Genomic DNA, 121,896 nt, shown 5'->3' with positions numbered 1-121,896 from the left:
AATTGCAATAATAAATGCCCGCAATAATTTCTGTATTTACAGTATTCTTATTCTTGAACTTTTGATTTGCTATTGTTATATCTACATATTACCATTTTACACCAACAATTTCAGTTGTATGAATAGAAATATTTATATCACTACTTATTGAAAAGTAAAAGTAGAAATTGAAAACTTGAAATTGTTGATTTTTTTTCTCTTGATAGCACTCCTAGCTCAATTTAGTCCCCATTTGTCATAGTTGGGGGGGGGGGGGGGGGGGATGGGATTATAGGTTTGCTACCTGTCCATCAAGTTTTGTAAGCACTCAACCCTCCCCTTATCTGGGAAAATTGAGTTACAGCACAACTAAAAATAGTTTGTGAAAGCCTCGAATCACCAGTTTGCCATGAGTCACTACCTATAAAAAACAACAAGCAAATAGAAAACAATTTCTGAAAGCTAGTTCAGACCCAATTAAAATATAAAATACCAATCAAAAGTATACAAACAAAGGATGTGTCGAATCAGCTGATTGGATCTTTGTTCTATTGTCATAACATAAGTTGCAAATTTAGTTTTTGTTTTGTTCTAGTTGAGTGATGTTTGCCGAGGTTGTGGCCCAAGCAATGGAAGGACATAGAAAATATTATGCTTAACAACCTTGCTTGTGTTTTCACTACATACAGTAGAAAAACTGAAGAGCTCAAAAATTGAAATCCCCCTTCTCCCCATTAGCCTGTGTAATGCTTTTGGGAACCTTAAATAAAGCTGACTAAGCAAAATAATAGATTGCCTCATGTAATGATATTCTTTGAATTATATACCGACATCCTCTGAAGTTATTAGGAGGATTTGCTAAAAAAATTCATTTTACTTAAAATCACCAAAACAGTCTATGAAACCATGGTGATTCTGCAATTGATTTGTCTGCAACACTATAACCAGGATGGAAGACCTAGTGTCTGCATAAAATATTTCTTTAAAGCTTTATATTTCAAAATGTAGAAAAACTTGGACACTTCATAACTTTTATACTGGTGTCTCAATTGTAGTCAATTTTAGGTCTGCTATATGTACTATGTCTTTGACCTCATTTAACCTTGATAGATTTTCGTTCTCACTTATGAGTAATAGGATAACCAAATTTCCTTAGATGATCCTTGCTAGGGCTGCATATTTGTCAGACTATTTCTGTCCCTTGACTTTATTGATTCATGATTAAGGTTTGGTTTTCATGGTATTGGTCAGGTCTATATCTCAGATACTTTTAGCAATAGGTCAACTAATTATTTGGTGTATGGAAGGATTGTAAGGTGTTCATGTCCCATGCAGATTACATCTGACTGACCTTCATTTCATGGTCCATTGTTCATTGTTAATTTTTCATTGTCCCTTTCTCAGACTCTGTATGCAGTAGGTCAATTATATACTACTAATGGAAATTATAAGGTGTACATGTCCATAAGGCAAGGTTTATTTAACCTCATTGTTTGTGGTTCATTGGTCAATGTTTAATTTATATGGTTTGGTCTTTCTCAGATACTATTAAAGTTAAAATGTTATTGAGGTTTATTTTGCTATCAGGTAAAAGTGAAAAAAATATCCTCTTTAGTGATACTCTGCAGAATTTAACAATATTTACGCAAAAGGTTCAGTGGCGGATCCAGAACTTTTCCTAAGGGGGGCCCTCTGACTGACTGGCCCTCTCCAGTCATGCTTCAGTGATTCTCTATATAATCAACCAAATTTTTCACACGAAAGGGCCCCCCCCCCCCACCCCCCCCCCCCCCCCCCCCCCTGGATCTGTCTATGGGGTTCAATTTTACTCCCGCAGAAAAAGTTCATTTATTGAAATTGTCAGAATTACTGTCCTTAAAACATCCACTTAAATAGTACTAAAAGTGATAGGTGAACAATATTTGAGGCATGGCATGATTGATCGAAAGGTGTGCATGTCCTTGTGACCTTGAATTATTGTAATTTTTCTTTGTTGGATGTGAAGCTTTCAAGCTTAGGTCAGTTTCTCATTCACAGGCCAGTTGGATGAATAAGCTTTGGACATAGAAATATGCCTCCCCTGTACATTGTTTTGATGGTAAAATGCAAATCATTGAAATGTTGAAATTAAAATTGTTTATACAGTGTACAATGTACTTGAAAATGAAAACTATGCAAAAATTTTATACACCATTACTGAAGGTGTAGGTAAAATCATCTCTATGGAAATGAGATATACCAAATATCATTATTCCCCTAAAGCTAACCTAGTCATAAAAATGCAATCTACAATTTCAAAGTTTATCAACCATGACTGAGGGGCCTTCCAGGCTGGCTTGGACATACCATCTGCACAGAAATAAAATGTGCTAATCCTAATACAACTGCACACCATATATTATTGACCTGTCACCTACCACTAGTATTTCCACTGACCTAATCACAAACTGATACCTGAAAGCAAAATTTTCTGAGGGGATGGGATCAATAAATCTCCAATGAAATTAGATATGCAAATATCATTGACCTTCCACTAGTAAGTAAATAAATGTTTTAGAGTTAATAGACCATGAATGAGGGAATGCAGATAAATTATGTACTTGGAAATGAAATTTGCCAATGCTTATTAAATAACTGACCTTATCAATGACTAATACATGTAAGCAAATTTTTCTGAGGGGATGGGATTAATTAATCTCCAATGAAATTAAAAATGCAAATATCATTGACCTTCCACTAGTGGTTCCCCTTAAACTCTAAAAACAAACTTATACATTACTGACGCCACCAACAGCACTCTTTTGGAAGCTGGATAAAAATGATTGGTGGTTGATATCTTAATAACAATTGAACTGGCAAGGAATGAGACTTTTGTCAAAATGAAAGATACTAAGTTTCATGGACTTTTTCTAGGAAAGGCGGACAAAGAAATCAAGGTTCTGTTTCCTGTACATATGTACTGTTGATTCATAATTAATCTTGGACATCAATTTTCATAGTTTTTGTGGATACAGGAAAATCCACAAAACATATAATCAACAATTTCAATAAGAACAAATTTTATAACCACTGAATGAAGAATCCCTGAAGCGCAACTATTCTGAAGAAGTCATGTAAATTTTGTAGCCATGAAATAAAATAAAATTCTAGGTTTGGTCGGTTTTATTATAATAAACATAATACTCAAAATGAATATGATTTTAAATATTGCTATATAATTGTATGTTAATACACAGTGCTGTGCTTGCTATGCATAGATTTTCGTTAAACAATAATATCAACAAAACGTCATATAAACAAATATATTATAATTTTCTACCATACTATAACGCTGATAGCTAGAAAGCTAATTTTGTGTCTTGTTTTGCCGATTAAGCTACTTCTATTTGGTTTTTTTGGGGAACTAAATAAATTACAAAACATCACAGATGTACAAATATTCCTATATATTATTTTGTCTAAAAAGCTAATGTATGCCAGTTATGCTGCTATTAAAGGCTACTGTCTTTCTTTCAGATTTACACGGACACAGCACATCAAAGATATACAAATAAAGAAAAGCTTTAAATTATAATATCAACAAAACTTATAGACTGAAGACATGTAATATAACATTGTGATTTCTTTTAAAAGTAAAACAAACCCTGTTATAATAACAATTTATTCTCTGATGATTATGAGCATTTCATGGATAAAATAGAAAGTTAAGTTAAATATAAGAAGTATGTCAGTCAAAATCATTCTTTTAATTCAATGTTTACTATGATAATTTTTACAACCTTTGTAAACAAATTATTTTGTGTCAACTTTCATCCTGAGCATATATCACATGGTTGTTTAATAAATCTAAGTGCCACTCTTTTCTAAGAACAGCTATTTGGTAAAACATTTGACCAATTTGCAATTTTGGCTTGTTTTGGTATGTGACGTTTTTTAAACTTTTAAGTTGCAATTTTAAAATTGTAACAACACCTAAATGAAGAAACAAAAAATAAATAAAATAACATCACTAGAAAAACAAGCCAAAAAACATAAACATAACAAAAGTAAAATGTATAATTCAATTTCAATCTTTTCATTTTTGGTTAAATCAATTTAATCTTCAACCCATGATTCTTGTGAATTTGTAGATATTATTTTGTGTGCTTTTGAGTGAAATATGAAAACATGAATACAAAATATGAGTATTAGCAAATAACTTTACAACAATGTAAATGTATATATCAATCATGTATAAATATATATCAAAATATTAAATAAGCAAAAATTATATAGTCAAACAGCTATTCATACCATGAAACAAAATTATTTCAGTAGGTCTCCACTAATTTTACCTTACCAGTATTTTTAATTCTTAAACCAAGTTTGGATTTCTTTCTTAAAATAATTAAATAGTTAGTTGTATAATCGTTGACTCGTAAGACTCAACATTTTTTTTTTTGAGATGTACTAGCTATAGAAAAAAAAAGAAAAAGTGTCCATATATAATTGAACATCAAGCACAAAGTTGCAGTCAGAAATGCTAGTAAAATATAGTAAATATGGCAATCAAAGTAGTATCCTATTTCACAATTGCACAATTCGTAAAGAATGAATTCTCAGTGATTATTAACATTGATGTACTTAATTATTATATGAGTTTTGTGATATGAGAGAATTTATAAGACCCATTTCAAATCTTGAACCACTCATTGTAGAAATATATATGTTATACAACATATTTGTAGATAAACAATTTGTGAGCATTTTAATTGAAAGAAATATATTTTAATTTTGAATCCATCACAATATCCTCATTTACTTTTTTTCATTTAGCCTGATTCTTCTTTTCATTGTACAAGGGAGGTAATTCATTATATAACATTTGTAAATTAGCACTTTTTGTGTCAAGAACATCACACATACAAAGATCATAATTCTCATTATTAAAAAAAATCCAAAAAAAATCTCTATTCTAATAAATGAACAATTTCAGTTATAAAATTGAATGGAATGTATGTACCCTGATTTTCTTAAAACCCTGCAAAAAATTAAGTACATAACTGAAAGCTTTGAAAGAAAAAAAATCAAAATGGCTATGACTCAATATGCTAGTATTCCAATAATATATATTTCAAAGAATTGCTATTCATTTGATCATAGTAAGTTACAAAATCAGATCTATCATTTTATGAATCTGAAGAATTAAAAGTTTGCAATTTCAGATCTTTTATTTCATATCTCAGGTTTCAAAGTCATCTTTCAGAAGTATAAATAAATTATAATTTTTCTCTCCATTCGTCATAAGATCTTGGTGTAGGTTGGCGCCCTGCCGACATTGATGATCTCATAACTTCCTCTAGTTCAGCCATAGTGTCTACGATATGTACAAGGAATGGACTGCCGGGGACATCCACACTTGACCATTTAACACTGATATGATAGTCACCAATTTCTGTTGGATAGTACTGACACAAGATTGTCCTGTCTCTTTGGCTGTCTCGCTTCATTTCTACCCTGAAGCTTCCTACAATACAAAGTAATATACTTTTTTTTTTTAAAGTTGATGCAGTAAAAAAAAAATTATCAATGCAAAAAATTTTGAAAGTCATAATTTTCTTTTTCAACATTGGAAAATACTAGTTGTATTAGTTTATTTTCCTGAAACCTTGAAAAAAAGTCCATATATACAGAAGTTTAGCAATTAATCCTTAGTTTCATTCACTAACATTCAATGTATATTTTTTTTACAGTTTAACATAAATTTCTTGAAAAGAAGGTCTGGCAATACACCACAAAGTTATAATTTTCAAGGTATACATATAACAGGTATTTTTGTTTGACAACAAGAGCGTGAAAAAGTTGACCTTAAAAAAATCATCACTAAAAAAATCGATACCATAGAGGTATATATGTTCCCTTTTAGCCTTTTCACTATAACCTACCTTTTGGTCCTCTTACTCGGACTGTGAGTTGTCCAGCTCCTGCACCTTTGGTTTCTACAATAAACTTGCTCTGGAATTTTGCCAAGATTCCATGCTCCACACCTGGGCCTGTCACTCTAACCTTACTGGCATCTGGTGGGGCTGATACTTTGATTATAAATGGACTACCTATAAATATAAATAAAAAAATAGGTGTTATTGATCCTTTATATTACATGTTTTATTCAATTTGTTGTACAGTTGTGTAATAGTCTAATATAAACCAGTTTAATTGAATAAGGAGCATAGTTACTAGGAGAAAGCCACCAATATTTATGCTTCACATGAACTGGCACCACAATAATTGTAACTAGGGACTAACTTTTTTATGAGGTTTAAACATGCATCTTTTGTTCCTATTGATCATTTATCTAAAAACTTTTCTTTAATTTTTTTATTCTAAGTTGGAAATTACTGTAATCATTATTATTGTTTAGAACATGTGTAACATAAAAATGTTCAAAAGAGGCAAACTTATTAACTCTAATTTGAAAAAAAACTGAAAGCAAATTTTTCCATAACCTTTTTAAATTGCAGGTATTAACTCAATTCATTGAGATTTGAAACAAACTTCAAAGTCAAACTTAATATAGGCCTGTCAGTAATGGTTTTACCTTGTACATGTTCACCACCATATTTAACCTGTAGAACATGACGACCAATTTCCTGAGGTTTAATTCTTAGTTCAAATGTTCCATCTCTATTATCTTCAAGTTCACAATAAGCTGCTTTATTGGGTCCCATACAGGATGCAGTCAGTTCACCTGCAAAATGAAAAGACTAGAGGCTCCAAAGAGCCTGTGTCGCTCACCTTGGTCTATGTGAATATTAAACAAAGGACGCAGATGGATTCATGACAAAATTGTGTTTTGGTGATGGTGATGTGTTTGTAAATCTTACTTTACTGAACATTCTTGCTGCTTACAATTATCTCTATCTATAATGAACTTGGCCCAGTAGTTTCAGAGGAGAAGATTTTTGTAAAAGATAACTAAGATTTACGAAAAATGGTTCAAAATTGACTATAAAGGGCAATAACTCCTAAAGGGGTCAACTGACCATTTCAGTCATGTTGACTTATTTGTAAATCTTACTTTGCTGAACATTATTGCTGTTTACAGTTTATCTCTATCTATAATAATATTCAAGATAATAACCAAAAACAGCAAAATTTCCTTAAAATTACCAATTCAGGGGCAGCAACCCAACAACAGGTCGTCCGATTCATCTGAAAATTTCAGGGCAGATAGATCTTGACCTGATAATCATTTTTACTTATGTCAGATTTGCTCTAAATGCTTTGATTTTTGAGTTATAAGCCAAAAACTGAATTTTACCCCTATGTTCTATTTTTAGCCGTGGCGGCCATCTTGGTTGGTTGACCGGGTCACGCCACACATTTTTTAAACTAGATACCCCAATGATGATTGTGGCCAAGTTTGGTTTAATTTGGCACAGTGGTTTCAGAGGAGAAGATTTTTGTAATAGATTACTAAGATTTACAAAAAATGGTTAAAAATTGACTTTAAAGGGCAATAACTCCTAAAGGGGTCAACTGACCATTTCAGTCATGTTGACTTATTTGTAAATCTTACTTTGCTGAACATTATTGCTGTTTACAGTTTATCTCTATCTATAATAATATTCAAGATAAATAACTAAAAACAGCAAAATTTCCTTAAAATTACCAATTCAGGGGCAGCAACCCAACAACAGGTTGTCCGATTCATCTGTAAATTTCAGGGCAGATAGATCTTGACCTGATAATCATTTTTACCCCGTCAGATTTGCTCTAAATGCTTTGGTTTTTGAGTTATAAGCCAAAAACTGAATTTTACCCCTATGTTCTATTTTTAGCTGTGGCGGCCATCTTGGTTGGTTGGCCGGGTCACGCCACACATTTTTTAAACTAGATACCCCAATTGTGATTGTGGCCAAGTATGGTTTAATTTGGCCCAGTAGTTTCAGAGAAGAAGATTTTTGTAAAAGATTACTAAGATTTACGAAAAATGGTTCAAAATTGACTATAAAGGGCAATAACTCCTATAGGGGTCAACTGACCTTTTCGGTCATGTTGACTTATTTGTAAATCTTACTTTGCTGAACATTATTGCTGTTTACAGTTTATCTCTATCTATAATAATATTCAAGATAATAACCAAAAACTGCAAAATTTCCTTAAAATTACCAATTCAGGGGCAGCAACCCAACAACAGGTCGTCCGATTTATCTGAAAATTTTAGGGCAGATAGATCTTGACCTGATAAACAATTTTACCCCATGTCAGATTTGCTCTAAATGCTTTGGTTTTTGAGCTATAAGCCAAAAACTGCATTTTACCCCTATGTTCTATTTTTAGCCATGGCGGCCATCTTGGTTGGTTGGCCGGGTCACGCCACACATTTTTTAAACTAGATACCCCAATGATGATTGTGGCCAAGTTTGGTTTAATTTGGCCCAGTAGTTTCAGAGGAGAAGATTTTTGTAAAAGTTAACGACGACGGACGACGACGACGGACGCCGGACGACGGACGACGACGACGGACGCCGGACGCAAAGTGATGGGAAAAGCTCACTTGGCCCTTCGGGCCAGGTGAGCTAAAAAAAGTCATATAATATCTAGAATCTTTGTTTTCAAATAAGTTATTTTGTTTCTCCATTTCATCATTCTTATTATGGATTTACAGAAAAAAAATCTTGATTATTTTGTGTATAAAATTGTATAATTGAAAAAAAGAAGATAAAGGGAAGTAATTCTGTAATGCATATTTGATATCCAAATTTTAGACATGTCTAAAATAAAATGCATATGCAAAAGTTATCAAGAATTATGAAAATGACTTCTTTCTAACCAACTAAACTTCTGCCAAAAGTTAAAATCATTCAACTCTTCAATAAGTAAAATGAAACAAACCTGGACCGGCCTTTCTTGTATCAATTGTTACATTCAGTGATCTTCCTGCAATACCACCTGTCAGGCCTTCTCCAGATACTGTCACTTTGTTTGGGTAGAATGCACCAATGACATTGACCTTGTATGGAGATCCACGAAGCTGTCGATTGTTCCAAGTGATATTAAGTAGATATGCCCCAGGAATAACTGGTACATATTGGCATCGATATTTCCCTTGTGCAATTGCAATAACTTTGACTGGAATTTCTGCCTTCACTCCTGTTAATGTTACTTCTGGTGTACCTACAAAAAATTAAATTTAATTATTTGAAGAACATCAATTCAAGTTTGTAATTTTATCTGTCTTCAATTACCTCCCCTCTGCAATTATATGGGGAGTTCAGGAATTGAATTCAACAAATATCAAAAATAATTATGCAAAAACGTAACTTTTAATTTTATCATTTTTGACTCCATACTTGTGCATCTTATTTACAACAAAATAAGCTGCAAATGTGATGCAAAAATTTATTACATTTCCATTCAAAACACTGTCCTTTCAAAGATTTAAAATTCAAAAACTAATACTTCCTCAATTAAAAATTACCTGGGCCTGCCTGAGTACCATCAATGTTAAATTCAGCCTCCTCTCTGACTGATGCCTCCTTTAGTCCTCTACCTGTTAAGATGACCTTATTATCTTGACGACCATGTACAGCATATCCTAGCAATGGGGACTTTGGAAGGGCCAATTTACTCCATTGCAGATGAATATAATGGTTTCCTGAAATATAATAAAAGCTGATGAAACAGAAAGCTTTGTACTGCAGTTTTAATCTTGATATTCTTTTAAAAGACTACTTCCAATCTTAAAATCAATTAAACAAATCTAGGTTGTAATCCTGAGGTTTTAAAAAAAATATTTAAATACATTTTATGTGGAGTTTTTCCCCCAGACTAATGAACAGATAATTATTGTACAAATATTAATTCAGAGCCTTTCAAAACTCAAATTATGTCTTGAAAATGACTTGGATGATTAGAGTGTATGCATATCAGAAATTAATCCACATCATTTAAACTTTGATTCTGACCTTCTTGTTCTGGAGTGAAGGTCATTGTTACTTGAGCACTTCCTGTTGCTTCTATCACAGAATGTAAACTTGATGCTGGTCCTGTCACTTCACTTGTTAGATGACCTGAAAAATGGGGGAAACAAAAAAAATAAAATCTATGGATATTTTAATCTAACAGCCTCTTAATGTACTAAATGCACATATTTTATTTATATAATGGCAACTCCACTACTTTTGTGTGTTGTTCTATTCATAAACGAAATGTAAGCCTGAAAGGTCTTACAATGTATAACGTAAAGGTACCCAAATTGCACCTATTTAGAAACAAGAGTGCACACACTGAAATGTCTCGCCTTCTATACTAATCATTGATATTATGTTGATAGTCCTAAGTATAAAGCTTAGCTTTATTACAACTGTCACATAAACTTAACATTAACCAAGATAACTAAACAAAGACCAATGAACCTTGAAAATGAGGTCAAGGTCAGATGAACCAAGCCAGGCAGACATGTACAGCTAACAATGCTTCTATACAACATATATAGTTTACCCATTACTTATAGTTTAAGAAAAATAGACCAAAACACAAAAATTTAACACTGTGCAATGAACCGTGAAAATGAGGTCACGGTCAAATAAAACCTGCGCAACTGACATAAAGATCATAAAATATTTACATACACCAAATATAGTTGACCTATGGCATACAGTATTAGATAAAAAGACTGAAACTCAAAAACTTAACTTTGACCACTGAACCATGAAAATGAGGTCAAGGTCACATGACATCTACCCGCTAGACATGTACGCTTACAATCATTCCATACAACAAATATAGTAGACCTATTGCATATAGTATGAGAAAAATAGACCATAACACAAAAATTTAACTGAACCATGAAAATGAGGTCAAGGTCAGATGACACCTGCCAGTTGGACATGTACACCTTACAGTCCTTCCATACACCGAATATACTAGCCGTATTGCTTATAGCATCTGAGATATGGACTTCACCACCAAAACTTAACCTTGTTCACTGATCCATGAAATGAGGTCGAGGTCAAGTGAAAACTGTCTGACAGACATGAGGACCTTGCAAGGTACACACATATTAAATATAATTATCCTATTACTTATAATAAGAGAGAATTCAACATTACAAAAAATTTGAACTTTTTTTTCAAGTGGTCACTGAACCATGAAAATGAGGTCAAGGACAATGGACATGTGACTGATGGAAACTTCGTGACATGAAGCATCTATATACAAAGTATGAAGCATCCAGGTCTTCCACCTTCTAAAATATAGAGCTTTTAAGAAGTGAGCTAACACAGCCGCCACCGCCGCTGCCGCCGCTGCCGCCGCCGCCAGATCACTATCCCTATGTCGAGCTTTCTGCAACAAAAGTTGCAGGCTCGACAAAAATAGCAACGGAAATCTTACAACATTTCCTAAAGACTAAACAATTTGTATTTTTTTTATTTGATACTATGCACGTCTTTCAACATAGGTAAACATATTTAGATATACACAAAACGTTCACAGCATTTATCAACAGATGGTCTGTTTACTGAAAAAGCAAAATGTTCGAAAACGTCACCGTACGACGTCATCAAAACGTCATCTTTTTAAAATTAGCAAAAACAATATATTATAAGCATCCATTTTGTAAAATATGAAGAGTAAGCATGGACTAATATCAATAAACACAGTATGGACATATTTTACTTGATTATAAAAAAACGTAGGTGAAAAAACTGTCAAAATAGGTGCAATTTGGGTACCGTCACGTTATGTTTTATATAATTGGTATTTCTCAGGGGCATCGCTCCTTTTAAAATTGTTGATCAACACTAATTTTAACTAGTCTGAAACATTCCTTTGATATAAAAAATTCAGAAGAATTCAAGTGCAAGAGCCTAATTAAATTAAACAAAAGCTCGGTTATTAGACTTTTGACGATGTGAATTTAAGCATGGATGCAATTTGGGTACTCCTCATTACAGAATCCTGGATAGTTTGGAGGTTGATTTAAACCCATTTTTTTATGGACTCAATATGGATTAAAAATCAAATTAGTGTACCTATACAATGAAGAAGGATAGGGCTACAAAATAAACACAGTATGGACATATTTTACTTGATTATAAAAAAACGTAGGTGAAAAAACTGTCAAAATAGGTGCAATTTGGGTACCGTCACGTTATGTTTTATATAATTGGTATTTCTCAGGGGCATCGCTCCTTTTAAAATTGTTGATCAACACTAATTTTAACTAGTCTGAAACATTCCTTTGATATAAAAAATTCAGAAGAATTCAAGTGCAAGAGCCTAATTAACCTTCTTATTGGATAATTTCATTCTATATATGCATGAAATATTTGCCGCTGGACATTAGGCAAAAAAGCCAACCAACCAAATGTTCCCACCCGTCATCATATAAAATTTGTCATTCACATTTATCCATGCAAATATAATTTTTCCTCTCTCCTCAAAATTTAAATCCCTCCTCAAACAAAAAACAAAAGTATATACAAATTGTGCTACTAAAAGAGTAGCAGTGTATCACATATATATAAGTAAGCATTATACCTGGTCCTGCCTCAGAAATATCAAAAGCTATATGCTTAGGTTCTCCTACAACCAGATGGACTCTGTCTTTATTATCTAATATTTGCTGCCAACCACCAACCACTTCAACTTTGTGAGGATTTACAACTTTGGGATGGAAGGGGCTACCTAGAAATAAAATAAATCATAAATATAAGTTTATGCTCTGATTCTCCTGTTTTTACCTCTTTTACATATTAATAAAGTTTTATGAAATCAAAGAGAAACTGTCATTTTAAATAACATGAAAATGTATCATCCAGAATCAGGTATTTTTTTTTAATGTAAAATAATAATTTTAATTGTTATCTCCCCTTGTAAAGAATAATAAGAAACTTATATTATCGATCTCCAGATTACTTCTTGAGGGAACAGAGATAATACAAAATCAAATTGTTTCATAGACAAAAGAATTACAAGGATATCTGCACAGATTATCGTAGGAAAATTAGGAAAATTGTTTGTTTATGACGGTATAACAAAACATAAATATGGTTACTGGTAATCAAACATTAACATCAAGGAAAAGTAAGATATCTGACGAGAGTTTTCAAAGGTGTTTTTTATGAACAAACCATGATTTTTGCATTAATATTCATGCATGAAATTCTTTGTTCTTGGTTTCCTCCATAATGAAGCCTTTTGATGCCTGTGTAGTGCCTCAGTTGAAACGTCTTGCCTAGGAATCTGTGTATCAGACTTAATGAAATTGTATTTTATATAAAAAGGATATTCATAAGAATATCCGGCTTGAATTTCATTCATGAAATATTCATTTTCACAATGCATTAATACTTTAAACCTGATGATTTTTTTTATTGAAAAAAAAAACCAATGGAGGAAAGGGTTAACAGTTTATATTTAAATTCTCTACGTTGATATATCTACACGTTTGACCATGTTACACACCTGGTATATCTTTACCATTCCATGTCACAACCAGTGTAAACACTCCAACTTCTACTGGTACATAAGATACAATGTATCTACCCTCCTTTTGCTCTAGTGTTGTTTTGGCAATTGAATTTGGACCTGTAACAGTAATTTCAAAGTTTTTTTAATAATTCTTGACAAATTGTAACAAGAGTACAAAAATTAGATAACAATGTCATACACATTTTTGGAAGCTTTAAAACTGCTTTTACTTGGGTTTTTGCTCAGAGCAAATATTTTCTGCTGGACATAATAGCAAATAATAATTGGATATTCCTCTATTGCACTAGTGCAATAATGCCTGTAAGTAGTGCAGTTAAAAATAGTTTACCGTAATTAAACATGGAGTTCTTGTCATTTGAATAGGTTTAGACATATAATGAAATGTCTTTCACAAAAGCAGGTAATTTTTTACATGTAGAAAATAATGTTCTGCTCAGGACAATGGGAATAATTATATAATGTTTCCTTAATTATAAACCTCTATATCATACACCAAATAACCATATAAAAGATAAATCTATCATTATTTCCTCTTCCAACAAACTCAACAGTGTTGGCATTAGACAGTACAATGACAGTGTATTGGTTGTTCTTTTTTTAAAAGTAACCCATTTTTCTGTTTGGATAAGCTGCCAATTTATATTTTGCTCTACAAATTTTTGATCTTGAACATACCTCATAAAGGTTATTCCTAAAACATGTATAATGCACACTTAAATTAGTGCAAAATTTCATATTCTTACAGCTATTGAATTAGTATATATTCAAATCATAATCTTTGACAAAAATTTATGTTATGTTTAGTTAATTCAGGCAAAAAACTGTATACAACATGTGAACCTAACCATCAATTTATTAAGTTGTTCTTGCCTTGATTATACAAGAATGAAAGCCGATAAGCATCAACAAATAATCAATAAATGAAATATCCTTTTCTTTTAAAATACAATATCATAAAACAGCCATAGAATACAATGTTTATGCAAAATATTGCAGTATGAATCATGTTAAAAAAGTGTGAAAGAAAATTTACCTTCTACTTTAACGCCCAAGTCACCAACTCTATTACCCACATCAACACTAAATGAAGCATTTTTATTTTCTTCTCCTGAATAAAGTCCATCACCAGTAGCTGTAGGCAATCCACCATCATCGATATTTTGTATGTAGGGACACCCTGTGAAATAGTTAAACAAACTTTATTGCTTCTTCATCCTTACCTGAATGAACATTGAATCATACTCACTAGAAAATTCAATTTAGAATCAATCTAACAAAATGGTGAAAAAGGAAATAAAATAGGCACTTAAAAAAAATATTACCAGATATCATAATGATGAAGTAATACTGTCACAAATACAACCAGTTTTAATATTATCTCAAAAACTTCTAATGAGATTTGGACAATTTTAACAATATCAGACACAACATCTGTCCGTGCCCCCAGGACAACCCATTTTATGAATTGACCACAATGCACAAAGGCAGAGGTTATGTCAAAACCTTTTACTGAGGAATTTTAATGACTCAATTTACCAAGGTATTTTTGATGTCCAACTAAAAATGCAAAACAAAGACAAAAGATGTCACATTAATACACTCTGGGACATCATGCTATAAAACATGCAAAACTTTATAAAACCTGCTATATAAAGGCAGGTGTTGATATATTTACTTCATTTAGAAGTATACAGCTGCTGTTAAATCATGCACCAATGATCATTATCATTTCAATATGGCAACATTTTTTTATCATTTTTTTATTTCTAATGTCCTTGGGAAATTTAAAACAGCTTTTTGGAGATCAACTGAAAACTAAGTGAAGTGAACCTTCTATAACCGAATATCTATCCCAATAATTATAATTAAATTCTTAGATCTAGAAGAATATTTAATTTGCAAACACTTTTCCATAGTTTTTTTTTTAAATAAAGAAAAGCATGCAAAACCCCTCGCTTTGAGATCATAAGAATTTGCAGTATGACTATCATTCGCAGACTTGGAATTCAAACCAATCAAAAAACTTGTTTGGTGTTTCATGCACAAATTTTGTATTTTGATTTCTCAGTAAAATTTTATGACCATATTTATCCTATTTGTTTATCACATTATTTCTAATCGACTCCATCTCAGCAGATTCTTACCACTAATGCTGATAACAGTAGAATACATTTCTTCATCGTTTATAACCTTGACATTGGCAGTGTACATGACACCATTTCTTAGTCCGTACTGAAACACACTATCGTTAGATTGCTTAGAAATGTTATTTTGAACACTAGGTTTATGACTAGAATATTTGTTATCTTTTTTAATCCATTGTTGTTTTAACTTTGGAAATGAATATTCCAAGGTGGAAGCTGTATAGCTCTCAAAACTATTTTGCCGCGACAGATTTGATCTTTTTATAGACTTGTCATGGAGTTTGGAGGTAACACTCGTACTCTTTATAAATTTTGGTTTCTCATGAGAACTGTCTGATGGCTTTGCTTTCTCATGAAAACTTTCTACCGGTGACAACATTTCTTTTACACTTGGTCTTTCTTTTTCGATTTTCTTTTGCATTGTTCGATTTAAGAAATGATTTTCAAGGTTTGCCAAAACGTTGCTGTCGAACATTTTTCTGACAGATTGAGGTTTTTTGACTGGCTTGTATGAAGTCTTGTTCTGATTATTTTTGATTTCTTTGATATTAGCACCATCTCGACTCATTAATACAGTCTCAAGTTCCTTCACTAACTCATCCTGTAACTTTGACCCAGGATCCTTTTTTATAGAAGTTTTGAAAAATATTGGTTTTGGAATCGGAGCAATTGAAACACCAATTGAAGAAATCCTTTTCAATATTTCTTCTTTACTTTTGCCAGCAATTTCATTCTCATCTTTTTCATCTGAATTATCCACTTTTACAGTCAATGGTAATTTTTTATCGTCTTCAACATCAGAATAAGTTTCACCATCAGAATCAAAATTAATATATTTGTCTTTGATTGCACCACGTAATTCATCCAGTAAACCACTTTTTTCAGACACTATTTTCACATTGTCCACAGCAGACGTCCCATTATTTACTGACACATTGTCATCAACTGTCACATTGTCAGTAGTTATTGACACATTATCCTTCAACATTAAATGGAATGGTAATGGTGGTGCAGGAATTATTGTAGGAATATCAGAACTGTCAGTAACTGTCATATTGTCAGAAACTGTCATTTCACTGTCAATTACAGATTTTTCAGTGTCAGTTTTTGCAGATTCTAAATCCATCTTTGACAATTTAACCTACCCTGCAGTTTTACAACACAATGTCTTGTTTCTATAGGACATATCAATGCACTAATAAACTGCCTTAGGAGAGTTTATAGATCCCATATCTTTCTAAACAATTTGCAACCATTTATGTACAAGAATTTTGTCTTTATCCTAATCCACAGTAAAATAGTTTATCACAACTATGTCTTTATATCCACATTATATAGGTAAATAAAGCACAACTGTTTTAATCTATCAGAAAAATCACATGGTTATATATATCCCAGAGTTTACATTTCTATATTCTTTTCTTGACTTGTTTTCCTCAAATTACGCAAGACTACATAGAAAAAATCTTCACCTTCGTCATGTTGAGATACATTCAGCAGGAAATTAATATTTCACCCTCAAATAATTGATCTGAAATACTATATCACTTTTCAAACCAGTTTATAAATGTGCTGCTATTTTTTAAAGGTCGGCTATCCATATTCAATCAATCATCAAATTATAAATATTTGATTTCAGATATGTATTGTGATAAATAGTACTGTCTCTTCAAGTAAAACCAGATCAATTACTTAAAACCTGTGTCCAAATCACTCAGCGTCAAAAACTGATCATATTCCTTTAATCATTAATTCCAGTGAATACAAAAGTCCTTTTGCATTATAAAATATAAAATTTAAATACTTTTTATTTTGTTATTTAACTGTCTTTTCTTCACAAATTCAGAATTTAAAATTTCCGCTTAATAATCTGTGATTTAATCATGTACACTAACTAACAACAACTTTCATAAGGCTATCTTATTCATCACAATTGTAAACTCAGCATGTTTATTCAATCCTTCTATAGAAGTAAATTGTTTGCATTTTAAAACACCCACATTTGATTCAAAGATTTAACTTTACATTTAAAGTTCAAGCTCTGTTATAGCCTAAGGGCATACATAATCCTTATTCCAAGGTTTTTACACTTGACCATTTGATATGAATTTTAAAGTCAGTTCCTAATCATGTTGACCTTGATTATATAATTATTGTTAAAAATAAATTAAGCATTTACTATTTTAGACTATTCTTTGAGAGAGCAGTTTCCTATTAAAATTTAAAAGAAATTTCCATGCATCCAAACTGTTTTACCAGTCATAAGATACTAAAGAATAATTGAGAACCTCATTAAAAATCTATATTCTAGGAATTGGAAGAAAATCTTACTAAGAAGAATTTACTTGACAGGAAGATTGAAGGCCTTTTTACTGGTAAATTATACGTGTACCGGTAACCACTTAGGCAGAGGGATTTATCAATTTTCTTCAGGACTCTTGGCTATTCGAGCTGAGGGACTTAATAAATCTATTAAATATTGTTATACATTCTATAATCAAGTTACAGGTATTTGACTTTTACAGTAGGACTTAAATCTATGTGGCTTGTTTCAGAATGAGATTTGAATTTTTTTCCTTCTCATCCTAGCAACCCTACCACAAATAATATATAAAACGCTTATCTAGGAGAAAATCATTATAAAGCCAGAAATTTTTCAGACATGCTTCAATTGTTTTTCAAAAAGGAATCAAAATCAATGAATATTTTAATTATAACATAAATATGTCAATGAACATGTGATATATTGATTTAAAACGAAGCTGCATACAGTGAAATTCCTGCAAATATGGGAGATAACTCAAATTTGTTTTTTTAAGAATTTTAACATGCAAAGAAAATAATTATCTTTTATTTTTTTTATAAATAGTTTTATTAAAATCAAGCTTTTTAAGTCAGATATCAAATGGTCTCTAGTCTCAAAAATTAAAGATAAAGTCTCAACATATTGACAACAACTTCCAGAACTTTTAAAGTAAAGTTTTGTTTAGTAATTTGGTTTATACTGCAATTAGTTGTGTTTATTTCCTAAATATAGTAACATAGCTATATTTTGTATAATGTCAATTTCATCATGGAACACTTTCTCCACAATCAGGGGTCAATTAAGGGATGAAAATAAGTTTGACATTTGTGTTACTCTTTTAAAAGCTATTAATGTACGTATTAGCTTAAGTACACGTTGCAGTATAAAAACAATATTAGGTCAATGTCATAAAAATATTTTAAAAAATTGTACTCTGTGCAAAACTGGGGAAGGGCTTGGTAGAACCCCAGTTTCTCAGCCTCATACAAAAAAGTTTATATTTTCCTGACATTGACCTAATATTGTATATGACCAATACAAAAATGTCACAAAGGTCAGCTGGCACTCTGCCATGTTTACTGGTCAGTAATGTACAAACTGAGAGTTTGTTGTGTTAATTCTATTCATTGTATATCATAGCATGATACCATTATCATAAATAAATTATAAGACATTTTAATTTGTGATAAACTTTTCCAAAGTATAATCAGGTCATATTAAGATAAATTTTATTAATCTGCTTGAACGATTTTTGTATTATTCCTCATCAAATTTAAATAGATTAACAGAATGTAAATACATGAATTGTTGACTTGCTAAATTGGGGACAAGAATTCCTTTTATGAGTTTTTATAGGTATCATCAAAAGTAAACACGTCTGTTTGCTCTGAATTTAACCTGAGGTTGGATAATGCATAGAATTATACAAGACTGTTTAAACGTTCTTTCATGAACTCTTATTTTACAAACATAAAACCATAAAATTCTATGATGTTTTAGGAGTGTGTATCAATTAAATTCTTCCGTATATTATTTTGGATTATTAAGCATTCTTTAAAATATTATGTAAATAACTGTGACACTTTAAACTTAACCTGAAGTAAAAAAAAGTCTTGACAGATAAACCAACAATACAAAAAAGTTACAGGTGATTTTATTCTTACAATCTTGTTAAAAGAATAAATGATTGAACTTTGAAGGTATATATGTTTTGTTTTGGCAGATTTCTTTCATAAAAAGAAGAAAACACCCCTAAAATATTCTAAGTAATTTTTTGTTTCATAGAACTGAATACAAAAAGTAATTGTTTAGTTTTATATTGTAACTATGCTTATACATGTTTAGACCATGCACATGTCCAGTTCAATGATTGCATTCAGTCATTGACAGATGATTACTTTCAAACAAATGATTGCATTACACTTCAGAATAACTAAACACAATCATATTTTACAATTATCTATGAAAGAAAAAAAAACTGATGCAAACTTCTTGGCTATTGACAATAATTTCCCGCTTGGGCCATACATGGATATTGTATATCAAAACTTTGGTAGCACATGTTTTTGGGGAGGCACATCTTTTTTCTATTCAACAAATCCTTTTCTAATGATTTTATACTAAGTTGACAAACTTCTTATAAACAGTGACCTTGATGAATTGATCATGGTACAAAATTATGACACCATCATTTCTGCTATTTGACAGTAAGTAAAGATGCGCAGACACTGTCACATTAAGTTAACATGGGAATGACATGTCTGATGCCTTGTGTCAGGAAAGCCATGTATGAAAACTCTTGCAATAACTCTTTTAGGGTAACTATTGCAAAATTATTTCACCAACCAATAATATGCCTTTTCTAGCAAGTCTTAATCTATACCAATACTTGTCACAATAAATCAACATGCAAACCACTGTCAGCCTATCATGCATAATTAGTCAAAAAAGACTTATTTTTTGAAAACAAAACCAGTCCTCTAAAGCAAGGCCTTGGTTTGGTGAATTCTATTAGTCACAAGATGAAAGGAAAAGAAATTACGGAATTTAGAAATTTTTCACCAACAAACCATATCTAACTTCAGGAAGGAGATTCAGTCTGCTATAGATTTCACAATTCTGAAATAATCGGATTTTGGAAGGCTCCAATTAATGTCTGAAGTGGTGGCTCCTATATATTTCATTTTTAAGTGAATTAGTTTTTTGTTATTAAAACAAAATTCTCCATCTTACAGCTCTTCCATAAAAGCATGCAAAACAAACTTTTAATTAACTTGCTTTCTATATTTGTTTGGATGTTTGTAAACAACAAGAAGGTAGTCTATTTCAGTCTGTTTACTATTTACTGGAATACGATTGGACAATAAACATTAAATTCAATTCATGTCAATTCTTATTGTCCAAACAAATCCCAGTATGTATAAAAACAGACTGAAACTCTGCCTACCTATTGTTTGCAAACAACTAAGAAACAGGAATTAGATGGAAAGGAGTAGGTCCGGTAAGGACCGATTTTGGCCTCAAATTTCAGGTTCATATGACGAAAGATTTTGACCACTTTTTAAACACTTAAGTGTCTATTTCATTTGATTCAATTAGTTAATGTGAAAGATTTTAACTGATTTAGTCATTAAAATCGATCCGAGTCAAGCTCAAATATGAAAAATCTACCAAATATGCCGAAAAATGTCACTTTTCAGACGGTTTTTGTCAAAATTGAAAGTGACCGCATCCGTGTTCATCCTCAACTTTTATATATGTTATGTATTATCATAAAATACAACTTGCATTTCAATATTAAGGATGAACACGAATGCGGCCACTTCCGTTTTACAAGAAAACTGTCTAAAATTTAACTAAAATGCTAGAATTGTGAAGATTTCAGTAATTTAGCATGACTTAATGGTGCTAGTACCCGATATATGTGCATTGTATTTTCAAAAACAGCCCATATTTATGTAGCAGAAGCATTCTACTGTCCAATTAATAACTAAAAGTTTACATTTTAACAGTTTTGTAAAACTGTTATATTTTGGGGCCAAAAAGGGGTCTTACTGAACCTACTCCTTTACCACCAAACTAGAAGACCTTGATTTTGTGGATGACCTAGCATTACTATCTTCCAAATTCCAACATATACAGTTAAAAACAAGTAAACTTCAAGAAAATGCCAGCAAAATGGGATTAAAAACAGGTTCAAAGAATCTAAGGCCAATTCAGTAGGTTAAGAAAAATATGGAGATCATTGGTACTGTCATTTAAATCAAAGGTCAGATTATTTAACAGCTTAGTCATATCAGTACTTCTGTATGGATGTGAAACCTGGAAAACAACCGAACAAAACAAAAAGAAATTAAACACCTTTCAAAATAGATGTCTGAGACAGGTATTGAAAATAAGATGGTCCAATACAATTTCAAATGAAAACCTCCACATAAGAGCTGGAACAAAAAAGCTAAGGCCACAATTAAAAATATGTTAACAAAAAGAAATTATAGTATCTATGGTTTATAAGTCTTCATGGCTATCTGATTAAAAAAAAAACTTCTTCAAATCAGGACAATAAAAGATTTTGAGTAGGACTAGGCAGCTTTTTTCTGGGTAGGTAGCGTTTGGGCAAACAAACCTATTTTTTTTTTATGGCCTAAGTGATGATGTAATAGAACGGCGTTGGAGATGGATTGGCCATATACTTAAGATGGATACCAACAGTATATGTTCAGTTGCACTGACATGGAAACCAGAGGGAAAAAGGAAAGTTGGACGTCCCAAAACCACCTGGAGAGAGACTGTAGAGACAGAACGAACATCACTTGGATGGAACAGCTGGGCTTCAGTAAGAACAGTAGCCTAAGTCTGTGTGAGATGGAAACAATGTATCAGGGCCTCAAATACTGACAGGCATGAAGAGGATAGGTGAGGTGAGGTAAGACAGAGATTGTGTTGGAATAAATACAGTTCTAAATAAAGAACCTTTGTGAGCATGCTCACATACCCTGCAACCCCACATTGTAACTGTACAAACAAATCAAACCAGATTCCTAAGTTCAAAGACTCAAAACTCTACAAATGTCAACTGATAAAAAATTTCTTTTGGATATGCACATTTACATATAATGTCCTCATTAACTACAAAGTTTCATGACATTCTGTTGTGTGGCTTCAGAGGATTTGCGATTACAAACTGTTGCAGTAGTATATTAAGACAAATAAGTTCAGAGAGGCTTCTACAAAAAAATTTGAATCATAATTTCCTGTCGATATGCTTATCTACATAGTATGTCCTTATCATCTTGAAAGTTTCATAAAATTCTGTTGTGTGGTTTCAGAGGAGTTGCGAGACAAACTGTTGTAGTAGTTTATTAAGGCAAATACCGGTAAGTTCAAAGGGGCATAATTCCTAGAAAAAAATTGAATCATAATTTCCTGTCGATTTGCACATTTACATACATGTAGTATGTTCTTATTATCTACAAAGATTCATACTCTGTTGTGCGTTTTCAGGAGTTGCGGTGACAAGAACAGGACTGAAGAATAGACTGACAGACGGTTCAAAAACATTATACCATCCGCAACTTCCTTGCATGGTGTACTAAATATTACTGATACCATAAAAAAAACTGCTTACTCACCAGGTAATTCATAACCAGCATAGCTAACATAGATTGAATAAGGTCCTGATTCATCTGGAATATAAGCTATATTCTTGGTCCAATCTCTGTCCTCTGTTGTAATGCTGTGGTCCACTGTACGACCTGATGGACTTTTTATAATGACTTCGTAATCATGTCTGCTAGCTTGAGAAAGGTCCACTGAAAGTAAAACATTTTCTTTAACAAGCAAATATAAATAATCTGTCATGTTTTTGCCATATCTTCAAAAGGGGTAGACATCTTGTTTCTGTGACTATTTCTAGACGACAGAATTTCTACAACAGTTCACCATGCTAATATTTTGTCTAGTTATACATATACCTGAAATTTATCTATACAGATTTGGGAACATTTTTGCGAGATCTGCTCAGTTTTTCTAAAATTTGCTTTCCATATATTTTCACCCCAATATATCAAGGCATGTGTTTAACACTGCTATTTGTTCACTCAAAACCAAGTTTTAAACATTTTTTAGCAACTGTATTTAAAAAAAGGTTGATGGTCACCTGTTGTTAAATTTATTAAATACTATTGGATATTAATTTAACATTCATTTATTTACAGAGTAGCTGCACACTGACCAATTTCAGTATGACATCATCAAATCAAGAGTGTTGGCACAGGTTACACCCTGCTCCTTATATACACTTGTCTGTAAATAGTAAGAGGAGTTAACCTAATAATAAAATGTGAATACTTAACTCACCATCAAAACTAGCAGGTTCTCCAACACCTCGCTGATTAAATCTGGAGACACGAATGCTGGCTACATCAAAGACATCTACATAGTATGGACTCCCTTCTATTGGTTGTCCTCCAAAGTAAATCTCAACTCTATGCTGACCTGAGTAAGAAAATATATGCTTGAATTGGCATTAAAATTACATTTTTTTTGTTTTTTTTTTATGGTAAAACCCCATTGCAACTATAAAATAAAAGGTTTCAGTAAAAAAATTATAACTGAGTGGTGGTAGTCATTGAACAAAAACAAAAAAGTTCCTGAATTGTGGAGAACAATTATTGGAGAATGAAATATTCTATAAGCAAGCTCAAAATCATGGTTTCCCAATTCATTTATTTTTCATGGGATGTAAATGAAATTAAATACATACTAAATTGTGGCTTAAGCATCATCTCTGCTTAAACCACATGCTCGCTTAAACCAGGATAAAGTAACAAGGGGAGGCAAATCTAGTACAAGGAATTATCAATTAGGTACAATCAGAGTTGTCTCCCATTTTAAGCAATTATAATTTATAGCTTTTCATTGATAATAAAACCTAAGAAACTCATCATTAGTTCATAAATTTTAATATTGTATGTACCTGCCATAACTGGAGTCCATTCCACTTTCATTGTACCATCAATATTTGTAGATAGACGAGAAGGCATTTTGTCCCCATTTTCAGCTACAAAAACAAAAGAATTTAGAGATGATTTAAAACATAAAGAAATAATATCTTAAATACTTAAAAACTTTTTTACGATCTTTGCTGGTTTCATCTTTAATAATAAACCTGCAGAAAATGTCTTTAAAAAATCATTTATCTGTAATTTGAAAGAAAAGACTTGCTTCCAGTGCTGAATAACTTCAACTAGCCGACACAAATGACCAACCAGAAATGATCAAATAAATCCTAAAAACAGCTGCTGAAAAAAAATATTACCACCTGACTACTGAAAAACAACTATCTATATCAGTTCAATACCAATTTAGTCAGTGACGTCTGCTTTTAATCATTAGTCTGTGCTTTCAAATAATGTGAAAAACCTTCCCTGCAAAAAATGATTATTCAAAAAAGATTTGTTCAAACATATCTGATACATGCTTAAGATAACATACAGTTCTACTAGAAAAAAATACAAGTACAAAATCAACTTATCTATTAAACAGAATACATTAATTGATCAACTTTAAATATAACACAAAATATCAGATATTTTAATAAATAAAAACAAGGGATTCTCTTAAACCTATGATGGCAACTTCAAGATGTTCAGGATCCATATAAGGTAACAAGGACTGTAATAAGAACCACTGTGATTGGTGAATCATCATCAGGTGCTTCTCCATGGTAACATACACAGGATTATGGGAAGAACTCTGAACTAGAGAGGAAGACTGCTTAACCATAAGGGATGAGTTCCCGTCAATTTGAGAAAAGTTCCTATCAATGACTTCAACAGTAAATGGTGATCCTGTAAAACAAATACTTTGTATCAGTCATGTTTCATGTGTTTGATCAGATTCAGTAAACAGAAATTTATCAGTGGCATTCCAGGAAGAGTTATTTAACATAAAATTAAAATATAAATTGTAAAACAACCAAAACTTATAAACACAAAGCAATTAATTCAAAAGACAGAAAATGGTGGTCAAATATTTCACATTTTAAGATCACTATCAAAGATTGTTGAAAGAATCAAAGAATACAAATTACTTAAGAGATTGAAAACTGTTTTAATATTATTGAGTTCTACTATTACCCTATTCAGTTTGACACTGTGATTTTATAATGTCAATATTATGATTTTTTTTCTGTTCATCTTTGACAGTTGTGAATGGATTTCATCATATTTTTTATCAAAATATAGTTTTCTCAGAAGCAATCCAGCATCTTTTAAAATATTTTACATAAAATGTCAAATTGACCTACCAGGAACATTATCGCCATTGAATTTAGCATAAATCATGTGATCTTTTCCAATTTGTGGTGTAAATTCTGCTGCTAGCATGCCAATCTGTGTCTGGTGAATTGAAACTGGAATTGTCTCCCCTTCACATTCCACTATGACCTCTAATGCTCCTTCACCTGATTCACTCACATCAACTAAAATATAAGAGGAAACATTCAACTTTTTTTGAGGACAATATTATTTCAATATTTTTTTCATAGGAACTGTAAAATGTAAAAGTTAAAACTGATATTCTTTCTATAGAATAACTCAGTGAAGAAATGTTTTTAATAACACAAATATGTGCAGTCTCCAATGGCTAATATAGGTAAAAAAATTCCATAATGCTATTTAATTTTCTACAGGTATCACTATATCTCAATCTATATTTTATATCATAGTATCACATGTAACTGTAGTTTGAAAACTTTTTTCAACTTCTTAATGAATAGTAAATATTTCCAAAAAATACATTAACTATTTGTGCATTTAACATTCGCTGACCAACAACAGCAATATGAGATGCATACAATAATTTATGAATTTATAGAGAAATAACATACACTTTTACTTTAAAATATAAAATATAAACTCACAATTAAGTTTGTAAAGCTCTCTAACATAGCCATGACTTCTGATGGTGGCAACAACTTTGTCAGCATCATAGACTTTGACGATTTGAGGAAATCCCTGAGCTACATGACGTCCAAGGTATATTGTTGCTAAGTGATCCCCTATTTCTGTAGGACACCATTCTAAACTATACATTCCTGGACTGTTCTCACGGACCCTTGCATCATATTCTTTTCCAGATGGACCTAAAATATATTTTTATGTAAAATAATAAATTGAGACTGTAAGTTACAAATAATTTTTCAAATAAAAATTATCTCCCCTGTCATCTCGATAAGTCCTCTGGTAGTCTTTCTGGTAGTATTTCTGTTCTGTATGGACTTTAATGTTGGCAATAAGTTAATTAATTTATATAAGATTCCGTAATGAAATATAATTTTATCAGATGTTGTAATATGTTGCTGACAACATCCATTTGTAGAGGAAACCAATAAAATTAACCATAATTGTATTCTAAACTGTGCAGAATTCTCAAAAACCTACAACATTTTGACTATAATTCAAAAATATTTACAGGACAAATAACAACTGCTATTTAAAAACAAGATTTTCATTTTGTTTTTTCTTTATTTGGTATGCTATCACAGAAGTTTATACAGCATATTTCTAGGTTGGTTGACTATCTTATATTTTTCATTGAATGTAAATTGTCATATTCAAGTATTACACCGTGTTCAGAATGAGATTAAATCCCTTCCTTAAGAGCTTGTTTTGCCCATTTACTCCAATTCATCTTTAGTTTACGAAATGAACCTCTAACATAGTAGTCCTACCTCTTATATCCGCTGAAACTTCCTCCACCAGGCCACTTGTTCCTTCAAGGGTAAATCCACAGTCTTTATAACATGCTACAAACTGAGTCTGCTTAAATTGTTTCAAAACAAAGTCAGTTTCATCTGTACATTCTATCCAAAATGGACTACCTTAAATATACAAGTAAATTATGCATTATGTTATATAGTATTAGTCTTTAAAGTTTTCATAGTCTTTAATACAACTATGTTAGAATACCATAACACGGACTATTAATATCTTAAACTTGCAAAATTAGGCTCATGGGTGAATAATTCCAGCTTGAATCATCAAGATTCAATAATAGTATTCTTTCAACCAGAAATATTTTGAGAAGTTACTAGCTGGGCCAAGATATTTTCCTAGAATCCAGTGCTTGATAATCAGCATCATTAGTCTTATTTTTCTAAGTCCCTTTTTCTGTAGTAATCTTTTATCACGAAAAATCAAGTGACACTATCTAACATATACCTGGCACATATTCCTCATTGAAGGTAAGGTGGACACGATGTCTGACTGACAACTCTGGGGTGAAGGTTATATCATACATTCCATCCTCTTTTGTTATCAGGTTATGGTCAACAGTGGTGCCATCTGCCAGAATTATTACTTGCAACATTCCTTCACCTGCCTTACTTGCATCCACTATTCAAATATATCCAAAGTAAAAATAAAAATATTTCTGTTTTATATTTTTTGTAACATTTAACCCTTAGACTGCTGCATTGATTTCTATTGTACTTTTGTGTAATGCTGAGTAAAATTTTAATCACTGATGAAATAAACATGTTCACTTACAATTGCTGTATCTTTGTAAATATTGAATATTCATCAATAAAAGTTTATAAAAAAGTATTGTTAGATTCTGTATTTTTAATTTATTTTATTTTTGTGTGAGTCTCTGGTCATGTTTTACCTGTACAGGTGCGAAAATAGGTAAACAAAGGTAAACTTATTTTTTCATGTTTTATTAAACGATCCATCAATGTAAAAGTATCCATGACTTCAGAATTGAACCAATATAGTTTAAAATCTCTTTTAAGAACTAAGTTCCATTGTGATTATCAAAAAATAAAAGTTTCTTCTCAGACCAACGGCCTTTTTTATGCAAATATTTTCCGGTATTTTCCTCCAACTTTCACTGCGCCGACTTTTACTTCCATGTACAAATATATTTACACGACAAGTTCATTTTTAAAGCTTTCATCAATATATAATCTTGACAAACTTAAAGTTCGGGTCTATCGATGTTAGTCAATATTGATTCACATTTGAAAGGCGAAATGATAAACATCACAAATCCTGTTTCATGTCATCCATTTTGAACAATGTCTGGGAATCCCCGTAATTCTCGCTTTAAAAGTCTTCTGTTTGCAGTTTTGATAGAATACTTCCATTTCTGTCTATTATATCTTCGGTTCTCGTCCAAATCCTTTTAATCGTACGCCGCTGTTAAATCGTTATCATTGAAATACTTCTGAACGTGTTGGCCATTTCTCCAAACAATGTCCGCCATTTTGTCACTTTTTTCATCAAAAATTTTCACTTTCGGTTTATCGCTTATACCTGATTAAAAGTCAAGAGACACTCGAAAGAACGCAGATTTTAAGCCAATCAGAATCCATACAAGTCGAAACTGCCGCAATCTCATGAATATTGACTCCGCCCATTCCATGGTAACTGTGTAAACAAACGAGTACGGAAAACGACTATAGTCGCGAGTAGCAGTAGCGGACTGTCTTATCGGAACGACAATAGTCGCGCGTAGCAGTCTAAGGGTTAATATGTATTTTTTTCTGTTTTCTTTATCACGATGTTTCCATATAAGAAATTTTCATTCTCAGAAGAATAAACATTGTTTCTTAATAAGCAGTTACAAATTTACACGGAATAACAAATAAATTAATTGACCAGTTGCAAAAATTGGTTTAAATATGAATGGCTTTTACAGGAAACCATTATGTGAAGTCTACAATAAGCTAACCTAATCAAGGATTAAAATTTAAGAGAAAACTATTTCTTTTTTCCACTTTACATACCGTGTAAGGTGCATTCCTCTTTAGTAAAACATCTATCCACTAATGTCACCTCCACTTCTGAAGGGCCAAATGTTTTAAATGTGTATGGACTTTCCATTATATGATGATCCCCAACTTTCAAGTCTATTTGGTATTCACCTAAAATATGTATATATATTATTTATGATGAATATTAACACTACAAGATTTCATCTTGGTGGTGGAAAATTAAAACAAAACTTGTGGAAATAAATTGTGAATAAACTTGATGAAGAATAGCAATAAAAGGGCTGTTCCTTTGCTTTAAGAGGGTTTTTTTTTCTGTGCTTGTACTCAGCATCCGAATACATTTGGATGCAAGTCCAGGGACTAGTCATTTTTAGCTATGGGGAGTCAAACAGTAAGAAAAAGTATTTATTACAACACTATAAATTATTTTAGTCTCCATAAACCAATAGAGCAATGAAATGACATTTAATTCAGATTATTATTTAACTTTTGCATAAAATGATGATGTGTATTTAGTTAATATATAAAATGTTTCAATCTTGATGCATCTTTGGACTCACAAATGGTGAGCCAGACAGATTTTTAGCAGTCCAGGTCGTATGGAATCGTCTGAGTGAGAACCCTGTGTATGATTATGTGTCATAGATGAATACCCAACATACTTTCTTTTTCGATTATTTAGTTATCATTAATTTAAAGTTTGAATGTGATGACAAACAAATTGAAAAAATGCAATCAACTAATACAAGTTTATCTCTTGCACGTTAAAGACACCCTTGTAGATTTGGAAAAAGAGCAGGCTAATGCCGCTACAAGGCAGAACTCGCATCCACAAAGTGGAGAGGGATTGATATAAGTTGCAAAACTTGTTTCCCAATCCACTATAAATAAATATGTTTATACTAAACTACAAGTTTGAATGAAGCTTTGGAACAACTTACCATAGAGTTATGATCTACTCAAAGATGTGTTCTATCAAAAAATAGTACATAGCATTAAGTGGTTTGCTGAGAAAAACTAAAATCTAATGATAAAATAAATCAAAACAAAATCAGAACAAACTTGTTTTTCACACAAGGAAATATGGCTAGACATAGTTTTAAGGCACATGTCTATTGTTTAAGACCATAAATTGACCTCTTTATTACCCAGAAAAACATAGGAGGGGGGACATAAACAAAAGGTTTTGAGTTAGTAATACTAAAGCTTAAAGCAAGAAATAACCTTACCAACTTCCCTTGGTTCAAATTCTACCAGCAGTTCCTTCTCTGAATTGTCATGTGATGTTTTCACTAACAACTTCTTCCCAGAGGGACCTATAATAAATTTTAAAAAACTGCAGAAGTTAGTTTCAGTTCTTATTTATCATACAAGTTATCTTCTTCTACTATGATCTATTCAAAATTTCTTAAATTTGACACTATTAAGGTCCAGTCACTGTCAAATCAACTTGCAGTGCATTAAATATTTATAAACCAGTTTTCAGTTCCCTACACATCAAAATTGTAATTTCACCAAATGTATTAAGCAATGAACAATCTAAAGTCTTAAAAATTTGATTTTCATTATTTTATTGAAATCTTATTAAACAGTACTGTGGATTCATTTTTTTTGTGGGTACCAATTTTTCGTGGATTGCTGAAAACTTACATATTCGTTGATATCTGATTTCGTGGTTTTGCCAATCTCTGTATACAAAGCTTATTGAAAAGATGCTATTCCTGAACATTTGAATTCGTGGTTGACCTAGCCTGTATCCACGAAATCCACGAAAAATTGGTATCCAACAAATAATAATGAATCCACAGTATATGACAAATGTATTTTAATGTTAATCATGTACTCACCATCATAAGTTATCTATTTCATCCTTCAAACATCTGGCATGCCTATCTTCCCAAGCTACTTCATGCAAAAATTCACCAAATCAAAGCAAAACGTTTAATATCGGCAAAAGACATACTAATTCTAGCAATTCTTGAGCATCAAATCTCAAAATAACATGCATCTACTACCCAAAATTCATGCTTTTAAAATAAATTTCTTTATAATATAAAATTTTACTACTGGAATAACAAGATAAACAAATATGATAACTCCACCAACAGTACTTATGAATCTAAAAGTTCAATAGAAGGAAATATTTAAAAAATATATATATAATAAACAAATAAACAATTATACAAAGTATCTGGCTAGCACTAGGGACACACAAATGGACATAAAAAGTTAAAAACTGCATACCTAGCAAAGCTTGAAAAAGAGGTCTGTGAAAATTTATCAATGATCACTTTTTAAGTTATAGTTTTGTTATTTTATTGTCAGTTATTTTTTGTGAAAACAATGGTTTGATAATTTAATTATTTTGTCAAATCAGAAAGCTTACACATTTTATGTTGATAGCAAAAACACATCTTAATAGTAAAAACTATTTTACAAAATAATAACAATCAATTAAAGGATAAATTAAAAACCAACATTTTTTTCATTTTTTCAGAGTAAAAGTAAAACACAAGATAAACTATCTAAAGTTGGCAAACAGAGGTTACTGAGAGAAAGTCAACCAAAAGCTTCAATTTAGCTTAAAGATTTTGGAAATTATTGTATTTTCATACAGTAAGAATTTCTGTTCATTCATTATAGGTATGCAATTAATAACCTTTTCATAAACTACTTCAATAAATCTGTTTATTGTTGTCATGCCACATACACCCATGCTGAAAAATCTGAAAATCTAAAAAAAATAATTGTTAATAAAATGCAATACCTGAAACAAGCAGCTTTGTAAAAAGTATTAGTAAAATTTGAATATCAATATATGTTTTTACAAACACTGAGTTAATATGGTCTTAATCAATATACATGGGGTAGATTAATAGGGGATATATACTACAAACACAAAATAAGATATCCCTTCTTTTGTAATTGAAGGTCCGACAATAGTGTAACCTGGATCTGTTCATTTCCATACTTACCGTATATAGGATGAGTAAAATCTATTTTGATTAGTAACTATACTTTGCTCTTATACTTAACAGTGTACCATATTAAACAAAATGTGCATGTCCTTAATTTCCAAATAATCATTTCAAACAAAGAATTCAATGGTTTCTCATTTCCATGGTATATTGTAGATCTATCATGACTTTTCATTCCAAAATTGCCAAATATCCTCAACATCTAGGATTACTTATAATAATGCTGCCGTTCTGGACTAGAAACCATGTTGGTTTTGTTTCTTACTTATTTCCCAGCAGACTACTTACTGTATATCTGAACATCAACTGCGGCTTCTAAGGATCCTACACCTTCTGACTGTATGGTAAAGGTTGAGGCTTTGTCTGTTGGTAACACACTCTTCAGTCCTCTGACAAGGGCACCAGTCACATCTAATGCCATGCAGGTAAAAGGGGAATCTGGATTTTGAAATATAAAAAGGGGAGATAATTCACAAATGAACAAGATTTTTTATTCTTATTTGATAGCCTCACGACTTAAATCATATTAATCGTCCAAAAAATTGTGGTAATAGCTTGTTTTAGATGAAATACTTTTCATTAGGGAATATTATGCAGTAGAAATGACTCAAATAATTTTACTTGTATAGAAAATATAAAAATTCAATAATTCAAAATAATTTGAACATACATAACTCTCAAAATTTTAAATTGTGATACTTTTAGATTATCTATAGTTCTGAAAAGAACAAAAGTTTCCGGAATACAAATTCATCAAAGTCAGGTTATTAAAAAAGACCAAAGATATCACACTATCCTTCTACCAGATGAATAAAAACTCTTTTCAGTCATATGCATTATCACAACAAAGGGGCAAAAAAGGAAAATTGATGATTATGGAAATAGCAATAAAATTAACTATTGTCTTTTTCAAAAACATACCTGGTAATGGTTCCCTGTTGAAATTTATATCCACATACTGTTTCCCTGCCTGCTCTGGTATAAATGCTATTTTATAAACTCCAGCATTTTCCATTTCCACCGTGTTAGGAAGGTTTCCATTGTTAACCATAATTTCTAACTGGCCTTCTCCTGCACTGGTTACATCAACTTTGAATAGAAAATGTTAACATATCCTAAATATTTCACCATGGCTTATTTCAGAGTATGTATACATTAACCTACATTAGCATTCTTCATATCTCCTGTTCTTTCATTTTTTAGTACTGGTAACATTGCTTGGTTATTTTTGTCATAATTTATTATAATTTTGGATGCAGGATAACTTTTTTTCACGATTATTTAATTTTGCAGTTTTGCTCAAAACTGCAGATAAGTGAATAGAAAGTTTGTATCTAGTTAAGCATTTTAAAGAAATTAACAACAAGAATGTGTCCCAAGTACACAGATCATCCACACTATCATTTTCTATGTTCAGTGGACCATGAAAATGGGATAAAATCTCTAATTTGGCATTAAAATCAGAAAGATCTTATCATAGGGAACATGTTTACTTAGTTTCAAGTTGATTGGACTTCAACTTCATCCAAAACTACATAAACTTTAACCTGAAGTGGGACAGACGAACGGAAGAAGGAACGAAACCAACGAACGAACGAATGGACGCACAGACCAGAAAACATAATACCCATAAATCGGGCATAAAAATTGGTATTCCATAAATTATAATGAATCCACTATGGATCAGATGCTTCACTTGGATCAGATGCTGTTTCTTTCCAATATTATAAAAACTTTGATCATAAACCTTGTATTATCTTACTTGTAAAATCTACTGATTTCCCAACAAGTGTATCACCAAACCTTGATACCCTGATGGCATGTGTATCGTATGCCTTAGCTGTAAACGGACTGCCTTCAATCTCACTATCACCATACTTTATCTCAATTCTGTGATCACCTAAAGTTACAAGAATATCTATTTTAAAACTTGTAAGGTTACATAGTAGAAACTGTAAAATTATCAAGGTGACTTTCTTTTCTTTAAATAATTTAAATAACTTGAACAATTTCCATTTTTTAAAGTGAACTGAAATTTCTTGTTACTGGAATATAAAACTTTAAATTTGTTGTAGAAACTATAAGAGGGATTATATTGCCTACAATGCTAGCAACTGTTCATCATAAAAAGAAAGCAACAACTTTATGACATTCTTTCACGGCTTATATCCAAATTCTATTTGTTTTTCATATACATGTATATGCAAGCATGCTCCGAAACAATCATAGATGGTAAAGAGTTCCCATTTCTCTAAACAAATTGAATGAAAATTACTATCAATTTTAAAACATTTTAAAGCATATGTTGCATTTTGGCATCCTCAAGAAGCACTCATAAGCTTAGCATGCTTAATTAAGTACATTATCTGATTATGCTTAAGTACATTATCTGATTATTTAAAAAAAAAAAAAAGTAGAACCCTAGGCTACTTCCAAGAGTTCTTTTTCCAAGAAGCCATTCTTAACAGTCCATCTGATACAAAACAGATGTATTGGCAAAAATTGCACCTTGGGAAGAGCTACTCTTGCATGAAACCTCACAAAATTGTCTCAAGACTACCTACCAACTTCTGTAGGGATGTATTCTACAATATGTCCCTCTTTTGTCCTTCTGATGTTGTATGGCACTGTTCTTTTACTTGGTGCTGAAAAGAATAAATTTTATCTTAGTTTATAACAAAGCATAGTCCAAAAACAAAATCATTTTGCAAATTTATCTATACATGATGTTAAAACACACGGTTAGTTTGTGCAATTAGCTAAACTAATAGTGCAATGTTATAAAAACAAAATAATAACTGAATAAAACACATTATTGTCTTTCATTTCATTTATTCAAAACAGTTTACAATACTTTTTTACATATAATATCCTTTTTCAGTTTAAATAACACTGAATAATTGATGTTTGTCGGTTTCAGCACAAGAAAGGATGAAGAATAATTACTTGATATTTTTGAGAAATTGGGATAGACAATTGCAAGGCAATAAGCAAAGACAGGGGACATTCAGGGGTAGTAACTCACAAAAAAAAAATAACAGATGGACATATTTTCTTCCCATAAGGTTTAATTTCTGTAGGATAAAAAATAAACTTCAAGGGTATGAGGCAAGAATAGAAGACTTTTTGAGGAACCAATGCTGACTGTAAACATTTCATAAAAAGATCAAAAAAAAAAAAAAGGTAATGGCCGAAGCAAAAAAGGTCTTAGAAGATTAACAAAAACTATCAACCTTTTTCATGATTGAAGATTGTATAAATAATTTGGTATTTCAAGAAACTTGTTTTTGTTAAAAAAAGTATAACATGATAAATGCATGGTTTCACATTTTTATCTTTCCACCATTTTACCTGATATTTTTAAATGCAAAAAAGATTGATTTATCTCCCCTTTGTTATTGATATTAAAGCTAGCTTTTTTATTTGTGTGACATAAATATAATCCATCTCCTGTGACATTGAAACTCTTTGGGTCTATCACTGCTACTGTCCATGGACTTCCTGAAATAGAACAATCAACATGTTTTATAAAACTAATAAAAAAAACAATGAAACAAAATTAAAATGAGGAGTCACTATTTTGTTTTAAATTTAAACAAATCATGAATTTCAATTTATTATCATAATTACATTTGACAACTTGCTGAGCTTTGTTAAGTCTTTTCCAATTGCTTTTTTCTTAACGTTTGAACCATTTATTGAAGAAGAAAAAAATGTAAAGAAAAAGTTATTACATGTACTAAAATTAATTAGGAGACACAAAAGTCTTTACCGGGTATTTATTGACACATTTGTTATTCTGTTAGGTTTCTATCAATGCTTATAACTTGCCTATAACTTCTTTTTTATTAAACTTCATCTCTACTAAATGAGGTTTTGGACCTTCTGGTATAAATGATGCTTCAAAATATTTGTCCTCATGTTCATTGAGGGTCTGTACTTGACAAGGTATAGTCCCACTATTGATCATTATTTCTATGTTTCCTGGTCCAGCCTTTTCAGCATTTACTGCAATCAAAACATTAAAACCATATAAAGGAACTGTTAACACAGGCACATATGTTGCTATTAAGGAACTGTTTATCCAGGCACATGTGTTGCTATTAAGGAACTGTTTATCCAGGCACATGTGTTGCTATTAAGGAACTGTTAACACAGGCATATGTGTTGCTATTGAGGAACTGTTAACATAGACACATGTGTTGCTATTGATAAGGAACTGTTAACACAGGCACATATACTGCTATCAATTAACTGTTAACATAGACACATGTGTTGTTATTAAAGAACAAATAATAGCAATGCAAATGCTGCCAACACTACACACATGTCTAGAATTGAGACAAAAATTGTGTTAAAAATCTATTAAAAAACAAGAATGTGTCCCAAGTACATGGATGCCCCACTCACACTATCATTTTGTATGTTCAGTGAACCATGAGATTGGGGCAAAAACTCTAATTTGGCATTAAAATTAGAAAAATCATATCATAGGGAACATGTGTACTAAGTTTCAAGTTGATTGAACTTCCAACTTCATCAAAAACTACCTTGACCAAAAACTTTAACCTGAAGCGGGACAGAACGAACCAACGGACGAACGAACGAACAGATGGACGAACGGACCCACAGACCAGAAAACATAATGTCCCTCTACTATCGTAGGTGGGGCATAAAAAATCTTAAATGTTGGACATTACTATTATATGGCAATTCAGATCAATATAGAGTCATTTTGTCAAGACAACCATTTGGACCTTCCTTCTTGTATGTCGATGATTATTTTAATCAACAAAGGGGGTTTAAAATGATAAATTTCTGAAACTCTTCCTAAATACATTAAATATACAGTGTTTCTTATGATTTATTCTAATCTAAAAACAAGAATGTGTTAATCATATGAAACTGTTAAATATTTTTTACATCTTTTTTGAGTTATGGAAACAAACTTACTATTGAATTTAACTGGATTTCCATACATACACACAGAAGGCACATTTGAAACAATAATACCATCAGAACTGTACACTTTAGCTTTAAATGGTCCACTTTGAATTGGATGACCACCATGAAAAACATCAATTTTATGTTCACCTAAAGAAAAAAAAGTGAAAATACATATTTTATTAAAAACAAATAAAAAGAATACCCTAAAATAAAGCTTATCTGGCTACCTTTGCAATAGCAAAATGTAGAATGCGTCTATGAACCAGAGATATCCTTGCTTGTTTTATATGCATGAGTCAACTTCCACACACAGATGGAGGATTCATTTAGGTAAGACTGTTTTGTGATTAAAATCATTGTGTAAAAGATTCATGACATTTGACTGAGGCAAACTAAAGTTTTGATAACAGGAATACAGATTTAGCATTATTTTATAAAGGGGCATAACTCAAAAACGGTAAAAGTGACCCCCCCCCCCCCCCCCAAAAAAAAAAAAAAAACAACAACTCAATTTTCAAGTTGATCTGTTTTTTGTGGTAAGAAGCATTTTGTAAAAGTTTCATAACATTTGGTTTAGGCAAACTAAAGTTAAAGAGCGGAAACGGCAGATTAAGAAAAAGATACATTTTGAAAAGGGGCATAACTCAAGTACAGAATAAGTGTACCACCCAATTTCAATCTTGATCTGTGTTTTGTGGAAATAAGCATTGTGTATAAGTTATATAACTTTATGCCTAAAGGTCAGATGATTCATGCTCTACTGACATGTACACCATACAATCCTTTCATACAATAGTTGTCCTATTGCTTATAGTACTTCAAAAACAGACAAAACCACAAACAAGAGGCTGTCACAACGACAGCAAACCGGATTTATTAACATTTATTTGTATCCTGCCAATATCACAAGAACCATAACTGATGAACGGTGAAAGTGAAAATCGTCAATATCAAATTTGACCTCCATTTTGTCATCAGTATCAACATATTAAAATTTGAAAAGCTTCGGTTGAATGGTTCATGAGTAAATGCACGGACACGACTGGAAAAGCCATTTTTCAATCTTTCAAGAACCATAACATCTGAACGGTAAAAGTCAAAATCGTCATTATTGAACTTGACCTCAATTTTGTGATCAGTAACAACATATTAAAATTTGGGAAGCTTTGGTTGAACAGTTCATGCATAAATGCACGGACACGACTAGAAATGCCATTTTTCAATCTTTCAAGAACCATAACTCCTGAACGGTGAAAGTCAAAATCGTCATTATTAAACTTGACCTCCATTTTGTCATCAGTAACAACATATTAAAATTTGGAAAGCTTTGGTTGAACAGTTCATGGGTAAATGCACGGACACGACTGGAAATGCCATTTTTCAATCTTTCAAGAACCATAACTCCTGAATGGTAAAAGTCAAAATCATCATTATTTAACTTGACCTTCATTTTGTTGTCTGTAACAACATATTAAAATTTGAAAATCTTTGGTTGAACGGTTCATGAGTAAATGCACGGACACGACTGGAAATGCCATTTTTCAATCTTTCAAGAACCATAACTCCTGAATGGTAAAAGTCAAAATCGTCATTACTTGACCTTCATTTTGTTGTCTGTAACAACATATTAAAATTTGAAAATCTTTGGTTGAACGGTTCATGAGTAAATGCATGGACAACATTTGGTTGCCGACCGCCCGCCCGACCGCCGTACATCCCCAAATCAATAACCGACTTTTTTGTCACAAAAATCTGGTTAAAAACTTAACATTGCCCAATGAACCATGAAAATGAGGTCAAAGTCAGATGATACCTATCAGACTGTCATGTACCTAATCTCACAAATTAAACCTTGATCAATGATCAATAAAATGAGATCGAGGTCAGGTGAACACTGTCTTACAGAAAATATAATAGTTGTTGCAAGGAACCCATATCCCAATTCCCAAAATATGGCTATCCTTATACTCATGATAAGTGAGAAATTTCCAAGAAAAATATCTTATTATTTTTTTAAACAGTCGTTGGACCATGAAAAAGAGGTCACGAGCATTGGATATATAACAGATGGAAACTTTGTAACATAAGGTATCGGCATACAAAACTGCATACAAGATATGAAGCCTTCAGGTCTTCTACAATCAGAAATAGAAAGCTTTATACAAATAGTTTATGCAAAAAGGAATTACTATGTCTCACATACTGTGACTTTCATCGCAGGCGAGACAACAATACCAAATACTTTGCATAAGGGAGAAAAAAATGAAATTTGCAAATATTTTTAAACCAATCTGAGCAATACAATGCACAACAACTAAAATATCTACAAACCATCTGTCTACAAATGAATGTCATCAGAATAATATTCCACACAAATTAAAAGTCCTATCACATTACAATAAATACCCTCCCCATCGGTTGCATGATCCAACATCTGAAGAACCTCATAAGCTGAAGTGGAAAATGACAATGACTCTCTAGGATATAGGCTTTGTATGTGAGGATTCCTGTATTCAATGAGACTGTCACAGAAATATCTAGGTTGTACCACTGCCATATTGACCTGATCTTATCCTTCCCCTTATCAATCCAAATAACAAACTGTTTATGTGTTCAAATGTGAGTTCTTTGTTTGAATGAGTAAATGTTCAGAGGGTGAACTTGATTAACCTTGAAGTCACACTCCAGTGATTATACCTGTCAACACAATCTTGAATGATTGAAAGCTCACATAGGCCAGTTAACTCTGAATGTGCCTTCCAGGCATTTCTTCAATGACTCCTTTCAGCTATTCACAGTGTACAGTAAGTTTACAAATTTGTATTAACATGAACATTTTCAGTTAGAACCAAAACTGGATGATATATTTGAACAGATTTTTTTTTTATCTATTCTGAATATGCCAGTAAACTCCAATTTGAGTTCAATACCATCAAAACACATAGTGCCACCAGTAATGTGACTTCATTTCAAATACATTTTTGTATTATTACTTGTAATCTGACTTGTATTTGCCTTAATCTGGACCATGAATGAAAAGTTAACCACATTAAATCAATCAGAGTGACCCTATTCCTTTTCTTGAAACAACTTCTTAGTTTATTACAAAACTTTTTAAAGATTTTAAAACTAGAGGCTCTAAAGAGCCTGTGTCGCTCACCTTGGTATATGTGAATATTAAACAAAGGAAGCGGATGGATTCATGACAAAATTATGTTTTGGTGATGGTGATGTGTTTGTACATCTTACTTTACTGAACATTCTTGCTGCTAACAATTATCTCTATCTATAATGATCTTGGCCCAGTAGTTTCTGTGGAAAATGTTAGTAAAAATTAAATTTTTTTATGAAAACATTATTGCTGTTTACAGTTTATCTCTATCTATAATAATATTCAAGATAATAACCATAAACTGCAAAATTTCCTTCAAATTACCAATTCAGGGGCAGCAACCCAACAACAGGTTGTCTGATTTATCTGAAAATTTCAGGGCAGATATATCTTGACCTGATAAATAATTTTATCCCATGTCAGATTTGCTCTAAATGCTTTGGTTTTTGAGTTATAAGCCAAAAACTGCATTTTACCCCTATGTTCTATTTTTAGTCGTGGCGGCCATCTTCGTTGGATGGCCAGGTCAACAGACACATTTTTAAAACTAGATACCCCAAAGATTATTGTGGCCAAGTTCGGATTAATTTGGCCCAGTAGTTTCAGAGGAGAAGATTTTTGTAAAGGATTACCAAGATTTACGAAAAAATGGTTAAAAATTGACTATAAAGGGCAATAACTCCTAAAGGGGTCAACTGACCATTTCGGTCATGCAGACTTATTTGTAAATCTTACTTTGCTGAACATTATTGCTGTTTACAGTTTATCTCTATCTATAATAATATTCAAGATAATAACCATAAACTGCAAAATTTCCTTAAAATTACCAATTCAGGGGCAGCAACCCAACAACAGGTTGTCTGAATCATCTGAAAATTTCAGGGCAGATAGATCTTGACCTGATAAACAATTTTATCCCGTCAGATTTGCTCTTAATGCTTTGGTTTTTGAGTTATAAGCCAAAAACTGCATTTTACCCCTATGTTCTATTTTTAGTCGTGGCGGCCATCTTGGTTGGATGGCGGGTCAACAGACACATTTTTTAAACTAGATACCCCAAAGATGATTGTGGCCAAGTTTGGTTTAATTTGGCCCAGTAGTTTCAGAGGAGAAGATTTTTGTAAAAGCTAACGCCGGACGTTGATGGACGACGACGACGCCGGACGCCAGACACAAAGTGATGGGAAAAGCTCACTTGGCCCTTTGGGCCAGGTGAGCTAAAAACTGAAACAAATAGACAAAATTGAACTTTGCTTATTGGTTAGTGAATATTTGACCTTCTAGATCTGTATCATTTGTGGATAGTTGTTTCTATGGGCTATCATTTATTCATTAATACTTTTCCATTAAGAAACTTTATTAGAAACCATCATGAATTCATAATTGGAAGTCACTGGAGCATGACTGCAAAATATGCCCTTTATTCTGTTTGCCACTGAGGTGGATTGATGATTGTGCAACAGCAAACTAAAGTGTCATGGTTTAACATATGTGTTTTATTAAATCCATCTTTAATAAAAAAAAGTTTATCATTTGAAAATGCAAATGAGATACTAACGATAGCTGGATGCATGGACCTCAATTACAACAACATATCAAACACCAAAGCATTTACTCATCAACTATGTTTTTTGAACATCTTTGACAAATAACCATACTATTTGATTGAATTTAGTTCTTTTTAAGCACTGCACACTGAAATTAGATCAAGGTTGTGAGGTACTATTTACCATGGAAATGTGAAAAAAAAAGCTAGTTTTGAAACATCAGCAAATATCAATAGTCTAGTTTCTTGTGTATAATTCGGAGTTTAGTATGACGTCCATTATCACTGTACTAGCATATATATTTTTTTAAAGGGCCAGCTGAAGGACACCTACGGGTGCGGGAGTTTCTCGCTACATTGAAGACCCATTGGTGGCCTTTGGCTGTTGTCTACTCTATGGTTGGGTTGTTGTCGCTTTGACACATTCCCCATTTCCTTTCTCAATTTTAGCGTATTTACTTATTCTGAAGGACCTTAGCACAAACAAGACAAAACTGTCTTAAAGATCTAAAGTCTGTATTAATAAACTTACCAACTTCTGTTGGTATATATTCAACTTGGTAAAGTCCACTGCTTTTTCTCTTCACCACTTTGTTTACCCGTTGTCCCGACGGACCTGTAAGTCAAAATATATGGTCAATTTTTCCTCTAATGAGAAATTTTCTAAATCACTCAAACAAAATTTCTAGTGAAAAGACAGCAAATATCAAGTAAAAGTGTGCTCAAATGTGAATAACTAAAAATTAAACATTCATGACAGCAAGAAAAAGAAGATTCTATAAAAACATAATAGAATGTATTTACTCTTATTTTGACAATGATTGTTAAAAGATAAGCAATTTATTTAAGCTTCAGCTCCTTTTTCAGGCATTAAATTTTTTCTGAACTACTTATTTGTTGATGTTTTTTGGGAAATTTCTTCTGCTTCACATACATCACCTTTAAGATATTGTAAACTTCTAAAGATTTTACATTTGATAATCAGTAAGCTAGCATCAAATTTGAATCTCATTTTTAAATATTAACACATGACTTTAATTTCCCATATTGTATTTATAACTTCCTATATTTCATCAATATAAAAGCATGTGAAATAGAAAAGAAATTTTCCAAAATGTATCATTTTTTGAAAGACAAGTTTCATGCCAACCAATTTCTAACTTACCTTATTAACAAAATCACAGAGGTTGATAATTCGGTGAATAAACAAAAGGTGCAACAGATCGAGCAAGAAATATCCTCCATGCGTAAGATATCACGAAGGTATATCGATCCATGCGTCCGCAGGGCATATGTGTGTATATATATATGTCTGTCCATGCGAAACCGCAAGGGAATATATTCTGGATTGTTGGTTATGATGACATCGTCATGCTGTATTACAAGATATCTTCATGCAACATTAAATGAGCGAAGAATGTTGTGAGGCGATTTGAAAATCCGAGTATAAGCATATGAGGTTAAATTAAATGGCATTCCTGAAATTTCTTTCAGTGATATTTTGAGTTATCAAATATATACAAAAGTTATTTTAGTTAAAAGAGAATTAATTTCAAGCATTTACATACCTACTTTATGGTAAGACATTCTGGTACTCATTCAGGTCAAGTAAGAGCAACTAAAAGAAGATAAAGCAGGCTTACAATTTGTGCGGTTTGAGGAAAAATTAAACTGTTTGATTTTTTCTAGACCCGCCATAATCATCACAAACAGTTACCAGTAATTTTTCTTCAAATTGCTCTACATGTAAGCTTGATTTTACTATTTTTAGTTGCTCTTGTGTGACTTGACTGAGTACCAGAATGGGTTACCATAGAGTAGGTAACCATCCTAAATTTCACAATATACATGTACTTGGAGTCAAATGTCAGTATTATGAAAATAGTTCATTAATAAAGAATTTTGAAATTTTTTATGGCATTATGACATTTTCTATGGGGAAAAAAATTAAACTTTGTTGAACCACAAGGCAAGTCAATGTGAATAGAGAGAATAGTCTAAATAAAGTTTTCCATGCAAAATTTGTTCAAGGGAAATAAGTCTTTCTTTCTTATTTGTGTCTAACAAGCTATTTATTGGAATCATTGCAATTTAATGTAATTTTATAAATTTGAACCCCAAATCATACAAATGATTCAAATTCTACTGTGATAAATAGAGTTACTTATTTACTCAAAATGACAATGTTTATATGAAATGGGCAAATGATAGCAATGTATGGAAATGAAAATGAAATGAACACCATGGCAACATTCAATGTATCCAATAACCGTCATGGTAACAAAGAACATATACATAATCCATAAAGCAGCTGGAAAATCTGCAATTCATATTTGTAAGTTTAAATATGTGTTAAAATAGCATACATTTAAATATGATATGATATTTTTACAATAAAACTTCAGAAGCCCCTGAATTCTTTTCAAAAGTACTATCCTTTCTTTATCATAGTTTTTAAAATAAGCAGTTAATGGAATTCTGTAACAGTTGTGGGTTTTAACTTTTCAACACATTATCAACATATGAGGAACTGGTAATTGCAATTGAAACCTTGAGCAAATTAAATTGGACCACAGTATTTTGTTTAAAAAAGAATACAAAGACAGACTTAAAAAACAGTTCCATAATTTTGAACAAAACATAAAATATCTAATATCTTTTGCACATAGATTTATTGAAGACTTTGGATGTACAAAATCCATAAAAAAATGTAAATATTTCTAAGGAAAACAAGTGTGGACACAAATCAGTGTGGACAGTAATTGGTAAATTTATGTTTAATAAGTTTGACAGTGCTATTCTAAGGAAAACAATTTTCTAATCAGAATTCAAGCTTATGAAGTTTTACTGTATTTCTCATTGTTACAAATAAGCCATTATTTGGACAATACTGTAGACATGTTGTAATAGTTTAAAAAAATATTATGGCTTAAGCATGATTCTTTTCGAAGCCTGGAGTCCAGCAATTAGAGCAGCCTTTTCCCTGAATAAAGCTTTACAAATCAAGATGTTGCCTCAACAGAAGCTACAGGGGACAGCTTAATGCATTCTATTTAAAGCTATTTTCTTTTATTATGTTCATTGATTTGTTTAAACATAAATCTCTATAAACTAACACATTTTCATTATGTTCTGTTTAATTGGATGTTATAAACAGGTGTACCCCTCGACTTTTGACAAATTAAAGACAACACTTTTGCATATAGATAGACAAACTGATATAAAAAAAAATCAGATCAATTCAAGAACAGTTTTTTTTTTTAAATAAAACCCTACTGTTCACCAAGGTAATTTGGGTCAGACTGGATTGCAGTAACAATGAGACATGCATGAGGTTGAACAATTGGTATTGTTCCTACTTAAATTTGAACAAACCACATGCAAACAAAATGGCTCACAAGTAAATGCTTTCCTGTTTAATACCATCAATCCATACAGTATACTATATACATCCATTCAATATTAATTTAAATGTGTACAAATGGTGATAAAATGTATGGATCTGTAAAAGATGTCAATTCTGCAGCAAATGCTAAATGAGATATTGTCTTTCTCTTAAGTGGTCCTTAGTCACTAAAAACCAAAATCATATTTTACCGATGATCATGGTATACAGTTACATGAAGTACCCAGTACCCCTCCTAATGATTTGATCAGGATGATTGAAATCTAAATCCAGTCTTCACTTTTCTCATTGTTGAAGGCTGTACAGTGACCCATAGATGTTAATTTCTGTGTCATTTGGCTTCTTGAGAAGAGTTCAACATGACCACATCTTCTTTTCTATATTTAAACATTTTTTTGAGAGGATTGTTTAAAGAAATTTGAAAGACAAATTGAATAAAGAGGCCCCTCATGGGGGGGTCCTAGTAATCACATAATCACCATTTTTTTGCCAATATAATCACATAATCATTAAATATTTGCTTATCTTTAGTAATCAAATAATCATAAACTAAAAATACAGTCCTAGGTAATCAAATAATCATGAAATATTTGGCTTAATAATCAAATAATCATTAAAAAAACGGCCAAGTAATCACATAATCAAAAACCCCATGAGGGCCCTCAATAAACCAAAACAAATGTCTAAACAGGTGTTCCAGAGTAATTGAATGAGAGGAGTAATCTATAAATACAATCAGTTACAAGAGGTAATAATTCTAGTTAATCAGAAATATAGAATATAAAATTCAGAGAAAAAATTCTTACCTGTGATTTCAACATCCACCTTGCTTGAAGAACCCTGAGTGTCAACATTGAAATAAGCTGTCTTGTTTAATGGAACCAAACTGAGGCCGTCACCACTAACTGTGGCCCGTCCTCCACCAAATATTTCTACCATGTATGGTGATCCTATAATAGATTGTGATTTATAAAATTATTACCAAATGCCACTTTTACCTTGCTTGTAGTCAGCACAATTTTTCACCCCGATCCATTTCTTTTCTATCTATTACAGAAAGTACCCAAGTTGATGATATGAGACGTTTTTTGCCAAAAATTGCAAATGTAAATATTCATTGATTGAGTTTATTTCTTAAATGTATTTATTCCTCAGACATATTTTGCTAATGCTGTGGATTATTACCGATACATGTATATCATAAATGTATAGTACTTCAAACTGCTCTCCATCTAATAGACTATAATTATAAACAGGAAACCATAAACTGTCAACCTCTTTTTGTCTTGCTTCTTTGTAATTTTGAAAATTAGTAAATTTACACATAAACTATCCAAAAGTTTCAGTCAATAAACCATGACTGAGCAGTTGGGGTCAAATAATCGTCATGGAAATGAGAAGTGCCAATGCCAACACCATTGTTGGAAAGAGCATACCTTAATTTCGTTTTTTTAAATGTCAAGGCCAGACAATAAACATTAGTTGCAACAATTCTTCTTTAACAAATATTTTCATCTTTAACCTTTAAGAGTAATAAAGTTGACATGATTAAGACTGATGTGAAATTTTCAAATTAAAACCATTTTACCTTTAACCTCAGTGCCGTTAAAGTTGACGTGAACTTTGTAGATTCCTGCTCCTTGTGGTGTAAAGTTTATCCTATTAACTCCTCTGCTGTCTTCTGTTACATTGGCAGGAACTCTTGACCCCTCATACAATATATTCACGTCAAGGTCACCGTCACCAGCACTTGAGTGATCGGCTGAAAAGGATAGTTACCAATGATGTATAAAATTAAGCATCCGATTTTCTCACAAGACTTCTTTTGTTCAGCAAACTTCATCAACGATAGAAAAAATTTACAACCATAGACTGATCTTAAAACAAGCCTTTAAGTCATACTTGATATATCCAAATATGTAAGAACACATAGATCATCAGCCATTACTTTATAGACATCAAAGTATAAATGTAATACAAACTGCTAACAGCAGTGAAAAGTGACACATGAAAAATGGGGTAACAAAACTGTACTATATATATATATATATGCTTTTTCCTATAAAAGGATCTTTTTACAGCACATTTATTTGACAGTGTACCAAAAAATAACAAAGAATTTTTGGTTTACACTTTTTCTTTGCACTTAGTATACACTCAAATTGTTTAGCTGTAGATGCATTTACAGAAAGGAGTAGTACGTTACAAGAATTTGGTTACAATGGGCAACCACCTTAGGTTAGTATTTACCATGGAAAGTTAGATCCGATCCTACAATTCCCCCCTCTAGTCCATAAACTCTCACTGAGGCTGGATCATAAACTACAACGGAGTAAGGACTTCCACTTATGTGTTCTCCATCATAAAGGACTGACAAGTTCCAAACACCTGAAAAAATTAAACAAATGAAATATCAATTTGTTCTAATCTCAATTTATCATATAGTTTGTACAGAAAATCTGAACCATTATTTCATCAAAATTTTATTCCAGCTACATAACACTCAAATAAATGATGTATATTATTATTTTCTTATTCTTCATTTTTCAAAACCATTTACTTAAAATATACCACTTTCATAAAAGCAACAAAAGTAAAGAGTCAATCTAAGAGTGAATGCGGTGAATAAAAATCGCTTAAACAATGGGAGATAACTCACACTTGAGAAATGAAAACTATAACTGTTAATTGATAAAATCAGTACAATTAAGCAGAAGTTCTTGCCCATTTTTAATTTTAGCATGAAAAAAAAGTCATGAATACACTGATATTTTTTAACCCAATTTTGTTAAGGTGGTACCTAACACTACAGGGAGATAACTCTGTAAAATCAGCTAAACGTTTTAATTACGGTGTGTTGCTAAGGGAATATTATGCTTCTCAATGATCAAAATTAGTGTTTGTCAAACTGCTATATAACCAGTGTAATTTTATGATAAAATGGTTGGCTCAAATTTTTTGAAATTTTTATATTTTTGTCAAAGGGTCGTCAAAGTAAAACTTTGTCAAAATTTTATAAAAATTAAACAGCCAAATTAATTTTAGTGAAGGTGTTGGGTACCACCTTAAATACTTCGTTTTCAATTATGATTGGGCTTATTTGCAATTTCCTCAAGAAGCAACAAATAATCTAAAATAATCAACAATTGTTGAATATACAGTATATCCTGCCATACATACCAGCTTCAGATGGTGAGAAGTTAACAATATATTGTCCATGTCTGTAGACTGCAGTGAGATTTTGAATCCTTCCACCAGGTGACTGGGCCTCTACTCTCACATCACCCTGTCCTGCTCCAGAGGAATCAACCTATTTAATGTTATAATTATAAATTTAAGACATTATTTCCATGAAAAACTTTTGTTAGGTCAAACAATCCTTGCCCCAAAAAACTTGTCTCTCCAATTCCACAAAAATAGACAGAACAAGTATCCTCAAGCTGTCAAACCATAAAAGCCACAACATATCTAGAATCAAATGTGATTAGGGTACATTAGCTTCAAAATTATCAGAACACATTATTTAAATATCAATGTATTGGAACAACAAGAGACTCTATCATAAATTATGTTTGTTTAAACTACTCAGGACAAATTCCAGAATTTATGCTTCATAATTTTTGTTTCAATGACTTCTGACCTTTGAAACAATGTTGAGCAAAGAAAAAAGGAAATTTTTGTAAAGTTATATTTCTCAATGTCTTGATCTTTTACTGTAACAGAATGTTTAAAACTACTTACCTTGAGTTCTGTAATCATTCCAACAGGACAGGACTCCACAGATGTAAAAGAGATCCTTGACCTATCAGCCATTGATTTGAAGGTCACTGGACATCCAAGGATTAATTGATTGTTGCAGAAGACACTTAGCTAAAAAACACAGCAGAATTGTTAACATCTTTATAACTATACCATGCAAATTAAGACATACACATGTTAATACATGCATTTATTAAGATTGTTTCATCTAAAGGTCAAAGAAGAATTTTGATGTGTTTGACATTTAATCTAGAACCTGTCTACAATTAAAAATTTGTGCTATGTGATACCAATATATACAAGATTATAGTTTGCTTGGATCTCTTCAATAAATTGTAAGTTCACATTCTAAGGTTATGGGAGGGATGATTACTCCATAACATTTTTAACCCAGCTACATTCTCCAAATGCATGTTCAGTCAACAGTCTGCAGTAATTCAGTGGTTGTTGTCGCTGCAGTGTGTCATTTTTGTATTCCAATTATGTATTTTGTCATAAATCAGTCCATTTGTTTTCTCATTTTATTATTACACATTTGGTAATTTTTTGGGCCTTATACAGCTGCCAATATAGGTGTACTTCATTGTTGAAGGCTGTAAGGTTACCTATAGTTGCTGACATTCATATGGTTAGGACTAAGGAGGATAGTTGGCCCATTGCAATCATACCACATTTTTGTTATTTTCTAGATGTATCATGAAAATATATCATATTTTTATTACCCTGTGAACTCCTGTTTCCTCCGGTGTAAAAAGGCCATCTCCAATACTACCAGTCCAGCTAAGTCTGACATTTGGGGAGGAGTCTGGACCTTTGATCTCAGCTCGGACATCTGATGGTGAAACATTATCATCTTCAATCCTCACAGAAAAGTTGGACTGAAACACAAATGCATATATGAATAAAAAAAATACTTGTAAGATCTTTTTTAAATTATATGTTCTACATCTAAACCAAAACTACTTTTTCTTCCAACAACAAAAATGTAAAAAATTCTAAAAAAAAGTAAAATTTACCTTCACAACTATATAAAAATTTGAATAACTAAAATTATTTTATCATCCCCATAAAATATAAACAGGACTATATTTTGCCAGCAAAAATACAACTGAATTCTTCAAAACAGTAAAAACTGTTAATACTGCTTGCCCACAAATCCGTTTTTTATTCAAAATTTACTTGCAGTGATCTGTGGAAATAATGCATAAAATTTCTTTTCGTTAAACTTTGATTTGTTTTATTATATGATAAACTTCCCAACTAAAAATAATTCACAAAATTGTTTTTGTATAGTGCTTCTCAAAACATAGAAAACAACTGTTTTTTTCAACCATTTAAGTTCACATAAAACAGAGACATAATTATTAAATAAATAAAAGTGCACTGTGCTTAAACGGCTGTGGGTAACTTAAGTTACCCACAGCCCAAGATGGAGCCACCTTGCGTCGGTTAGATACTTTTCTTCTATAGCATAACAATACCACGAATACATCAATTAAACAACTGAATTTAAAAGTTGTATTAATCGTTTAGGGAAACCCCTTAACTGGAAAGGTGATTAAATTCTACAAAATAAACGATCACAGCACGATTTAAAAAAACACTTAGGCTGTCCGTAACTTCAAAACAACTTGTCCGTAACTTTTTTCATCATACCAATAGAGATGTCCGTAACTTTCAAAGAATCGACATATGCGGATGTAATGATTAAACTGATGATAGAGATTGCATCGAATACATATTCACAAAACGAAGTAGATGTCTAGTATGATATAGTTCATTGTATCGATGGAAGACAAAATTGGGAAAAAAATGAAAAAAATCACGATAAATCCGCAAAACTCTGGTCTCATTTTGTATAACGTCGGGGTATCCGAATCTCCAAGTTCGGAGGGTTGTTTCCGATCATAGCAGTATGATAAACTGTTGAAACATATATATCATTGTTCGTTTTTATTTTTGAACAAGTAGACTACACAAGTATTTTTTACACATACATGTACTGATGTAGCATGTACATGTATATACACTTACTGATTTTCTGCCAGCAACGACAAGGGTAGCGTGAATCCGGGATTTTGGATTTTGGAGGGGAACCCAAATTGCCAAGGCATGCAGTGGATAGACTATACGAGACTTAAGTGCACAAACTTTTTCCGTCTTTTTGAAAAAGCCAAAAACACTTTTCTCTCATCCCCACAAAAACCAAGATTTACAGTAAATGGGAAAACTTAAAAAATTACATTTTGTATAAATGAATAAACCTAGTTTTACAGCAGCTGCATATTTCATTTGTATGCAAGTTGCATTAAATCTCATTAAACTGAATAAAACTAAAAGACACAATAGGTAAAAGTCAGTGACAATAAAAGGAAAAGAGCAGTCAACATAGTGTAACAATTCGACATAGTATATAAAAATATAAATAACTACGTAGGACAACAGGGTAATTTAATAGTCTAACAACCCCTGATAACATACAAAGAGAGAAAAAAACATACTAGGAAACATATTCAAAAAATCATAACACTATAACTAACTGGTGGGATGTATAAATACCGAGCCGCGTCAAAGAGTATTCATCAAAATACACATAGAAAGAAACAGAGGTGAAGGTAAACCGCAAACATATAATTAAACTCAAAACATTAAAGAGTATGGAAAAGCCTTGGTCTGACAAATAAAAAACGTCGATAAGACGCACATCAGTAAATAAAAGTTCAAACCATAACCAGGATGGAGTACCACAAACCCCACATAAAACTTCTGTGGTGTAAGACTATGATGCGTTAATAAAATCACATTTGGTGGTGAATGAGTAGTATAAACGGCCGCAAAGGTTACAAATATGATGTTAATTGTCTTCTAATTGTTGAAATTATAATTCTTAAAATTTTAAATCAAAAGTTACCCACATCTAAAAATAAAGTTACGGACAGTCTGCTTAGTTTCGATCAAAAAGTTACGGACATCTTATGCATTTTTTAAAGTTGACCTTGCGCTTTAGTGAACTCTATATTAACAAATTTATGGTAATTGTTAGTCATTTCTTTATTCAATAATGCTATAAATATTTACATTCTGCATGAAAAACGTCGCAAAAGGTATATTTTGTATGAATTAAATATCAACGAGTTTAGAGTCCGCCATCTTGGGCTGTGGGTAACTTAAGTTACCCACAGCCGTTTAAGCACAGTGAAAGTGCATGCTCTTCTTTAAAAATGTTATATCAATCTAAATACAAGGATAATTCTAGGTCTGAATTTTAATGTTAGAAAAGAGGTACAAAGTATAAATATCATTTAAATAATGGCTACTGATGTAAAATTATGTAAATCAAAATATACTGTGTGTCCCATGACATCTGGAAAATGTGTAATAGGTAAATTTCTGTACCAAAAACAACAAAACAAAAAAACGTTCTGTATCTTTTTTCAGTAAACTCAAAATATGAAACTCTTTGAAAAAACAAGATTTTGTATGCATTTTGTTGTAAATTCTTTCCTTACATATAACAAACCAGTTGAAATAAAATTGTATTCATGTTTTCCCAGACAAACAGGACACACAGCAGACAATACAAGAGGTAAACACACAAGATTATGCATTGGTCATAAGGAATTGTTTGTTAATTATAAAGCTCAGAAATTATAACATCTACAAACTGTTAGCTTATTTTATACAAATTCAAAAGGCATAATCAGCACACATATATTGTAGGTCCTACAGGAAATATATATATTATATCTATAAAAATAGGGCTCCAAAAATGTAACTTTTCTGTTTATTTACATGAATAATGTGGACACATAAATATGTCTGCCTTAGTTCAAAATAACATTATATTTGTAGGTAATTTAAAATAACATAGAGGCTTAGCTTTCTGTTCATATAATCAGATGAAATTTATTTTCATATCAAATACTGGCATATTATAAAAATGTCCAAAAAACAAAAACAAAACAAAAAAATATCCAATATTCTGGTACTTTTGGTAAAAGTATTGATTTTGGTAAAAATCCATTTTTTTCTCTTTAATTAATCACTGCGTATTTGCAAGTATTTAATTTCATTTTCATAATATAACAAGAGAACTTTTTTTATACATACTTATAAGTATATCATTTACTTCAAAATCAATACTTCAACAGTATATGTATATATTTAACTATTATACTTCGTGTAACGGAAAAGCAAGACCTCTGTTTCGCAATTATTTCACAAAGCAAGCAATTGTTTAAATGACTAATTCTTATGCATCTACTTATGCATCTAAATAAAGTAGCATCTGATAGTTTTATAACACACTAATACAACCAGTGTACTTACCGTCTGCACCCAGCATGTACCAATATCAAAAATCATCATTTAGTCAATTGTGTCTTATTTTGTGTTTATATTTGGTGATATGCATTGCAACTTTACAGAAATTTCTTTCAAGCAGAAAGCAGTTTTAATTGAGTGAAAAACTAAGAACAAAATGGCCCACTTAAATAAAATATATGTAACATTTCAAAATGGATGTTGAAATGGTGAAATAATAATTAACTGTGCTTAATTACAAAACTATTAACTATGGTGCAATTACACATTGGTATGGACATTGGAATATATCAATTAAGATTTTCATGGATTAAACTCATTTCAATCTCAGTTGTACAAATGAAAATGTTTAAATGAACTTTGTTTTGAATTGTGTCCATGTAGTGAAATATGTCAATCTCTTGCCCCTAACCCCGATTTACTGATTAAACATGCCTGGAACGGTATCAAATAACGAAAATTCTGTAAGTTAGGGATATGACATTCCAATAAGTATATTCTAATGAAAGTCTGACTATCTTTTTATATTGTTCCTTTTGAGGAAATATTCATTGGGAAAAATGGAGCTTTAGTTAAAATCACCCCAGTAAAATTTTTGATTGCTACATTTAGTCATTTAACATTGAACAACTAAGATTGGCTGTGAATTACAAAATTAGTCTTTAGGCATTTCTGATGAATAATTATTACATAACAGATATCAGTTTAATATAAAGATTAAATATAGTGATTAATTTGCATTAAGGTTAAGGTATTTGTCTTCCTTGACTCGGACATACACACCTCTAACCCAACATAAACATTTTTCGGTGGTGATGATAAGACTACTCTTTCAGCTGGTGTTTTTGTTGGTTTGAAATCTTTGAAGTAAGCAGCATATGCCATGATCCCAATATGGTCCACCTCAGGGTCACACATTTCTTTGGCAGTTAGTATTGGATTAACTCCAAGTCTTTGAGCTGCTTCCAAACCTATTTAAAAAAAAAAATGAAATTATGAAAAATTAGGCCAAGTAAAATTATTTTCTTATTTTTCTTCACACACACAATTTTGTTTTCATCTTTTAACATTTTTAAAACTAAACTGCCACTTTCTGGACATAGGTAAAGGAAATCCTAGTTTTCAAGTCTTCTGTTTTAATGTGCCAGGTATTGAACCCACAAACCATCTGCACTCTAGGCCAGCATACTACAATGCGAAGATAAAAGGGAACTGATGATACAAAGAGCCAACCAAGGAGGTTTTGTTTATATGGACAATTTACCAGGATTTTTATATTGTGATAAAGGTTTTTTTCTCCAATCCAGCTAAAGAAAATTAATATTTTTTGGCAACATGCAGTTCATCAGGCAAGATCGAAAAAAAAGAATATAATGTATATATAACGTATTTGTGTTGTTATGAAACAAATTTTACATAAATTATTTACCTTTTTGGATATTTTCAGAATTTGATCCAGTAAGATTAGGAACATTTTCTCCCAATGATTTAACAAGGTTGGCTAACAAATGTCCGTCCTGCCAGTCAGACTAAAAACAAAAAGCATCCATTTTTAAACAGACTTCAACTTAACCACAAGACAATCATTGATGTAAGACTTAGCTTAGAACTGCCTTAAAATTACATGTATTTCATTTTTTTCTGCATAATAAACAGGTAAAAATAAGTATAAAATTACAATTATTCATCCCACACAATTTGCTCAAAGAAGCTTTTTAACATCAAATGCCTTAAGACATTTTGTTATAAAATATTTCTCTGTCATTATTTATTTTGTTATTTTGATATTTTTCTAAATATTACTCAACATTGCAAAGAATTGATATCTGTTATAAACATGGGGCATATACAGAATAAGTTGATAATGGATACATATTGACATAATGATATTTAGAATACAATTTCAACGCATCTGTTTCTATAGGGAGATTTATACTGTTTATATCTTGCAATCATCTAAGAAAAAAATAACATATAACCTTTCTTTTTTAAGTTGGAAAATTGATCCCTAAATAAAGACCTGTGACATTAAGTTATCCAGTAATATGGAGCTTATTGAATAGTTGCCTCCCCTGGAAGTTGAGTATACAATTGAATTGAATACATTTATGATATAATGTATTAAAGGCCATTAACATATTTTTCATGTCTTTGGGCTTCGACAGTAGTACTACATTTTGTATTTACATTTAACAAAAGTTAATCAAGGTATTTACTATATTATACATGTATTGCTTTGATCTTTTATTATAAAAAAAATCAAATGATAAGCCAAAATTCATAACTTGAATACATTGTACATATATAGTTCATATTCTTTCATTTGTATTGCTTTAGAGGATTTATTCAATGCATGTTGTTTTAGCATAGGTCTTATCTAATGAAAATGACACTGGATACACATGTAAATATGATATATTAGGAGAACTCATGCTCTGTACTAAATATCAAATGTTCAAAATACATTGTAAAGAAAATATATTCTGGATTTTATGAAAAGACTTACAGCAAAATTATTGCATGTTCCATACTTTAGAAGGCTCTGTATTATTTTCAGGGTGGCAAAATATCCTGGTGAATCAATTTTCATGAAATATGACAAATATGTCATGCCTGATAACTCATCTAAATCTGGAGATGCAAGATCCTCTGGCCTGACTACTAGTGGGATATCAAAGTTATCCTTCGCTAGCTGCATTGCCACTCGACAGTTGTCAAGCCTGGAATAGAAATGTTAGCAATATACTGGATTTGTTAAAAATAAACTGCATAAGAGTCCAAGCACCACTCAAACCATGGCAGATAACACTGGACTATATGTGTGTGAAGTACAAAATTTAATCAGATACAGTGTAACCTGTGTTATCCGACACACTAAGGGACCAGAAAAAAGATGTTGGGTTATTAAAAACAGGGTGCCAGAATACTGATTTTTTTTTCTGCGAGGCTACGCATATTTTGGGACCATTAAATGTGTCGGTTAAAGCAGTATGTTGGAATACTCAGGTGTAGGATAAGGCAGGTTACACTGTAGTAATTTTTCTAAGCTTATAGGGGGAAAGGTCTTTTTACAGATTCCTCACATGATTATGTCAGAAAGTAAGGTTTGAATTGGATTAACAACACATATCATCTTATCATGGATTTCATGGTTACAAGTGAACTACAAAATTGAACAAATGACAAATTTTCTATAGTCTTGTATGTAGTCTTCATCAAAACCACGAAATTAAATATCCACGAACATGCCAGTTCTCCTAATCCAAGAAAATTGGTACCCACGAAGATAAATGAATCCACAGTTATGCATTTACTTGTATTTCCATTCAATATTTAATTTCCCTAGCTATTATTTAAAGCTTACCCACTACTTCTGCTCATGTGCCTCCACTCAGGAGCCAATCCTGGTCGACAGAAATCTACCAATGCACTGAAAAATGTAAATATGCATAAGTTTCTCAGGGTCATATATGTGATCAATGTGGTTAAAAAAGAATATTGGTCAAACATTTAATTGCTTGTCTGTATTTGTATTATTAAACAGTACAAACCTTTGTTTGGCCATGGATGATATTGTTTGTAGAATTATTTCACCAGCTTTTATTAAAAAATTATTGATCTTAAATAGTAGTTTCAAATAAGCTATGGACATCTATGTACTGCTTCAGTTGCCATAAGTGGCTGTCTGGCTTCATCTTGTTGTAAGATGAGAACTCTTTAGTTCAGCATCAAGGACTTTTTATGAAGTTACTTAGATATATTGGTTATTTTGTAGTTTTTCATTGGGTACAACCCATATCTCTCTATTAAACTCTATTAACTAAGTATGTGCTGTAAAAACAGGTAAAAAAGTTATTAGATATTCATCATTTTCATTTTTCCATTCTTTTAATGCTGCTTATTATAAATTTAAGAAATCAATTTTGCTGAGACTAGGGCTAAGCATGTATCTCACAGAGAAAACACAAAAATGAACGAACAGCATATTTCATCATAACAATTTTTACAAACAAAGACAACAAAAGTAATTTATGTATAGTAAAACTGTACTTAAAGATGCCAGCATACACAACCTTTTTGTTTGAATTTTTACTGTTTATTTTTCATTGTGCAAATATATGTCTGTATATTTAATGTAATCATTATGGTTTTTCCCTTTTGGTTTTCCCCACATCTAATGTTTTTAATGTTTCATCTAAATTTTTTATGGCAATCGCTTCAGTGCCCTCATGGTTCTTACTTTATATCTTATTCATTTTCAAGTAGAAAACTATTCACATAAAATTCAAGATGATCTATGTATATATATATATACAGTTACAAATGTTACCTTGTAGGGGCAATACAAATTTCAAAAAAGTTATGTCCATAAATTTTAAATCTTTATATTGATAATCATATGTAAAATATAAAATCCCTTTAAGCAAAGACTTAAATGGCCAATTTCATTTCTAAAGTAAGAATTATTTGGTTTTATATCAAAGAACATTAATAATCAAAACATGTTGGTTGTAAAATGGTACAATAGATTACACAAATTGCATAATATATCTTTAATAAATTGAAACTTCAAATCTTAAAATGTGAAATGCATTGTTAATCTGATATTAAATGCAATACTATTGTTCACAAGATATATTACGTACACTTTTAACTGTTGCCAACTGTTGGGAAACCTAAGTATGTCAATGTGCAGGAAATTTCAAAAACATAAATATTTGAAAAACTGTTTCATAATTTTGTTACAACTACAGCAAAGATATCAAATATATGAAGAAAAAAAATGAGAGGAGTGGGTTGTGAGAAGGAGATAAAAGTAAAATGCAGCAATATTTAATCAACCTTAATCAATGCTTGAGATCAAAAATTTAACCTGATATTGGACAAAGAAGTAATGGAAGTGCTACTCTACTATCTTAGGCTGAGCATAAAAATATTTTGCCTAAACTGGCATTGCACTAAATTTATATTTGAAAATGAAGATGGAAACAGGCAACAAGAGGGTAATCAGTATGTCTTACTTCAATGCAATTCCATCATTCCAATCTGTTGTAAAGTTGCCGATACCACATTCTGGAATTACAGCCTGTATCCATGCCAACATCAACTTCTTGGTCGGGAATTTGGTTTTTCCGATTTGGTAACGGAGAATAAGATGCCATATCAGACCTAAGATTAACTTCAGGTTTCCAGTTACAATATCATCGCTTCCTGTAAATATGAAATTTTTTACATTATATCTATTACAGATAGTGTCAAAATTTGTAATGAAAAGGAACTAACTATGCATTGTACATATAAGGAAGTTATTAGAGGTGAATGTTTTTAAAATAGTTTCAGAGTGCTATCTACCTCCAGTTTTTCTCATCTAATTTTTCTAATTATAATTTATATACACCATTTTATCATTCCCTCATGGTATATGAGAGTTTATGATTTATCATAGAGTTATCTCCCATTCTTATCCTTCAAACTCTCCATTTTTCCCTTTTTTTCATTTTAATTGTTTCTCTTACTTTTTTGGAGGGAATGCAAGTTAGTAAAAAAGAATTACGGTACTGAATAAAAATGTTTTTACTTTTAACAAGATATTGAAAAGCAATCCAAATTAAAACTATTTATAACAAAAAAAAATTGTAAATATAAAAAAAAAAACAGACTGACAGATTTAGGATTACAATGTATTGCTAGTCCTCCTATATACATTTTCATCTTATGTAAAAATGTTGGGACATTTAAACACCATTTTTCTTTTAAATAGTTTGTGAACAACGAAAAATTTTACAATACAATAACATGTCATCTTATACCTTATTGGTATTGTGTTTATTGTACAAAATGTAGTTTACTGATTCAGTATCTTTAAATAGATTATTTTGCTTTTAGGCACAAAATAAGTTGACATATTTGAATAAAATAAACCCCTAAGTGCAAATGTACGATTATTTTAAATTGAATGTCACATATCAGAGATTACAGGCTTAAGTGAAAAAAATGACTAGCATGCTCCAAGCCTATTTACTATGCACACTATAAGATTCGAAACTATTGTACATGTATTCTATACTGCTCTATTTGATAGAGCAAAAACATTTAAAGGTTTGATCTTTGTCTTGTGTTTCCTAGTATTTCTAAAGTTAAGGATTGGCAATCATCATTGATAAGTGACATTTCAAAACGAAAATAGCACATTTGAAAGATAAATTTGCTACATCCTTTTGTTCAACTAGCAATTGCAATTCATTAATATTCATTGGCTGAAAGCTTCAAAACGTTAAAGCAGCCCTGAGTTGCATAACAGAACTTTTATGTTGCATAAGCAATGTACTATTAATGCTTTTGCATATATATAATCATAGCAATAGCAGCTTTTATTTTGCATTTATATTCAATTTATCCACCTAATGCAGATTAGAATTGTGTGTACATCAGATAAATATCTACAAATTGCAGACAATTACTAGTAGATTGTAAATTAAAAAAAATATGTATTTACTATAATTTATATTTATATTTTTGTAATTTCAATGTTTTATTAGAAAATCATTTCTTAATTTTAAAATTAATTTCAATTTAAATTTTAAAGAATTGTTACTTATCTTTCATAATGATAAAATATGTTTAAGTTCTTTTTTTTATATCAGTATACTTTCTGCAATAAACATATCCATAAAAATAGGCATAACCTCGCCACATTCTGTATGTATGCGCCTGTCCCAAGTCAGGAGCCTGTTATTCTGCTGTTGTCGTTTGTTGCTGTGTTACATATTTGGTTTTCGTTCATTTTTTTTTTTTACATTAATCAGCCTGCTAGTTTTTTGTTTGAATTGTTTTACATTTGTCATTTCGTGGGCTTTTATAACTGACTATGTGGTATGGGCTTTACTCATTGTTGAATGCTGTATTTTGTGACCTATAAATGTTTATTTCTGTGTCATTTGGTCTCTTATAAAGAATTGTAAAATTGGCAACCATACCACATCTTCTATTTTATATTTACAATGTATCTACATTTGCATGTTATGAAATCCCTCTGAACAAGAAACTGCTCTTTTGAAGATTTTTAACAATTATGAATCAAATTTAAATGATGTGGTCAGAAATGTTTGAAGATTACAACAAAAATGTACAAAAAAAACAACAAATATAAAAGCCAGATACCACGGGAAAAAAGTGAAAATCTTCCACAAAACATGACACAGAAAAACAAGTTGACCAAGATTGTTTATGAGCTTTAAAGGTTCAACCATATAATTTTGAGGAATGTTAAAACACAAATTTTTGTAGTGTATTATAAATTGGCCAGAAAAAATACCAAATTTAAATATCAAAAATTAAATGCCTATCCATTTAATCAATCACCAATAGTGAAGTTAAATTTTTTAAAGTGCAGTCAGTAAAATACTTGTTAAAAGAAGGAGATTCTTGCTCTGGCTGCTGCTATCATGCCAGGGTGTCAGTTATTTCTATGAAATTCTAAATGAAGTTAAAACTAGATGATTTTTAGCTCTGGCGGTTGCTATATGTACATGTATCATGCTAGTGAGTCCAGAAGAGATCATCTTCTTTTCAATCTACAGATTTTTAAGAGTTCATGTACATGTATCTAAATATATCACAATAAAATAAAATGATTTTTGAATTAATGAACGTATGATACTTGTACAATTTCAAACAATTTCATTTGGTTTGTAGTGTTAAATGCCTATCTTCTGATAAAAAAAAGTTTAAAGAAATATTCAATTTCTACAATGGTGGACAAACTTAAAACTAGTGTATTCCAAAGACTGTTGCAGTGGGCCATCTAGAGTTTATAGACACCTGTCTCTTGTTGTAGTCTAAATATATGTTAACTTTCAAATGTGTATTCTTGTTTGATTTATGTTGTTGTGTTGCTATCTGATTGACTTGAGGACCTATGTACATGTACATGTGTGGCTCATGTTGTGATGGAGTCACAGTGGATTGCCAAATGTTGGGGTTTGTTTTAAAAGTAATAAAAGTTTGTTTACATTTAAAAAATCAGTTAGTGAGTTCTATGATTTTTTAATATAGATTTTGAATCAGTTTGTGCATAATTTGAATAAATGTAGGATAATACATGTAGGTTCAAGCCTGACACTCTCTTTTTATTACATGTAATGCATACATATGCACTTAATAAATGTAAATATTGTGTTTTCCACAAAAATAAGGGAAATCCCAAAGAGCATTATACAGATCAGTTATAAAATTTGTCCAACCAAAACATCATCAGTCTTTATGTACCTAATGTTTACGCAAATATAATGGTAAACCACACTTCAATGAAAAAAGGGAGCTTTCTGCAACAAAAGTTGCAGGCTCGACAAAAAACAAAAAAACTATCCAACAGAGAACAATTTTCTTTTCTTTTTTCTTGGGTTGGACATAGCTTGACAGATTTCAAAAGTACACAGCAATTGATTATTTTCAGTTTACTTTACATCCAGTGGCAAATATTTCAGATATTTTAGATGCAATTTACATCTTGAATCATATCAATTTGTATACAATGAATATGCCAGTGGTACTTGCAGTTGCAAAATTGTTATTTTTGCTGAGTCCAAATGACTTTATGGAAAGTCTAGTGATTCTGGCTCATTGCTAGATTTATGACTGATACATTGTTGGTGTTTAACAGCACTTTCAGTACTCTACGCTATATCTGGGTGGCCAGTATTTTAAAAGGAAGCTGGACTGTCCAGAGAGAAAGAATCAATGATCTTTGACAGGCAATCTTAGTAAATTAAAATCCACCTTGCCATGTGCAGGGTTCAAATTCATATACATGTAATAAAAAAATGTACAACCTGCATGATACTGTGGATAAACACATTTTTTCTAAAAATATAGGAGTCTGGGTGGCTGACTGGCCTACATCTACAGTCCACAAGATATCTAATCATTGAAGTTGCAAGCATCTCATTTTATATATTTAATGATTTTGTTTGTTGGTTTTTTTTTGTTTTTTTTTTGGGGGGGGGGTCATATTTTTCAGGAGATAAAGATATCTGTGCATTTATCTCAGATGGAGTACAGGAATATGCTGAACATGCAATATGATTTTTTTATTACCTTAAGTATTATTATTGGGTTATAATGTAAAGGCTACACGATTGAAAGTTATACTCCTTTCTGGAATTTCCATTATTTTGGGGTAAAATACTAAATTAAATGTACATGTAGGTGTAGTGCTGTACCTATTAGCCTATCAAGGTACATTTATATGCAACAATAATTTTTAAGAAACTATCAGTATCACTCTCTAAACTGAAGTATTAAAAATCTTTGTTGACAAACTTTTAACTGATAGCATCATATGTCCTGAACCATGACATGGATGACCCCATATTCATAAAGAATGATTTTGCAAATTATGACCCACTGTATACCTCCATGATACATGTACATAAAACCTTACAAAACAAAGGGTTTGAAAATAATTCAGCCAAAGAGAATGTGAGGATACTTATTAATCAACATTTTCTTGTTGAGTCATTTAATGTAAAATGACTCACATTTACAGAAAGAAGAAAAATTTCTTGAAAATCATCTATTTTTATTTTCAGTTTTGAAATGGTACATGGCATTTAAAAATATCATTGAAAGTTCTTCATCTGTAAAACCAATTAAAAGATCAAATTATATATGTACATGTAACAAGATTTTTATAATTAGCCACTGTTTCTCAAGTGTTCATAATTGATTAGATGTTCCAAATGAAATTGTCAGAACTCCAAGATTGTCTGTGGAACAATAAAATTACATGCTACAACAAACACTGAATTGTAATGGTATTTTTAATTCAGTGTAAGCTGCCTAAATGAAATATCTAAACTATGTTTTCAAAGTTGTAATGTGCTGGTACAATTTTGTACATTTCTAGTAGAAAGAATATTTATTTTAAAACATTTATTTTAAGCATAAAAAAATGTGTTTTATTTAAGTTAATGTACCCCTTTTGGTGGTTTGGGACCAACCTGGCAAAAGAGTTATAATTATACATTTATCAAGGTACATGTGCCCATGTTTTTATTTTTTACTTCAAAATTCATCATTTTTTGTCATCCCCTCAGGCCAAATCCAGAGGACATATATATGTCTCTGGCTAAACATACATGTAAGAGGCTGAGCCTAAAGGAATGTCATGGTTTAACTTACCAATATTCACCAGTCTAACATTGTCATTTGCAATGGCATTCAGTGCTTTGGAAACATTCTCCAGGTTCTGATGATGATTTCTTGGATTTTTAATAACCCTTCCTATTTTCTTTCCTTGCAAAGCTTCAACAAGATAACACAGTCGAACTCCATCCGAAAAGTCAGTCTGTAAATCTTCAATAAGTTCACAATTGTATATCCTAAGTTGTTCGTTCACCCAATTGGTGAATGTGTTTTGCTGAATTAAGACCCAGCGATCTGTTTCACCTCTCAGACTCATAGCTGCATGTCCTTCTCTGCTTAAAGCACGAGCTGACATTGTGAGTTTTTTGCCAAAAATTTCTCAACTTTGACACTTTTTTAACTGAACCACACCTAACATACAATTGTATTGTTACAGCTGTAGGGTCTTGTTGCTGTAATTAATGTCCTGGATATCAAAGGGTCTCTTATCGGGAACTCCTGTCAATAAATACCTGTCCTGTTTGGATGATGTTTTAGACAGGAACTTATGGTTCCAACAGACATTCAATTCCGGTCCGAACAAACCGGTTTGCAGGAATTACTAGCGAAGGCGTAAATAGACACCTTTTAAAAATCCGCCCTCTGGCGGGCAGGTATAGTTTTGATCGTTCATTCATATTTTCACACTTGACTGGTTACAGTTATAAACAAATATGGGACGGGTGTGACTGGTAATAAAAATGTAATAAATAATTTATTGTGTTTTCTAGCATTTGTTTAGGAAACAACAAATCATTAGTTGATTCATAATTAATTATTACCTGTCAGGTGTATTGATTAACGTCAATCACTTTTACAAGTAAACAGCAATATTAAAATAATTTACAGGTAATTTGACACGATTAGTTACCAATAATCGAAAGGGTGTGAATAGACGTGCATATTATGATTGTTGATTTATTTTTATCAATTTAAGAATTTATTACTTGATCCCTTCAGTTTCGAAATCTACATCTTGTTCAGCATATGGTGACAATTGGTTTTTGTTTGCTCGAAATCCAGTCGCAAATATTTCATTCAGGACGAGAAAAATCAGCAACATGTTTTTCTTTCATTGTTTTTGGCATGAATCAGGCGTTGTATGCTTGTTTGCTTTGAATTGAATTAAGTCAAGTTAATAATTTGAGAAAAAATACATATACATGTATAATGCAATTTTATTATTCTTTTATTCACAATATATACGTGGTTTTTAGCTTGATTCTGACCAATGCTTATATTCCAAATATATATGTATATGCCTCTATTATTGTTGTTGTTACCAATTATGTAAATCAATTGTATCTGATTTTATGCCCTTTATGGGCCCTGTAATTTGGGAAATAAAAAATGTTCTATTCTATTTTATTCTATTCAACTTTTTTTGTTAAATTTGTAGTACAACATGTATCATGCCACTTCAAAACCACAATCAACAACATTTGAATTAGACCGAGGTTTTTCTGATATCTGACAATATTTTGGGTTTCCTGTGGTCTTGGGAAAGCCCCCATTCAAATACCCTGAACGCATGTCAGATCGAAAAGCATATTCGGACTAGAAAGTTATTCTGTAATTCAAATGCAAGAGTAACCCTAGGGGGTGCATTTATTGCAAATAAAACTGGTTTTGGTTTTAGTTTAAGGTTTTGAACTGGTTTCCAAAACTAGTTTAGGTTTTATCGAACTAGTTTGAAAAATAAACCCAGTTCAGGCACATTTAAACAAATGGGTGGTTTCCTTGAACAATGTTGAAACCATAACAAAAATGACTGAAGTATATCTTTTACTACAGGACTTGATAACACAAACAGAAGATGACAGCATTGATAGGCTTTATCAGATTCACAAGAGTGTCTCAAAAAGAAAGCTAGTTTTCTCAGTTGTATCATGCTTGGCTGCTAAACGTAGACACATCGCCAGGGTGAAAAATTGTGTTGAAAATGTTATCCCCCAATACACACCTGATGACTTTAAGAATCGTTTTAGAATGAGCAGATCAACATTTGATGCACTAGTTCTAAGCTTATCTCCTCAGTTAGCGGTTGGTCTTAAGGGTGGCATCATGAAAGTTTCTATTGAAAAGCAACTACTGATTTTCATAAGATATGCATCATGTCAACAGATTTTGACTGAATTAGCTGACAGCTTTGGTGTATGTGAGCAACAGTTCATACATCGAACATCTTCAATTATTTGTTCAGATTTGCTTCCTGCATTTAATAGTTAAATGGCCTTCTGGAATGAAAGTGCAAGAGACAGTTGACATGTTTTTTCAACACAAAGGTTTCCCTGGTGTTTTAGGGGCGATTGATGGATCACATATCCCCATCAAAACTCCTAAAGTGGATGGTGAACAATATTACAACAGAAAAAAGTTTCCTTCTATAATACTTCAAGCAGTATGTGACAAAAACTTACATTTTCTAGATTTTTATTGTGGGTGGCCAGGTTCTGTGCATGACTCGCGAGTTCTTAAAAACTCGCCTCTGTTTACAAGTGCATCTGATAACAAAGAGAGAATGTTCCCAGGTAATACCCATCTAATTGGAGATGCTGCATATGCTTTGAGTCAGTGGGTAATGACGCCTTTCAAAGACTTTGGCAACCTTTCGGCTGAACAAAAACGTTATAACTACATCCATAGTTCGAGTCGGATGTGTATCGACAGAGCCTTTGGTGCATTGAAAGGTCGATTCAGGCGTTTAAGATACATTGACATGAAAGATATGCCTGAAGTGGTAAAATTTGTGCTCAGCTGTTGCACATTACATGAAGTTAGTTTAGCCAATTTTGATGATTTTGATGAATACATTGAAGAAAGCCAAAATGCCAATGAAGAGATCAATGATTTCCAAGATTTTTTAAGGAGAAGACACAACATAAACGTCAGTCAATTGTTGATATGCTGGGATAAAAAGATATTGCTCATATTTATCTCCCTTAACCATGTTAACAGAAAATGTGTAAATTGTTTTTTAACTGTAAACTTTAGCCAAATTTAGATTTTCAATTCTTAATTAGTGTATTGTTTTATTTTGTATCGCCTGCTTTTCACACATGAATGACTCGGTGTTCATTTTCATGTTTTGGTCCATAACATGTCACTGTGTATTATCAATGTTATCTAGGTACTGTTATTTGACTGTTGCCCTGTTTATAATCTGAGTTAGAAAGGCAATACTTTATAAAAATAAGATGTGGTATGATTGTCAATGAAACAACTATCCACCGAGTTCAAATAAAGTGGATGCAAGTAATTTAAGGCAACCGTTCGGCCTTGAACATACCATTTACTGGGCTATAAAAGGCCCAGACATGAAAAATATGAAAAAATTCAATTGAGAAAACTAACAGTTTAACAAAACAAAATACTAAAAAGAAATGATCGACATGAACAAACAACAACCACTGAACTACAGGCTTCTGACTAGGGACAGGCACATAAAAAATGGACCAGGAGCCTCTGGCCTTTGTTAGTCTAGTATGATTTTTAATTTTAGTTTCTTGTATATAATTTGGAGTTTAGTATGACGTCCATTACCACTGAACTAGTATATATATTTGTTTAGGGGCCAGCTGAAGGATGCCTCCGAGTCCGGGAGTTTCTCACTGCATTGAAGACCTATTGGTGACCTTCTTCTGTTGTCTGTTCTATGGTCGGTTTGTTGTCTCTTTGACACATTCCCCATTTCCATTCTCAATTTTATATCAGTGCTACTAGCACGACTAGCTATACACTGTGCAGTAATATAAACTCAATGATTATTTTCAGGCCAAATTTTAGGGATCATGGAGTTCCACATGTTCTAGACCCCTGCTATTTTTTTGTTCCTTGGATGGAAAAAAATTATATATAAAGTTGATATTTTTTTCAATATATATGTGTTCAACAATGAAACAGTTTCATATAATGAAATTTGTATTTTTAACAATAGAATAAAGTGGAATGCAATACTAATATGTCACTCTGACAATGCTGCAACTCAGAAAAACATAATAAAGTCAAAAAGAAAAAAAAACTTAAATCAATCCAATTATTGTAGTATGTCTATTTTTTCATATGTTCAATAATCTGTGACATAAGATGATTTTTTTTGTCTTCTTTGTCCATTTTTGCCTTATGCTGTTCCTTTATTTCAGATAGCAACCCTCTCTGTTCTTCTTTAAACTCCTCATTCATGGTTTCCAAAAACATCAAAACTTCATTACTTTTTTTTACTTTCTTTCCCTGGTTATTTGTTGGATCTGAATCACTTGCCGTCTTCTTTCTTTTACCCTCTTCTGCCAAACTACTTTCATTTAAAGACTCTACATCACTATCCTCACATGTCACAGATTCTGCTGATGGCATTGATGAGCTCATTGTGAAGATAGGTTTGACATTTGCCTTGTACCCATAAGCTTCCTCCATTTCACAAAAATAGGGGCTCTTTTTTACATCATTCCCACTTTTTTGGTTGTGATCAACAGTGTCACGAAATATTTTTGTAAAGTTTTTCCACTTTTGTTCACATTGCTGGAAAGTAAATGTACTGAGCTGCTTCGTCATGTTCGTCTGCACTTCTTCCGCCATATTCTTTTTCGAAACCAAACTACTAAACTGCCCCGAGAGCGGTTTGATAAGTTTCCAGAACTGGTTTTCGTTTTGTCTCAATAAACAATCAAACCAGTTTCAGTTTTAAACCAGGTTCTAAACTGGTTTGTCAAAACAAATGAAAAGTTTTGAAAACTGTTGCAAAACTTAAACCAGTTTGCTACCAATAAATGCACCCCCTGTGTCAACCTAACTGGTTTTTGCAGTATAGTACGGTACTAAATGCCTAAGTGTCCCAGAGTTATCTTTCTTTTGACAACAATAAAGTGTTGTTTTTTTTTTAAACTTGACACGTCTTTTTATGACTGCTAGACATGTTTGTGGTTTAATAAATGTAAGTCGTTGAAAAGAAAATCAAGTTTTAACTTAGGATTGTTTTGACCATAAACATCTCCTTTCAAGACCATGTTACTTTTGTAGGATCATACATGATTTAGGAATAAAGGGTAAATGAAATTATGTGTTTGTCGTCCACTTTAATCCACATGATGTCTTGAGGTAGAATTTTACTTAAAACATCTTAATGATTACCCGACTGTAAATATCCTGAAATTCATAATTAACATTTTAATCACTATAACATATCCAAACGGCCATAATTTGAAAAATCACATACAAACACGACAAACACCCTATGAACAATAATTGATCCCATTCCCTGAACAACAATCAGTAGTTTCATGTTTTTTCTCACATGAATTGTTCCATATTTGTTTCTTCCTAAAGCCTTTTATATATGGAATGGGTTTTGCTCATTAAGACAATATGCAAAATCGATCTAGATGAATATGTTGGTTATAATTAACAACGTTATCCGTGAATCATTCCATACATATGGTTTAGAAATACATAGTTATTAAGAATTTCTTTAAAATATATATTTCCTTTACCTTAAAAACATTCCTCCTTTGAAACTTCATTCATAAGAATTTGATAAGTGTTTTTCCTTAACTAGTCTTACATGGTAATCTTTGTGTATTTATCATTTAACTGTTGAAAACAAATTTTAACCCCCAATGGATAAGGATGATGATGACGATTTGGTGTTCCAGTGACAAATATCACATGCTTAGGAGGAAAAGAATATGTTGGTGAACCATGCCTCATTTCATGTACACACTGATGCAGAGCTTTTAACATGCTTGATTAAAAGGTAAGTCTGTAGGAAGACACCTCATCCTATGCCTGAGCACATTATTCAGAGTCTGAATGACAGGTCTTATTTCTAAATGCTGCTTGCTTAGAGAAGACGCTGTACTTTCCAATTTTTTAGTTCGATGCAGCTGAAGATTGAACCAAGACCTCATCCACTGAAGATGAGCATACGTCCATGGTTCCACCAATGGATTACAAGGTGTTTTTCAAGCAACAAATACAACTAAGTGAACTTAAGTGTCATAAACTGACTTGCAACTTTTTAGATATAGGTCTTGTAACCTTGTTTTTATTAAGATCATCAAATGTATTTTTAAAGGTTTCATTTAAATGGTGCATGGGTTCTAAAGGATTGGTGAAATCAAAGTGCTGGATAGCACCTCTGGAAAGTTTGCAACTGTAGCTGTGTATTATTCCAAAAAGGTTATAGACGTGTATTATTTCAAAAATGTATTTCATCACAGCTTGGATGTTTTAAACTAATCCATTGTCTTGTCAGTAATTATCAAAAATCACTTTTTTCATGTTTGTCATAAAAAGTTTTGATATTTTCTATTGCAACCTAAAACTGTAGATCTAAAATATTGAAATATACAGAAAGCTCTGATAATTTCTTTTTAAGTACCCATGCCATGTCAACATCAAGGGCCTGTGAATTAGTATTTTTCTATTGGTTTAGATCCTTAATTTTTGTTTTTAGTAAATTAACACGTAAGTTTTTTTGTTTGAATTGCTCCACATGTTTCCTATCGGGGCCTTTTATAGCTTTCTGCATGTATATGGTACATATATTTCTCATTATTGACGAACATATGGTGACCTATAGTTATTAATACATTTTCGTCCTTTGAACTCTTTTGGATAGCATTGGTTTCTTTGCAAAAAATACCACATCCTTTTTTATAAATAAGACAGTTACAGTAACTTAAATCAATACAAATGTAATGAAAGTGAATTCATATTAAAGGCTTTTATCTAAAATAGGGAACGTGTCCATGGACACAAATGATGCCCCCGCTAGCATTAATGTTATAAAGGGTCACAACTCAAGAACTGTAAATGTGCATGACGCTACCAAAATGTGTACTTGATCTGAGTTATGGGGTAATAAGCATTGTGTATACATTCTAATTACACAGTATTGCGCAATAGATTTGTTAGATCTTGACATTTGTTTTGTGTCAGAAACCTATATATTATGTCAAAAATTTGATCGCAATCCAAATTCAGAGCTATATCAAGCTTGAATGTTGTGTCCATACTTGCCCCAACTGTTTAGGGTTTCGACCTCTGTGGTCGTATAAAGATGTGCCCACCGTAGCATCTGGTTCAATTTGAAACGAGGCACAACCCTACAGCAGTAAAAATTACTCCACCAAAATTCAAGATTGATCTTTGTTTTATTGTTAAAAGTATTAACAATGTATAAATTTCATAACATTTGGTTGAGCGAACTTAAGTTAGATAACTGAAACGAAAATAGTCAGCAATTTTTTACATATGTAAAGGGGCATAACTCTAAAATGGTATAACTATCGCCACCAAAATTCAAACTTGACTTGTGAATTGTGGTTATAAGCATTGCGTATAAGTTTCATACAATTTGGTTAAGGCAAACTAAAGTAAGAGAACAGCAACGAATTTTGGGATGTACGGAGGTACATGTACGTACAAGTAAGGGAAGGACATACATACTTACAGCAGAACAAGGATAAAACTCAATACGGTGGGAGCATAACAACAGCAGTATGACCACAGGAATAAAAAGTTTATATACACTAGATTCATAGAGGTGCTTATAACCTGTAACACATTTAGTTGCTGTTGTGAAATTAAGCATTGTCTTATGAGTTAAGAACATTTGAGAATTTTTGTTTTATTAAGCCATTCATTTGATATATTACGGTAATCATTGCCTCTGTGTTTGGGTGACAAAGCAATTGAAATCTATTAAAATAGGGCATGGTATGCCTTAAAACTTTTCCAGATGCACAGGCCGCTGTTTGTCTGTAATCTATCTAAATTTTGAGGTGAAAATGCAGCCATTTTAGCCAAAGGGTACACATCATGAACCTTATAATCATTTCTATAGAACTTGTCTTAATACCCTGAGCTATAATATTCGAAGAAGTGGATGCTGACTCGGTTGCTTTTAATACGGATGCTATATGATACGAATTTACAATAACATACCAGAAGTGGTATGATGTAAATTATTGGAAGAAGACTGAAGAACTGACGTTGGGTCAATGTTTTTCTGCTGTCACTTTGATCCACTTAAGCATGCTGAACGAGTAAAGTTCCTTATATCCACATTGGAATGTGAAACAATTAGTATTTAAATAACGGAATTAAGTTTTCAAATGATTTTTGGCATCAAAATCTTCCGATCGATGTTTAGACAAAAACAATGCATTTTTTTTTTTTTTTTTATTAAAGCCGGTCATTTTTACCTTTACTCGTCCTTGGCGTGAGACGTTAGACATATAATATAATTATCGAGTATTTTATATTCTTTCACCTGTGTTTTGTTTAAACAAACCATTATCACTTTTCAATTATCCGACGGCTTGGTCAAAATGTCAACTTGTTCTCGCATTTTAATCAGTCATTCCCGATTCTTTCGATACTCTCGGGATTTTACAACGTTTACGTACGTACATATAGTAAACAGGTAAAAGTAGAGCGGGGAAATGTTCATTCATGAAATATTCATGAATGAATGAAAACGCAATCTCGCGTAGATTTCTTGTGATTTTTTCTACAGCGCATGGCAGATCCGCGAAGTAGTGTTTGTAATACTCATTTTTAAAATGAAGTTAAATTCATCTGAATCGTCGGTGAATATTCATTTCTTTTTATTCAAGCTGTAATCTTTTCAGTCAAAACAGTAGTTACTCAAAATTTTAAAAGAATCTTCCAAGAATCAGAACTCAAACACTAGTACTACACTATCTCGGAGCAGAATATATTGCGATAATCTGTCAACCGGAAGTTTGAGGCCGACGCCTAAGGAAAGTAGCAATAGCAAGCTATAGCAAACTTTCCAAAAATGGATTTCAAACAAGTGAAGTATAAGTGACAGCTTTGACACATGGCATCACAAGTACTGATAATGTATTGTATTTAAGGTACCAACTGTTAAAAGAAAACCAAGTTGTTTGTTACATCCATTGAATTACTTACTTGTCAGTTAATTTGCATCTACTGCCCTGTACAAAGGCAGTAACTTTGAAACCCATAAATCAATGAAATATTCTTTTTAATAACAGTTGTCATGTGGTTGGATTGGTGCATGACCATTTTTTTCCAATAATGATCAATTGAAAAAATTAAACTAGGCTGTGTTGACCTTGTGTGGATTTGGCTATTTCTAAGTCATATAGCTCCTATTATATTTAAGTATTCTTACATACATGGCAATGTTTTAGTTTGAGCATTCCACATGAAAGTAAATCCAGAAAAGGGTATCTTACTCATATTTTGTAATTTACATAAAAATTCACTACAATAACTGACATTTATCCATAATATTCCAGTAGCCATGAAAAATGAACCACACTCAATGTTACACAACTGCATGCTCAGTAATAACAAAAAACACACAGGTACTTTCTTTAAACATGTTTATTCAAAAACAAATATACTTTTGCTGTGAAGTAAGAACTGTATAACTGTAGTAAATATAGACTAGTATTACAACTGAAAACTGTTAACAAATTTTCTTGCATGCAGTCAATTCTATTTAATCAAGAATTGTTTTCAAAAAGGTCGAGCCTTACAGTTATAATTTTTTTAGTACAATGTATGATTATCGTACTCAAACCCAGAAATCAACCAATCAAAATTTGACTTTACAAACACAACTTTTGTTCACAAAGTACTGAGTCAAGCTTCATGACTGAAAGGCCAGTTGTTAAAATCATAATTGCTCAGTAGGAAAGAACTCTTGTAAATCTAACGTAAAATCAGATGAATTTAGCTGTTCTATCAAAATGATATAAATTTCAATTACCAGTACATTTATGGTTAGAAATTCAAATTTAACTTGTCATCTGCACAATCATTTTTGTACTTATTGCTTCCGTTGTAATAGGCCAGTTTAATTTAAGAATCCAGCAAAATATGAAATACACACTGTGATTACCATTCTTATAAATATGATTTATCATGTACAACAGTAAAACAAGATTGTTTTGGAGAGAATCTATTGTGTGTGATTTTACCTCAGATAACACTAGTTTCTCTCTCTTACTATGAATATTATCAGACATTACATGAATTTAAAACAAAATTGTTAACAAAGATGATGAATATATTAGGATTATGTCAAAACATTCCAAAAGAAAAGAACATGTTTCTTGCACCAATTGAAAAAAAAAAATCCAGAGAAAAATACAGCATTTCAAGACCTTTGATTTGTTTAATTAACTTACAGGTTGGGTGGTGGTCTCTTTGACAGTTACCCACACATCTTTTATTCACAAAAAGTTTTTTTACATTCATATATGAAAATATCTATGAATAACAGATGTGGGGGTATACGTCAAAAACCCCAACTAAATGACACAAATAACCCTTAGACACATAAAGGTCAATATATAGTCTTCATAAAAATTGAAAGTGTTAAATTAACTCTGTTAATTTTATGTGTCACTATATAAACTTGAAAAAGTTGTAGATACATATGAATTTAATACAAAACCAGATCTGTCATTATGCTGAACTCTCCAAATAACAAAATACTGTAATTTTAGAAAAATACAAGGTTTTTGTCATTGAGACAGAGTCGTAAACGCAATAATTTTAAACTCGCATTTTGAAATATTTTATATGAAACAGGATTTTTCTCAAAATCTTAAAAATTAAAATCACATTTTTTAGTCTAAAATAACAAAATCGCAATAATAAATGCACACAATAATTTCTGAATTTACAGTATGACATAAGACAACCACTGATAATGTTCTTGACTTTTGATAGGTATATGAATAAACATAGTACGACTATCATCCAAGTAAAGATCATAAAAACTAATTTGAATCCAAATTGAACAAAATAGTTTGTAACATTGTTTGAAATCCGGAAATTGACTAAAAAAAGATATTTTTGAATATCTAGTATAAATGTTAAAGAAACAAACTTGGCAAGGGAAGATATTTTTTAATGTATATATAACCGGGTAAGTAACATGCTACCTGACAACCTATGAACTTTACAACTGTGGTGTGCATGCTTAACTATTGCTGGATTCTTAAACTACTGTTATCACCTTCATTATTAGTAACCATTGCATAATTTTGGATTTAAAATAATACATAAATCTATTCAATAATGGAAATACAATCTGTTTTTAGGTTTGTGACAGATATTAGCCAGAAACAAAAACATACCACATCTTCTTTTTTATATTCATAACCCTGTTATATTCTAATGTCAAATAAGAGGTCTTCCTCAATTTTCACGGGACTACTTGAAGCAAAATTATCAACTGTCAATGGACGACAATATATAAAACATTTTTAACTGCATGATACTTCTATAGGCTTCTAATTCAAAACATGTAGATAAAATTAGCACAATAATATGAATCATGCCAGTCTCTTGACACAAGAGACACAAACTTCATGTAAGTTTTTCAACCTTAAATCCCTGAAAGCACTATCAATAACTTTAATTTTTCCTTAATAAGTATTATGATTTACTGTGGTCACATTTATTTTCGTGGGTACTAATTTTCCGTGGATTGAGGAACTCTAGCAAATTCATGGATATTAAACTTCCTGGTTTTGGCAACGTTTATATACATTCCTTTAGAAAATTTGTAATTTGTGGTTCCCCTGTACCCAAAAAATCCATAAAAAATAGTATCCAACGAAATATTAATGAATCCACAGCATCTTTTTTCTCAATTTTATGATAATGTTCATTTCAAGATCTGGAATTAAAATTTTTTAAAACAGTAAAAGGAGAAATTTTTGAGACTTATTGGATGCAAATCCATCATTTTGAATGTCTGAAAAGTGACTTGAAGACTTGTAACACAGATTTGAAACGGTTCAGAATAATTTTGATGACTGGAGAGCTGTTATTAGTGTATGTAGAAATCTGGCATTTACATTTTGAAATACAAAGTGGGGAGAGACAATCTTCATCATAGTAACTACATTGTAGTATAAGCATGATAAGTAGTATTCAACTGGATTACAACCTATAATATATCATAAAACAATACTTTTATTATGGCAGGTGAAAGTTCACCAATTAACTTATTGTCTAGAAAAATACTTTAACCCTTTTTTTTTAAATCATTCTTGTTAAACAAAAATACCTGTATTCATTTATAAATTTTTCAGGAACATCACTTTCCATTGATCAAAAGATGAGTTTTTCCAGGAATTTAAATAAAATCAAATTTTTAAGTTTGACACTTTAAACTTTAACTATGTTAAAACCTTCTTTTTTTGTGTTGAAATTTGCAATAAATGGTTAATAAATAGTGTTTTGTGGTACAATGATGCGCTGATATAGGAAATATGTCCCTCACGCAAGAATCACTGTTTATTTGTTTTTTGATCCTGTTAAATGTTGAGAATAAATGTGAATCATATACATTGTATTAGAAATACTGCTGTGCAAAATGTCAACAGGTGGAATTTGATTTTAAATACAACTCATATCAGATTGGCTTTGGTGTATAAAATGGACAATAAATCAAAACTGCTAAACATAAAACATTGCAAAGTTCATACTCATAATTTACAGCGCTTAAGACATAATTTTGCTGAGACAAATGAAAATTTGTATACCACGAAAAAATGTACATGAATTCTACTTTTGAATATTATATTTATTAGCCAGAATTTGTTTAATCAATTCAACCAACAGGCAAGTACAACGAAAGAGCGGATTTAAGGATTTATGGCAAACTAAGCTGAAACATGCATATTATCGACAAACTGGCAAATAAATTAATGAAAAAATGGATTGTAAGGTTGGTGGCAAAGTAAGCTAAAATATGTCTATTATCAACAACCTGTTATGTAAATGAAAGCGTGGATAAAAGGGTTGGCGAAAATACTTCCTTTTTTAAGTCTATTTCATATATTTACATTGAGAACCAGTGATAACTGTTTTAATGAATTTTACTGGTACATCAATTATAACAATATTAATTATAAATTTATACAAAAAAGGAACAAATCTTTAAATTGTGTATCTTTTGTAGGAAATAGCTGGTAATAGTTTCAAGAGATGGATATTTTAATGAATGAAATAATGATCCCCCTTAAAACTCTTCTGATAAACAGTAGGCATGGCAAATATGAATGTACAACCTGTAAAACTTGTATGCACAATAAGAATCATGATATAGAACATAAAGAATACAATGAAACCTGTTTAAACCAATATCTTAAACATATTTCTTGTTTACAAAGATTTCTGATATATTTTACTACAATTTTAGCTGTTTAAAGAGATAAACAAAAGTATTTTCCAGACAATAAATGACTATTTTCATATTTGACAGTAATGATATCAACCAATTTCATAAGTACATGTATAAGGACAATCTCAAATGTTTTCTTCTTCAACTTTTCCCACCCATTGTGATATATCAGTAATTATCTGCCCCTGATTCCAACCAAATGGTAGAAATTATAGGGAGATAATCACTGTATGTTATCTCCCCTTGTAACTTCACTTGGGTCATGAAGGTAAATACACCACAACTTGGGTAAACAATGTCATTTCCACTTGCACTCTCAAATTTCAACAAATTTCAGTTTCAGATTTTTGAAAAAAAAATATAGCATACAATTTTTTTTATTCCCCTAGGTATTATTTTAACCAAAATGAGATGCAAGTTTTGCCAAACCCCACTTAACAAAGGTAAATGTCACAATGTTTTTAAGATGAAGTTTATCAGACTATTGTTTACCAATGTATACAGATAAGAAAGGAACAAAACATAGGTTGTAATTGAACATATGATGTTTCTGAACTACAAAAAACAGACCATTTTCATATGATAACTAGTTAAATTCTACTGATGCAGTTTGTAGTTATTTTAAATTTCCTTGCAGTTAAGGATCATATCCCCACTTTCACAAGCAAGATCCAAAAGTGCTCGGAAATTATAGATTTAACAGTAACCTTTGCAATTTTGTGCTTTGTACAAACATTAAATATTGCATAGCATTAAAAACAAGAATATGTCCATAGGACACAATCATGGCATGCCCCGTTCACACGAATACATTTCATTCTTCAGAACTGCAAAATTTTACTTATTAAAACCTCTTTTTGTAATTGAAACAGTTCATATATAATGGACATGTGCTCTAAGTTTAATGTTGATAAAACCACCACTTTCATAATTAACTACCTTCAACTAAAACTTTACTCTAATAAAGAATGAATGAACAGAAAGATGTAGGCTGAAAAAACGCAATGTTATCTAGGACATTACACAACTCATTGGTTGCCAGTTGTTTGACATGAACTTTGTAAAATAAAAAAAATTACACATAATCTCTCCATTATTTAGACTGCTTTTAAAAGGGGAACTTAAAAAAATGTAAGCTTTTGAAATTAGTGATTCTGTGCATGTTTCATCTTACAAATACTGCAGTTTTATCTAAATCTTGTCCCAGGAATTTTTATTTCAACAGTTAAAGATGAGAAAGAGAAAAAAATATGAAATAAACAAAATCTTAGTAATAAGTTACATTTGCAGAAACTGCTCCTATGTTAATATATATCAACTTATTATATTAACGTTGTCGATTCAAAATGCTATGTAACAGAAAATATAACAATTTACATGCAAGTTTCTGAGGTTATACATTTTCGAACAGATTCTTATGTAGTAGGGGTTAAAATCTCAACAACAAATTAGAACAATGATTAAGATGCTATGATTGATCAATACTTTTGCACTTAATAATTAATTCAAAAAATTCAAAAAAATGCTTCATAAATACAGTAATAATAATGTACCGTCAGAACTCTGACGGCATAATGAATGGTTTGACTAAATACAACTTTTCATTCTCCTGTTTAAAGATAGGATGTTTCTTGTAATGCTCTATTAGATGGTCAAGTGACGAGAATTTTTGTTGACCTATCTGGTACTGTTCATCGTTCACGTTCACACGAAAATGCTTGTTCCTTTCGGCAGCTTTTAAAACAACTGTAAAGTTTCCACTCTGAAAAAAAGAGTCAATATAGTATTAGAAAATTGCAAATAACCTATCATACTAAAATGACTAAAAAAGGAGACGATAAAATATTTAAAACTTCCACAATTTATTCCAATATTTATTTCATTTTGTTACTTAGCTGTTTCAGTAACGTGTTTAATGAGCATTGAGATAACTGTCATGTATATGTGAAACCAAATGATGATGCAATATTTACATTTCCTTCTGTAAGGATGGTCTTTCAATTGAGTGTGAAATGGTTCTATTATGAGTATATTCAAAAAATAAAACCATAACTGATATACGAATCCTAAGGATGATAACTCTGAAATATACTTTTAGTCCATGAATGTTTTTTTTTATATTTATATGGAAATGATATCCTCAGGCAAATAAATAAATAAATGCTTGTAATTAACTGTATTTTGTTTAACTTCATTATTTCACAGTGTATTATTAATATATATATTTTATGTTGGAGAGTTGTCTCATTGTCACTCACACCACATCTTCTTATTATTTTGAAACTTTGCTAACAAACCAAACACTTTGGAAAATATGTGTTCTCATTAATATTATAATTTGATGTTTTAGGCAAACCTAAATATCCGATTCCTCATGTAGACAGACACATTAAAAACTAAGACAAATACTAACTGCAGATTCACTATCACGTATAATGAAATCTCCTTCCTGAGCAAACTTTTTCAAAAGTTCCTCGCACTCTTGTCGTGTTATTTTGCCATAATACCAGTCTTTATCTGCAAGTGGACCAGAAACACGAAACTGTTTTCTACTTCCTGGACCGACAACTGAGAGATTAGAAGTGTTCGATAGACTACTTGTTGATTGGGACTGTGGTGTTGAAGAACTGTGGCTATTGGCAGTTTCACAGTCTTCTAAAACAACCTGAACATAATTTTGTGGGACCAGCCCGACTAATCCACGTTCATTCTGAGCACGCCACCAATCAGGGTCTTCTGACGGTTTTTCTAAAATCACAAGTCGCTCTCCCTTTTCAAACGCCAGTTCCTCTGGTTGCGTACCAGTAAATGCATAAAGGGCAACAACAGTTTCTTGCTCCTGAATTCGAGGTTCCAACATTGCTGCTGTTGAATACTCCACGGGACAACTATTTTCATTTTGTTCAATAATGTCAACATAATTTGAAGGAAACCATCCAGTACTATTATCCTTCTTACGACCCTTCCACCACCCATCAATTGACTTTTCTAACACTGTCACTTGTTCAGCTTTGGTCAATCCCAATTCATCCGGCCTCTGAGGAGTATAATTAAATTTGACAATGGAAGGCTGAGGATCACAAATCGTAACGTCACTACTCGTACTATTTTGATCACTTCCTGTATCTCCGTTGCGGCTCACCACAGGACTATGAGAAGTTAATTTTGTATCACTTTTATTTCTTCTCCCAAGAGTTGCTCTGAGACTAGAGAAAATCTTTGAAGGTTTGGACTTTTTAACATAATTTGAGGGAACGAATCCCGATTTGTTACGATTGTTTTGCACTTTCCACCATTCCCTAGTGTCATCCAACAAGACCAGCTTTTCATGTTTCCTTATATCTAATTCCTGTGCATTTTCGGCCCTGTAGTCATATTTTGCAACAACGACTTGCTGACCTTCTTCATTCATGGTTGCTGCTGGCATCCGGACGTTGTGCTTCACATCACTGAAATGATAAATATCCAATTTAATTTCTATCCCATTTTTATAATGCTACTGTTGTCATATAAATGGATACTAACATTTTGCAATACCTGATTGACCTAGGTTCATATTTTGTGTGTTTTGTTTGTTACTGCTGATTTTGAGTTTGTTTTTTTTTTTTTTTTTTGGGGGGACCAGTTTCTGTTGTATACTGGTAATTCAACATTTATTGTTAATTTATCTGTCGCAATAGCCACAATGCAAGAAACAAGTTATATTTATTGTTTATTGTTTTTGCCCAACCTTTACTGTGAGCACAAAAGATTTTTCTGGAACTGCCACTTTTAACAAGTGGGTGGATTAAACTAGTCTTGTGTATTTTCAATCCTGACACGGTCAGTGACACCTACTAGTCTATTATCACAAGTGGCATACCAAACAATAGCTTTAGCTAAAATAAATTGAATATATGTGTATGTAGTTATACAATTTATAAAAATTTGATTGTCTGCAATAATTGCAATAATTGCCTTTAATAACCATGTGAAATAACTGTCCATTACACATGTTAAATGCACTATTAAAGCAAAAAAATCATGATATCTTCACTCTGGGGGTGGCATAATTATTATCTATATAGATATAAGTATGTATAATAAGATATATATGTACAAGGGGGTTGACCTAAATTCCATACATCAACATTTTATGGGAAATATCAATATTCATACACTATTATTTGGTATAAAACTGTAATGCTTAAGTATTAAATCTTCAGACATATATGTTAAGGGGGTTCGCGGGTCTAAATCATTTATATAGGATTTCTCTATATTTTTCTATAAATGAACTTTATCTTATAGTTAATAGAAAATTAAAATAAAAAAGTGGGGTCACCGTTCATTTGCGCTCACAATCTGCCTTCGAAAGAAGCATACATTTTTGTAAAGGTGGTTGAAGTAATAGGAGAAATATAGGTATTATCGAAATAAAAAAAGAAATTTATTACAGAAATCGCTCAAATTTTACAATAATTTAGTTTAAGTACAGCTTATATGGAAATTATATTAAAAAATATATGTCACCGATGAGTTAAAAAAGATATATCAATTTTAAAGCCAAAAAAGAGCATTTTTCCACCAAAGGGAGATAATTTGGAACTTTTTCAATGATGTACACATTTTAAATGTCATCTGGGGCCAACACGAATTGATTGTTTTGGATGATTTTTGTACCATATGATAAAGTAACAACTACAAAAGGTAATAAATAAAATTTGTAGTGAAAAACAAATGTTTAATTTTTTCTGAAATTTTTATACCCTCGAGCCTCCTTAAATGAAAATAAATGACATTAGATTTTATATGAGAAACCATAATTTTACATTATTTTTAATCTATTGATTTCTAGTCTAGGACAGTTTCTGTGTACATGCATGTCTTCTCTATCTGTCCCTTCTGATTTAAACACTTCCAAACCATATGCTGCAATTAAAAGTGAGCATTACATGCATGCATGTACAGGATTTTGGTAAAGAGAAAAAAACAACACTTCAGCAGCAGTTGATAAATTATTGAAATGTCACAGTACAAGGGGTAAATCAAGTTTTATATTATCTTGTTTTGATCATTACAGCCTTCACCATGTTCACCTTAACTTTTGAGTCCACAAGCCAGAAGCTCAATTTGTTGAAAATTTAAGTTGGATTCTGTAGGCTTGTAGAGAAGAATTCACAAGTCAATGCAGTAGGACTTATGTTTAAATGTGAAGACTGGATAATATTGTCAGAACCTATGATTTAATGTTAACAAAAATAAATTTAATTCAATTGGTCGCCTTTACTTTTGAAGCTTCACCTCAAAACTTCGCGATTTTTTTTCTTTTTCAAACCACTCGTTTGCCCAAATTTTGGGAGTGGAAAAATCCAAAGAACAAGAAATTAAATTGGTGTGGCCTAGAGAATGGTTGCAAATAAATTAACAAATCAGCTGTTAAATTAAGACAAATGGATGTTCATGTTATCACACAGCAATAACAGTCAGTTAATATATACTACTCCTTTCCTGAAAAACATAATATGAACTCTGCAGTGTGGGTTTTGCTCATTGTTGAAGTTGTATTGTATTCTATAATTGCTTTTATGTAATTTGATCTGCAGTGGAGAATTTTCTCATTGGAAATCATACCACTGTGGCACATCTTTTTTTATATCAACTGAGCTGTTACAACAGCATTTAGCTAATGAAATAAACATCATTGCTCATTGTTGAAGGCCATACAGTGACCTATAGTTGCTAATTTCTGTGTCATTTTGGTCTCTTGTGGAGAGTTGTCTCATTGGCAATCATACCACATATTCTTTTTTCTTCCTCTGGCACATGAATCAGTCAACTTTCTATAAAGCTACAAGTCCCTTTTTCTGACATGAAGTTTGTACATGTACATGATCTATCCATAAACAATTCCATTATACAGATGCAGGTGTCAGACTGTCAGCAAACTCTTAATTGCAGCAGTACATTTGTGAAAGGGGTTATAAAGGACAAAATTGATAACATTGTAGATATGAACCCATACAGTACTATGAATCAGAGTAAGCTGGACTTTACATGCTGATACAACAATGTACCAGTAAATAAAAATTTCTGACCGTGTCTATATTTTCAATTCTGGATAAAGCTGTAGTACTATATTACTATTGATTAACTCTCCATGAAAACGTATACCACTGACTAACTGTTACAATTAATTTCCATTCCCCTTGAAATTTTATGATGAATAGACGTCCACTGACACAGCAGGTTCGTTCACTGACATTTAATAAATTACAGCATAAAAAAAGATGGAGACTTTTGGATAAGAATATATGTACACACGTGCACATAAGATTTTATCTTTATTTTTGTGTTTTCTACTAACCGCACATTTTCTCTTCAATTACCAACTATCAGGTGGTTGAATTTAAAGCTTTAATCATTTGCACTATTTCTCTCCAAGATTACACTGTGATGCATAGTACAGAAAAACAGGAAATGAAACAAGTTTTTATCTGTTTCTATCCATGATTGAAATTCCAGCATATCACTGATAAGAAATTTGTCTGTGTAATCAAATACTGTTACTACTCCAGTCCTGCTGTGATCAAATATTCTATTAAAAACAACTAATGTTATGATGGGTTAGAATTCTTCAAACAGAGATGTATTTTTATACTATTGGAAAAGAAAAAAATGCAGTAAAAATGTGTTTTTTTTTTTCAAAGTAGCGTCTTTACAGTGAGATTTGTACAAACTACTAGCACAAAAGTCTGCAAGCTATATAAAATTGATACCTTCAACTATTGTAAGATATTGGTAAAAGAACACTAAAAGTTATAAAAATATATTTTTAAATAATAATTCGCTAATCTTATTAGTTAATTAAGTCCAATAAAAATCTGTAAAATTGTTTACCATTTCTTTTTATCTCCATGCATTATGATTTGGACAAGACAGCAAACTGATCATGATATTTGAACTTATTAGTTGATTACATATACATGTCTACTGTATAGGTTACACATACATGTATATTGCAAAATAATATCTAAAATTAAACAAGACCTGTTAATTTCTTCACTAAAGGTTAGACATTTTCCTTGAGGCTCTTTTTCAAATAAAACCGAAGATAAGACACATTCTAAGAAAATTTCAAATTAAAAGACTATTTTCTATCAAGAACAGTGGTTTAAGCCATTCATGCCATTGTAAGCTGAGAAACAGTAAAAAAATTTAATACAAAATATCCATCATTTGTCCATGATCACATCATTTTTCAAGAATTTCAAAATAGGATACTTTTTTTATAACCAACATTTCATGTCCTTCCAGGCTGCCGCTATATCAAGTTCAATAATTGGTTAAGATGTTGCTTGTATTGTAACAAATGAAGTTTTACATGTATTACCTTTAAACAACTTCAAGAAAAAGAAAAGAATAAAAGTGCTTTTTCTATGATAAAATCTCGAGGATAAAATAGTCATTTAATATGATTCTTTAAATTTCTTAGCTTCTACCCTCAGTTTTCAATATATGTGTGTGTTTTAAAATTTTCTACAGAATACAAAAACATTTTCATGTTATGTAGCTAAAAATAAATTTTCATCCATGGATATCCTTGAACAGATATTAAAACCTTACCTACTGCATGTATTGCTACATGTATAGATACTAACAACAGAAGGGCCAGTAATTCCTGGTACAATAGTCTAGTAACACACTTTTATGTTATATCTCTAATAAAATCTGTTGATACATCATGCAATAGGGGATCAATGAATTACTGTCCTCCTACCATGTGTAACATCACCAATGCAACTTCAAATGTATAAAAAAAAGACTGTAACTGAGAAAAACAACACAGACTTTGGAAATAAAATTACCCAGATAAAAAAACAAAAAAACTAACATGACTAAAGCAAAAGCTTAAATGAACACCTGGTAAATGACAATAAAGACAATACAAGAGGGAAGGAAGGCCCTTTCCCTTCAGCGTCAAATTGGTTAAAATTTTATTGTGATTCGTTTAATTATCCTTATCATGAATGATTCATTAGAAACCCCAAATAATAATCTGTTACCATTATTATTCATAAACAGTGAAAGGTTGGTAAATTATTCTTCTTCTTCCTCTTCAGGTATCTTACCCTTCAGAATTATAATGATTACTGACTGCAATCATGTCAATGCTCAATATACAAATTGTAGTATAATACCATTTAGGCACTACTTTATTTTTAGTTAAAAGGTCCTTTTTTACTTTGATCAGCATTTGTATTAGATTTGGGATTCTTGAAATATTGTAGCCATGAGTATCCTTGAAGAGACAATAATTGGGACATTACATTTGTACCATTTCCATGTATGATGTACGATGTAGATGTACATTGTATGTTATCATGTGGAGCAGGATCTCCTTACCCTTCCGGAGCATCTGAGATCACCCCTAGTTTTTGGTGGGGTTCATGTTGTTTAATCTTTAGTTTTCTATGTTGTGTTCTGTGTACTATTGTTTGTCTGTTTGTCCTTTTCATTTTTAGCCATGGCGTTGTCAGTTTATTGTTGATTTATGAGTTTGACTGTCCCTCTGGTATCTTTCGTCCCTCTTTTATCAATGTTAAAGTTTTTGGCGAACAGGAAGTAAAACATTGAAAGAACTGCAAAACATGTCACACAGTAGTCAAGATAGCATTATCAGATCATTGAAGCTTAGAGCCAAGTTTCAAGAATCTATGACTTGTACAAATATAAAATTACATTGTATGTATTTGGATCTGGTGGTTGCTGTCAGCCGAGATAAATGTTGCATGATCTTACAGATGTCTAGGAAGGATGCAGAGGTAAATCAGCAATTCCAATTTCTTTGAATTTAAACATATAACTACATTGTATAAGTGCATGGAATTTTTATCAGAAACATTTTTGCTCGCAAAGGGTTAAGATCCGCCAAAAAGGGTAGAGACGAGGGGACTGGATTGTAACCCTTGGCTAGCAATGATGTATCAGATCAAACTATAAATGGTTGATTAGTTTGTACATTGACATTGTGTGGTCCTGTGTTGGTGTTTAACCTCTTACAAAGTAACCTATTGCTCTAAGTGTGGTGGTGGGACAGTTCCAATTAATAGAAAGTACAAACATGTATGAAACATGTCATTGTACATAATTTACTACATCAAGCTATTAATAGTTTTTAACATGTATACATACACCATCTTTTAGGTTAACACCCAATCTATGGGTATGAAATGACCTGATAACATCTACAATGTAAGAAGTTGAGTCAACAATCAACAGATGACTGGCTTTTTGAGAACATAAAACCAATGTTTTCTACTTGAAATTCATTGTAAACTGTCATAATCGGTTAAAACTGTATATATAAAACATGTCTGCTAACTAACCATCTTAATATCTTACCTAATTACTCATATTTTTAAGACTTTGACAGTTGGCATTGTTTTTGGTTTTCCTTCATTATCTCACTTCATTTATTATTCCATGACCGATATCTCGGAGATGAGTCACCCACAGAACAACGGTAGGAAGTATCGCGAAAAGTCCTTCTGTGTCAGTATTATTAGCAACTTTACTTTCAGATATTAAGTTTTCTATACCCTCTGTTCAATAGTCACTCCAATATTATCTTATATAGATCAAACAAACTTCATTTCTGCGGTATTCTTTTGACAAGTAAAGTCGGTGTTTTGGTCAGCCATGTTGATTAGAGTAAAATAGTCCCACCCATTTAAAGATTCATGCGCGAGAGCAAAAATATCGCGGGAAGCTGTTTGAAAAGGGTGTTCCTCTATTTGCATTTTATTACGAAAAGATGTGGTAGCAGAAATAAATGTTGCTGCAAGGTTGCAAGGAATATGATGAGAAAAAGCTAGATACCAATTTTGATCCATAACATAACGAAATTGAAAAGTGTGGACCCTCATAGATACCTCTCGGCCTTGATGTTGTGTTATCTTTAAAAAAAAAAGACGTTTCGGCCACACTACAAGTTCGCCTACAGGTCGTTTCGTCCACGCTACCAGTTCGTTCACATCCAACAAAGTGGCAGTTCGTCAAGAACCAAAAACGGCTGGCGGTTCGTCTGTCAACGTATATTTGTTCCACCTAACAGAAGTTCCAATGGAAACTTTGTTATAAACATTGTCATAATATCTATTCCTGTTGGAACAAATATTCTATACCATTTATTCCGTTGGGAACATTTACTGTAATATTTATTCCTGTGGAAATAATATTCCAGAACATTTTTTCCCTTTGGATATTATATAATGAAGGAAATGCTATTCCGTGACACGTCTACAATCGATTCGGCCATTCTACTAGGGTGAACTTGCCCCCTTCCTCTTCTTAAGTTGTTTTCCAGTCTTCCATCTGAATGAAGATGATTAATAACTGATGCATACGTGGCCTATTTGTTTTAAAAAAGTTAATATTTTAGTTATATACAAAAAATATTGATAATAATGTTGCAGCAGAGAACAGACGTAGTGATTAAAATTATTTACAGGAGAAGAAGCTATTCAAAATAGAGTGGCCCGGGCAGAGAACAACATATGTAAGCTGCTCTATGAAAGAGTCGACTGTTTTAAATGTATTAACAACTGTAGTTGGTAATAATAGATTCCATTGCGTTATTGACTAATTGTTTATGGGAAAAATGAAAATCTGTACGAGTCTTTAGATGTTTAAATATGTCTGGAGGTGTGAGAATGATGTTTTCTAGTTCTTGAGTCTGATGGTATGAGAACTGTGCTAGATAGTATAGCAACAAGATGATGTGTGATCTTGTACATCATAACCAGGCGTGAACATAATCTGCGTTGGTTGAGTAAATTGTGATCAGTTGAGTGTATTATTGAGCATGTTTGATACACTGCTAGTGGTATGATGCACGTTGCAGGCATACAGAGAAGCTCTCCTTTGGACCATCTAGCTTCGAGATAGATTCTGAAGTGTGGGGGTCCCAAACAGAGCAAGAGTACTCGAGTTTGGGACTACCATCTTGGTATCTCTGGCTGTTAATGATTTGATTTGATGTTTTCAAGTTTACGAGGTATTGTCATCTATATGTTTGTCCCATTTTAGGTATGATTGTAATGTGATGCGGCTCTGCTTAGTATTTAGGCGTGATGATCATGCCTTAGTACTTAGCAGATGTAACAGTTTCTAAAATATGATTGTGAAGAGTGTAATTAATTTTTAAAGGTTGATTGTGACAGAGAGAGCATTACACCTGTCGGGTAGATGGCCATCAGTCAGTCCACTTCTCATTTTGAAGCTGCATCAAGATCAGCTTGCAGATTGAGGCATGCAGCTCTATGGTGGTATGGGATTACACACGCAAAATAGTAGACTTTTTTCATTCTTTGCTAATTTGTGATATATAGCCCAGGTGGTCGTGTGGTCTAGCGGGACGGCTGGCGATTTGGTGTCACGATATCACAGTAGCATGGGTTCGAATCCCGGCGAGGGAAGAACCAGAAATTTGCGAAAGCAAATTTACAGATCTAACATTGTTGGGTTGATGTTTAGACGAGTTGTATATATATATATATATATATAATAAAAACTATAACACAAATTCCCATACGTTTCGGCCATTACGGCCTTCTTCATTGGAATAAATTACAACATTGAAACAACAATTACATCGCTTGGATACATTACGTTATAATAACTTCTATGACGTTCATTTGCCGCGTTTTTCGCATATATCACGCCTACGGTTTTACAATTTATTTGTCCCTGAATGGTATATTCTTTGCCGGTGTTGTCACAAAATACCTTGGTTTCATTTATATGTGAGCATAATGCACAATTTTTACCACATGGTCCACATCCATTAGTTTGTTTATAAAATAGTAAATTATGCTTTTTGTGCACTAAGATGTCTTTTATGTTGTTATCGCGTTTAAATGCCACGATAGGCGGATCGGGGAATATTTTCTTTAGTCTTTCAGATTGATGGAGAATTTTAAGATTTTTTCTATGAATTGAATGTACATTTGGAAGCGATTTATGCGATTAATTGTACAAAATGTGAAAAAGTTATATATGTAGGACAAACGGGTGATACACTATATCAACGAATGCTATTGAACTTTTCAAAAATACGCACACAAAAAACAGAAGATCCGGTAGCCAACCATTTCATTCAGAACAATCATTCAATGACAAATTTGAAAGTTACCGCCATAGAGAGAGTATTTGGGACAGAAGTTTACAGAAAAACTAAAGAAGCCTTTTGGATGAAGAAATTAAAAACTTTAGAACCTGAAGGACTCAACACAATGTATGAACGATAATAAATATATTTATATTAAAAAAGCGAAAAACGCGGCAAATGAACGTCATAGAAGTTATTATAACGTAATGTATCCAAGCGATGTAATTGTTGTTTCAATGTTGTAATTTATTCCAATGAAGAAGGCCGTAATGGCCGAAACGTATGGGAATTTGTGTTATAGTTTTTATTATACAATCATTCAGAGACTTTACATATATATATATATATATTTGCGAAAGCAAATTTACAGATCTAACATTGTTGGGTTGATGTTTAGACGAGTTATATATATATATATATATATTTGGAATTTGGATGTGTTATAAAATATATCTTGTTATTAAAAACAATAACTTTTCAGTGATATTCCTGTCTTGATTTTTCGTTCCCCATTGTTAATTTTCGCTTTTTGGATGGTATTGTTCCTTTGGCACCATCTTTCGGTGTTTATATTTCACAACCAAATCTATATACCCAAGTCTGTTGTGACGTTTTCACGAACGTAATGTTTGTATTACTGGTAAATTATTAAGTCAGGGATTACATTACCACAAATTACTTAAAACTTTTACTAAAGTCTTCCGTAGATATAAAGATTTGGTTTTGAAGTTTGGTCGTTCCTGTAGAAAAAATATTTCAAACAGGATAGCACATCCTCATTTTTACAGAGATGCTGTTTACCGTGCCCGAAAATTTAGAAACGACCCTGTAAAACTTATCGAAAGTCAGACGATCCTTTAAATAAAATTATTTTATTATTCTAAAAGGTTACCAATTCAACACTGTAATAAGATTGGTTTTATTGGTATTAATATTGATTTTGCTATCAGTAAATTAAAAGCAAACTAAATATTATTGTTATATACATAAAATTGAGAATGGAAATGGGGAATATGTCAAAGAGACAACAACCCGACCATAGAACAGACAACAGCAGAAGGTCACTAACAGGTCTTCAATGCAGCGAAAAATTCTCGCAGCCTGAGGAGTATTTCAGATGGCCCCTAAACAAATATATATACTAGTTAAAATTTCAGTGACAATGAACGCCATACTAAACTCCATATACACAAGAAACTAAATTTAAAAATAATACAAGACTAACAAGGGTCAAAGGCTCCTGACTTGGGACAGGCGCAAAAATGCGGCGTGGTTAAACATATTTATGAGATCTCAACCCTCCCTCTGATCTCAAATCTCTAGCCAATGTAGAAAAGTAAACGCATAACAATACGCACATTAAAATTCAGTTCAAGAGAAGTCCGAGCTGTGCGGCATATTTTCAACGTATATATGCCCTGAATTTCTCAGAGTTTAAACTAACACTAATTTTCTTAACTGCCCCTACCTCGAATGAAAAGTTACCACATATTTCAATGTAAACAGTATGCACACGTTATGTTCTTCTCATATATGTTATGATGGTATGATACTAAACCCCTAACGGGAAGGATTGTGCCTGATATTCATATGATGAAATCATAATCTTTCCATCAGTTTAATTGAATAGCAACCTTATTTATGTACAAAACAATGAACGAAAAACAAATATGTAACACATAAACAAACGACAACCACTGTCTACTTTACATACTTTCAACCAAGCTCTGAATGCCCTCGATTTCGCGGGTGTGTTCTAGTCATAACATATATGAGAAGAACATAGCCCGTGACATACCAACAACTGGTTTTTAAATAAATGTGTTTAGTTCCAATGCAAAGACCCTACAAGTGAATCAATATTAACGCCAAAATATGCAATTTTTAATGACCTGACAACAGTATCGTATCTATATCCCTTCTTAATAAGTCTATTTAAAGGTTTTGTTACCTTCTGAGGTGGATACTGACATTTTTGTGCTTTATAACGAATATTTCCATAAAAGATTGGATGTGAAATACCTGAACGTATAAGAAGTCTGCATGTTGAGCTATATTTTCGAATGATGTCCTTGTACCGATGATGTAAATTTTTAGTAAATGTTTTGACTAGTTTGTGATATTGAAAACCCTGGTGTAATAATTTTTCAGTAATACATCTCTCTTTAAAATCTAAAACGTTGTTACATACACGCGGGAATCGTACACGTTGAGATATATAAACACCGTAAGATGGTGACAAAGGAACGTCACCATCTAAAAATGGATAATTAACGATAGGAAATGAAAAATCATCTCTTTTATCATAAATTTTAGTATTAAGCTTTTCGTTAATGATATAGATATCAAGATCGAGGAAAGGGCAGTGGTCATTGTTAGTATTTGCTTTATTTAAAGTAAGTTCAACAGGATAAATTTCTTTAGTATACATACTGAAGTCGTCATAATTGAGAGCCAATATATCATTTAAGTATTTAAAAGTATTATTAAATTTTTATAACAGATATTGATTCGATTGGTCTTTGCTGATTTTTGTTATAATTTGTAACTCATATCAATACAAAAACAGGTCCGCAATAAGTGGTGCACAGTTAGTTTCCATTGGAATTCCGATTACCTGACGATCATCGGAATCTCAAAAGCGAACAAAAATGTTATCCAGTAAAATATACATATTCATGGATCTACAATCTGTCGATACCTGTATCTTGGCATTGTACAAGGTCATGTTTTTGTCTGACTGTTTATGATGTCTTTACACTAAATCGATTGGATGTTGGACGTGTACTGATTGATAATTTAGATGCATGATTTTTTTTTCATTATTTGTAAGTGGTTTTGAACTAGTTGTCATCATTAACTGCGAGTACTCTCAAATCTGTGCTAAATATCTTTTTGTTGTGATATACAAGTACCAGCTGAGTACCCGACCACGTCCACTCTGTGATTTCTTATATGTATTTCTATTTGAATCCATGAGTTAAGCCTTTTTCACCTGATTTTTATATTTCGTTCTTATGTTGTAAAGTTAAACCACTGTCCCAGGTTGAGGGGGTTGCTATGATCTCGCTAAACTGTTTAACCCCGCCACATTCTGTATGTATGTGCCTGTCCAAAGTCAGGAGCCTGTAATTCAGTGGTTGTCGTTTGTTGATGTGTTACATATTTGGTTTTCGTTCATTTTTGTTTACATAAATTAGGCCGTTAGTTTTTCTCGTTTGAATTGTTTTACATTTATAATTTCGGGGTCTTTTATAGCTGATTTTGCGGTATAAGCTTTGGTCATCATTTAAAGCCGTACGGTGACCTATAGTTGTTGATTTCTGTGTCATTTGGTCTCTTGTGGAGAGTTGTCTCTTTGCCAATCATACCACATCTTCTTTTTTATAATCATAGTTTGAAGAAAAGCCAATAATACCATTGCAAAAAAGAAAAACAACAAAACAGTATACAAAACCGACTACAAAGAAAGCTAAAAAAAAAAAAAAAAGACAGAAAACTAACCCAACCAACTGGGGTGATGCTTGTTAAACGCATTTTTTTTTAAAGCGAAGGTTGTATAATATAACTACCGAAACACATGCATAGGTTTATGACCAAAGGTTGAAATTACTATAACACATGTATTAGCCAAACTGGACCAAAAATAATATAGAGTCAACATTACTTGAGGGTACTTCTAGCTTCGCCTTAAGCAATTGGTATTTTTTTAGGAACAACAATCATGCTAGTACTCTCATAACCAGTCAATAAATGTACAGCATTTAATGATAAATCATGATGGTATGCAGATTCACTACTGAGATTCATTCGGGGACTAATTATAATTAATAGCTCTGGAACTTGCAGCTGTATTTAACAAGTGCTATTGTAACGTGTATGTAAGCGTATTTTTTTAAAGGAAATTCAACATGTAAATAGTGCAATAAAGACTTTATTGATATTTTCTAAGGTACTGTTTTTCACCTTTATAAAAACAAGAAGATGTGGTATAATTGCCAACGAGACGAGAGCGCTCAACCCTCCGTAACCTAAAAAGTACATAACATCATTTAAAAGCAGTGTAAGGGAGGTAATGCAAACACAACATTGACAATTACCTCCCTTTCAAATTATGTTATGTACTTAGTAATTGTCCATTTATCAGGAAACCCTTTTTTGCCCCTAAATCCTAAATGGTTTGAGCCATACCCCCCCCCCCCCCCCCCCCCCACCCAAATTCCAATTCTTACCTTCCTTTTTGTGTAATATGTATAAAGAAATAATATTGTATTGTCTTGAGGTGATTAGCTGTCAATTTATTTTTATATTCTAATAATGCTGATGAAAGATATTTAATTTTAGCCATGATTATGTATGTCCTTTTCTATTTTAACACTTTTATGATATACTTAAATGGGTTATTATGGTTGCAAACTTCATTGGAAATTTGAAATGAGATTATGATAAAAACTTGAGGGAAAGAATTTTTATTTGGAAAACTGGGGTTAAAATTTTTTTTTGGGGGAGGGGGGGGAAATCGTCTCAAGATTCAAGAAAATAAAATAAAATTTCTATTTTAGGGGAGGGGGTAAACTCACATCAGCGTAACGTATTGCATAAAATAAAATCAAGTTCTTTAACTACCGTGAGTTATTCTGTGCCAGAAACCTATTATGTGTCAAATTAAGAAATAATAGATGCAAGCTGTATTTTATTGTAGTTTTGACATGGGTAGGCATTATATTCGTGATTGTTTTTGCCCGAGCGAGAGGGAGGGTTAAAATAACAGGAATATAATGCCTACTGATGTTTAAACTACAATAAAGTATAGCTTGCATCAATTATTTCGATTCTAATTTGGACAATTAAGGTAATTTCTACGTCCGATGTGTTTAAGTGGAGGGCGCTTGTGTAGGCTCTTCCATGAACTCCTTTTTTCGTTTGTAAACAAGTAAACGACTGGCAATGTGATTTTCCAGAGGGATGAGATTTGAACAGCCAACATTAACGGTTATCGTATCCACAGGTGCTTGAGGACAGGATCCTGTATGAGCCCCAAATAGTCCCTCCCCCTTTTTTTTTATATATATTTTTTTTAATCATAAATCTCAGATTTTTCTATATATATCCCTTATTTGTACTTATTTGTACCATATATATACTAATATACCATATTTATACTCTAAATATGCATGTTTACTATCAACGTGAATCTCGACTATAGTAAACATGCATATTAAGAGTATAAATATGGTATATTAGTATATATGGTACAAATAAGTACAAATAAGTGATATAGATAGAAAAATCTGAGAATTATGATTTTAAAAAAAAGGGAGGAGGGACTATATGGGGCTCATACAGGATCCTGTCCTCAAGCACCTGTGATCGTATCTAGGTCAAATATGCGGCAACTTAGTCTAATTCAAATTGCAACACATGACAACAATAATAAATGAATTAGTAACAACATGTGCATCATTTAACAGTTTGAAAATGTTTAAAGTTAGGGAGCTACCATTTGATTTTTTAGGGTTGGGAGGGGGGGGTGGTGGGGGGTGGCTAGAATGAAAAATTTTGTCCTGCATTTTTTTAAGCTGTAATGTCTGTCCTGCCTTTTTATTTTTCATTCTGTTCGGTCCTGCCTTTTTTTCTTTTTTTTTTTAGTTTATCCCGACTTTTTTTTTACCTAAATTGTCGTCCTGACATTTTTTTTTGCAAGTGTCTCATCCTGCCTTTTTTTAGTCAAAACTCCTGTCCTGCCTATTTTTCAAATTTCATCCTAGTCCCCCCCTTTTCCCCCCATTTTGTGTTCATTTTTGCTGCAACTGTTCACAGTTGGACCTCTGCGGTCGTATTCAGCTGCGCTCGACGAAGCAATTTATATTAATTAACCTATTAGCCTATGATCAAAGACGTATATTAGATGTTATACGTTCTTGCCTATGATATAAAAAGATAAGATAAGATTATTAGTTTCCAAATTAGGTTCCCAAGGGGCATACACATAAAACAAATATAATCGTTTACAACATACTGTATTGTGCATGACATTCAAAAATACACAAGAACCAATCAGACCTAGAAAAATACCGTGCAAAAAGAAACATCTATCTTTTTAGGTTAGATACTAAAAATCTTTCCTTTCTCCATTACCATCAAAATTTGAAGGCTATTTCCTGTTTGGCGGTAAAATGGCGGATGTTGATGTTTTGAAATAATTTTGATTATTTTTCACATCTTTTAAAGTAAGAGATGTCAAGTAACACATAGTACGTGACACATACTGTTCAAATTTTATTAAGAAACTCTAATCATCCCACATAAATGAATAAGACCATTGCTTTACAAATTTAAAATCCACAGAACGTCGGAAGGCTTGTCAAATTTTTGTGTATGTCCATCTGTGAATTTGTAGATCTGAAAGCTTTGGTATATAAACAACAGAAATGAGAGCGTATCTGGCTTCCTGATTGATAATAATCAATCTGAAGGCATGTAGGATTTAAACGCACAACTGCAATACTGTGTTTTCCTTCGAGTTTAAAGGTGCATATGTGGTGTTCCTATCAACCCCGGACTTTATATACTATTAGAAATAGTATAGAAAGTCCCTTTATCAATGTATGATCTTCCTTAATGATGAGGGTATGATACATCTTATCGCTGTTTCTTCTAAATAATTCTGTATTCTGTAGGTGTCGCTGTTGACACTGGATTGTCTCCCTTGTAAATATTGAATCCGGGTCCGTTCGCGCCCATTCACGTTCGCACCCACTCATGTTCGCCCCCTTTCACTTTTGCACTCTACATGTTCGCACCCAAAGTCCGTTCGCACCCTACATGTTCGCGCCCAATTTTAACTTTGTAATCAAGTAGTATTCTTATAAGTACATGAAGTAATATTGTTTTCATTGTCTTAGCATTTTTTTGTGTTGAATAAATCTTAATCATGTTTTGGATAGTGTAATTTGTTAAAAAAAATAATATTCCTTTCTAAATAAAGTGAGATTCTGTCAACGTTTTATTTTGTGTTGAATAACTCTTTATCATGTTTTGGTTAGTGTATTACTATAACTTTGTTTCATTGACTTGTTTCAAAATGAAGTGAGATTCTGACTACGTTTTTTTTAGTCTTGAATAAATTTTATCATGTTTTGGTTATAATAGTGTATAGCTATAATTTATTGTTTCAGATCAAAGGGACCAAGCTGTTAAAAACAATTATCTTTTGTGTTTTTCATTTATAATTTTCAATCTTTTACTCATACCAAGCTATAAATACATTCAGTATTTACACGAAAGCAATTAAAAACAACGATGATGATTTTCCAATTATTCAACTGGAATTTGAATTAAAATTGGGCGCGAACGTGTAGAGTGCGAACGGACCTTGGGTGCGAACGTGCGAGGTGCGAACGTGTAGGGTGCGAAAGTATATAGGGCGCGAACGGACCTGATACCGTAAATATTTCACTCTGGTAAACAACTCATGACATTTGCACTTAAAAAAATTTAAATATATACATTTATCAATAAATGAAAATTTAGAAGAAACAAAATTATAATAATAATGTTTCATTAATTAAACCGGTATCACTCTCAAATACCCAACAATCGCATTAGAGACGGAGAAATTGATGTTTTTTTCTATTAACAATAAAAGTTTCGAAATCAATATGTAATGATTCTTTGATCCCATGTTAAAGTATATCTCATGTATAAGTTTCTGTCTAGCCTCTTCATAACTTTCACAAAATAGTAAATAATGTTCCACAGTTTCTATTTGACCACATTCACACTTGGGATCTTTGATGATTTTGTTTTATTAATTTTTTAGGTAGTATCCGGATCTTAAAGTTCTAATAATTTTTGCTGTTTTATGATCTGGACAATCAAATATTGATTTTTTGCTGACATTCTGGTGAAAATTGTAATAAAATCTTTCTGTATCAGTATTGTCCCATCGATGTTGCCATTTTTTATTTACTAACATTCTTGCTGCTGTTTTAATATCCTGTTTAGTTACTGTAATATGAACTTCTTTTTGAATTTAATTTGCCTCTTTCATGTCTTTTTTGATGTCACAATAGAAAATAATTGACACAATAATGAATAACGGAAAAGTTATTGTTGTATGATGTCAAAAGTTCAAGCAGGATAGATTTTCAAATAGCAATAGGTCTATGCCCTTCACCGTCTGACCTCAAATTGGTTAAATGAAAGAAAGTGCACTAAAAATTACAGGTACTATCAATGGCAATTGTATAGATCAAATAATGTCAGTGGCAACCAGGGCTCACACTACTTCAGAATTATAGGGAGAAGTGACTTCTCTTTTTGAAACTGATAGGGAGAAGTGGTGAGATTTGAAAGAGAAGTGCTCATTCGCGAGGTGCGCTACAATGTTTGGATTTTACAATAGTATAAAGGGCAATATGTAAATAATGTTCTTCTTATATTGTTCAATTCATATCTGAGTAAAAAAAATACAATTAAAGTAACATTTGAAATTAAAAGTTGTTTAAGTTTTACTAAGGCCAGGGTTTTTTAATTTGTTGGTTTACGGATTTTCCCCATGAAAAAGTCGGGTCGGTCGGTCGGGAAAAAAAAGAAAAAAAATATCTTTCAAGACAGTAAAATATGCAAATAAATATATATTTCACCTTTCTGACAATATGTTTGTTATGCTATTTTGTCATCATTTCTTCGATTTTAGTTAGATGAAATTGTATTGCTCAGCTGTCATAAACATCGCACGACATTCTAATAATTTTCCGTACAAAAAAGGGGGGTTGCACGGAAAAGACGAAATTAAATCGTCATTTCACAAACGAGAAAAACAGATTCGCGTAGCTCTTTATCAACTCCAGAAAACTTGTTGAAGTATGATCTTCAAGCACGAAAACTGATAAAGAAAAAAAATGTAAAAACGTCGTACGAAAATAAGTTTCAACACACGTGTCAAAAACGAAATAGACTCGTCCACTGGAAAAACGAGAATATCGGGTTAATCTGTTGTCATGCATTCCCGTTTTTTTATCCAAATGGACGATATTTTTTTATTATCTATAAAACAAGAAAATTCAAAATGATTATTTAATATTCAGTACTTTAACTTGATGTCTTCCACCTGTGTACATTTGGACAAGTCTATTTCTATCAGATGATGCATCTTACGGACTGATTACAAATACGGGAAACGAACTCATTGTGTAGTTGGTTTTAAACACAGGTTTCGTTTCGCAAAATTATTTGCGCAAACGACATTTCAAGGTCATTTATAATTGATTTGTCAATTTTAAGAAACGTAAACTGGAAGTTTTATTTTTTCACTACAGAAAGTGTTATCAATTTTGTTAGTGATTAAAGCATTTCATTTCATAAAAAGAAAAGATTGTTTAATTATTTTCCAGGGATAATGCATTTGTTAAGGTCGGCGGGAATAAAAAAGCATGAAAGTAAATTTTATTTTTATTCTGGAAATCGGCAAAATCGGGTCGGCGGATCCGTAAACCAATAAATTAAAAAATTCTGGCCTAAGGTTCTTGTGAGAAACTACCAACTAAATATCTAGCACTAAAAATAAAAAATATTTTAAAAAATGTCAAGAAATTATAATATATCAATTACAATTTAATTAAAAATTATCTTGTGTATGAAATTCAGTGTTTTTCATAAAAAATATAAAAGTTATTAAGCTGGGCCATAATATATTGATATTAAATAGTCTCAGAGTTAATCAACTTTAATCAATAGTTTGAAACAATCCATAAAAATATAGGGAATTATATACACCAATCAATTAGATGTAACCGAAAGTCTCTTAATGCGTGTGGAATGCGTAATTTTTCCCTTTGGGATCAATATTCTTCTGTCAGCTGTTCCATCCGTGCGTCCGTAGTAATTATTGTAAAAGTACGGATTTCGGTCATAGCTGGTCCGGTTCAGATCCTTAGTTTAGAAATCGGTCAATGGCGGACGAATGCAAGAAAATTTACAAAAATAAAGATGTTGGACAAGTTATATTGGAAAGGAACATGACGTTTTTAATGCAATAAATGGATTAAACATTTACTGGAGGCAACTTTTATCACGTTTAAATGAAGTTACAAACTTATTTTGCCGCCGAAATTTAGGTTGATGTACGTTTTCGAGTAACAAACACTGGAACTTGCGAAAATGCATAAAGTGATAAAAAGTTGTATTTTTATCAAATAACCTGCTACACACTGCGAAGACAATACTCCAACCTCTTTTCTAAAGAAAATGAATCGTTTATGTCTGAATTTCTTTAATTATTAATAAAAAATTGATGTTTCATCAACTTGGTAAAAATTGAAAATGTCCGATGACGGAAGCGACTGAAAGCGAGTATCGTCAAGAACAGGGCGACTTGTTTTCGCTTTTGGGGGTTGGAAAAAGCGAAGTGACGGTGGGGAAGGCGACTTCTTCGCCCAAGTCGCCTGGTAGCGTGAGCCCTGGTGGCAACTAAGAAATCTAATTATAAACACCTCAAGGGACTTACATTGACAGCTGATTGCTAAATTTACATCGTCTCGCATAGTTGAACAAGGTTACATCCAATGAAGGATCATGCATGTTTATATACTGATATGAACTCTTGCTTTTTATATTTAATTTATGTGTGACTAGCTTGATATGTATGTTTTGATTTATTTGTTGCTCTGTCGGTTTTAAAAGCTCTTCAGAGCTTATGTTTGTACTTGTATTGCATATACTGACTCTAAATAAAGCTTTTAATAAATTATGTCTTATTTTGTTGACAACCATTTCACATGCACTTTTGGCAGGAAAAATACTATGGAAACACATATAAACAGACAACTCTGTCTGGTTATTTATAGACACCTAAAGCAAACAGCTAAAATAAGAGTACAAGGAGTAGGAAACTAAGAAAATATAATTATTAATTCCTTGTTTACCCCTTGAATGCATTTAAATAAGTTGGTAAGAGATTACAATGGTATGAATTTACCGCTGGAACTACATGTATTGACGTCATACAACAATCACTTTTCCATTGTGGCGTCAGGTATTTTATATTATGACGTCAAAATTTTACGGGATCCTGTGTGATGTTCAGTAATGGCAGACAATAGCAATAACGTGTATTTTGACCCTCTTCCATTCGCCCTGATTTGGTATTATTGCTCAGTATAAAGACGTCACAATGTGCTATGATGTGTCAGAAGTGTTATAAAGTCAAATGAAACTTAAAAAATTAAAATGAAATAATGCATTGGTTTTTATAACTAAACGGTTAGTTTTTATTAAAATTCTTTGATTTTTCCAAATTTAGAAGAAAATTACTATTTTAATTGTTTGCCTCTAGTAAACAATTTCTGACATATTTTCCGTATGCAGTGAACTCAGCATGAACTTTTTTGTGAAAATTCTGGTGATTGAAATAAACATGGATCTGTCATTAAAATAAACTTTTATCTTATTGTACATGTTATACACACGCTCAATATCCATACTTCTTTGTTGGTTGTTTACTATAAAGGTGACAATCTGCAAAACTACAGCTACAAATCACAACAATTAACTAGCTGCCAGATTTTCACATCATAACAGACAGAGAGAAATGATTTTTTGACAAATATATGATATCGATGCGTAAAAAATGTTTAAATTGTGCACAGAATAAGTTTATGAAATATACATGCATTGGTTCAAGTATTGGATAAACTTTATTTTTCCCCAGTCACTTGTTTCGAATGATTTTCATAAAACATGCACATGTTTTCCCTTTAATTTTTGCAATAGGGAGAAAAATCCTGTTTTTAGTTCATGTAAAATATTTCAAAATGCAAGTATTAATCATTGTGATCATTACCCCATCACATTTTTCCCAATCTATTATCTAAATGTTTTATTTTACATTTCAGATTTATCACAGTAATATGTAGGATAACAAAAATATTAAAGATGGACGTGGACAAAATAACAATTGAAGACTGCATGTGCAGTATATGCATGTGCATATTTGTAGAACCAGTAACGATGCCATGTACACACACTCTCTGTATGCCGTGCTTTAAACAAAATGTAGAGGCAACAAGTTTGACCTGTCCATTGTGTCGAAAGAGGATATCTACATGGGCAAGGAAAGCAGCTAGGGAAAAATGCCTTGTAAATAAAGCTTTATGGGCAAAGATTCAGAGTATGTTTCCTGACAGAGTAGAAAGGAGACTTGAGGGAGAAGATCAAGAAGATGACATGGCAATGGATGGTATGTTATTGGTTTATACAAATGTATTACTGAAATATTGTCTGTTCCTGTTGAACATTTGTAAACATAGGGTTGAAAATAATAAAAATTACTGAAACACTTTTTTGTTCTGTGAACAAAAGAATTTTTTTCTGTGAAAAATCTTGAATATTTACATATAATGTGTAGTTTTATTGACTTTTGAAAAACTGATATTCACTTAAAACTATAAAACTACACTATTCAATAATGGATATGCAGGTATAGGCTATTTAAATTGAAATTTTTTTGACTGTTTATTTATGATAAGTCCAAGAATAAGAAAATATGTATGTTTGTACTGTACAAAACACTTTAATAAGAGAGACAAAAGATATGCAAGGAATATTCAAAATCATAGTTGAAAACAAACTGACTATGTAATGACTAACAAACCAAAAATCAACAGTACATGTACTAAAAAAATAACATAGAAAACTAATACAAACCCCCCAAAAAACAGGGATGATATCTGGTGATCTTGGAAGAACAAGCTGAAACTGCTTCACATGTGAAACTCAGGCCATCATATTGTATTTGCAAGTAGAAACCCAGTGATAAGTCTTATTCAAGAAAAAAACGTAAGGATTAGTTACAATACAATAAAAGGAACATATGTTTTGTCATCTATGAATCAGATATTCCATAAGGGTCAACCAACTTGTGATGGTGTTTGCTGTAGAAAATTTTCAAAAGTGATTACATGTATTTAGCAGTTAAATAAATTGTCGTAAATGTTAAACATAGATTACTAATATAAAAACATGAAAATAATACTTTTGTGTGTCTGCATCAGTCTGACATACTAAACAGAACACTTCTAACTTTTGTACCCTGAAGGATTAATACCTGTACAGAAATTCTAAAAATAACACTTTTGGCATGCATTCATACTTATATTGCTAGGCTTTGACACATGAAGGCTGAAAATAGAAAATTATGTTAACTTAAATTTTTCTTTTTTCATTTTTCAGTATTTCATCCTATCATAAACTTGGCAAGGCCTGGAGAAATAAGACAGGAATATGAAGAACAGTTGAAAAGGGTATGTTAGTCATATTAAAGAAATTAATAATACTGCACTCTTATAACTGAAACAACACTAGAGTGATCACTGTGTCCTTCAAGTTCATACTTTCTATTAAAAAATCCTTCTTGAACAGACATTTGATTCCACGATAAAAAGAAACTGTATACAACAAAAATGACCAACAAACAAAAATCTACAAATAAGTCAACCTGATCAAAATGGTCAATAAAATTCCTTATATATTTATGTAGATTGGCCTTAACACAGTCTACACATTTTTTGAGTTTTTGAGTTATTTAAAAAAGTTGTTATTTGTATTTAGAGAAAACAGTAAATAACAATAATTATTCCATATGGATAAAACTTTAATATGTTTTTCTATATGAATGGGATTTTGAATAAATAAGCATATTCGCCTGTGGAAAAAGGATATTCACCGTGCACAACATCGTGTGCTTTTTCCTGCACTATTTAGGTAAAAAAAAATGTTTGATGTACAATTGGTTTTGGTTTTTTATTGCCATTACATACAATTCTCTCGGAATATGGAATAAAAAAATTACTGTTGTCCTCAGTGAATATCAGTTTTTCAAAAGTCAATAAAACTACACATTTACCTCATCAAAAGACAGTAATTGTATATAATCAACAAGATCAGATAAACAAATAACTGACGCATTTCTGAAATTGTCAGTTAACTCCATTTTGGTGTTACATGTTTAATAAAAACGGGCATTCTGTGAGTATTATATAGCATTTCATTGTCCCCTACCAGTTTAAAAATTTGTTGTATAAAAACAAAATTCCAACTGATCTATAACTTGTCATGGTGTAAACTATATATAACAAATATCAAGTCAATATCTTCAAGCATGATGAAAAAAAAGTGTTGAAAACTGATTATTTTAGTGTATTTTTTAAGTCCAAGGACACCAGTGTTCTCCCCAGGCCGTTTTAGCGTCGCGGTACCGCGACGCTATATTTTTTCACCGTGATGCTATAATAATTTCCGCGACGCTATAATTATTTTGAAGATGCTATTTTACCTGTCCTCAATTTCAAACTTTCATCTATTATCTATTATGATCATACAAATTATATCACCTTTAATTGTAATCCCTTTAAGTCGGACACTAGAGGCAATTAAGAGATTTTAATAGCTAGATGTTAATTGCCCTCAGGGTGATAACTGTTTAGATGCGAATATCCCAAGCTGACACTTGTGACATGACTAATACCACGTGTCTGCAATCACCAATTTCGGCATGGAAAAATGCAATCATAAAACAATTTAAAATCTACGTTTTGTATTAAGAAATTTCAAAGCTTGAAACGATTATTTTTTTTTTTTAAAAGATCGTTTATTTGTGCAACTCTCTAAAAATTACTTTCTTTCTCTTCCGGTAATACGAGAGCGAGAATTTTGGTTTACAGCTAAAATAAGTTTAATACTTCTTTAAAAAGTTATCATAATTGGCTTAAGTTTATGCTTAATCCATTTAATGTATTAAAAGCGTCTTATTCATTCACAATCTCTTGTCAAACAATGTTTATTCTCGAACTCATTTTCGTAAATTTTTCTACGGCCGCCATTGCACATTTTAGTGTAAACTACGGATAGGATCCGGACGAGATATGACAACAATCCGCATTTTCACGATAATGACAACAGATGGACAGTAGACAGAAACAAATATACCAAGAGGGAAAACTACGCATTAACAGACTATTTGTTAGATAACTTTGTTAAAAATACATATCATTTTGAATTTCATAAACATGATAAAAAAAAGTTTTTAAATTGATTTTTTTTTGCTACTTTATCTTTACTTAATATAATATAAAAAATAGTTAATTTTGTGTACTAGATATTTAGTTTTGTATATATACAGGTTGCACTATAGGTATAATGAACCATTCATTCATTTGACTTATTGTTGGGTAACTGAAACCACATATCTATTTTTGTTTGGCACAAAAGAAAAAAAATAATTCTGTAACTATAAATGAATAAAGAAAACATAAACTGAAACAACTGTTTTTTGTGGTTATAGTTTAATTGTATTCTCAGTTATGAATTGAACAATATAAACTAAAACATATAAAGGAAATAGAGCATCAACGTGACGCGTTAAATGACATTAAAAAAAATACAGTTATTTTTTTTTACGCAAAATGTGATGCTATTCAAAATTTCTGGGGAGAACACTGGCACTTGATCTGTAACTTGTTGTGATAAAACTGTACCAATCAATTAGATATCTTCAAGAAAGGATTTTTTTCTTCAGAAAACAGATTATTTTTAGTGAATTTTTTAGGCAAAGGATCATAATTCACAAAATTAGACCGCAACAAAATTCAAACTTTTCATTTTAAAACAATACATCAAATATCAAATCAATCTCTTCAAGCAAGAAGTAAAAAAACTGTGGAAAACTGATTTGACAGATGGACAGACAGACAGATGGATGGAGAGCAATCCAAAAGTCCCCTTCGACTTCATCTGTAGGGGACTAACAAGAAGATGTGGTGTAATTGCCAATGAGACAACTCTTCACAAGAGATCAAATAACACAGACATTTACAGCTATAGGATACTGCATGGCCTTCAATAATGAGCAAAGCTCATACCACATAATCAGCTACAAAAGGTCCCCAAATGACAAATGTAAAACAATTCAAATGAGAAAACTAACAGCCTAATTTATGTACAAAAAAATAAATGAAAAACAAATATGTAACACAGCAACCAGGGACAACCACTGAATTACAGGCTCCTGAATTGGGACAGGCACATCCATACAGAATTTAAAAGTTTAAAAAATTATATTATTCCATGTACATTGCAATGGATTATGCTATTACTGAAAGTATGTTATATGCATTTATTAGTACCGATCATTGAATGTTGACTATCAAGCAAAATTCATTAAGGTGACTGGATTTATTTAAAAAAAGAATGATGGAATAAAAATGTGCAGTTTGTCCATTTATACTTTAAATTATCTTAAATGCATCACATTAATTTCTTTGTTTACTTTTATGTAAAATAGCAATTTTCTCTTAATCTCACTTTAAAATACTTTATCTACCTTAGCTTGAGAAAGAACGGGAACTGGAGAGACAGAGAGAACAGGAGGCTAGTGAGGCCTTGATAAGAAAACTTGAAGAGGAGCAGAAAGTCAAGTCTGTACATCAGCAGATGATTGAAGAAAGAGATCAAGAATTAGCTAAAGAATTAGGAAATGTAGTCACTGAGGTATTTGTAGTTATATTCAAATATCTGTAACCTTAAGGTAGATACATGGTATACCGCCATCTTGGATTGTACAATCACTGTCAAAAATAGGTCTAGTTATTTGCCTAAATCTGCAAACTTTGGAGACAGATTTGCAATTTAAAGGTTAGACTGTTTAATAGTATAACGAAAACTTAGTAATTTATTGTATAATTCAAAATATTTAAACAAATATATTTTTTTTTGCTTTTTTAACCCTTTCACCGATTGCTGCCCAGACAGAAGCTACTCTGAGACGATGGCTTCCCTGGCTACTATTGCTCAAGTGGGAGATCTTCATAATAAATGTCAATAAAAACTTGTTTGTAGTTATTTGTGTATTTATTTCATTCACTAACACCATGTTCACAGTTTTATTCATGTTTTGATAATTTTTTCCTCATAAAATATTCAAATTTTCAAATTTTCGGCATTATTTAGGTGAAATTCTCAAAATTCTGCTCTTTGACCCCAAATCGTAATTTTTTAACCCAAAACGGCAAACTTTTGAAAAATTTTATGAGGCTGTACAAATTCCTCACACTGAACGATGTCCATTCCAAGTGTTTTGTACATAAAACGACATTTTATGTCAAAAAAGTATACTAGTTTGGCTTCAATTCTTCCATATTCTTTCAAAAAAAATGTTCCCTCATTTCAAATTCTCGTAAATTCCGTAAATTTCGTCTGATTTTGACACGGTTTTCAACAAACGGAAGCCCCATGTTTACACGTTCATCCGGGTATTCATCAAAGAAAGATAACTCATGTTTGCACTGTTTGAGCGGGAAACATAAAAGATGTATTCCGATCCCGGTAAAACAGGACTCATCGTCAGTTGTCTGAAGCGTGAATCGCGGTAAACCGGGACTCATCGGCGAAAGGGTTAATCATTTTACTCAAATGAGCCATTTAAGGGAAATAACTCTTTTAGTAAAAAATTATACTGGACAGATAGGGAAATTTCCCCCTTTTACTTGTAGCAAGAAAACAAGTTCGGTGACACCATTTTTTCTTTTTATTTTCTTAAAATATATTACAAAACCTATCTTTTCACAATTTATTTCAAATTTCTATCTCATTGATTTTTTTTTATGCACACAATGTGTTTTTCCATGAACAATCTAACCAAATTTTGGCAATTTTCAACGACTCATAGCTTGAAAAATAGCACGGTGACCCATACTTTTTATTATATTTTTGAAAAGAGCATAGGGTCATTCTCAGTTATTCAGCATTTTTTTATATACCTTGGTGAAAAATATAAATGTTGGCTTTTGGTCCATTTTTTGGTCTCAAATTGAGACTAAAACATTGATCTTTATGGTTCTAATAATAAAAAGATAGTTCAGTATGTGGAAATATATTTTAATTGAATTTTTTTTAACAGTACCCTCTGTGTTTTGGATGTTATATATTTTTCATTGACAGTATCATATATGCATTAAATGTACAATTTCAATAGAATAATTCATATATTTTAGATAAAGAAGTTAATATCTTTAAAATTAAAATCATTTATCAACTGATATTACAATAGAAAGGGAGTAATTATGTATAATTTGTTGTTGTGGATGTGACTCAAAATTAATACATTAAAAGTTTAGTTCAACAGTTTGTGTGTCAATTATTTTTAAAGGAGAATTCATGATTTTGTTGTGGTTATTCATTAAACAGATACATTGGACTTTTCAAATAAATACTCATTATTGCATATATTTTTTTACGGAATTATTATGGATGTTACATTTTGACAATTGACAAAATGGAATATGTATAACATCCAAAACATAAAAAATATCCTGAGTTTGTGCATCAAACAGTAATGTCCAAAACATGTCACAGAATTATAAGTATATTCCAGAGCAACGGTTAAACCATACACATATTAAACTAATTTTAGTTTATATAATATAATAGTACCATGTTTATATTCCCTCAATTAAAATTTAATGGGGTTAGTTTGTTCTTTATGTTTTGGATGTTACTTGTTCGAGTAAAATTTAGGTCACAATAACATCCAAAACAAGTGTTTGTGCATCAAACAGTAATGTCCAAAACATGTCACAGAATTAGAAGTATATTCCAGAGCAATGGTTAAACCATACACATGTTAAACTAATTTTATTTTATTGTAAAATAATAGTACCTTGTTTATATTCCCTCAATTATAATTTAATGGGGTTAGTTTGTACTCCCTGTTTTGGATGTTACTTGTTCGAGTAAAACAGTAATGTCCAAAACATTGATCATTGATTTGAAAATTGTATAATAAAACAGATAATAACTTTGGATATTGTTTTATTTTTCATCATCCAGTGCTACGATATTTAAATAGTGCAGATACACAATTTTAATATATAACTTATTTTTAACTAAAATCGTACGGACATTACGCAACCACGTGCTTATCACGTCAAAATATAACATCCACAAAAAGGTTGACAGGTCAAAATGTCACCGTCCATATGCATCTGTGTTGTTTAGGGCTGTTCCAGAAAATACTATGTCCCCCCCAGGGACGGCACTTTTTTTTAACCCCCACCACCCACAGAAATAAAATTTAATTAGAACAGCACTCCCTTTGCATTTTGGTATTTCAAATACAACCACCCACATAATATTTAAAAAAATTGCCTTCCCTGGGGGGGACATAGTATTTTCTGGAACAGCCCTTATTGTCAAATTGGCAATTTCCGTCATATTATATTTACCTATATATTGAACCACGTAAATAACTGATCACGCAATGAAAACTTACCATTTAGTTGCGTATTTATTACAATATCAATGAATTTAAATTAAGTTTTGGATGTTACAACTTGCTTTCGCCTGACCGATGACACTTAACTCCATTTTCGAAAGTCCCACGGCTGCTTTGTGTACGCAAAGATCGATGACGTCTTTTTGGACGAGTCCAAACTTTCATTTAGGGGGGTTGGATATCGGACGATTGTAATATTGGAAGTAAACGAGGATTCGTTTTGGATGTTAATTATTGACCGATATTACCATGTCTGTAAAAGATCGACGATTTCTTTTTATTATGAAGCCCTGCATGTCATATCATTTTACAAAATACATCTAAAGAACAACAAAACCCCTGTTTACTTTGCGAATAGTGTTGTCCACATTCTGTTCTGTGTAAATATTTATCGCAAAATTAGGTAAGGTTTGACCGATGCAGCAACATCCATACACTAATTTTTATTACTAAAATATATATATTAATAATGCCCTGTTTATTATATTTTATACATGAACAAGTAAATCTGAGTATATAGTTTTTATTATTCCTTAACTTGCCCTGGTTGTGCATACAAAAATGACATAAAAATATGATTAAATATGACCATGGAAAAATGTCCCAAAATGGACGCCATCAAAACACCCTTTTTTTATTTTAAAACTCTTGTAAATTTCTTTCTTCTCCACTTATCATCCTTAAATTATCTTTACTATCTATTCAACATTAGTAGAAAAGAATAACACATCAGATTTGCCAATATCTCCTTTATTTTCTTCACAAATTATCATCAAAGTCCAATGGTACTGAATTGCTGATTAACTGAGAATGACCCCATAGTAAAATCTTCATTTTGGCTAAGTATAAAAAAATTCTGTCTCAAAAAATATTTACTTATGATCTACCTTAATACAAAGTAATGGCTTTGGTTATCTGTCCAAAGACATTAAAACAAATGCCATATATTAACCTGAATATCTTCTGATAAGTTGGAATGAAATTTTTATTAAGAATATATACTAGGAAGGGAAAGACAGCAGATGCTAAAAATAAAGAATAGAAATTTAAAGTGTAATTTGTTGCTTGATAGTGATTATTTGAAAGACTTTAATTGTAGCAAAAAAATCAGATTGAACATTTTAGGAAAGGGAAAAGGTCTACTGATATTAAGGTCAATAAATCAAAGGTAAAGGTCATACACAAAAAAAGACATCTATATTTATGGATATAAATTAATTTACCCCCAGAATCTTCATTACTAGATGGCTGTAAGCATATAAATTGGTACACATTTCAAGTACTGTAAATTCAGTCATTAAGTCCTACATTTATTTATTGTATATATCTGAACATCCTAAATGAGAGATTTGTTTTAATAGTAATTTGCACATGAATAAGATATATATATAGAGCACAAAATATTAAGAAGTTATTTTAACCATTCAATGCTCACAAGCACTATGAGTATGCTATATTAATAAGAGGGTTTTCTCGGCTTGAATCTCATTGTAAGTTTAAAATACCATTTATAATCTATAGAAGAAGAAAAAAACGTTTCCTAAGTAATGTCAATGAGTCAATGCTAATGGTATCAAAAGATTCTCTTTTAACTTTACTGGGAAAACCCATATCATTGGAGAAGCATGATGAAAAAAAATATATAAAAAATGATCAAAGCAAAATTTCAGAAAATAGAGATAATTATACCTTTTTCCTAACACTTGTTCTTGACCTTCATATCATTATTGTTATTTTCATTTTACAGGCTGGTACAGACAGTCCATTCAATTTACTTTTAAAGGAATCAAAGAATCGCTTAACACGCAGTAGAGGCTCATCAGCTGCTAGTTCAAAACAGAGTCCATTAACCATAGAATCATTTATGCAAAAAATGAGAGATGCAGAGAAAATGAAAGAAGCAGATAGATCTGCTGCTAGGAATACAGACTCACCGTATCCTTATACGTGTTATACTCCATCAGACAAAGGCAACCATTCACGTCCTTCTACAGTGACAATTAGTTCAAGGTCATCAGTGCGATCGTCAACTAGTTGTACAAGTTACAATACAGACCCTGACATTGAATTGGAACTTGTTACACACAATGACCATTTAAATGAACAGACTGATCAGTTAGAAAAGAAAGATCGGATGAAAAATGTCTCGACCACAGCTGTCCGTAGTGAAAGCAGTCAAAGTTTGGATAGTATAAATCAAGAGTTGAATCATTTCAAACCAATTAAGACATGTCCTGTCACTCCTCCTAAGAGATCTGCCAGTGGTAAGATAGTGGAAACACAGGTAATAAGAACTACCCCAAGAAATCTCTCGATGGCCGACTCTTTTTCACCCACCACTTCAAAAACTATGTCCGACATAGACGCAGGCAGCCCTGTAATGAAAAGACGCCTATCAGAACTTGAAGAGGAGAGAATGTCTCAAGTGGAACAAAATTCTAAAGCAACAGAAACTGCCATAGGCAATACAGAAGAAAAGAAAAAAGGCATTTCTAAATATTTTAATATAAAATCCAAGTCGCCATCGCCATCAGAGAATATTCCTAATTTTGTGAAGAATGTTGAAAACAAAGGTATAATTCTGAAAAAAGTTGTGATACCACTAGAACCTATTTTTGACAGTATCGATGACATCAGAGATTTTGATGATGTTATGGCGCCATTGATGGAGATTAATAACATTCAGAAAAGACCTTGTATAAAAGATAAACCAATAAAAGTTAGACAGAGGAATAACTCTAAACAGGAAAATGTGAATAGTAATTCAATATTAAGTCCTCAGAGGTCGATTACAGATTGGTTGTCAAACACAAATAGTGCTCTAAAAAGTTCTTCGAACAGTTGGACAAAAAACAGTAACAATAATTGTGGTCAGGATATGGATGTCGATTCTAAAGAAGGCATATTGAACTTAGATATATCGGGTCATGGTAGAAATAATAAGTTGAAACTTAAAAAATATCCAAAGCGTAAACATGCAGCTTATCATATTAGTGATTATGTGTATCCACAACTAAGTCCAAAGAAGAGAAAGATATGCATTGAGTTAAGTAGTGATGATGAATCTAACAATGGCGAATCAGAGGACGAAAGTGTAGATTCTGTTCCTTCTAGTCTGTCTTCAATGAGGTCATCACGATCGCTACGTTCAGATAGTGGTAGAAGGCATATTAAGTCTAAAAGACAAAGTGAATCAACAAAACTGAGAGAAAATGGAATGAAAAAACTGAAATCTGTTGGACATTCTAGACATTTAGAGAAACAAGAACAGGTTAAAACTATGCATTCATTTCTGCAACCGAAAGCTAGAAATGTTCGAATAAAAACAAGTACACATAGTGCACAAAGTGGACATGATAGTGTATTTAGTGACAGTACTGTTAAGTCTGTTAAACTGACGCAAGAAGAGGCAGATCGTCAATTAGCATTACAGCTTGAAAAAATGTTTAGGTATGAAGAAAAGAATAAATTGACTGCCATTAGAATGAAAGGATCAGACAATGAATATAATTTTAGACGAAAGTCAAAACATCTATCGGAAGAACTTTTATAGTTGACAGAATGGAATTTCAGCTACCATAAATGTAGAATGTGAAATATGTTTATTTGCCCTATAGCAAATTGAAAATATTAATATAACAGAAAGATAACTGATGTAATGGGAAATTTTACTACCAATTTCTTATAAAAATGAATTTTCATATTCATTTTTTCAGAGTTTATTTTTAGAGATAGTTGAAGGAGAGTAAACAAACTTATATTTTATCATGGCCTATTATTGTTTGTTTAAATAAACTTATATGTTTATCTTTTATGGTAGATTATAAAATTTGTTTAAAACATGAATGAATTCAAATTTTCATACATTTATAATTTGCAAGTTGTGACTAGTCATGTTCATATTTTTAGTGTTCAGAAAATAAAACACAAACTGGTTTGGGTATCTTTGGGTTGAATAACAAAATTTCTCTAATTCTTACACGATCTATCCCTTTCCTGACATTTTGATTATTTTTATTTAATCAACTAGTGGATCGTTTGATCTCAGTTCTTCATTGGTCAAAATTCGATTATGACGTCTAATTTTTTTGCTTTCTTCTGAATTTCCTATTGTGACGGCATGAAAAAAGGCGACTATGCCTATTGACGTCACATTGAAAGAACACATCTTTTTGCAGATCATTTGAAAAGAAGTATTGAATTTGTCTGCATATTGTTTAAAAATTATTAGAGAAAAAGTTTCCACCACCAAATCTTGTGCAATACGATATTTATCCACTCTTGACAGTTAAATCGGTGAGCCTCGTGTTTGAGTGGATAAATATCGTATCACACTCGGTGAAGCTGTAGAATCTTTATGTAGCTCAATTATATATATATTTTTTAAATTTATAAATCAAGAGAAAACTTATTTAAAAACATGTTCACCAAACTTGTGACCAAAGTGCTTTTTCTTCTACTATTGTATATAAAAAACAAAAGATAATTTACTTATTATAATAGACAGTCACTTGTTTACCCTTTTTTGTAAAGGATACACAAGGTAATTTAGACCTGATAGGTTCATGATTCATAATGTAAATGTTATCAACTACTATCAAACTGTCGCGCAACATTTCATTTAACACAGCAAGAGAGATTTACTATAAAAGAAATTCTAGATCTCCCTGTTTTTTATCATCTCAAACGCCATGGATCATAGATGTAATACATATACAACGTAATTGTAAATTAAATGATTAAAGCAATATTTCCTTCAAATTGTAGGAAATATCTGAAATATAGTTTTTCTTACTGAATTACCTGTATTTGTGTTTGTCTGAAGCACCTTGTATGTTCATGATCAAACAATTTATACCACTAATTACATGTACATGAATGATACTGCTTAACTTTATAGAACAATTGTTCAAGATGATGTAAAATATTCTTTAAAGAATCAGTTCAAGGTCAAATAAAACCAGAGGTTGCAAGGAAAGCTGTACATTGTAGAAGCCTTTTTATTTTTGATTTGAACAAATATCAAATTACCAAATGCATTATTTGTTGGATCAATAAAAACCTTCAGTTTTTTTTTAGTGTAGAATTTTTCATCAAATTATTCACTGTATTGGTCTGTTCATGGATTAAATAACCTCAATCAGCAGCTCCAAATAAAACAGAAATACAAATTGAGAATTTGTGTTCGAGTATATATATGTAAATACTTCAAATTTCTAGGGGCATTACACTTCCTTGTTAAAATATAATGTGTTTATGTGAATTGGAAAGTTCAGCTGTTAACAGTTAATATGAAGAATAAATTTACAAAAATTTTATTTTCAATCTTTGAATATTTATATATAAGAATCTTATGTATTAGTTACACAGTATCTGTATTAGTGTATCTAATATAAATTTACACAAAGATATTATTGTCAATGAAAAATGTTAGTTTTTATACACCCGTCAAAATATTATGGTATACAAATGTCCAGTGTCCGTCTGTCTGTCTGTCTGGGGTAAACATGTCGCACCGTAACTTGAGAACGACTTATCCAAATTTAATGAAACTTCAAATAGTTGTTTCTTATGATGGTCAAATGATCTGTATACTTTTTGGTGAAAATAAGATTAAAACTTTTAGAGTTTACGGCACTTTGTAACTAAAACAGGTGTTTTTTTTTCACATGTTGCACCTTATCTCAAAAGCGATTTTTGATTATTGCTTAAAACTTTACACACTTCTTAGTTATATTAATCTTAAGATCTGTATACTTTTTGGTGATGATTCAAAATTTCATTTTTGAGTTATTCAGTATTTTGTAAAAAAGGGGGAGTTGTTTTTTTTACATGTCACACCGTATCTCAAAAACAATTTATGATTATTGCTTAAAACTTTACACACTTCTTTGTTATATTAATCTCAAGATCTGTATACTTTTTGGTTTTGATTCAAAATTTTATTTTAGTGATATTTAGTTTTTTGTTAAAAAAAAACAAAAAACAAAAAAGTGGTTTTACATGTCCTGCCGTATCTCAAAAATAATAAATGGTTATTGCTTAAAACTTTCTCAGAAACCATTTATGATTTTGCATAAAACTTCTACACAAGACGATGGGCGTATCATGGGCTCATGGCGCAGCTGTTTATTTTAATAATTTAGGAGGGTGTCTTTCAGTGAATTGACCACATTTTATTTAAAAGTATGATAAATGCAAGATATCCAATTTCTTTAAAGACATTTTTGTGTAAATATATCTAACAGGAGTAGTACTAGTTGAAAGTTACTTTGTATAACAATTTTCGGATATCTACATATTTGTTTTATCTCTTATGATGGTGCATTTACAGGGACTTTATTTTTTACCTTTCCCATTACAAAATTTTAGTTGATTATTTCCTAAATGTTTGTATAAATTACAATTTAATTTGAATTAGGATTTAATGTTGAACAATTTCAGTGTCCTAGCAAGGATTAAGGGCAGAGTGGTACAATTTTAAATTGAAAAGTATGTTAGCACCATTTTCTTGTCTGAAGTAAAATTGAGATTTTCATTAAAATTTAAGTAGCTAGGACACTTTAGTTCATTATCTTATCTTTATGCATACACAGTAGATTTTTTTTTACAAGGGATAAACAGGCAATATAAAGACTTTTTTATTTTAGTACAGTTTTATATTCTGTACAGTAGTTTGGAGGATAATATGATTCTATTGATTATTTTTAACAATGATCTGAAAAAATAAATGATACATTAAATGTCTTATATTTTTTTATTATTAATAACAGAAGTTTGGTATATGTCAATAAGACTACATCACAACTGGCAAGCACATCAAAGTGAAATATCCTCACAAACACCAAAGAACATTATAAAGTGAAATATCCATACAAAAACACAACAAAAACATAATGTTAAACATCCATACATTAAATTATTCCAGCAACATCAGGTGTTCATGAGGGCACTACTAGGACCAATACTCTTTCTCATATTTATCATCGAACTACCGGACTATCTAAAACACAACCTAATAATACTCTTTGAAGACAACAGCATAATCTATCAGCCTATAACCTGCCTAAATGATTGCATTAAGCTTTAAGAAGACATCAAAGCGACTATAGCATGGGAGAAAGACTGGCTCATGTCATTCCACCCGGACAAATGTAACATCCTTCGAGTCTCAACAAAGAAAAAGCAAATACAGTACTATTACAACATGCATGGTCATATCCTAGTCAAAGTTCAATCTGCAAAATATCTAGGCATTACACTTTCTTCAGACCTCAAATGGAACAAACACATTCAACAATCAGCAGCAAAAGCAAACCAATCATTATCATTCATCAGACAAAATCTAAAAATAAAATCAAAAAAATTATCAAAGGAAAGAGCTTACCAAACAATAGTTAAACCAAAACTAGAATACTGCTGCACAGTTTGGGATCCACACACCTCAGAAAATATGTATAAATTGGAACAACTACAAAGAAGAGCTGCATGATATACTTGCAACAGATATCACAATACCAGCAGTGTATCTGAAATGCTAGAAAATCCAAAATGGCAATCCTTACAAGAACGCAGGTTAAAAACCACTCTCCAAATGTTCCACAAAGTCATCAACAATAAAATTGCAAGATAAACTTATAAAAAAACAAGCATTTTTGTAGTTTCTGGACAATTACTTGTATGTAAGAGTATTGATCTATCTGACATTGTACCACAAGGTCCATATCACGAAAGGAAGGCTGGGATTGAGTTTGAGGGTTATTTCCCCATTTATGTAGGAATTGGGGGCCAAAAACGTATCTAGTTTCCAGATAATAACTTGTGTTGAAGTGTATGGATCTCTCTGAAATTTTACTACAAGGTTCCATAACTACAAAGGAAAGGCAGGGATCAAGTGTGGGGTAGTTGCTCCAAGGGGGGTTCCAATTTTTTTTCAAAATTTTTAAAAAGTTTCAAGAATTTTTTTTTAATTGCACAGTATTGCACAATAGATTGTAAGAACTTGATTTTTTTGTGTTACAGAAACCTATTTTGTGTCAATTCAAATTCGGACAGTATCAAACTTGAATATTGTGTTCAAATTTGGCCCAACTGTTCAGGGTTCAATCTCTGCAGTCCTATCAGGCTGCGCTCAGCGAAGCATTTTTTTTTCTTCTAGAAAAAATATATATGAAACTTCTTACAATTACCAAAGAACATCTTAAAGTGAAATATCCACACAAAATCCAAAGAACATCATGAGGTGAAAATCCACATAAACAAAGAACATAATAATGATGAAATATACACATTAACCAAAGAACATCATAAGGTGAAATATCCACATGATAATCAAAGAACATCATAAAGTGAAATATCAACAAGATAACCAAAGAACATTCAAAGGAGAAATATCAACACAATAACATCATAAAGTGAAATATCCATGCAATAACCAAAGAACATCATAAGGTGAAATATCCATGCAATAACCAAAGAACATCATAAGGTGAAATATCCACACAATAACCAAAGAACATCATAAGGTGAAATATCCACACAATAACCAAAGAACATCAGGTGAAATATCAACATGATAACCAAATAACATCGTAAAGTAAAATACCCACACAATAACCAAAGAACATCAGGTGAAATATCAACATGATAACCAAATAACATAGTAAAGTAAAATATCCACATGAAAACCGAAGAACATCATAAGGTGAAATATCTGCAAAGAACATCATAAGGTGAAACATCCACATGATAACCAACAAACAGCATGAGGTGAAATATCCATACTATAACTAAAGAACATCATAAAGTGAAATATAAACACGATAACCAAAGAACATCAAAAGGTGAAATATCAACACAATAACAAAAGTACATCATTAAGTGAAATATCCATACAATAACCAAAGAACATTAAAAGGTGAAATATCAACACAATAACAAAAGAACATCGTAAAGTGAAATATCCATACAATATAAACCAAAGAACATCATAAGGTTAATTTGAAATATCCACACAATAACCAAAGAACATCAGAAAGTGTGATATCCACACGATAACCAAAGAACATAAGGTGAAATATCCACACGATAACCAAAGAACATCATAAGGTGAAATATCCAAACGATAAACAAATAAAATGAGGTGAAATATCCACACAATAACCAAAGAACATCATTAAGTGAAATATTGACACAATAACAAAAGAACATCACATCATAAGGTGAAATATCAACACCATAAACAAAGATTTTTTTGGTTTTGTGTTTTGAATGATTGTAAGTTGTTTATGTCTGTCCGACATGGTTCATCTAACCATGACCTCATTTTAATTGAACATTGACAATGTTAAGTTTATGCGATACTTGTAGTAAAATCTTTGTATTAAATGTATAGCTTTCAGCCGATTTCAATAAGTAAAACAGGCAAGATTTCAGCATGTCCACTCTGGTTTACTTGCAGGGATTGACAGGTACATAAAATTTCAGGCAACATTTCTGGCAAGTACAGTAAGACTACCCTAAAGGTCAACTACATCAACCAACCAGATGCTCCGCAGGGTGCAGCTTTTTACGACCGCAGAGGTAGAACCATGAACAGTTTGGGCAAGTATGGACACAACATTCAAGCTTGATACCGCTCTGAATTTGGATTGTGATTAAATAGTTGACACAGAATGAATGTAGTCTAATGAACTTAAATGATTTGATCCATTACCCCTATTACCATCCATTTGTAGTATGGAAACTTGCAGTATAATTTCAGAGAGATCCATACACTTAAACACAAGTAATTGTATGTAAACTGGAAAAATGCTTCTTTTTGGCCTCTTATTCCTAAATGTTCAGCGATATTAGCCATAAAATGACACTAAGCTTTCCCTTCATTATATGGAACCTTGTGGTACAATGTCAGAGAGATCCATACAGTTAAACATAAGTTATTGTCCTGAAACTTCATAAATGCTTGTTTTTGGCCCTTAATTCCTAGACTGTTTGCCCCATAATCCTTAAAATAAATCCCAACCTTCAACTTAATGGTATGAACATTGTTGTACAATTTCAGAGTAATTGAAATACCTATACACAACTTATTGTCCTGAAACTAGATAAATGTATGTTTTGGGCCCCTTATTCCTAAACCAATGGGACCATAACCCCCAAAATCAATCCCAACCTTCCTTTTGTGGTTATAAACATTATGTTAAACTTCTATTGATTTCTATTTACTTATACTAAAGTTATTATCCGGAAACGACGCCGACGTGATACCAATATAAAAATTTGTCATAACAAATCTAACTTTAATTTCTTGTCCCACTGTAGAAATACCTTTTTTTGAACCTCATTTCAAAGGTCACTTTCTTATTGGTCATTTTTATCTTGGCTGGCAGTTGACCTTCACTTAATCTGTACTTACTTAAAAACAAAAAAATTCAAGTTTTCTAACATTTTAATAAGAATGTTTATTGAACTTTTCATCAATAAATAATAAAGTACAAATACATATAACAATAGGGACAATATATAAAGTTATCAAGAAAATAACTTTACAAGAGAAAATGTACACAGAGGAATGTTTTTGATCATCACAGCTCATTAGTATGCATCAATAAAAAAAGACATTTACCATGCAGGAACTGAGTAGAATTCAATCTCTGTAGTCATTTATTTTAACCCTTTCCTCCATTGATTGATTTTTTTTACATACTTAATTCGCATAGGGTTTTTCAATAAAATGCTGAGAATATGCTTTAAAGTATTAATGCATTGCGAAAAACAAATATTTCATCAAATGAATTAAGTCGGATATTCCTTTTCATATTTGATACAAATTTTATTAAGTATACTGCAGACACTTTGTAGTCAAAGCATTTCAACTGAGGTCCTACACAGGCGTCAGAAGGCGTCATTATGGAGTAAAGGGGGTGGTGTCAAAAGGCGTCACTATGGAGGAAAGGGTTAAACAGCAAGAACATACTGTGGATTCATTTATCTTTAGAGAGGACTAACCTTTGTGGTTTGCATAAAAAAACAAACATTTTCATGGATATTTGATTTTGTGATATTACAAAGATTGTGTATAAGCCTTTAGAAAAGTTGAAAATTTGAAATAAATTTGAAACAGTGGTTCAATTGTACCAACAAAAGTTTGTATCCAACAAATAATAATAATTTCACAAGAACATTAATAAAAATTTAGATGTAAATAAGCACTATTCTGCTGGCCCATGATTATTTAAAAGTGCAGATAATTTTAGGTTAAAAGAAACATGCCTGACAAGTCAGTTTATTAATTAACCATATTTACTTTATTTCAAGAAACAAACTATGCCCTGATACCATTATCACATTTCCATGTTCATTGAACCATAAAATCAGGGTCACCCTAATTTGGTATACATCTTTAAACATATACATCATAGTGAATGTGTACTAAGTTTCAAGTTCATGGTTATCTAGTCCTTATGATTGTACTTGTATAATTTGAGACTTAGTTGTGAAAAACTTAAAGGGGGGACGAGAAAAAAAAATGGTAAAATGTTTTATGTCAGAACACAATAGAATATGATTTCTAGAGTAGACTCAATTTAATATGCATTAAACAAAAAAGTAAAAATGTTTTGCCTGCATTATCTTTATCGATTATCATCAAATAGGTCATTTTCTGCATCACCTATCAAATAGACATATTCTTCATACTATAAATATGAATAAAAGGAGATGTGGGGCATATGACAGAAACACAATCCCCCAAAAATACCCAAGGATATTGATGTACACTATGTTTAAGATGCCTTAAGTGAGCCTGTCAAATTTTGTTTATTTTTTTAGTGACACAAGGGTATTCTGTATTCCTGATTAAGGCTATTTTCATAGGCAGATCCAGGGGGTATGTGAGAAAAATTTGGTTGATTATATAGGGAATCACTGAAGCATGACTGGAGCTCCCCTTAGGTCAGTCAGCAGGCCCCACCTCATGAAAAATTATGGATCCGCCACTTATTTTTATTTTTTGCCTGTTAATAATCTCTAAATCTTTTTTGTTTACCTTATCCAGACACTTGTGTAAATAGGTACTAAGAATTTTAAAACCTGATGTAAAAGTTCAACATGTGGCATTTGTTAATGATCTACTTTTTTGCATGTGTTGTGTGCAATTAGAAACTAGCTGAATCAAAAACTTTGGGCTGACCATTGAAAATATTGTAGTTTAACATGTTACTTAAAAGAAGAATGGCCCATTTAAAAAAAAAATATCCTGACCATTCTGAATGGAGCAACTCCATATGATGGGCGTCTCTGTAGGCCTGCCTTTCAAGTAATTACTATGCCAAATATTGTGGTCATTCATAATAAATGTGAGATAAACCAGATATTGGTGTCATTTATTATAAATTGGAGATAAACTTCACTTAGTTGAGTTCTTTTAATTTCTAATTTTTGTTGCTGGATTACTGTCACATAGAAATATTCCACACATCTCCTTTTGTTCATATTTACTAGTAAATCTAATTAGTTTTGAGCATGAATATTGTGGATTCATTAATTTTCATAGTTCTTTGATACATGGTTTGTTCATTTAGAATATTCTGAATTCTGGCATTGGCCATCATGATTTAGTTTTTGGATTGGGTTGCTGACAAGGTCACATCATCAACAAATTTAAAATTCAAGTTTTTCATCTCCTTTACATGAAATGAAATACTGTAAATTCAGAAATTATTGTGTGCATTTATTAGTACGATTTTCCAAGAATGGACAAAATTTTTTTTTTTTTAATTGCAATTATATTGAAAACAAATTGCATACTGATCTATGTTTCAGTTATCAGAATGTGTTTTTATTATTGCGATAATCAGTTGCATTATTGTTTGAAAAAATCTCTATTCTGATCTATGTTTCAGTTATCAGCATGCAGTTCTAATTTATTGTGATACCCTGTCACATTATTTGCATTTATAAAAAAATCACAATAATTTCCGATTTTACCGTACCTGTGTCACACAGATTATTTCTTTTGCAGGTATTTTGTTTTTGTTATGCATAAATCTCATTTTAATGAAACGAAGTTTGTGTGTTCCAATAATTTTGCATGCTATCCTAGTTTCACACACATCTTTTTCCAGAAACGACTAGGACTTCAATCCCTTTAGTCATCAACACATGTAAGCTAGCTGCCATTGCAGAATATAAACTATCTATATCTGTACTTTTATTGCCAAGCACTTAGAGAAAGTGTGTTATTTGAAAGATGGAGTCTTAAAAATAAAACCGTATTCTGTAAAACATCCTATCCACTTACTAAACCTGGTACATTTCAGGTACAGTAATTTCAGAAATAATTGCAAGTTATTTTTCAAGAATGGACAATAATGTGATTTTCAAAAAATCTGCATACAAGTCTATGTTTTAGTTATCTGAACGCGAGTTCTTCTTATTATGATACTCGCTCAGTTGTAATATTTGCATTTATAAAAACCTCCCAATTATTTCTGAATTTACAGTACATTATTTCAATTACAATAATTTATTTTACCGGAGTGAAAAATATAACTTTTTTAACACGTGGAACAGATTTATGTAGAAACTATCTCAATTTTTTTTTTAATCAAAACTTTGAAGCTGTTTTAGAAAGCTGTTTAGGACTCGTGTGACCTAATCTCGCTATTTATATATTCCACAAAGAACCCAATTTCCTGTACATAAACACTTAACTGTATAACACTTTATTTTATCTACAGAAAAAAAATTGCATTCCAATGATGA

The 121,896-nt window shown here is 31.6% G+C and overlaps 4 protein-coding genes across 8 annotated transcripts; 2 read left to right on the top strand and 2 right to left on the bottom strand.

The window, feature by feature from the left end:
- Positions 1 to 3,123: 3,123 nt before the first annotated feature.
- On the bottom strand, positions 3,124 to 64,093 carry LOC139514180 (filamin-B-like). Of its 4 annotated transcripts, XM_071302976.1 has the most exons (39): positions 63,445 to 64,049; positions 58,284 to 58,473; positions 56,627 to 56,692; positions 55,769 to 55,982; positions 54,692 to 54,791; positions 54,046 to 54,233; positions 49,662 to 49,817; positions 48,922 to 49,050; positions 48,361 to 48,490; positions 47,431 to 47,568; positions 46,769 to 46,942; positions 45,987 to 46,130; positions 42,307 to 42,390; positions 37,123 to 37,263; positions 35,997 to 36,177; positions 35,521 to 35,666; positions 34,734 to 34,814; positions 33,932 to 34,069; positions 33,091 to 33,258; positions 32,458 to 32,607; positions 30,421 to 30,507; positions 29,204 to 29,341; positions 27,636 to 27,809; positions 27,146 to 27,295; positions 26,336 to 26,557; positions 25,721 to 25,894; positions 25,038 to 25,262; positions 24,389 to 24,472; positions 23,770 to 23,907; positions 23,043 to 23,222; positions 14,495 to 14,638; positions 13,435 to 13,557; positions 12,508 to 12,654; positions 9,930 to 10,034; positions 9,443 to 9,619; positions 8,857 to 9,138; positions 6,557 to 6,706; positions 5,904 to 6,071; positions 3,124 to 5,485 (listed from the first exon to the last, which is right to left on the bottom strand). In XM_071302976.1, exons 1-39 carry the CDS (start codon positions 63,761 to 63,763, stop codon positions 5,238 to 5,240), a joined length of 6,153 nt encoding a protein of 2,050 aa, XP_071159077.1. In that variant the 5' UTR covers positions 63,764 to 64,049; the 3' UTR covers positions 3,124 to 5,237. The 4 variants fall into 4 exon arrangements, with proteins under 4 accessions (XP_071159077.1, XP_071159078.1, XP_071159080.1 ...); XM_071302977.1 differs by lacking the exons at positions 35,521 to 35,666; positions 35,997 to 36,177; positions 37,123 to 37,263; positions 42,307 to 42,390; XM_071302979.1 differs by lacking the exons at positions 25,038 to 25,262; positions 25,721 to 25,894; positions 26,336 to 26,557; ... (2 more) ...; positions 29,204 to 29,341; positions 30,421 to 30,507 and having other exon boundaries at positions 35,521 to 35,670; positions 36,001 to 36,177; positions 63,445 to 64,093.
- Positions 64,094 to 65,689: 1,596 nt separating this feature from the next.
- On the top strand, positions 65,690 to 67,233 carry LOC139515105 (putative nuclease HARBI1). Its single transcript, XM_071304666.1, has 2 exons — positions 65,690 to 66,334; positions 67,222 to 67,233. Exons 1-2 carry the CDS (start codon positions 65,690 to 65,692, stop codon positions 67,231 to 67,233), a joined length of 657 nt encoding a protein of 218 aa, XP_071160767.1.
- Positions 67,234 to 72,807: 5,574 nt separating this feature from the next.
- On the bottom strand, positions 72,808 to 86,362 carry LOC139514179 (cytoplasmic protein NCK2-like). The gene is made up of 3 exons (XM_071302975.1): positions 86,033 to 86,362; positions 79,062 to 80,097; positions 72,808 to 78,410 (listed from the first exon to the last, which is right to left on the bottom strand). Exons 2-3 carry the CDS (start codon positions 80,073 to 80,075, stop codon positions 78,204 to 78,206), a joined length of 1,221 nt encoding a protein of 406 aa, XP_071159076.1. The 5' UTR covers positions 80,076 to 80,097; positions 86,033 to 86,362; the 3' UTR covers positions 72,808 to 78,203.
- An 8,558-nt stretch (positions 86,363 to 94,920) lies between these two features.
- LOC139514178 (E3 ubiquitin-protein ligase rnf168-like) lies at positions 94,921 to 113,442 on the top strand. Of its 2 annotated transcripts, none has more exons than XM_071302974.1 (5): positions 94,921 to 95,029; positions 100,697 to 101,040; positions 102,033 to 102,103; positions 105,186 to 105,347; positions 109,877 to 113,442. In XM_071302974.1, exons 2-5 carry the CDS (start codon positions 100,737 to 100,739, stop codon positions 111,680 to 111,682), a joined length of 2,343 nt encoding a protein of 780 aa, XP_071159075.1. In that variant the 5' UTR covers positions 94,921 to 95,029; positions 100,697 to 100,736; the 3' UTR covers positions 111,683 to 113,442. The 2 variants fall into 2 exon arrangements, with proteins under 2 accessions (XP_071159075.1, XP_071159074.1); XM_071302973.1 differs by having other exon boundaries at positions 94,936 to 95,053.
- The last annotated feature ends 8,454 nt before the right edge of the window (positions 113,443 to 121,896 follow it).

This window comes from Mytilus edulis, chromosome 3 (assembly GCF_963676685.1).
Source record: "Mytilus edulis chromosome 3, xbMytEdul2.2, whole genome shotgun sequence".
In the NCBI taxonomy this organism is placed as follows: Eukaryota; Metazoa; Mollusca; class Bivalvia; order Mytilida; family Mytilidae; genus Mytilus; species Mytilus edulis.
The sequence above is the reverse complement of the archived record's forward strand: the minus strand, read 5'-3'. Positions and strand labels throughout refer to the sequence as shown.

What these genes read in the sequence shown, in the direction of transcription:
- LOC139514180 (XM_071302976.1), bottom strand. Translation starts at nt 63,763, where the DNA reads ATGTCAGCTCGTGCTTTAAGCAGAGAAGGACATGCAGCTATGAGTCTG. An exon ending in AATGATGGAATTGCATTGAA is followed by an intron (nt 56,693 to 58,283) that starts GTAAGACATACT and finishes TACATTTTTCAG; the next exon opens with TGCATTGGTAGATTTCTGTC. An exon ending in ATCGGATCTAACTTTCCATG is followed by an intron (nt 46,943 to 47,430) that starts GTAAATACTAAC and finishes TATCCTTTTCAG; the next exon opens with CCGATCACTCAAGTGCTGGT.
- LOC139515105 (XM_071304666.1), top strand. Translation starts at nt 65,690, where the DNA reads ATGAAAGTGCAAGAGACAGTTGACATGTTTTTTCAACACAAAGGTTTC.
- LOC139514179 (XM_071302975.1), bottom strand. Translation starts at nt 80,075, where the DNA reads ATGCCAGCAGCAACCATGAATGAAGAAGGTCAGCAAGTCGTTGTTGCA. An exon ending in TACGTGATAGTGAATCTGCA is followed by an intron (nt 78,411 to 79,061) that starts GTTAGTATTTGT and finishes TCTTTTTTTCAG; the next exon opens with AGTGGAAACTTTACAGTTGT.
- LOC139514178 (XM_071302974.1), top strand. Translation starts at nt 100,737, where the DNA reads ATGGACGTGGACAAAATAACAATTGAAGACTGCATGTGCAGTATATGC. An exon ending in ATGAAGAACAGTTGAAAAGG is followed by an intron (nt 102,104 to 105,185) that starts GTATGTTAGTCA and finishes TATCTACCTTAG; the next exon opens with CTTGAGAAAGAACGGGAACT. An exon ending in TAGGAAATGTAGTCACTGAG is followed by an intron (nt 105,348 to 109,876) that starts GTATTTGTAGTT and finishes TTCATTTTACAG; the next exon opens with GCTGGTACAGACAGTCCATT.